The 144179-nt window shown below is 36.6% G+C and overlaps 2 protein-coding genes and 2 non-coding genes across 4 annotated transcripts; 2 read left to right on the forward strand and 2 right to left on the reverse strand.

The window, feature by feature from the left end:
- Positions 1-31760: 31760 nt before the first annotated feature.
- On the reverse strand, positions 31761-31854 carry trnai-uau (transfer RNA isoleucine (anticodon UAU)). Its single transcript has 2 exons — positions 31817-31854; positions 31761-31796 (listed from the first exon to the last, which is right to left on the reverse strand). It is a non-coding gene; the product is annotated as a tRNA-Ile (tRNA).
- Positions 31855-31874: 20 nt separating this feature from the next.
- On the reverse strand, positions 31875-31948 carry trnat-agu (transfer RNA threonine (anticodon AGU)). Its single transcript has one exon. It is a non-coding gene; the product is annotated as a tRNA-Thr (tRNA).
- A 14627-nt stretch (positions 31949-46575) lies between these two features.
- sema3e (sema domain, immunoglobulin domain (Ig), short basic domain, secreted, (semaphorin) 3E) lies at positions 46576-115677 on the forward strand. Its single transcript, XM_006633560.3, has 17 exons — positions 46576-47239; positions 76715-76875; positions 79475-79534; positions 80059-80178; positions 85705-85798; positions 87446-87562; positions 96526-96668; positions 98147-98261; positions 98871-98940; positions 99130-99274; positions 104416-104638; positions 107245-107336; positions 107810-107851; positions 108233-108399; positions 110020-110087; positions 111583-111722; positions 112770-115677. The coding sequence occupies exons 1-17, from the start codon at positions 47128-47130 to the stop codon at positions 113223-113225; spliced, it is 2325 nt and encodes a 774-aa protein (XP_006633623.3). The 5' UTR covers positions 46576-47127; the 3' UTR covers positions 113226-115677.
- Positions 115678-124735: 9058 nt separating this feature from the next.
- On the forward strand, positions 124736-128167 carry LOC102683455 (podocan). Its single transcript, XM_015352780.2, has 4 exons — positions 124736-124838; positions 125322-125399; positions 125567-126323; positions 126554-128167. Exons 2-4 carry the CDS (start codon positions 125333-125335, stop codon positions 127638-127640), a joined length of 1911 nt encoding a protein of 636 aa, XP_015208266.1. The 5' UTR covers positions 124736-124838; positions 125322-125332; the 3' UTR covers positions 127641-128167.
- Positions 128168-144179: the final 16012 nt, after the last annotated feature.

Here is a 144179-nt window from a genome sequence, read left to right on the forward strand (position 1 = left end):
AGAGGGGGACAGGAAGAGAAGATAAGGGAAGGAAAAGACCACATCAAGTTAAGATCATGCAAGGGTGAAAGAGAATGAAGGAGGAAGAGAAAGGATGGGTATTCGAGACAGGACAGAAGGTGGTATTGGTGGAGTGCTTCTACTGAAGCTTCTTGAAGGGATGATGTCATTGGCATGGGTTGAGGGACAGAGAGCATTGTGACTCCGGCTAACAGGATATTTCCAAGGCATGTGTAGGTTGGACTAGTGTGTCTAACTGGAAAAAAAGATGTGCTTGAAGAAGAGATACAGGGTGGTCAAGGGAGCTGTGAACAAGAAGGTTACGCAGATTACGTGGTTGGGATATTAGATGATGGCTTGGTCAGAAAAGAGTTTGCAAAACATTAGCTTCATTGGCTTTCTAAGTGCTTATGAGCTTGCAGTGTTTAAGATGAGTATATACAGTGCCTTGCGAAAGTATTCGGCCCCCTTGAACTTTTCAACCTTTTGCCACATTTCAGGCTTCAAACATAAAGATATAAATTTTTTATTTTATGTGAAGAATCACCAACAAGTGGGACACAATTGTGAAGTGGAACGAAATCTATTGGATTTTTGAAACTTTTTTAACTAATAAAAAAATGAAAAGTGGGGCGTGCAAAATTATTCGGCCCCCTTGCGTTAATACTTTGTAGAGCCACCTTTTGCTGCGATTACAGCTGCAAGTCGCTTGGGGTATGTCTCTATCAGTTTTGCACATCGAGAGACTGAAATTCTTGCCCATTCTTCCTTGCAAAACAGCTCGAGCTCAGTGAGGTTGGATGGAGAGCGTTTGTGAACAGCAGTTTTCAGCTCTTTCCACAGATTCTCGATTGGATTCAGGTCTGGACTTTGACTTGGCCATTCAAACACCTGGATACGTTTATTTGTGAACCATTCCTTTGTAGATTTTGCTGTATGTTTGGGATCATTGTCTTGTTGGAAGATAAATCTCCGTCCCAGTTTCAGGTCTTTTGCAGACTCCAACAGGTTTTCATCCAGAATGGTCCTGTATTTGGCTGCATCCATCTTCCCCTCAATTATAACCATCTTCCCTGTCCCTGCTGAAGAAAAGCAGGCCCAAACCATGATGCTGCCACCACCATGTTTGACAGTGGGGATGGTGTGTTGAGGGTGATGAGCTGTGTTGCTTTTACGCCAAACATATCGTTTTGCATTGTGGCCAAAAAGTTCGATTTTGGTTTCATCTGACCAGAGCACCTTCTTCCACATGTTTGGGGTGTCTCCCAGGTGGCTTGTGGCAAACTTTAGACGAGACTTTTTATGGATATCTTTGAGAAATGGCTTTCTTCTTGCCACTCTTCCATAAAGGCCAGATTTGTGCACTGTAAGACTGATTGTTGTCCTATGGACAGACTCTCCCACCTCAGCTGTAGTTCTCTGCAGTTCATCCAGAGTGATCATGGGCCTCTTGGCTGCATCTCTGATCAGTCTTCTCCTTGTCTGAGCTGAAAGTTTAGAGGGACGGCCAGGTCTTGGTAGATTTGCAGTGGTCTGATACTCCTTCCATTTCAAGATGATCGCTTGCACAGTGCTCCTTGGGATGTTTGAAGCTTGGGAAATCTTTTTGTATCCAAATCCGGCTTTAAACTTCTCCACAACAGTATTACGGACCTGCCTGGTGTGTTCCTTGGTCTTCATGATGCTCTCTGCGCTTTCAACAGAACCTTGAGACTATCACAGAGCAGGTGCATTTATACAGAGACTTGATTACACACAGGTGGATTCTATTTATCACCATCAGTCATTTAGGACAACATTGGATCATTCAGAGATCCTCGCTGAACTTCTGGAGTGAGTTTGCTGCACTGAAAGTAAAGGGGCCGAATAATTTTGCACGCCCCACTTTTCATTTTTTTATTAGTTAAAAAAGTTTCAAAAATCCAATAGATTTCGTTCCACTTCACAATTGTGTCCCACTTGTTGGTGATTCTTCACATAAAATAAAAAAATTATATCTTTATGTTTGAAGCCTGAAATGTGGCAAAAGGTTGAAAAGTTCAAGGGGGCCGAATACTTTCGCAAGGCACTGTACATCCACCTGGTAATATGGTGACACAGTGGTTCTCCTCATGTTCTCATGGGTTTTCCTCTAGGTGCCCCAGTTTCCTCCCACAGTCCAAAAATAAACTTTAAAAATAACTTCAAAACTGATTTAAAACTGGCCTGATATGTGTCTGTGTGTGTGCCCTGCAATGGACTGGTCCCATCCAGAGTGTACCCTTCAATTGGAAGAAAAGGTTAGGAAGCAAATGGATGGATATCCATCTAATTGTGGTAGATGTTGATATAATAATCACCCAATGATGTGCAGTAATAGAAACATCCTAAATTATGTATAATTTAGGATGTTTTTGCCAGTAATCTAATGCTCTCTGGCACATATCTCAGTTTATATTGTAATAACTTGACTTGCATGATAAAGTAACAACAGTCTGTCTGACTGGTCATTCAAACTATCCTGGATCTGAAGTAATTTTGCCCTGATTTTCCGTTTTCTTTATAAAAAAGGTGCAAAATGGCAAACACTAACTAAAAGAACACTTACGACTAAAACTCAGTGGACCGTGTTTTCTCCTAGAAGAGGCAGAGGTGAGAGATTGGCTTGAATCTTATTGTTGATATTCATTCATCTTTAGTAAACATTGTTAGATGAATTACTACTGTATTTCATCTAACCTGTCTAAATTCCAACTGATCACATTCAGAACATAAAGGAATTTAAAAAAAAACTAAGCAGCACAACCAAACATAAGGACCACATTTTGTTTCTCAGGAAAGATTATGCTGTTTTCAATGTTTGCCAAAACAACTGATTCATTCCTGATCCACCTTCTTTACTGAATGCATGCAATATATGTTCATCTCTTACACCTGTCTGAATTTGCTTTACCTTAGAATGAATGAAGGAACAGATACAGTAAAAAGTTGTTGAATATTGCATTGTTAATAGCAACACCTTGTTAATTGCAAGTTCGAAATTTTGCATCAAGTCTACAGCTCACAGGGGAAATTGCACGTTAATTCTAATACAACAAGATGTCTTTTATTTTAGATCTCACCTGCTGGAGTGTCTATTGGCTTGATGGGCCCATAGTTCAATCCCTCATGCTCTGTCTGAACCATTAAGACATCATAAAAACAAAGCCAGTGGCACAGGGAAAGTTGTTCACCTGATGTGCAGATTAATAATAATTGCACTTATACAGTATAGCACTTTTCTGGACACTCCACTCAAAATGCTTTACAGGTAATGGGGACCCCTGCACCACCACCAATGTGCAGCATCCGCCTGGATGATGCGACAGCAGCCGTAGTGTGCTGGAACGCTCACCTCACATCAGCTATTAGTGGGGAGGAGAACAGAGTAATGAAGCCAGTTCATAGATGAGGATTATTAGGAGGCCATGATTGGTGAAGGTCAATGGGAAACACTTTTCAAGAAACACCCTGGGATTTTTTAATGACCACAGATAATCAGGACCTCAGTTTTACATCTCATCCGAAGGATGGCGCCTTTTATAGTGTATAGTGTCCCCATCACTATACTGGGGCATTAGGACCCACATAGACTGCAGGGTGAGCACCTCCTGCTTGCACCACTAACACCTCTTCCAATAGCAATCTTAGTTTTTCCCAGGAGGTCTCCCATCCAGGTACTGATCAGGCTCACACCTGCTTAGCTTCAGTGGGTTGCCAGTTGTGTTGCAGGGTGATATGGCTGCTGACCATTAAGCATATTTCATTCATTGAAATTGAATACTTTATTATTTATTATTTTTAACTAACTGCCTGTAGAAAATTTCACAGTTGTCACTTAATAGAGTCTCCCTATTTGTCCAGAACTTAATAACACTTCTATGAAATGATCAAGTAGTTTTATTCTGTAATCTGAGCAGAGTCTTGAATACCTCTTTACATATGTTACAGTATTCAATCCATGACAGCTGCATTATGTCCAAAGAAACACATGTACATTAGACATTAAAATCAATTAAATGGTTTACAGAAATGGTAAAATATACTACTTAACTTAGTGCTCCTTTATTTATTATATATACAGTATAATTGCAGTAGTCCTGGCCTGTTTCTTATTAAGAGCCTAATGTAGTCTCTTTATTTAGAACAGTTAAACAAAATCATTGAATCTTCTTTTTTGTACTCTACAATTAAAATGAATTATGCCCAGCTTTGTGGTATTTTGTAGTTCTCAATCTGGTCTAGCTGAAATGGATTATACTGATGGTAAAGCTGTTATTGATGTATAATGGGCATCATTTCTCATTTGTCAGCAAACATTGTCTGATCTCCACCCTAATCCTTAAATTGTGGCCTCTTACAACAAAACCATAACTCCTAAAATAATTGACAAGGGTAAACCATAATCATTAAGGGAGTGCCTTTCCTGTTAGTCAATGCAGGAGCTCCCTAGACATTAATGAACCCAGACAATGTCCGACTTTTAAGTCATGAGGCAGTGAGAAAGAGAAGTAAGATAAAGAAATGAAATATTGTTAGATCAAAAGAGAAATACATTATTTGAGAGATTTGGTTTCACAGACAATGAACACAGATAAATGCTCACATGGTTGGAATAATATCTACCTTTAATATTTTCCTGCTATGCACACACAGAAGCTGTTTGGGATCTGGGCAAATCAGATCATTTGACTGTGACTGAACTTTATTTTATGACATACTGTACCTGATGTTCTTGTGTACAGTACTGTATGTAGTGTAGTCAATTGTGTCTTCCGTGTAAATAATAATACATATGTAGTGAATAATAGCAATTTAGTTTCAAATAGTCTACTACTGAGTTAGACTCCACTAGTTAGCTACTTTTGCTTGAATAAAAATATTGCCACTCACTTACCATGTGCATCACAAAATTGTTGCACTTAGTACTAATGGAGCAGCTTCATTATACTGCATGCTTATCCTGTTAATAAAGTATGTGACACTGTTGTGTCTAGTGAAATATTTTTGCATTCATCCATACACTCTTTCGTCTATTATTCATAGCTACAGTACTTCAGTTTTACCAGTATTGCATTAGAGTAGATTTGTGTAAACATACTAATACTATTTTGTAATGGACAGAGATATACAGTAGGTTGTCTGCAAACCAGAAATATTTTAGTTGTTCATGTCAGTAAATCAAAACCTTCATATTACAGTGCCTTGCGAAAGTATTCGGCCCCCTTGAACTTTTCAACCTTTTGCCACATTTCAGGCTTCAAACATAAAGATATAATTTTTTTATTTTATGTGAAGAATCACCAACAAGTGGGACACAATTGTGAAGTGGAACGAAATCTATTGGATTTTTGAAACTTTTTTAACTAATAAAAAAATGAAAAGTGGGGCGTGCAAAATTATTCGGCCCCCTTGCGTTAATACTTTGTAGAGCCACCTTTTGCTGCGATTACAGCTGCAAGTCGCTTGGGGTATGTCTCTATCAGTTTTGCACATCGAGAGACTGAAATTCTTGCCCATTCTTCCTTGCAAAACAGCTCGAGCTCAGTGAGGTTGGATGGAGAGCGTTTGTGAACAGCAGTTTTCAGCTCTTTCCACAGATTCTCGATCGGATTCAGGTCTGGACTTTGACTTGGCCATTCAAATACCTGGATACGTTTATTTGTGAACCATTCCTTTGTAGATTTTGCTGTATGTTTGGGATCATTGTCTTGTTGGAAGATAAATCTCCGTCCCAGTTTCAGGTCTTTTGCAGACTCCAACAGGTTTTCATCCAGAATGGTCCTGTATTTGGCTGCATCCATCTTCCCCTCAATTGTAACCATCTTCCCTGTCCCTGCTGAAGAAAAGCAGGCCCAAACCATGATGCTGCCACCACCATGTTTGACAGTGGGGATGGTGTGTTGAGGGTGATGAGCTGTGTTGCTTTTACGCCAAACATATCGTTTTGCATTGTGGCCAAAAAGTTCGATTTTGGTTTCATCTGACCAGAGCACCTTCTTCCACATGTTTGGAGTGTCTCCCAGGTGGCTTGTGGCAAACTTTAGACGAGACTTTTTATGGATATCTTTGAGAAATGGCTTTCTTCTTGCCACTCTTCCATAAAGGCCAGATTTGTGCAGTGTAAGACTGATTGTGTCCTATGGACAGACTCTCCCACCTCAGCTGTAGTTCTCTGCAGTTCATCCAGAGTGATCATGGGCCTCTTGGCTGCATCTCTGATCAGTCTTCTCCTTGTCTGAGCTGAAAGTTTAGAGGGACGGCCAGGTCTTGGTAGATTTGCAGTGGTCTGATACTCCTTCCATTTCAAGATGATCGCTTGCACAGTGCTCCTTGGGATGTTTGAAGCTTGGGAAATCTTTTTGTATCCAAATCCGGCTTTAAACTTCTCCACAACAGTATTACGGACCTGCCTGGTGTGTTCCTTGGTCTTCATGATGCTCTCTGCGCTTTCAACAGAACCTTGAGACTATCACAGAGCAGGTGCATTTATACAGAGACTTGATTACACACAGGTGGATTCTATTTATCACCATCAGTCATTTAGGACAACATTGGATCATTCAGAGATCCTCGCTGAACTTCTGGAGTGAGTTTGCTGCACTGAAAGTAAAGGGGCCGAATAATTTTGCACGCCCCACTTTTCATTTTTTTATTAGTTAAAAAAGTTTCAAAAATCCAATAGATTTCGTTCCACTTCACAATTGTGTCCCACTTGTTGGTGATTCTTCACATAAAATAAAAAATTTATATCTTTATGTTTGAAGCCTGAAATGTGGCAAAAGGTTGAAAAGTTCAAGGGGGCCGAATACTTTCGCAAGGCACTGTACTTAAGTTAAATACTGTATACATGATACTGCAATTAACTTGTTCAGAGGTCAATACTACCCTATGTGGTAGTCTGACCTATTGTAACTATTGCAATGATTTTTTACCAATGCATTACTTCAAGATCACTTCTGCAGCTGCTTCTTGAGATTTCAGACAAGTAATGGAAAAAAAACACATATTTCCACATCCACATGACTACTTTTGAATCTTTTTGTCTGTGCCCTCATAGTTTATAAATTCATAAACCCCCAAGGGTTGTATGACAATTCTCATAACTAGATTGAATTGATATTTGTGCATTTAATTGTGCATCTGCCAAAGCAAATACACCTGGAGACATAGTGAATATACCAGGTTGAACACACATCATTCTGATTATGTAGTGTTGGGGCCTCAGACCATACTGTATGAAGCATGAATATTTTTTCTCAAAGTTCACATTGTAATCAATGTATTTTATACCTACCAAGATAATTTGATTACCACAGAAAATATCTTTCATATTTAGTTTTGTAAGGTCTGTTTTAAAATTTATACCAAAATATCAAAGTGGAATAACAATGAACATTTATCAGGTATCTTATGTACTATATGTTTAGGTTTGGTATTATTAATCACAATATGTTTCCTTTTAACTAAGTCATTCTTCAATATACAGGTAACTAATATTCCACAGAGTGCTGTAAGGTAGGAAGATGTATCCTCTTCTACTACGAGATGGTTACATATACATTTTAACTTTATGAACAAATAAGAATTATGAGATTACTCAGTAGTATAGTTAGCTTCTATTAATGATTTTATATATACTGTTTATAAAGTAAATTTGAAAAGTAGATTTGAAATGCAATCTAAAAAAGTTCAAAATAACATTTATTATGTATATCTGCTTCATAATGAACAAAAACTACGTCTTTCAAATGTTTGTTTTATTCAAAGCAAGTTTTATAATCCACTAAAATGTTTAGTTTAGTCCAGTCTAGGACTTGATGTTTGGATTATTGGCCTTTTTTACAAGGACTTATTGACGTAGATGATGACATTTTTAATATAACAGTAAACAATTCATTAGACAAGTGGTAGTGTTTTTATCCCCCTGACAAGTGTAATTCCCTTCAATTAAAGACTGGAACAAAACTGGATCGTTTTGAAATGACTTCAATGAATTCAGTTCAATGAATTCAATACAGCTCATTTCAAAGCTTTTCCCCTCTTTTTGCCACAATTGGACAACATTCTTGTGGCAACACATTGTGGAGAAAGTTGACACTTGAACAGAAGTTTAGAATTGGGATTTTACATCCACAGCATTTGTGCAGCCACATTATTCACTGTGCAGTCATGGAGACCTCAATGAAAAAATCCTTCCAGTCCCTTTCACATAAGCTGAAGTCCTGGTAACAATGGTTTGGCGTGTGCTGAAAAAAATAGCTCTTCAATCAGTTAGTGAAGACAAGGGGATTTTGCCTGTAATCCATCTGTTCTGTGAGTCAGAATGGGAAACCAATTGTGTATACTGTATGTATATATATCCGTTTCTGTCCTGTCATACATATGTACTGTAGCATGATCATATTGAACATATTTAAAATAACTCAAATATTATATATTATATTTCAAGAGTAAAATAATTCCTTACGCTGTTTTACATTAGAAGGAACCAGATTTTAAAATGATAATTTGAACAGAACACTGAATTTGAAAATGTGGGCTTCATAATTACACAGCTATATTTCATTTCAGTGGTAGAGGTAATTTCACAAGGTCCCCTTGCTTGTGATGCATACAGAACTATTTTCCTTTGAGGAACTATACTGTATGTCAAAAAGTACTGTACGTTCTCATATACATGGACAGTATGTGTCCTTAATGCATTAATAAGATGAGTTGCTTTATAATTTGATTATGTTTTAGTTCAAATTATGTCTTCTTCTGCTTTCACAGGATCACATTTCTCTCATTTTACAGTAGTTGATTCTGCCCAAATAACTTAACTGTTTACTTTAATGATACTGGCTACCTGTGTGCTTTACTCTACCATTTTCCCACTGAACTGTATACCCTTCTCAAAGATCTTTATCGGTTTGTTAGCAATTGCATCAATGAGTTTCTGAAGTCTGGTCTTGTGCCTGTGGGCTTAAAGTCTTCTACTAATACAACTGTACTAAAAAAAACTGTTTCAGAAATTCTGGAAGTGACAGCTCAATTTCAGTTTCATTCTTGCAATTACTTAATTCTTCAAACATTTTCAGTTAGTGTATGCAGTACTGTTAATAATGGTCTCTTGCATTTACACAGCACTTTCTATCCCACTTTCTCAAAACAATTTACATACTGTATAGCATTAACCTAAATTATAAGAAGTAGCCATTATGTACCCCCACTACATTGGATATTAGGTAGAGAGGTGAGAGATTGCTTTAATACTGGACAGCGTAATCCTACAGTTGAATTTGGTCTGCACACTGGAATTGTCTGCACAGGGACACCCTTACTTACAGATTTAGACAATATCATAGCACTGAACCTAGAAAATTTAGATCAGACTTTAAGGTTCACCTGCTAAATATGTTAGACACTGAATGGTCTAGTTCCATATTATTTAAGAATTTACTGCTTGAATATTCAGTAGAATAGCTTTTAACCTTAGTTTTGGTGATTTTGGACTTAGTCTTGAACAGACAAAATCCTCTCAGAAGGATTAATGATAAAGCCTTCTTGTGTGGAATACAACATCTGTAGACTTGTACTGTATAATATATATTTCTGTATAGCACCCAGTTTCTGGAATAAAATTGTCTTTCAGTATTAAATCTGAGTGAGTAGATGAAAGTGTAGATAATTTATTATTTCTGTTGTTTCCAGACATTTACAGTGTGAAAATGAGGTAATAATAAAAGAAACATGGCTATTAATTGCTAGAGTATTCTGAAGTACATCCAAAAAACACAAATCTGTCATTCTCATCTACCAGAGTTATGTTTTCTAATGTAAGTCCAAAAATCTTAATTTGATCTAAATATAACAACTTAAACAGAACAAAAAGGAAAAGAAAAGAAAATTAATTTATAAAACCTAAAGGAAATGTATTATTTTTGTATACCTTTTTCATAAAATCTATACAGTTCAAAAGCATATTCAAGAAACACAAACCACAAAGTAAATATTTTTTATGTTCAGCGTACAGTGTATAGGATCCAGACTCAGAAGCAAACTATAACAGTTTATGAAACTAAATGGTTTCAATTCAAAAAGTAGTTTTAGAGTATCCAGGCATACTGGAATAAGGGATTATCTTTATTGAATCTCTGAATCCACTTAAGGGTAAATGCTTTTTATTTAGTTTCCAAGACTGTGCAGTAAAACTTGCCAGTCTCATAATGGAAAGAGCATATTTTGCTTTACCACAGTAACTCAATTTTGCTTCAGGAATTACCTCCATGAATAACAGAAAAGGAGTGAATTAAATAGGTAACCTTAAGAGTAAATAAGTATGAATTAAATGGTAACATAAAAACAAATAGCTTGTATTTTCTTGAAAAAAAAGCAATATTTTGATTCATATAATGCAAGGCTGCCATTCTTGCCCACTTAGTTTCTCAGTGCTGTGCTAGTGGAATAGAAAGTGCATTGCATACCGTGTAATACAGTATGTAGATTTGAATCTGAAAAAAATCTTGTTTGCTTTTTGTTGAGGAGACTATTTCTGACTTTTGTAATCAATATCTCCCACGTACATTGAACCCATGGAATTCTGTATGAGTTCAAGAAAGATTGTAAGTGAGGTGAGACCAATCATCATCCCACCTTGATCCTTTGGCAGTTTAGTGAAATTAAATTCACACCTAGCCATTTCTCATGAGTTGAGTTCGGGTCTGAACTGCAGGTACTTCACTGAATAGATGCCCACAATTCTTTATGTAAAGACGAAGCATTGCATATCTATTTTCAGTCTTCAATGAATTCAATTTTGTTTTCCAGTTGTGACCCTTGTTGTTCTGCTTCTGTGCATGTTTCTTGAACTACAGTAACTTGATTCAGTACCTCTTAGGATCTTATAAATTTTAACCAAATCTTATCCATCAAATCTTTTGTTCTTAAAAGGTAGAATGGCACATACTAAAGTGTATCCTCTGTGTATTTTGTCAACTTTTTCCAGCTATGGAATAATTCATATTAAACCACACATTTGTATTATTTTGGGCATACTAAAAGGACTGTATAATGTATGTTCTTGCAATTACACATACTTTGCTGGAAACAAGATATAAGAGGATATAGTACAATTAATACATCTTTCACAAGTGGAAAAAATGATACATTAAAACTTCCTTGTACAGGTTATCTTGTTAGGCTTAATCCCCTTTAGAGAAGTTCTTCATTACACAGTATTAGATGACAGCCTGGCCTAGAGCTCGGTTTTATGATCAGTCACGTTCTTTTGTGATAATGCACAATGAATACCACAATAATTTTTTGTCGATATTAGAATTATTTTTATGGATCTGCAAAGTTGTAAATGTAGATTGTGTCAATCACTTGACTTTTACAGACATATTAAAGAAAGTGATAAAGTATCTTTACATCAAATTTATTTATATTGGTGAACCACCAAGGATTTATTTTGCTGCACTAGGAGATTGAGAAAAATATAATAATAAATGAAGTATCAGCATTTTAGGTTTTGTGGAAGAGAAATTAACATAGTGAGCATCCCCCTACAAAAATGGAAAGGGAAAAAAGGAAAGAAAGATGACCTTATCTCTGCTTCATCTAGGTTCTTTTAACAACAAACCATGGCAACTGAAAGAGAATGAAAAGAAAAAAACATATTTTGGCACAAGAACCTTGTTGGTGTTGTAAAAATGCCATTTCCCTTTGAAAATGTATGTTTTGTTTTTGTTGTTTTAATTTAAAACCCATAACATCTTCACCACTATTTTACAGGGCACTGTCAATTTTACAAGCAAACAAACACCTGACATCTGCACCTCCGAGCAAATGTTAGTGAAGTATTTAACAAGTGTATAAGGTGACTTTTAGATGTTTCTTGATGTGCACTGCTGGCATTGCCATATGACAAACATCTGTGTAAACATTAACTGAGAATAAATCTCCTATGCACTACAGACAATTTTTCAGCAAACTTTCCTTATAAGTCTAAACAGTGCTTTTATTGTAAAAACAGTGACCATCAAGAGGTAGCCTTGGAGTTGATAATGTGCCTCCAATTTATTGAAAGAGTACTACAATAGGCCCTCTTTAGTGTTAATCTCTGGCAAATTGACTTCTTTTTGGCTCACTTATTTTATGTTATGTGCACAAAGTGAAGTGCACTCTCTACTTGCATGTAATAAGGACAAAAAAAATATAGCACTCCTTTAACTTGAAAATGGAAAATCAGTAACCATATGGGTTGGCAGGAGCAATGCATGCATAAAAACCAATGCTTTTTAATGATCCCTTTACACTTTCAATGTGTAATGTTAAGGCTTTTAATTGCACGTGTACAATTCCATTGTATGTAATCTACATCTGCTTTACAGATGTTGCTTGTATGAACACATGTCTTGAACTCACATTGATCATGGAAATGTTGTTTGTTGCATCTGATTGATAATTAAAGACAAGAAAAATTAAGAGACTTCTAATAGAGAGGGCCTAGTGTTGTAGACCCTAACAATGCAATGAAACATGGAAAGAGGATCAAGATACCTGAAATAGATCAGTGCAACATCATGCATTTCTATTATTAATCATGGTCTCAATATCAGAGTAGTGCTAATAATTTATACAAGTCAAGTATAAAACATTTTTGTCTCACTTGATCTATAATTAAACATCTGCTATAATATTTATCTTGTCATTTCTCTGTCTTCACAATTGCTTTCAGGATAAAAATTCTTAAGAAATTGTAGAATTGCATTTTATTTGGGGTACTTATTTGCTAGATTTGTCATACTTCAGCTATATTTAAAGTATTACATTAATGGTAATTGGTAATTGTACCAAGTGAACAGAGAATTGTGCATACATAGCATGTCATAATGTGAATGATCCAGAATCAAGGGTCTATTAGTGTACACTATAACATATGGTTCCCGCCTACGTTTGGTGAATGACTTTGTTTTTCCACATTGTTTTTCCAGAGTAGTAATCAAGGCGAAGAATGAATTGACTAGTGACATCTTCTGGAATGAATTGTAGAGCACATGGATTATACTACAGCTGCACCTGAGGTCTGCGCAGGAGTTTCAGAATAACCCCATTCAAGAATAGCCCCAAAATATCTCTCCAAAATCACAAAGCATACAGTACGTGAAATAGATGGAGAACTTAAATTACTACAGCATAAATTTATAGCAATCAATTAAGTGGCTTCTACTGAGGCAAACACTGCTTTTCTCTTGTTTTGACTATAATCATTGTTATGTTTTCAAGTAAATGGAAAAATTTGGAAAAAAAAACTAGAATGGTCCTTCAGTAGTTTTTGGTGATGAGAGTAAAACAATTGCACAAAGTTATATCTCAAGCCCTATTTGTCAAGATGTCCAGACAGTCTGGCTCCGGAGAGTCATCTGTATTCAGTGTATTTTACAGAACTGGCTTTGCCTAATCCTCTTCAGATGTCCTAAAGCTTGTGTAGGCCTAATAGTGGATTGTAAACTGTCACTGTTAGAAAGGTGACTGCAATAGATATGAACATTTATTGTGAAAAGTGTTTTTGGCGCACACTAATCTAAATAAAGGAAAGTTGTTATTCTTATAATGTTCAGCTTAAACTAACTAGCCATGTCTTTAAAGTAATATAACACAACACTATTTCACTGAGTAGAATATTTCAAGACTTAAAATTCAACAGTTACAAATGCCTCCAAGTAAATTAATGTTAGTGAGGAAAAGGTATATTTACCTATTTATCTCCATCTATGCTATTTTAGATCTTATTCAATTTTAATTAAATCTGTTTCAGTACAGCTTTAAGCTTAGAGGGGATCTTTGTGTTTCTACAATAGAGTTATTGATGTTTTATTTTATTTTTTGTTTTATAAAACGATTTGCAGCATCTAAGGTGCTTCAATAATATTATTATACTATGACATGCTATGTACACAAACAGTACTTCAAGTGGCACATTTTGTCATTGTGTAATAAGTAAGAAGGAATAAGCAGAGGTTAAATCCATTCTGAAAAGTAAAAAGATTGAAGAAAGGCTCCACAAGAAGGTGACACCTGAAGACGGTTCCAAAATAATAAAAAAACATTTTTTTCTTCACTATTTTTACTTTTCAGTATGGTGTTAACCTTTAACTCTTCCTATGAACATCGAATGATTGTTACTTTTGGTTAGATTTTGAAACAAAACCCACATGTATGTTTATGTGTGTAAGCAGTACATACATAAATATATATAGCCTCTCCACATCAAGCTCTATGCAGTGCCTCCTCGTGGCGACAGATGGTAACTGGGTACCGCAAGGCCCCAGGCTAGTCTGCAGGGACTCGGAAGTGGTTTGGCCCCCAGATGTGTGATGCATGCCCTACCGGTGAGTGGTTATGCCCTGGTGCCCACGAACTAAACCCCCAGCTATGGGTAAAAAGCTTCACTGCCTTGTGAAGGCCTTGGGAAAGGTAAAGGCTAAGGGAGTGAACCCCGACAGAAAATTCAGAATGGAGCCCCGAAGGCAGTCGGGTCGACTACTAGTCCTTTCCGGCAGCTCCTGCAGCCAAGTTACTGCCAAACATCGTTCTTTGCACTCCTTTGGACCACACTGAAGAGGCTGAGAGGGGGACTCTGATGATTGGGCAACCCAGGGTTTCCATACACTTTGTCCAGGCTTGTGCCCTGGAGAGTTCACTCCAGTGTCATTGACCACAGCGACAGAACAACATGGGAGTCACCAGTTACGAGTGATAAGCCCACAATATTTGGCATAGTTAAGGGCGCTACGGGTTGCCTACGCGCTACAGGTTGCCTACGGTGGGAGGGATCATTGTATCCCACTGGTCAGCTACCGCCCACCTAAAGCTGGGCCAACCCCAGCTAGTAAGGTGCTGACCCACCACAGTCTGCCTGCTTTGTTGGGTGCATGGAGCTTAGAGAATCGACATGACAAGCAGACTGAAAACTCTGCACCAAGCAAACACAGAAGTACTAAAAGTTCACTCGTCTTGCGCTTAGCAAGCTGGAACATCAGGACCATGTGTCCAAGCCTCTCTGATGACCCAGGTCAAATCGACAATTCTGGGAAGACAGCCATCATCAACTTAGAACACTGAGTGTCTACGCACCAACGCTTTGCTCCTCTGCCTGGGCCAAGGACCAGTTTTATGAGGAGCTTGACACTGTAATCAGAGATGTACCCGTCAAGGAGCAGCTGTACCTACTTGGTGACTACAACCCCCAAGTAGGATCTGACCACGACTCCTGGCCCACCAGCATTGGACATTTTGGCATGGGCAACATGAATGAGATCGGGCAAAGGCTTCTGGAAATTTGTTCTTACCACAACCTCTGCTTAATGAATGCATTCTTTTCCAACACAGAGTGTCCTGGAGGCATCCCAAGTCTGGTTGCTGGCACCAGATGGACGTGGTCATCACAAGGAAGACATCACTAAGCATCATCCTACACACTCACAACTACCACAGCGCTGACTGTGGCACTGACCATTCACTGGTTTGATATAAGATGCGACTCCAACACCTGTGAATCAATTGTTAAAAGCAGAAAGGCCGCCCTTGCATCAATACTGTAAAGACAGCAGTCCCAGACCTGCGCAAGCATTTTGCAGACTCCATCGAGAAAGCACTCCAGAATTGCCCTGTAGACAACGCCAGGAACAATGGAACCACATCCGCGACGCAATCTACATCACAGCCATGGGCACCTTTGGCAAGAAAAAGAGGAAAAGTCCAGATTGGCTGAAAGCTCGATTTGCTGAGCTGGAACCAGTCATTGAGGCAAAATGGACAGCTCTCATCAATTACGAGAGGGACCCCTGTCACGACCACCAGCCAGCAGAGATCAACACGTAAGCGAGCTAATCAGCACCAGCAGCGGATTACTTTAAACAAGCGCCGCCGCACGAGTTAACACACCTGCAATTGCTCTACCGTGCGGCACGCCGGGTTATTTATACCATTCTTACCTGATTCCCGTTGCTCGGTATTGAGTTCACTACTTGTTGCTCTGCCTAGCGTTCTTACCCCTCTTTTGCCTTCCTGGAATTCTGCCTACACCTTTTGCCTTCGGACTTTGGATCTCGTCACGCCCTTGGATTGTTTGCTATCTTTGCCTGTTTTGGATTTGACCCTGAAGCCCTCTTTTCGACCACAATTCTGTCTCACGTTTTGGATTGTTCGCCACCAGTGCCGTTACCCGATCTTGACCCATCTTCGCCTTCGGACTACGACTCAGCTCCTGGATTTGCTCGGTACGCTTACTTACCTCCCTGCGACTCCTGCATCTGCATCGGATCCTTTTCACCTCTACAGAGCAGCATTACACCCCTCTAAAAAAGACCCTTGCAGCACTTAGGAAAACCCGGAGCAATGCTCAACGTATTGCTGGGCGCTGTGCCAATGATTATTGGCTGAAACTCTGCGAGAACATTCAGTTGTCTTCAGACTGTGGAAATATCCGTGGCATCAAGGCAGCATTAGAGTCCTCCAAAATCAAGAGAGCACCACTGAAGTCATCTACTGGTGAAATCATCACAGATAGGAATAAACAAATGGCTAGATGGGCTGAGCACTATCAATTTCTCTATGCCCACGAGAACATAGTGACCAAGGAAGCAATCGAAAACATTGAGAACCTGCCCATTATGGAAGACCTCAATAACCTACCAATGGTAGACACGCTTGTTACTTTCATATGCCTTCAGTTCCTCTGATGATTGTATCTACATTTGCACTAGAAGTGATGGGAAGCTTTTCAACCTGGTGTGACTCTGGTCAAAGATGATGGTTTGCCAGGTTCTGATCAGGGAAATGCTGTTTGCCGATGTCTCTGCCCTGGTTGCACACACCGAGGAAGGTCTCCAGAGGCTCATCAATAGCTATGCACGTGCCTGCAGTGAGTTTGGCCTCACCATTAGAAGAAGACCAACATCATGGTTCAAGATGTTAATAGTGCTCCAAGCATATTCATCGGGGGACACACTCTCAAAGTCGTAGAGGAGTTTACCTACCTTGATACCACCATCACCAGCAGCCTGTCCTTAGATGCCGAGCTCAACAAATGCATTGGTAAAGCACCAACCATGATGGCACACCTTTCCAGGAAGGCCTGGGAGAACCATCAACACCAAGATAAAGGTGTATCAGGCCTGCATGCTTAGCACACTTTAGTATGGCAGCGAAACGTGGACCCTGTACACCTGGCAGGAGCGTCGCCTCAACACCTTCCATTTAAGCAGTCTAAGGAGAATCTTGGCAATCACATGGAAAGATCTCGTGCCCAACAAAGTTATTTTTACTCAAGCACACATCCCCAGCATGTTCACATTCTTGTCTCAGTGACACCTGTGCTGTCTTGGCCATCTCGGCCAAATGGAAGATGGCCAAATATCAAAGGACCTGCTGTATGGTGAGCTGGCCACTGGCACCAGACCTGCTGGGAGACCTACTCTGCGATACAAAGATGTATGCAAGCACGACATAAAAGCATAAAATATCATAAAAATAATAAAAGCGATATTAACCCTGGAACTTGGGAAACCATTGTAGCGGACCGCAGCAAGTGGAGGCAGGCTGTTAGGGCAGGCATTGGGATGAGTGAGGAGAGGAGGTACGAGATGTAAAGGGGAAACAAGGGAGTGTAGATGGCAGAGGGGAACCCTATCCCCTTTACTGCCAGAGTCACACTTCACCTGCGGAAACTGCAACAAGGCCTGTTGCTCCAGACGGACTGTACAGTCACAGTAGATGATGTAAATCTAAAAACTGCCTAACCACGGTGCAAAACCATTGACTCTCAAGACAGATGGATGCCAGAGAGAGAGAGAGAGAGACCTGCTCCGAAACGTCTACCTGGCCCATCACTCCACCCTTGGACCACGACCATAAACACTTCAAAAACAGACCATTGGACTCTTCACAAAAACTCTGAAAGACACTACACTGGGCAGACACCCAAACAGCACCCCAGAGAGAAACAGGAGGACTACCAGAGGAACGCCCCAGCACCCACACCCCCAACCCAGACCAACCCACAAAGAACAGAACCAGCACCACCCTATAGCCCTCCAACCCAGACCAACGACCGAACAGGACCAGAACCAGCGCCCCACCCCATGCCCCTCACCCAGACCAGCAGCTGAACCGGACCAGAACCACAACCCCTCCCCACCCAGCACAACAGCAGAGCCAGACCGAGCCCCTCCTGCACAGCTACACCGCAGCCCTGGGCAGACCAGCAGTCCCAAGCGGTTTGGAGCTGGGAGAAATCCGGCAGCTCCTGAACCTCATCTGCACCCAGCTTATGAGCTGAACTTCCATCACCCACAGCGACAGACAAAAACCCAGCACAATACTTGTTTCTGTTGATGATGTAAATGTCCGACACTAATTTGATACAGTTCCAGAAAACAATAACAAATTGCAAAGATAATTCAAACAATAACAATGAGATCTCTAACGATAAGTATGTGTAACATTCAGGGTCTGGGCTCGTCAGCATTTGGGCTGAAGAGCACTGATCCTGAATTTATCAAGGATGTAAAGGAGACAGACATCATGATCCTACAGGAGACATGGTGTCAGGGAGACTTGGCTACCCACTGTCCCCCAGGCTACAAGAAGATCATGGTGCCCTCTGTCAAAAAAACCCAAATCACCCGGGGCAGAGACTCTGGGGGGATCATTGTGTGGTACAGAGCGGAGCTCAGTCACTCCATACAATTAGTAAAGAAAGAAGAGTCACGGGTTTGGCTTAAAATCAAAAGAAATACCATCTGTACAGAAAATGAGGTCTTCCTGTGTGCTGTCTACATCCCGCCCTCAGAATCCCCCTACTACAGTAAGGGAATTCTCCCAGGTCTCCACACCGAGATCGGTCACTTCCAGGGCCAGGGAAACGTCCTGCTCTGTGGTGATCTCAATGCACAAACAGGCACACTGGCAGACTACACCAGCACACAGGGAAACACTCACATATTCGGACAATCCCCTCTGTACCACACACCGGTCACCTCACACAGGTGCAGCCGTGAGACCACGGTCAACAGCACTGGGCACGAGCTTCTCCAGCTCTGTCAAGATCTGGGCCTGACTAGAGGGGACTCTCTAGAGGGGACAGCTCAGCTCTGGGCAGCAGTGTGGTGGACTACGCCATCACTGACCTGGACCCCTCCTGTATCAGTGCCTTCAATGTCAGGCCACAAACTCCCCTCTCCGACCACAGCCAGATCACACTCTACATGAAGAGAGCACACCAGCACAGAGACACACTGACACAGCCCAGCCAGCTGTATGACCTCAACCAGGCATACAGATGGAACACAGACAGCCTAGATACCAAACTGCACTGGGCCATGACGAAATTCAGACACTGATGGACACATTCCTAAACACTCCGTATCAAACCAACAAATTAGGCATAAACTTGGCCACACAAAAACTAAATCACCTATTCCACAAACTAACATCAAAATCTAAGCTAAAAACAACTAAATCAAAAAACTACCAAAAACCAAAAGCAAAAGAAAAGTGGTTTGATACGGAGTGCAAAAACATAAGAATGCACTACGAAAAGTCTCAAATGAAAAACACAGACAACCACACAACACAGATCTGCTCCTCAGGTACTGTGACATGGTAAAACTTTACAAACACACGCTGAAAAAGAAAAGAAACACATACATAAACAAACAACTTGCAGAAATTGAGGAGTCACTAAATCAGAACTGTTTCTGGGAGAAGTGGAACAACTTAAACAAATCAAAACCAGAAGAATTGGCCATACAAAATGGAACAATCTGGGAAACATACTTTGAACATCTCTATGAAAAGCTCCCAAATACAAATCAATCAGACCAAAACACCATTTATGAAAAACTAAAAATTTTGGAATTGGCTATCAAAGACAACCAAAACCCCTTAGACTCCCCAATCACTGAGCAGGAGCTACTGGACAAACTCCAGGCCCTCAGACCACGCAAAGGCTGTGGCCATGATGGAGTTATAAATGAGATGCTGAGACACAGCAGCCCAAAGTTGCAACAAGCCCTGCTCAAACTCCTCAATCTCATCATGACAGCTGGATGTTTCCTCGAGGCCTGGAACCAAGGACTGATCACACCCATCTATAAGAATGGAGATAAACTCGATCCCAACAACTACCGGGGCATCTGTGTGAACAGTAACCTGGGGAAGGTATTCTGCAGTATCCTGAACACACGAATACTGGCCTTCCTTACCGAACACAGTGTCCTGAGCAAGAGTTAGATTGGCTTCTTGCCAGATCACCGCACATCTGATCTACACCGATAGACAAACACATCCACCAAAAACACAAAGGAAAACTTTTTGCCTGCTTTGTCGATTTCAAAAAAGCATTTGACTCGATTTGGCATGAGAGATTGTTTTACAAACTACTCCAAAGTGGCATAGGGGGCAATGTGTACAACATAATTAAACCAATGTATTCAGAGAGCAAATGTGCAGTGAAAATTGGAAACAAAAAGACTAAATTCTTCACCCAAGGCCGCGGGGTGAGACAGGGCTGCAGCCTGAGCCCAACACTGTTCAATATCTATATCAATGAATTAGCAGGAATGTTGGAGCAGTCTGCAGCTCCTGGTCTCACACTACACGACACAGAAATAAAGTTCCTGCTCTACGCAGATGACCTGGTCCTGCTGTCGCCCACAGAACTGGGGCTGCAGCAGAACCTGGCACTGCTGGAGCAGTACTGTCAGACCTGGGCACTGACAGTCAATCTTGACAAGACCAGAGTTATGGTTTTCCAGAAGAAAGCCAGACCTCAGGGAAACAGGTACAAATTCACACTGAACATAACACATTGGAGCACACATCCAGCTACACATATCTCGGTCTTACCATCAGCTCTTCCAGGAGTTTTGACCTGACATTGAAGGCACTGAGGGAGAAGGCACTCAGGGCTTTCTACGCAATAAGAAGGAGGCTCTTCAACATCAACCCACCAACAAGAATCTGGCTCCAAATATATGAAAGTGTAATCCAACCCATTGCCCTATACGGCAGTGAAGTGTGGGGTCCCCTCACAGACCAGGATTACACCCAATGGGACAAACACCCCACAAAACTCTGCACATGGAGATCTGTAGAAACATCCTCCGTGTGCAGAGAATAACAACGGGTGCAGGGCCGAATTAGGCCAGTACCCACTATTGATAAACATAAAGAAAAGAAAATTAAAGTATTGGCTACACCTAAAAAACAGCGACCAAAATTCCTATCACCACAAAGCCCTGCTTATCCAAGAACTGAGCCCAAAACAGAGCCCCCTGAGCCAGCTGGTCCTGAGGCTCACCGACCTGAGCCACACCAACACTAACCAGCCTCAGGACAGCACTGCTAGAGCACCACAACCCAGACTCAACCACATCACAGCACAGATCAAACAGCAATATCTCACACACTGGGACACACACACACACACAAACACAACATAAACTGGAATGCTACAGATCCCTAAACAGACAATACACACTAGCTGAATATTTGACCAAAATAAAAAATAACAAACAGAAACAGACCCTGACGAAGTACAGGGTCAGTGACCACAGCCTGGCCATAGAAACTGGGCGACACAGGCAGACCTGGCTGTCCAGAGAGGACAGGCTGTGCTCCCACTGCCACCGGGGAGAAATAGAGACAGAGGTGCACTTCCTACTGCACTGTGACAGATACTCTGGGATTAGAGAAACATTCTTCCCGAAATTCAGAAATCTAATCCCAGAGTTCCCACACCTGCCAGAATCACAACGGGTCCCAATCCTACTGGGAGAGGGAGGAGGGAACTCAGTTGATCTGGCAGCCCAGTATGTGATCTCCTGTCATAGCCTGAGGAACAGTGAGTCTGTCTCCCAATAATGCTCCAGCCGCCTTCAGTATATGTCAATATTTTATAATATGTCTTTGTTGTAAATGTCTGTAATATGTCTGTAGATTTTATTTTACTTCTATTTTTTTTTTTGTTTTGTTTAATGTAAATATCATTACTTTCATTTGCTTTAGCAACACTGATTGTACCTGTCACGGATGTCCAAAGGGACTAACCATGGGGAGTAGGAGAGCGGAAAAAGGCCGATATGCATAGCGGCGAGACGGGAAAAAGGCCCGGGCTCATTAGTGCATAGAGTTCAGGAATACCGTATAGAAACCTATGCCCTCAGGGAGCGGACGTGGGGCACCCTGGTGTTAGGCGGGTCTCAGGACATCCGAACGTCAATGCTGAGCCAGGACAGAGTGCAAGACCCAGAAATATATAGCCCAAGGGAAAGAGAGGGACCGGAAGGACAGCAGACCGGAAACTAGAGACAGGACAGAGAAGGAGCGCCCTCTGCAGCCAGACAGTGACAGTGCCCATCAGTCATGCTAATAAAGCACCTTGAATTGAATTGAATTGAGAGAGAGAGAGAAAGAGTAAACAGTCCTCTCAGTACCTTTATATGGCTCTTGATCAGAAAAATACTGTAAATTGTGCCTAGGTGATGCAATAAGGCAAACACATGGGTATCAGAAGACATCAGACACTAATAAGAATTGGATCACACATCTTTGGTTTCAGTCTAAAGGGCCTTTGTTCCTAAAAGAAATATATAAAACCTTACTTAAATCCACAGGGTTCATTCTCATTTGAATACATGTATATTATTTTAACATAATGAGTCTTATGATTAACTTTAAGTCCAACTCAATGTGTCAAATATCTGACAAGAGAGTTGTGGACTGCCTAAACACATACTGTATTCTAAAGACTTATTTTAGTCATCAATTTTATTTCTTTACAAAACAAACACGACAGGCATCATATTTATTTTTTGGAACAAGTAATAGGTTTATTCCATGCTGAAAAGAGAAGAAAGAAAACACAAAACATATTTATTTTTTGTCTGACCAAGATACTGTAATGAGATACAACTAAAAGCACAGGTTATCAATGTCAGAACTAATCCCAAAAGTATTAAAATCGTATTCCTTTACATTTACTGTACTGGCATGTATACACTGATAAGTAATCTACTAAAACATTTATATCATTGTACAATAACCCAATATAGTATTATATTCAACACTATAAATGCTAAATTGAGTTATTTGTACGTGTATACATCCATGCTGTTTTCAACCTATATTTTCACTGTGAGTTTTAGGATTCAATTTAGAAAATGGTAAACTACTGTATTTTTTGTGCAAATTAGTTATGGCTACTTTATATAGCCAAATATTTTACAATACAAGTGAATAATAATTAATATTGTGGAAATATGATGGACACAACAATTGATTTTTCATATTACTGCTGCAGAAGATCTGAAAATAACCATAACATTGGACTGGAAAAACAGCTAAGAAAATTGAACCTGGGTTTCTTGCACTGTGGGCAACACAACCAAATGGTCCTTGCCTGACACATGTATCCTTGGAACTGTACTAACAAGCACGCCGGAATAATTTTAATGTACATGTAAAACTGTATAACAAAAGGTTTGCTGAAATAAATGAGCATTTAGGTTTTAGCAGAAATTCTGAAAAAAAGGAATTATAGTCCCCTAAAGCTACCACTTACCACTCACTAACATTGTAAGTACAGTATACATATCCTAAATATTATAGAAACATAGTGTGCCAAGAACTTGAACCAAGTTTGACCATGTTTTATTGGATAAGAATAACTGTTTATAATTTGAATTCAATGACTATCCATTTTATGCTCTAAAAGTAAGTTTAAGTGAATTCTGGCACAACATTGTATGTTACAGCTGCTGCTTTTCTTCTTTCACTTTTGAATTGGCTGTAATAAGTTGAAAGGCACCCCTGTACCACAGTGCTGTCCGAGAACAGATTGTATGTTACACATTACAGTATATGACTCTGCCAGTTTTCTAGTAGATTATTATTGAGATCACATATCAGATTAAATGTGAAGTGTTGTACATAGGACAATGAACAGCTGTACAGTAGATGTAACTATCCTAAAGAAAGCTGTAATTTAGAATTTTTAATATAAACCTTCTTTCATTTTTGTAAAAAAATTCATTGTAGTCTTAAACTTCAAGTCAGCAACAAACAATGAAGAAAAAAATAATCCTTTAATGTTAATGTTTGTTAATGTTATAACTTTAATTGTGTAAATAACATACATCATATACAGTACATTAGAAGAACAAGTTTATATCACACAAGAATATAAATCTAGAAATACAATGCAGGGTTCTTGGAGAATCATACATCTGATGTTCTGTTCTTTTTAAAGTAAATTAGATCAACTGTCACATGTTTAATCATTTTTGAAAGATAAGACTGTAACAGGCCAATCTGGACCACTTCCAAGTTGTATTATGTAGCTCTTGTGTCCTTTTAGATATGACTCTTGATGGCTGATAAACTCACAGAAGGCAAGGTCATTTGATCTCTCAGGTGTGTCTCCTAATTAGTAGAAAGAAGTGGTGTGATATAGCTTTTCAATAATACTTTACTGTATCTCTCCATTCAAGGACATATGTTAGCTTGACTTTATTTGTACAGACATGTAATCTTTACTTGGTAATAACTTTCAGCAACAGAAGAAAATATTGTTGCCAACAAATATATTATCTTTACCTGTGTTTATCTTTGATAGATTGAATATACTTATTTCCTTTATATCTAAAATGTTTCTTTTAATGAAGAACATGTTTTGGATATGATCAAACATTTTCTTATTGACATTACCACAAGAGACATTATTTAATGGATGTGTTTTTTAATTAGGTGATTGTAATTTAAATTGTCAATGGAAGGAAAATTATATTTCTTATATTGTTGAAATTACTTGCCCTCTAATCTGCATACAAGAGGGAATTTGTTTCTGTCACGTAGCAGTTCTTTTCGGGCCCTATGCAGCCGACTCGATCCGGTTGGTGAAGACACAATAGGAATAAAATCATGCAGGAGAAGGGATGGAGACAAGGGGGCATGTCCAAGGAGTGCAGGTGTCCAGGGGAAGTGAGTCCGGGGCAAACAATCCATATAGGAAATTCAAACGGGTAATCAGAAACAAAGGCAGAAGTCCATGGCCAGGCGATCCATCCGGGGGGGGGGGGGGGGGACAGGAACCGGGTCAGAACCAGCAAGTGGAATCAGGAACAAAAAGTTAAAAGCATAATGGAGCCAGACGCAGCAGGACCCTGGGTTCTCATGAAGCGGAATTCAATGAGGAACTTCGGATGACGTCTACGCCTGGCTTTTAAGGTGGAACTAAAGAGGGGCTGTAATAAGGGACAGGTGTGGGGAATGAGGTAGAACAAAGAAGGGCTGGAGCGCCCTTAAGAGGAGGAGTAGCGATCGCGACAGTTTCAACAATTACTGTACTTCCTTCACCTACACAGTTTTATTTCTATTTTTTTATCCTATGTTGAGAGCATGTGCTTATGGGCTAATGTTACGTCCCAGTGTGTGTTCTGTGTGTGTTTTTTCTGTTATGTCCACACTGCTGACCCTTGATTCGTCTCCCTTCCCCATTGGCCCACCATTACACCACACTTTCAGTATGATATCATCATCAATTAGCTCTCAGCCAATCAGAACACATTTTATTCACTATATAACATGGAGGTTTTCAGCAAGGAGAGGCCTTATGTTTGACTTTGGTCCCGTTCGGCTTCGGCTTCGGCTTCGGCTTCGGCTTCGGCTTCGGCTTCGGCTTCGGCTTCGGCTTCGGCTTCGGCTTCGGCTTCGGCTTCGTTTTGCTTTGTGTGTGTGTAATTTCGTATAGCTTCGGCTTTGTTGTTTTGTTGGTTTTTTGTTAGTTTTTTTTGTACTTTAGTTTGTGTGTTCATCCTTGTTTTGCCATTACCTTGCCCCAGTGTTACATGTTCAACTTTTGTGTTCTCTTGTACCCTGCTCCTGTTACTCTTGTTTTAACTTATTTGTATTCCTGGTTCACTTGTGTTTTTGTGTGAACTTTTGTATATAAGGTTAGTTTAGGTTGTTGGGTACACTGTACACACTTAGTTGATTTTGTATTAGTACACTAATTTAGTACGGGTGAGTGCCAGTTGTCTTGTATGGTTTTGGGTAGTCAGTGCAGGTTAGCTAGGGTGTTGAAGACGCCGAAGACCGTGTATTTCGGGTTTTCTTTTGTAGTCAGATTAGCTTTCCCTCACTGTCCTAGCCAGCTCCATTTTGTTTATTTTCTTTCCTTTGGCACCACTCTAGTTCTTTACCCTTGTTATCACGCTTCCTAGTCCCTCACCAAAACCCACCTGCTTCTAAAAGAATTATCCTAAATGTTATACCCCTAGACACTTGGGGTCGTTACAGCTAAGATCTCATTTAAAATATTCTATATCTACACTCATCTATGCAGTACATCCTAAAGGGCAACTCAATCCACAAGCTCAGTGGAGAACTGAGTACAGTAAATACTACAAGTGCTTTGAAATGTTATAATGGTCCACCTTAGCAGATAAAAGGCATACCTACTGTACCTAATATACTGTATATGCACCTACAATTGTTTCTAATACTTTTAGAACAAATTGAGTAAAGTGACTAGGTATTTTAATTAAAAAGCATTGTGATTCAATCAATTGTACAGAATAACCTGAAGGTCATATCCACGAGCACCTCTCACCGTAAACACCCATGCACTAATTAATCAATTATCATTCCACATGCTCTTCCTTATTTATACCCTCTCACTTTACTCAGTCTTCACTCTATATTGAGGTTCCCTCTTCCGAGCTCAACCCTCGCTTTACCTTTTAGGGAAAGAACACTTTAAACCTAATCGTCTTTTGGCTCAATCCCTTGACTATGGCATCGCTTTACGTTTTTAGGATTTGGTTACTTTTGGAACTTTCTGGAACCACAGCCTCATATAGAGTCCTAACTACCCGCTTCGCTGCAACTCCTGACCAAACCCCATTAAGTTTCATGGAGTAATAATATTGAAATAGTCTGTTTTATGTACACTAACTGCAGGAACATTTTGGTACTGGAAAGTTTTTTTTGTCCTTTTAAACAACTTCTCTAGGTATCACAAATTATACAGTACTGGATGTACATAGTAACTTTCTTTGCTGGTCTGAATACACCACTTTAAGCTCTACCTTTCAGATGGAAGCTCTCATCTCAGTACACTACAATAGCAAGGGTATTGACCTTTGTTGTCTCTAGATGTTGGTCTGCCTGTCAGAATAAACAAGACAGCTTGATTTGCCAGTGAAAAGGGAAATTGAGTAATAGATGTTTCACAAGACATAATATATCATACATTTTCAGATTTTCCTAAGCGTGGTGTTCTGTCAGATACTGTATTTACAGTACCTCTAACCACATACATGACGTCTGTTGTGAACAGCATACACCACATTAAATTTCGAACATCGTTTTACACAATCATCATGAGTGAATATCTGAAAGTCATTGTCATGTCATTATGAATGAAATAGTGATATACGATATAAACAACAACCATAATATTGACCCTAATTAATAGAATACTATGATGCACAATTATATAATTTTACAGTTTCCAAATACCTCTGTTCGTGGCCTTTTGTGTTAATCAACAATGAAGGCTGTTGAGTTTTTAATTGTTGTTAAAAATTTACCTGTTTTTTTTTTTTACATTTCCACAGTTGGCTATTTGCTGGCAAACCACACAAGCCAGATTCATGCTGAAAAACTCTACAGTATATTACAGATCCCTAAATACATTCTGAACTTAGGCCTTAACAAAGTTTTAACAAGCTTTTACATAGGTACCACAAGCATTCACAGGTGTGAATAAGCTCATCTTTAATCATACAGAGTGATTTTATGAATGTTAATATGTCAAGATTATTATTCCAAACTTGTGTAACAGGACTCTGAGCCAGCTCCAGAAAATCTGGACATTGTAAAACTGTGTCGCAGGAGAAGATCTGATCTTGTGGAGCAACCGAATACTCTGCTGTTTAGAGAATGGAGCTGTGTGGCTTTGGAGCTTCTAGTGACCATGATTGAATACCAACAGGGGCATTTATAAATCTTCTGTGGTCCTGGTCCACTGCATGGCACTGGTATCTAGAAATTGACTCAGAGCCAATGAGAGAATGGAACTGAATCCTGGCAGGGGAAGGATTGTACACCTGTACACCATGGTCAATAATATTTGAAGCACAGGAAAAAAAGAGACTTGATATTTTGCAGTAGAATTCAAGATAACTTGTTTTGATTTTAATTTTGGTCAAGATGTTTTAGGAAGTTAAGTAATTGTAAAGTGTTGCCAAGAAAGCTCCTTTATTACCCAAAACCTGATTCATATTCTTTACTTTTAAAATATTAAAGCATAAACCTATTTGCAATTAAAGTAAACTCACCTCTTTCTCATACGCTTTGCAAAAGCCTGCATCCGAGGAAAGACAGTCTAGCACTTGTAATGGAGCACATTTAAAATCCATTTGAATGCATGGGGTCACTTTCTTGTAAAGTAAAAATGTAAAATACTTCTTTGAACTATAGATACTGTAAGTGTTCTGGTAAACAATGCTTAAGACATAATGTACATTAAACTAACATAAAAAATATCGAATTTAATCAAATATATAATTTCCAGTTAGTAGTGAATAAAAAGAATGTTAATTTGCAGGTTATTTTGGATTTCCTTTAATACTAACTGTAACTCTTTTTATACAGTATATTTACACTTTTTTATAAGCCTGATTTCACCTTATACTAAATGGTGCTGTCAAAAAAATTCTGTTCGGATTTAAAAGAACAATGTACAATAATACAGTCCTTTTATCACACAAAAAACATCCTGAAGTGTTTAATAATAAAGCCCCAAATGACAGATAAACAGCACACCAAAGCAACACCACACTGGAGATGCACGCAGCTGTGCCATTTTTGTGCCAATAAAGAAAACACCACAAACCAAAACACAGGAACCGTTTGAGAAGAGGTGTTGGGCAGGAAACTAGTTTTAGCTCTAATTAAGGTATGCAGTCGTGCATGGCTTCTATTTTATTTCCACATCTCATCTTCTTTATTATTATGCCGTTTCCACAAACCCTGTCATTTAAAGACACTACACTTTTTTGTCTATCTGCATCTTGTAATTATTCTTATTTTGTCTGCATCTCATGCCTTATGCCCTCTCCACAAACTCTCTAATGATTGTCCTCTGAAGGAGTCAAAAATACATATCAAAGCCTTTATCTATATACTACATACCATAACCCTGGAGATATTATAGAGTGCCATCCCAGACACTGTTAAAAAATAAAGATAAACAAACCCTGAAGTGCAAACATTTTTTCAAGCAAAAATGATGCTTGAATGAAATAAAATTATACTGTACTATACCGAAACTGTAAAATTAAATCTAAACAACTCAGGCAGAAATGGGAAAAATATTTTTTCTTATCTTAAAAATTGAGCTTTTTCTGTATCAAGCCATTTAATTTTACCTTATAAATTATAAAATTACCTTAATTTGTATGTTTCAAATACGGGTTAATATTATTGCCCCTAGAAGTATAATTTTCATAGTACACCAAAATATGACATGCACATGGACAGAGTCCTAGAAAAAACATACTCCACTCTTTTTGCAGGTGCTCTGAATAACTCACATTATGATATGGGGTAATTTCATGAGCTATGTACAGTCTGAATTTTAGGTTCATATGCATATGTAACACATGAAATCCAATAAGTAAAGTAAATGCACATTAAGTATACAGTATATAAATGTACACATCCTATTGTTTTTAATTAATAATATAGCAGTAACATTTCTACCTTCTAGTTTGACTTAGTCAGATTTTAGAAGTTAAAAAACTTATTCCTGGGCCTGGTTAGTACTAGGATGGGCAAACACGGAGGAAAACTAGGTTCCTGCTGCTTTACCAACTAATAATATTGGATCAGTAAATCATTCTTTAAGCTCCAATATTCACAGTGCATCAGAATTTTCAAACCAGGTGTACAGTGTGGGACACTTTGCTGTTGAAAGTGCTATTTTTCAAATGAAACATCACACCTTGGTGGTACTTGGTAGGTAGCGCAATTTACAAGAGAAAGGGTGTGAATTTTAATGTAATTAATTAAAATGGCAGATCGATTCAATTTTCTCTCCTCAGGCTGTTGTGTAACAGGACTGACTTGATTTAGTAGGTTGTTGTTTCTGAGGTGGGTGTTGTATTGCAGTGGTAGATGAAGTGGGTGTCTTTCTCTACTGTATGTGAAGTGCTATGGGATGAGTATGCTAATTATGCTAATGAGCAGAGTTATTATTAAATTAAGTATTATAATGAAAGTTAGTGTCAATAGATTAGAGCATTTAAAAAAAATCTTACATCTGCTATATTTGATTAAAAATAAAATTGAGTACAAAACTAGAGTACAATGAGTGAGTCTTGGAACAAATAACATTCATTTCATTTTAAACCTTCTCGGTATAAAAAGAAAACACCTGGACATAAAGTAAACATGTAGTAAAAGCACATATTCCACTCTTCATGCAGGTGCTCTGAATGACTCACATTATGATATGGGGTATACATCTGTTGTAGCTAATACATTCTGTATCTTTGCCCAGACTTTATTTAATATAGTAATTATGTTCTACATTACAAAAATTATACACTTTCTGTACGTCTTTTTAAATTAAAGTACATACATTTAACCATCCTGATTCTTTGAATTATTTTGTGGAATATCTACAGTCTTTATTTTAATGGTTTGCAACAACTGTATCTACTTAGGCTATTTGGCCTTTTCTAAATAGGAAACATTATAAATTAATATGGTTCAGTGAGGTCAGTACTGTTGGGTGGAGGTTTGCTGACTCACAGTTCTTGGGTCACTTACTGTAGACTGGTGTTCCATTTAGGGTTTGTGCTGCTTTCATGATGCAATTATTTTTTATTTTTTCTGTGTGTAATAAACCACTTTTCTTTAATTAAGGGAAATTAAATATTTGAGTAATCATAACGGATTTTGGTTGTGCATTTTTAAACATAGAACTAATGTATCGTTGCAGAAAATACAGTAAATAGTAAATGCTATATTGTATGTTTATTCAGATGAAATATACTGATGGAAAAAGAAACCCAACACCTCCTCATGCACACTCCGGCCCACCTGTCTGCATGGAACAGGCTGAAGAGTGACTCAGCCATAAAGAGGACCTGATGCCACTGCTGATGAGTATCGCAGCCTCTGTCTGGCCCAAGCCTGTCGGGTGTGATGTCTAGGAGGTGTGAGCAGAGGGCCTCTGACAGGTCACCCTGCTCTAAGGCCAGCAGCATGGAGCCTCACTGTCTTGTCACTGATGCGGGCATTGTGTCTCTGGCAGTTTCAGCAGCAGTACGGGTGGCAGATCTAAAACAATCTCTCAAATGGACCAGTATGATGTAATAATAATAATAATAATAATAATAATATTGCTTTATTAGCCCTATACAATTTCTTGCATTAGGAATTTGTCTTTTCACATACCCCAGCTTGCTCTCCCTGAGACACAGACAGGGAGAGAGAAGCTTGGAGTCAGAGCGCAGGGTCAGCCATTGTACAGCGCCCCAGGAAAAGTTGGGGTTACAGGTCTTGCTCAGGGGCCCAATGGAGTAGGATTACTCTGCCAGTTGCGGGATTTGAACTGGCAACCTTCCAGTCACAGGCACAGATCCTTAGCCACAGAGCCACCACTCCGCCCAAGACACTGCTCCAGGTGAGGCTCAAACTCACAACCTCAGCATCACTCCACTGTGCACTGCTGTATAAGTACCGTGCGCTGACCGATTGCGCCACTGGAGCTGTATACAGTGTGAGAAGAAAGGCACCGCTGGGATTTGAACCCAGGATCTCCTGTTTACTAGACAGGTGCTTTAACCAACTAAGCCACATCACCGGCAAACCACAGTGCCACCTGGACCTTGTTGGGTAAAAGTGCACCTAACAAGCTTTCGTGTGATTGGCAAGTTGCAATATATAGTATGTTGCGTTTCCTTTTTCCATCAGTATATTTTGAGACAGTAGAAAACAGCTAAGGTTTTGTTTAATAGATTCTACCAGTCATTTTCTTTGGACAATACATATGCATATCTGAAGACTACTGTACAGTTTTTGTCAGGTTTATACAATCCATCACTTTCATTTAGAGAACTCCCAAGAGTCACAAAAAACGTGTCCCAAAAATGGGTTATATTTACATTTTTAAAATGGTAAAGAACTAGTACAGCACTTTTTGCATGTTGCATTTGCTGAGAGCAGGAATTTACTTTAAATGCTTTTTAATGGTGAGATTTATTAGGTTCTATGCAATCCTATACTGTACATTATCTGTATTGCATTGAAAATCTATTCTACCATAAAAGAAAATACTTGTAAGAGGAATAAAAACAAACTGAATAAGGACAAATCCTGCGTTTATAATGTACAGAAAACCAATACTATGAGCAAATTGTTGGACTAGGTCCACTTTGTCTTGAAAGTAGGTCAGTCGAAGCTAATCATACAGTAAATCATGCTGTAAAACTGAAGTCTATTTAGATCAGAAATGAGTTACCGGGAATAATTTAGACAGTTTTTAACTGCAATGTAATAGCATAACAGATGCATTGAACACAAAAGACTGGTGTCATGTAAGAATTTGTATGACGGAATCAGAAAAGTGACACAAGGAAAGGCTAAATTTCATTATTTCATTTTCACTTGCAGATACAGTACAAGTCTCCTGTGGGGCAGTGAACTTAAGAGCAGAACAGATGGCATGACTGTATAAAGGCTTGTGGAATTCTAGATCTAGCTACCCAGCCACTTTGTACAGGCTGAACTGCTTTATATTGTACCTTCAAGAACTTGCAATGTTTTCAGATTAAAACATTCTGCTAAGTAAACTAATAATTTTAACTATTTTTACTTGCTTTTTATGCAATATCTTAAAAATATTGTACAGTATATGTTGATGAAAATCTAAATTTAAACATTGTTGTGGTGAAGTTTTATCATGTTTGCATGCATGCTTGTCATTTATTTAGACTATAAGATTTAGTTAAATACAAATAGTGGTAACAATAGCAGGAGATGTGCGTGTGACTGTCTGCTCATGTCAATGTGTGTGCAGCAAAGAAAAGCTATAGGTGGTCAGTTTTAAAGACTACATAGCTAGGTTTTCATGCAGAATGCCTAAGGATCTGTTTAATTAAAGAAGAGAACAGTCAGAAAAAGTTGTATGGAAGTGTCGTGACACTGGCCAGATAAACCCCTCAGGACAAAACATTGTAATAAACCAGCTTCATGTCTTGAGTAAATGAGATCACTGTAACTGTTGGCGTATTATTTTTCTTACAATTAGGGAAATAAATAGAACATCTTGAATCATAAAATACAAATGTAATGAGTTCATTACTATTCTCAAGGTCTCTATGACACTTTTTCATAAAAGTTCTTTCCTTTCTTTCCTTCTTAAACTGTGACAACTGACTATACTGACAGTCAGTACATGTTTCTGATCTTTTGGTTTCCAAACAATTAACTAAAGTGAGACAATTCAACAAAGTTACAACCCATAGTGCATTAGTCTTTTTTTTCATTAAAGAAAATAAAGCACTTTTTTGGAGATTTTTATTCTTTTTATTTATTTTTGTAGTAAAAAATCCTGCTTATTTTAACTAAACACTACATGATAGGCAATTTCACTTTTACTGGCAAGCAGTAAAGGAGAAGTAATACGTTCCTCTATACCTTATGCTTTAAGAAAGCGTTTTGTCATATGGAAATATACTGTCATTAACATCTATTATGTCCATGTGTTCTTTATTATGCATATGTCACTAGTTTATTACACCATATGTTGTATATACGTACACTCATAGTTTATCTGTAGCATGTCATCATACTGTATAAAAAGGTATAATGGGAGAGTTATTCAGTGACCTCAGCTTTCCACAGAAACCTGCTGCAGTTTTCTTTTTGAATTTTTCCACAGCATACTGTACTCTATGTCACAAAACCAATTCTCAAAAGTGTAATTTTTTCAGTTTGATATATTTTTGGGTTGTATATTGTGAAGTAATAATTTAACAATTTTGGTGTTTCAACCAATTTATTTTAGTGTCACTTGTGACTTGTAAAGCATGATAAATTGTCTCATGGGGTACCATGACGCTTTAGTCTGTTACTTGTGATAAGAGGCTATTCTGCCTATCCTGCTTAGTTTTCTGCAAGTCTGGCTTAATTATTGTTATTCCTGCTATAGACAATTTAAATTATTCTATTTAAAGTTAAAATGAATCTGTTGTTCTTTAATTGTTCCTTTTTTGTTCATTCACATGTTTAGTAATACCCTGGTTTATGTGTGTGTTAGTAGTGAGATGGCCTTCCTGTTCTGTGCCACTTGTAACAGTAGTTGGTTGTGCAAAATTTCTGATGTACTGTATCTGATTTTTAGCAGTGAACCTATTATTATTAAAATAGTGTTTCTATAAAGCTTCATGAACTTTATTGTTTAGTTCAATTCTTTTATCTTACAACAGACACACAAAATAATTGGAAAGTACATTTCAACTCAAAGTCCTTTAAAATGCAAAATCTAAATCCTGTCTTTAAAATTGCAGCCATCATTTTTGCATACTTAGATGTTTTGCCAAACACTAAAAAAAGAACTTAACTAGTTTTCATTGCAAAGAAAACCTTACTTATTGCTATGATTTGATTTGCATGAAAACGTTACAAAGCTGCCAGCTGTGTAGGATTGTATATACCCAAACACACTTGAAAGGACAGAATAACAGGTTATTTTAACAGATGGAACCACTTAAGAGGAGTAGCCCGCAGTTAAAGGAATGGAAGAAAAAGATGAGATATAGGATAATCATGTAGCTAGAGTGAACTTAATCCTTGTTAAATGATACTTTTAATGTATTTTTCTTACAACAATAATGTTTTGAAAGTTGTTGTTAGATATAGAAGGAGATATTAGCAATACACTGAATGTTAGAATGTCAGAACAAAAAAGACATCTGCCTAAAACAGACAACTTTTTAACGGTTAACAGCCCATTGTGTTATCGGTCGCTTTCATGTAAAAGAAAAAAAAAACATCTATAAAGTATATAGAAATGCTTCACAGGAAGATTCTGTGTAAAAAAACCAACATCCATTTTTTAATATTCTAAATGTATAATAATATTTAGGTTATTCTAGTAAATTATTATAACTATATTTAGATTATTATAGTAAATGGGAAAAAAAGCTTCAAAGAGTGTATTACAATGTCTGACAATTATGTGATAGTGATTATCTGATAACGTAGATGCCAGAAGTATTCAAGCAATTTGTATGAAAATGTACTATGTAGACAAATGGAATTTAGTGCAATAATATAGGTTAGAAAACATACAGCAATGTACAAGTGTTCTCACAGACAATGACAATGACTCTCAAAATATGTAAATAGATACATTATGACCATACTTCTCTTCATAATGGATTTTATTATACAGTGGAGAAAACAGGCAGAATATACACAGAAGCACAGTTACTAAGTCATTTTTTTCTGTTACTGAAAATCTTTATATGTAATATACCGTAATCGGGTTACTTGCTATACAAAGTAGTTGTAAGATAGGGCTGCTAGGGCAATAGGATCCTATGCAGGACTCAAGAGAAGAGAAAGACACAAAGCAGATACACTAGGCAAAAACGAAAACCAGGAGGCAGGTGAGTAGGTCGGAACACAGAGAGACAAGGAGGAAGCAACAATCCAAAAAACACTAGGCGAGATCGAATCCAGGAAGCATGCAAATAGTTCAGAACACGGAATCACAAACGAGGAAGCAGCAATCCAAATCACAAGGCAAAACCGAAAACGAGAAGCAGGCTAGGAGATCGAAAACCGGAGAGAAGCAAGAGGTAAACGCGCACTAGGGAGCTCGAAGAGAATCTGAAATAATGAGCGAGGAAGTGAGGAAAAAGGAGAACTAAAATAGAGACTGGAGAGAAAGGTGATTGGCGTTTACTTGTGGCGTGAGCTTGTTTTACAGGGTGTGCGCGTGGGAATGTAAGAAGAAAGAGCAGCGCGAGTGGAATGCGTAACAGTACCCCCGTGACAGGCTCCTGACGACCTGATAGCTGGTGTAGGATGGGTGTGAAGTAAGTCTTGAATAAAGTTTTGGTCCAGGAAATCCACTTCCAAAACCCAGGAACGTTCTTCTGGACCATAACCCTCCCAGTCAATCAAAAACTGGCAGATACCTCTACGCCATCGGGTGTTCAAGATCTTATTCACAGTATAGGTGGGAAATCCATCCATCAGTTGGGGAGGAGGTGGGCGAGGTTGCCGAGCAGAAAGTGGGGATCTGTGGTAAGGCTTCAAGAGGGAAACATGGAAGGTGGGGTGAATCCTGAGGGTGGGGGGAAGGGCGAGGCGGTAAGAAACAGGGGTAACACAGGATAGAATTCTGAAAGGGCCAGTGAAGCGAAGGCCCAGCTTGCGGTAAGGTTGCTGGAGTGGAATATTCTTGGATGACAACCAGACGAATTGGCCTCGACGTAAACGGGGAAAGGGGCGTCGGAGTCTATCAGCAGAAGTCTTCTGTCTCCGAGAGGTCTTAAGCAGAGCAGTCCTGGCCTTCTTCCAGAGTTCTGGGAGGGAAGAAAAATATGCCTGAACAGCAGGGACATCAGAGTCGGGAATAGTGTCGGGGAAGAGCGAGAGTTGATAGCCCAGTGAACAGAGGAACGGAGACATATTAGTGGAGGAGGTATATAGAGAATTGTGGGCATATTCAGCCCAGGGGAGAAGGGAAGCCCAGTTATCATGGGCAGCGGAGACATAGGACCTGAGGTAAGTCAGCAGGTCCTGGTTAATCCTCTCTGCCTGACCATTGGCTTCGGGGTGGTAACCAGAAGTGAGGGAGGAGGATGCCCCTAAGGTCTGGCAGAAAGCCTTCCAAAATTTAGATATAAACTACGGATCCCTGTCAGAAACAATATCCTTTGGAATGCCATGGAGGCGGAAAACATGTTGGACAAAAAGGTCTGCCATCTCCCGGGCTGATGGGAGGGCTGGAAGAGGAACAAAATGCGCAGCTTTAGAGAAACGGTCGATGACCACCATGATTGTTGTTTTACCGTGGCTTTTCGGGAGATCCGTCAGGAAGTCGACCGAGAGATGAGACCAAGGCCGTGAAGGAATGGGAAGAGGTTGTAAGAGACCAGCCCTCTTCTGCCGAGGGGTCTTGCTCCTAGCACAGGTGGGGCAGGCTCGTACGTATTCTGTTACATCAGACTTTAGTGAAGGCCACAAGAAGTCCCTGGAAATGAATTCGATGGAACGACGGGTGCCAGAGTGAGCAGCGAAGCGGGAGTCATGGCCCCATTGAAGAACTGCGGAACGCACTGAATCAGGAACAAAGAGTCGGTCTGGGAGGCACTGGGGAGGAACTGTGAGGTTCCGGAGAGCCCGTCTCACCTTGTCCTTGATGTCCCAATGTACAGCTGCGAGGAACCTGTCAGGCAGCACGATGGGAACTGGAGGGTCTTCGGAGTCCGTGGGGTTGTGAATGCAGGAAAGGGCATCAGCTTTGAGATTCTTGGAGCCTGGAGTATAGGTAATGAAAAAATGGAACCTGGAGAAGAACAGGGACCACCTAGCCTGGCGGGGGGTTGAGGCGTTTAGCATATTGCAGGTAGGCCAAGTTCTTGTGGTCAGTGAGGATAGTAAAGGGATGGATGGCCCCTTCCAGCCAGTGTCTCCACTCCTCCAAGGCAAGCTTGATGGCCAAAAGTTCCCTGTTCCCAACATCATAATTCATCTCGGCAGGGGATAGGCGTCTTGAAAAAAAGGCGCACGGATGGAGCGTGCCTTTCGGACCATGGCGTTGAGATAAAATGGCACCAACCCCAAGAGCGGAGGCATCGACCTCGAGCACAAAAGGAAGAGAGGGATCGGGATGATGGAGAACTGGGGCTGAGGAGAAGTTCTGCTTGAGATGAAGAAAGGCCCTATCAGCCTCTGGGGTCCACCTTCCCTGTCCAGGACCTTTACGAGTAAGGGAGGTGATGGGTGCTACAACAGAACTGAAGTTTCAGATGAAACGGCGGTAAAACCTAGGAAACGCTGCACTTGTTTCAGGTTCTTGGGTGTGAGCCAGTCCAGGACAGCAGAGACCTTAGCAGGGTCCATCTCGACACCAAGAGAGGAGATTATATATCCTAGAAAGTGGATCCTGGACGTATGGAAAGTAGACTTCTCCAGCTTGGCATAAAGATGGTTATTGATGAGTCTGGTGAGAACTTTGGGGACGTGAAGGACATGATCATCCATGTTGCGAGAAAAAATTAAAATATCATCAAGGTAAACCAAAACATACTTCTGAACAATGTCCCTAAAAATGTCATTCATAAAGCCCTGGAATACAGCAGGAGCATTAGCCAGGCCAAAGGGCATGACCTGATATTCATAATGACCAAGAGTAGTAATGAAGGCTTTCTTCCACTCGTCACCTTCACGGATGCGAATGAGGTTGTAGGCACCCCGTAGGTCAAGTTTGGTGAAGACAGAGGCCCCCTGAAGAGATTCCAATGCAGAGTTAATGAGTGAAAGGGGATACCGGTTCTTGATAGTAATCTCATTAAGACCTCTATAATCGATGCAGGGCCGCAGGGATCCGTCCTTCTTCTCCACGAAAAAGAAACCTGCACAGGCCGGAGAAGTAGACGGGCGAATGAAGCCAGATTCCAAGGAATCACGAATGTAGGACTCCAGGGCATCAGATTCATTAAGAGAAAGAGGGTAGATTCTACATCTCGGAGGGAGGGTTCCAGGCAGTAGGTCAATGGTGCAATCGGAGGGACGGTGTGGCGGCAAGGAGAGTGCTTTTTGCTTGCTGAAGGCGAGGTGCAGGTCAGAATATACAGAAGGGATTCAGCTGGTGTCCTCCTGGGAGATGTGAACCGAGGAAAGTCTGAGAGGCAACTGCAGACAATGATGATGACAATTGGGTCCCCAAGCGAGTAGTTCACTGTTGAACCAGTTAAAGTGGGGGTTGTGCATCTTCAACCAAGGGTATCCAAGAACCAGAGGGTGGGAAGGAGAGTGGAGGAGAAGGAATTGGATGCTCTCAGTGTGGAGGGCGCCAATGCGGAGAGTAAGGGGAATTGTTTGCCATTCAACAAGAGTGAGAGGGGATCCGTCCAGGGTGAGGAGGTGAATAAGGGGAGAAACAGGGATGCGAGGAATATTCCAAGTGGTGGCGAGTCCGGAGTCTAGGAAGTTTTCCTCTGCGCCTGAATCAAGAAAAGCCAGAAGAGATTCTTTGAATCCATCCCCTGAAACCAGTGCAGGCAAAAAGAGGCCAGAAGAGGCAGAAGGGGCAAGATTACCAACCTTGACAGAGGGCAGGGAAGTACAGGGGGGGCAGAGAGGGCATGAAGCTCGGAGATGGCCGGCTGCCCCGCAATAAAGGCAACAACCCTGGGAAAGTCGGCGGCGTCGCTCCTCAGAAGACAGGCTGGAGAAGGAGGTCGGGCGGGAGGTGGCAGGAGGGGGTAGAAGCCTGGAGCGTTGTTCTTGGAGCCTGATGTCAATTTCAGCCAGACGGGAGATGAGGTGCTCCATGGAAGGAAAGTCCAATGGGAGATATGTGAGGTGGTCCTGGAAAGCAGAAGACAAGCCCTGGCAGAACTGGTGGATAAGAGCCTCTTCATTCCAGGGGACTTGGGAGGCCAGGAGGTGGAATTCCATGGCATAGTCTTGAAAAGAAAGGGAACCCTTGGTGAGAGAGGTGAGTCGGGAGATGGCAAAATGGTGGGAGTGGAGCTGACCAAAAATGGACTGCATGGCAGCAGAGAACCGGTTGACATCAGCAGTCACAGGGAGATTCCGAGCGAGGAGGGAGGTAGCCCAGTCCAGGGCTCGACCGGAGAAGTGGGAGACCATGAAGGCAATCTTCTCTCTGTCAGAGGGAAAACAGTCTGGTCGAAGGTGGAAGGCCATCCAGCACTGGGTTAAAAAATTCTGAAGCTTTGCTGAGTCACCCTCAAATTTCTCCAGGGTAGGAGGGGGCAAGGGGCAAGCAGCAGCAGCCAGGGGAGGGACAGGCACAGGAGCCACTGGAGGGGGTGGTGGCCGGGTGGTGTGGTCCACTAGGCGTTGAACTGAAGTGGTCAGTTGTAGAAGAGCCTGGGACTGCAGTTGCAAAAAGGTGGTGGTGGAGTTCTGGTCCGCTGGATCCATGTTGGCTCAATATTCTGTAAGATAGGGCTGCTAGGGCAATAGGATCCTATGCAGGACTCAAGAGAAAGACACAAAGCAGATACGCTAGGCAAAAACGAAAACCAGGAGGCAGGTGAGTAGGTCGGAACACAGAGAGACAAGGAGGAAGCAACAATCCAAAAAACACTAGGCAAAATCGAATCCAGGAAGCATGCGAGTAGTTCAGAACACGGAAGCACAAACAAGGAAGCAGCAATCCAAATCACAAGGTGAAACCGAAAACGAGAAGCAGGCTAGGAGATCGAAAACCGGAGAGAAGCAAGAGGTAAATGCGCACTAGGGAGCTCAAAGAGAATCCGCAATAGTGAGTGGGGAAGTGAGGAAAAAGGAGAACTAAAATAGAGACAAGAGAGAAAGGTGATTGGCGTATACTTGCGGCGTGAGCTTGTTATACAGGGTGTGTGCGTGGGAATGCAAGAAGGAAGAGCAGCGCGAGTGGAATGCGTAACAGTAGTGAGTACAGTATGTGTCTTATGTTAGTATTTGACTTCCCTGCTGATGGTGCTAATAGCCAAACTATCAAGAAAACTACCCCAGGGCAGTAATTATTAGGTTGTTGTTTGATGAAAGTGAGAAATAATGTGATAATCATAAGAGAATGACAACATAATTTAGTAAGAACTGCATATTCTAGACAAACAATTCTGCATGGAGTTTTATAAAGTCAAGTTCTGATATGTTTTTTTTTAGCCTAAAAAAAGAAAAAATGTATTATTATTATTATTATTATTATTATTATTATTATTATTATTATTATTATTTTAGGTTAATTTATAAAATAAAGGGGGAAATAAAACTAAAATGAATCTAAGTGTTACTCTGGGTGGTTTTCAAAAGAAAAGTGTTAAACTTTAACCGAAATCTCTTAGGGATGATATTTTAATGACAACATCTGTTAAGGAATAAGAGGTGGTTAGAAAGCTGTCACGATCAAAAACCCCTCCTCTTAAGGGTGCTACAGCCCTTCCTCGTTCTGCCTCATTCCCCGCATCTGTTCCTTATTGCAGCCCCTTTTCAGTTCCCCCTTAAAAGCCAGACGCAGACGATAATCGGGGCTCTACATTGACTCCCGTTTCATGTGAGCCCAGGTCCTGATGCGTCTGTCTCCGTTATGCTTTTAACTTTCTGTTCTTGTTCCTGTTCCCGTTCCCCCAGCCGGTTCCGACCCAGTTCCTGTTTTAACCTCCTGACTTGGATGGATCGCCTGGTCATGGACTCATGCTTATTCTTGTTTTTGGATATCTCTTTGGACTCTTCCTGGATTGTTTGCCTCGGCCACACCTTCCCCGTACACCAGCGCACCAAGGACACGCTCCCTGTCTCCATTCCCGTCTCCTGCTTTTCCCCCAGTGTTTCCTCACTACTCCAGATTGTGTCGTCTGCATAGGGCCCGGAAAGAACTGTTCCTGACAAAAGCCTGGTCTTGGAACAGATCACTGTGAAGAGATGGAATGCTGGTTTGGTGAGAGTAGGGGGCAAGGAAACCAGGGAGTAGGAGAAGGAAAGACGAAGAGATACTGAAAAAGACCTAGCGGAAGGCATAGCGGGTCACAAAAAGGTTTATTCCATGCTAAAAAACTTAAAGAAATACAACGGTAGAGCCTCACCTGAATAAGGCTCCATTGCCAAAATATTGTGTCTGCTTTCTTTTCATTCCAGGATGGAATAAACCTTTACTTGGTCCTTTGCAGTCAACCAGCCTTTGTATGCTGATGCAGATACCTACTTAAAATGAATCTAGCTCATATTTGTGCTCTCAACTAAGTTGCAGGCTTCCATCACTAAACACTGGAGGTACTGTACTGTATGTATCCTGCCGCAGGTATGTTTATATTTAATCTTAAGTTGAAAACACCATTCAGACAAAAATAGAAAAATGACTTTCCCAACTCGCACTCCATTATTTCTGTTATTCTGTTATTCCTAGCAGGTTACATTATTGTATTCAATTTCCTTGTCTGTCCTATGTAGTTCAATTTTTCTCTTTAGTCTCACATCTTCCCATAGTCTTGGTTCTCTCTCTAGTCTCAAATCTTTCTGTATTCCATTCTACAGTTTAAATTCTGTGCTAATGCTATATCAATATACAGCTTCCTGGATGCGGCAGCCTTCTCTGACCCTACACTTCTTCCTAGTTGATAGACGTGTTCACAGCCAGCTCAATAGTCGATTGATATACTGTAAGCTGGAACATTACACACAGCTATTCCCTGCATCTGTGTGGAAATGACTGCTGATGTTCTCCTGCAGCCATCTGCAGGCAAAAATGTTGAGAGAACAGGGTAACGTTGTTGGGGAACTACTGTACCATTCTTCTCCAACAATGCCCATCACAGCATCACAATATTTATTTGACATAGTATTTTCATGCAAATAAAAATCCATTATGAAATGAGTCTTCTAGTGTTTACACCAAAAAACAATAAAACATCCTCCCCAGGCTGCTATCAAACACTCAAACATGTGAGAATGATGAATTAACTAACCCCAACAATCTCAATAAATCAACTCATTATCACCTAATGTGAAAGAGGACATTTTTGTGGCCTCTAGTGGGGGGGGGGGGGTAGTTACTTTATTTTCCTCTGTTGCATTTTTCATCAATCTACTGTATGTGCTTTAGTGCTGATTCTAGGAAGCTATTGTGTTTCATTTGTCAGACAAAGATATTTTACTATTCCATAAATGTCTTACAGTTTTATGTAGCAATGCCACATTTGGTGTCATTTTATATGGTGTCATTATATATGAAAGCAGCAGCAGGCTTACTCAAGACTTGCCTTTGCCATTTCAGACAACAGCCTTAACCAGGTGGCATTGTTAATTCAGTGATAGAATTCATGTCTGCAAATAGGCTAACATTTCTTATCCATCCAACCATTTTCTAACCACTTCATCCAATGTAGGGTCACAGGGGTCCCAGAGAAGATCTCGACAAGCAACAGGCATGCCTTTTTCTTCCTTGGCCACTTTTAGTAGCATAATGACCAGTTTTATCCATCAGTTAATTGTGATCTGTTCTCTGTTATGTAAAACAATTAACTTTCTTGAAATTTTAGTTTAAAGGATATCTTTCCATTTGAAGGTTAATTATGAAAATGAAAACATTGCATTTTGGACTGTTTTAGCAGTATTGGTAACTCACTATTTTTACATTCTTCCTCTGTTGTGTTTCAGGATACCTGTTTGAAAAAATCAGGCAATCACATACATGTTTATTCCGGATTGTCAAATGGCTATCACGTTAATTATTTCTGCTTCTGGACATTTTCTACACTCTTGTTTTTAAGAAAGAAATGTGTGTTACACCAGGGAGCTAAGAGCAGAGACCTTTTGGTGGGCAGTGGCTCAAAAGGGGAGAAGGGGCACATTCTGGGGCAGGATTTGTTACATAAAAGTATCCTGGACACAAATCAGTGCCCTTTTGTATTTCTACATTACCGTAGAAATTTAGAAATCACTGTAAAAACGTCTCATATAGCCTGTACAGTTTTTGTAAACAGGCTACAGGCAGTTTTAAAATATTAATCCAATCCTAAGTCGTACAACATTTACTGAGGTAATCATTCTTGTAAGGCAAGAAGCTTCAGTTAGTGAGGTGTACGTAGAATGTAGCCTAAGGAACTGGCTTTTTTGATGACAATGTACTGTACCTGTTTGTCTGCCACTAGTTGTGACCAAGTTTTGAAGTGATGTACTCCCTTTAGCTGCCTCCCTAAATTCCTTCTTTTTCTTTCTACTTCCTTTTTCTGAAGGCATGCTCTCCTGTTTCTGTGACTGAACAATATGTACAGTATACTGTACAACAAAGAATATGCATGTCAGCTGTTTATATCAGATACAAAAAGACTGGCTTGTCTACTCAGTTAACACATTTTCTTAAGAAAATTTAGTTAACTAGCCATGCAGAAGCCATGCAGAAACCATGCAGAACCCTAGGTAGCCATGCAGACAATAACGTGGCAAGTTCATCGGTTTGCAAACTTAGTATAGGTGAATGAAAATAGTCTTTCTTAAACACAAAATGCTCAATACGACACCCTTGGTGACTTACTTTTGTACAGTCCTTCTGAAAACTCTGTATATTTTCTCACCATTCAAAAATGCTTAACACGACCTCCACAGGTGTAGTAGCCTACAATACGTTGCTTATCACTGTTTTTTTCTCCGCTTTTTCCAACTAACAGGAGGCGGGCACTTGTGCTCAAGAGAGATCAATTAGGTCCAACTTGTTTTTTTCTAATGGGAGATCCATACTAAATACAGAAGCAGAATCATCAAGTGGCAAAAAAAAATGAAATTGGTTGGACTTTTTTGCTACAAGCAAAAAAGAGTACTTGGGCCAATGAGGGCAAAGGGGCAGGGGTTTGAGCCATTGTAGCCACCCAGCTCTGTACATCCCTGACTGAGAGGGTTCTTAGAAGTGACTGACATATATATGGTTCAGGTAAAACACCATTAATATATTATTTTTGATTCTTTATTTCTAAAACAAATAATTAACTTTCACACCCACTGAGGTAAAATGTGAAAGTATATAAGATGAGGAGCATCATCTTGGTCTTGGTTCCCTGACACACAAATCACATTTAGTGTCTACTTTTAGTGTCTAATTTTTAATGGATATACATTTTTCATGCAGCTGAGACATGATCATTTCTTTTTACTGTTTAATAACCAAAGAAGGGTCTTCCACAGAATATCAAAATACTACAGTACAACGACATACTGTAAAGAACAATAATTCTCCTAATGGCAAATTAAGGAAAGCTATACAGCCAATGAACAATCAAAGAAAGCATTCCTTTAATGTAAAGCAACTGTGCAGTAAATTACACCATACGAAATCTCCCATTATAAAGCAACCACGTATCGATACCAATCAGTGGATATCATAACAGGCTCACATCCCACTTGTGAGGAGCCTGACCCCTCTGAATGCCATATTTCAGCATTGGCTAAGCCAGCAGCCATATCACCCTGCAACTCACAACTGGCAACCCACTGAAGCTAAGCAGGTGTGAGCCTGGTCAGTACCTGGATGAGAGACCTCCTGGGAAAAACTAAGGTTGCTGCTGGAAGAGGTGTTAGTGGGGCCAGCAGGGGGTGCTCACCCTGCTGTCCATGTGGGTCCTAATGCCCCAGTATAGGACACTATACTGTAAACAGGCGCCGTCCTTAGGATGAGACATAAAACCGAGGTCCTGACTCTCTGGTCATTAAAAATCCATGGGCATTTCTCGAAAAGAGTAGGGGTATAACCTTGGCATCCTGTCCAAATTTCCCATTGGCCCTTACCAATCATGGCCTCCTAATAATCCCCCTCTATGAATTGGCTACATTATTCGGCTCTCCTCCCCACTGATAGCTGATGTGTGGTGAGTGTTCTGGCGCACTATGGCTGCCGTCGCATCATGCAGGTGGATCCTGCACATTGGTGGTGGTGGAGGGGAGTCCCCACCCTCCTTTTTTTGTGTGGAGTGTCCTTTGAGTGGAGTGTCCAGAAAAGCGCTATATAAGTGTAAGCAATTATTATTCTTATAATAACTGCAGATGATAATATAAGTACACAAATTAAAAATTCATTATTATCCAAACTACAGTAACAGCTGCATCTATTATAAGATGTCTTCACTCTACTGATCAAATTATTATTTTATTAGTATCATCATTCTTCATTTTGTGGACAATAACCACTATTTACTGCATCATTTTTCTAGACAGTGACAAAAAGTCCTAGTATTTGAAGAACTATACTCCAATTTCCAGTTAGTATTAAAATTTGTATTGAGGTATTTTTGCAGAGACTTGGAAGAAGCCATTTCTGGCCTCTAATATTAAACAATAAAATACATAATGGTATATTTAAACTAATGTTTAACAATGTTTAACTGTTTTAAATCCTATTAGTTTGGCATTTTTTTAATTAAATCATTTCAGATGATTGAAGCCCACACATCTACTGTATTATTGAACGAGGATATCTAGCACACCAAGATGTGTTGTCACAACATATTACACAACTTCAGATACTCTTCACAAACACAGAACACATTCTGGTGGAGAGCTGCTAAAAAAACAAAGTGCTCTGTTAAAATCACTGTAGTGAAAAAAAAAAACCTTGGCTGCACTCCCTACTAACACCAGGGGATCTGGAAGCTCAGAAGAAAAAAGGGAGGATCACTGAGCGGCACGTGGAGTAGAAGTATTTCTTAAAGCAGATCTGCCTTCAATTCCCAGTGAACTTGAGCAGCAGGGACGACTGCATCCCAGCTGGTTGGAACAGTGGGATCCGAGGCACAGAGGGACAAGGAGGAGGGCGGCTGCTTTCTTCTAATTATTAGAGGTGAAAGGTGAATGAAAGCTTGCTGTAAGGCAAGTCAAAGTAAAAAAACTGGCATTAACTAACTGACAAATATACAAAAAGAACAGGAGGAGCTTTGGATTTTTTTTTATAGAAGCATCAGAAGAAACTGAAACAAGAAACAAGGGCTGTTCTACAGTATTTGGAAAGAAATCCTCACACTTTCTGGAAGCAAAAAACAGCAATTCAATCAGATTGAAAAGCTGGAGTAGTATTTCCAAAGATTTTTTTTGTGTGTGTGCTTTGTTTTTAAGTGATGAAAAAAAGAAAGTCACCTCAGCATTACACAAATTATTAATATTTTAAAATATTACGACTTTTGTTTTTTTTACCATTTTAAGTTAAAGAGCTCACATTGAGCTTTACATGCTAGGCGGAGCTCTGTTACAAAATAAATCCGTTAAAAATTAAAAGGGACATAATTTGGTACAAGTTGCAGCCACAGCATGACTGTAGCTGAGAAGAGGTTCATTCTGGTGCTGGTGCATCTTTGGATCCTGTCGAGTGCAGCACTGGCAACAAGAAACAGCCATCCAAGATTAAAACTGTCTCACAAAGGTAGGTGAAGAAATCAGGTGTGATTTATATCGCTCAGAGCACAATCCAAATACCCCAAGCCTTTTTGTGTGCTGAGACATAAAAAATAAAATGTAGGTGCACAAAATTCAGCAACAACAGTACTTGTAATTGTTGTGTTTATAGAATTCCACATTTAAAGACCTATTTGTTTCAGTCTTTATATTACCTTGATGAGCTATAGATAATATACTCTCTTTCTGCCTGACTAATTGTTATGGCCTGTCTGCCAATGTAAAATAGAGCATTGAAAATTGACAAATTAAAGAACATATGACATAAGATGAAAGCTTAATTTGTAAACTGTGTGCTATTTCTATATTCTTTCGCTATGCTTTATCAATTTGAGATAAGAATTCTGAATTATGTTTTGCATTTTATTTTTTTGTTCCTTTTTTTGCTTAAGCAAGTCAATATGTGTGTGGTAAACCAAAAGAAACCAATACGTTTTCTGTAATCTGTCATTATCAGACACATATACCTTTGATAATACCACACTCAAAACCATCACTGCACAACCACAGCTTATTGGTCAAAGGAACTGAAATAATCCTCAGTGGTTCCGTGTTGATTGTAAAAGAAGATATTTTTCACATTTTCTTGTCTTTTGTATCATAATGTTTCATAATTTATTTAGGATTCAACTTCTCTAAAGTTCTTCCTTAATAAATAGATGATAGTAAATCTAAAACTGGTTTTCACTTTACTTATTTGTTCCTTTAATCAGATGATAACATTGACTCACACACAAAATAGGAAATAAAGAATATACAGTAGTAAGTTTTTATTTCATCAAATAGGTTTACTCAGTAGAAGCATTTTGTTGAGCATTTTTTTGTATTTCCAAAACCTAGCAAGTCTCACTGCTGTAAAATAAAAGTTATTATGGCACTGGATAGAAAATCAAGTACAGTACTTTTACTTTATACCCAAGATATTCTGGCCATGCCACAAATGTGGTTGCATAACTGTAATAAAAAAATCACTGTAATTACTTTTGCAGAAATAGCCTACTATAATGTACATGAGTATAGTCCTAAAAATGCTAAAAAACAGTTTATACAAACTAGCTATTTTGGAATGCAGAGTTGAATAATGTTACAGCAGCTTATCATTACCACATTTAGACAGAAGGCAGAATTTACACATTTAGGACACAACATTTCTTAACATTGGGTGAAAATATCAAACAAATTGATTTGAAGAGAATGTGAAAGGGTAAATTAAAGAAACAGATTAAATATATTTATAAAACAGCGGGAACTATTTGTAACCTGTCAGATCAGGGTAAGTAACCTGTGCATTGCTGCTGCTGCATATCCCGAGAGATGTGCAGATCCCACAGTTATATACAGTTCAAAAATAGCACAGTATAGGGGACAGTACTGTATTAACAACTCCTAAACCATGTATTGAATAAGTTTCAATATAAAATATACTGTATTTGTATAAAACATATGATCTGCTTATGATACTTAATGAAACAGAACATATCCACAACAATATTTTTTCACTTCAACAAAAGTCTACACTTTTCCAAAGTTTTCTGTAAAGATTTACATAATGGTTCCTTTAACCCTAACTCAAGAATATTTTTTTTCTCTTGCTGAGAGTAGGTCTTTGTAATGGTTTGCTTTTAAAACCCAGGGACACTTTCTCTGGCTACTGTACATGTTGTAGCAAGCAGTGAACACTTAGTTTTCATATTGTGCCTTTTGTAAGTTTAAGAGCTTTAGTGAGATAGTGAAAACAATAAACAAAAAAGGTTTAGGTTTCAGATAAAGTCTGGTATGTGAGTTGTCACTGAATCATGAATTCCAGAGAAATTCCTCACAAACTTGATTGCCATGATAATGATTGTCCAGCATTTTGACACAGCACCACACGTTACAGTACATGGTTACTACTGGCAAAATTTATAGACAGAATATATCCTGCAGCAACTGTCTTCAACAGGACAAGAGGACAGAAAATGGAAGTAACAATAGAATAAAACTATGTGTTTAAATATGTGGCTCAACACAACAAAATTACTATATGTGGAATTCTATTTGCTGTCGTCATGAAATAATGAAACTATTTTGGATCTTTACTAGTATTTTCCTTAATTAATTTCATATTATGAAAATAAATAACAGTATGATTTTTTAATTATTTCCTGAGTGCCTTAGGCATAAATGCCTTTATAACAGACACCTAGTGATATTGGAGAAATTGGCAATCTGATACTACCTCAAGCTTTGCAAAATTGTGTTGCCTGATACAGTGGTTCACATGTCTAGACTGACAACCAGAACAGCAACTGTCACTGAGTGAATAAACATTTAAGCCATAAATGTGATCATAGTAATTGTTGTGTGATGCTGACGTATGTAAATTACCCTGATGCATCAATGTTACAAAAGGTATTTTGCAAAAAAAGCTATGCACTTTGTGGCAAAATGATATTATGACTGCGCCTTTGCAATTTACTTAAAATGAGATCATCACAGACATTTAAATACTGTATGTTTAGAGCCTATAATTGCAAAAATAACAACAATTTTCCACATGTGAATCTAGATTTACCATACCCACTCTTAACATTAAAAATCAACGATAAAACATGAAAATAAAGTCAAAACATTACAGACACAAAGTTTCATTTTAATGTCCAGAATATTAATACCATGTCTTTGAAAACATCTTCAAATATACAAAAAGTGCATTTCAAGGTTTTTATCCCAGAACGTTTAAACAGTAATTACTACCTAAAGCATGAGGAACAGGTTTTGGCCCTAGACTTTGCCTTTCTGCAAGCAGATGTTGACATAAACCTTTGATCTCCCTGTCCAAATAACTTGTTTGTTACTTCTGACAGGAGTAAAGGCTTCTAACTGAATGAAACAAGCACTTTGATGTTGATGACCACCTGTTGTCAACATACTCAGTCTTTCAAATAGTCAACTCCTGTTTTCTGAAAATGTATGCGTATTCTGCTGATTTGTTTAATCTGAAAATTTGTTAAATATTTAATTATTATAGAAGAATTGAAATTTCATAACGATTAACTGAAATTCAGAAGCCAGTGCTAAAAAGGAAGGTACTGAAACTGCAATATACAGCACAGTATTATCTAGTATGTACATACTGTAGATAACATGCCATCTTCATGAAAAGCTATTCGCCATGTACTGTCTTTTAATTTGATTTGTTGTTGATGATACTGTTATGATTCGGTACATCAACAAGAAAGGGATATTTCTCTAGACTACACAGTTCCTCTGTGCTTGTACATTGCCTGGTTTATTCACACATGCACAATTAAATCTGTGATCACTAAAGAGGAAATGCTATTTCACCAAAGTGTCCAATTTTGAAGTTTTGTGGAGTGAGGTGCTTGATTATTATCACATCTACATACAGTATTTGTGATGCCCACATAATGCCCACATGCTAACATGGTACCATACAGTTTGCTCCCATACAAATTAAAAATATGTTTCTGGGTATTCTGAAAACCATTACCTCAGTGAATATGGAGGAGAACAGTTATTTTGTTTACTTGGTGGGGATCTTGAATTCCACTCAGTAACTCTGATCTTTTACCACCATTCAGTGAGTGAGCCCCTAAGTCTCTATTTACTTACGTCTAGGCAGTGTGTATTTTAGGTTCCAGTGTGAACCATGACAACTGGATGTAGGCCAGGAGCATTGCTGTCTGTTCTGGGCAGTCTTTAACCTGAACAACACATATAAAACATAAGAGACAAACTATAAGACTCCCTGTCATTTATGCTAAATAAGCAATGATCTTTGTTCATTACTAAAATTCCACTACTCTCCCTACTCACCATTTGTCCTCTAAACCTGTCTAAAACCTATAATATATATCAAGAGATAAGATAATAAGATTATTCATACTCAAGCTAAAATTATCCCTGTATTGTCTCTCTTGCATGTGCGCTATTCTTGTCCATAGAAATCTCATGACAAAATTCTACAAAATGTATGTTATATTATACCACAGCTTTCCCATGGCCTATGTACTCTACAGTATTAAAGTTCAGTGAATGTATCCTACAATTAAAGAAGACCACAGCAAAACTATTGTAAAACCATGGTAAAAGTGAAAGCAGTCATTGGTAAATTTACCAGAGTAAACATTCATAAGGGCAATACTGCCACAACACCATCAACCATTATTCTGCTTCAAAAATGTCTTCATCCAAATTTCCTTTTCATAGATAACAGTTTAAGGTAACTATCATCCTAGAACAAAGTATTTTGGCTTAACCAACACATTTCTAAGATTTAAATCTGATTGAGCACCTGTGGGATCAGAAGATTAAACACTCGTCAAAATGCTCCATCCCAACACATGGCCTTGTCAAGCTATGAATCACTGTCATGCAAGCATGGAGTGCAGTGACCCTAAATCATGCGAAGATTATGAGACATTATTACCAGGCTGATGTTTTCTCACACAATACTTATAGTTTATTCAATTTTCCATGTTTGGAGAGCTGGATTGCCTTGTGCAGTGGTCCATATCTTTAACATCACTCTTGTGAGTCTATTGTATGCAGGATTACTGTCAATAAGCAGTTTTGTCTTTTTATCTGGACAAAAGAACTAAACAAACATGGAAACATCCCAGAATTATTATGAGACATGCATTTAATGGCAGGGATGAAAAGCATTGTGCTATGTATTTAATAAAACTAATTAAATGTATTTTATTTTGTCAAAACTGTTATATGTACCTACAGATTAAGTTTTGTTATTTGTACTGTAAGTACCAGTCATAAAGATTGTTTTATGGTCTTGGAATCTTTCAGAACTTGCATCATTTTTCCAATGGTAATGCATTTCAATTTTAAACCCACTCCAAATGATTGTGAGAATTATCTGACAATCTTAAAAACATCTTGAGACTAAAATGGATTATCATTTATCCAATATTTTCAAGAAAACTAAAATGAAATACTCTTCACATGATGTTAACTTGTAGAGAAAATAAAAAAGGTCATCATGACCTTTGATAATCCAAGGCAATGTTCAAATTAATGTTCTGAAAATCCTCAAAGTGTGTATAACTAAAGGCAATTAATAAAACAAATAAAAATTAGAATGAAAGGGGCATGCATTGAATGCTTTGTGCTAAACAGTATATGATTATGCAGAAGAGGGAGTTGTGAAAAGTGAAAGCTTAATTAAAATAATTATTATAACTTGCCCAGAAGAATCATTATTGAAAGAAAGTACACTTGTTTAAGTCATACGTATAACAATTTATCTGAGAAGTTTGTTTGGGGATTTATTTTCTTCCAGAACATTTTACATTCTGCATACAAATTCTTTACCAGGTGTTCCATGAAATACTTATTGTGACGTTCTGGTTGGAATCTAGTTTTTTATTTTTTTTAATTTATAAGTGTTCTGTTGTTAATGTTTCTGTCCTTAATGACTGTGAATAACTAGATTTTGGCGAATTCAGGATTTTCTATTTGTTACGTATCATTCCATACTTTGTAACAACTGAAAGTCATTCTTGTGAAGTGTGGATACTTTAAAAGATGCAACGATTATAATTTGAATGTGATTTTGAATGTCCATTTTATCTCAAAAGAGTTTTTATTTTCTTTCTCATTTCATCTCTCAGTAGTCATTTATTTGAACAGAATTTAATTGCCTAATCAATGTGCAAAATATTTCATTTAAGAGGATCTGGTTGAGGGGGTGGGGGCAGAATACAGTATTGTAGATATTGATCTGTATTTGATGTCCTTTCTGTAAACTGTATTTTGGTGCCATCTGGTTGCCTGATGGTTAAGATGATCAGGGTGATTAGTTTTCTCTGCCTTTAAAATCTAACAATTCACAGGTTCAATGACAGTTGTTAACCACAGGCAGTCCCAAGGTTTACAGCATTCCTGAAAGGTCAGCTGCCCCACTGCCCCCCTCCCACAACCTTATTGCCTTCCTCATCTTGAAAAGGCTAGTCTCTAGAAGGCAGGCAATATGCTTAACTCAGAACAGCAGCAGACACCATGTCAGGGGGATACCACACTTTGGATATAAGGGAATAATGATTTTAGATACACATTATTTTTAAGAAGCACATAAAGAAACTTTTATTAGGCATAGTCCTGTACCTTTTTTAACATTTGATCACATTTTACATTTACTCTCACACATTTCTAAAAAACAAAATATTCACAAAATATGAATGCCTTTATGATATGGGGACATTTGGAAATCTAACTGACAGAGACATTTCTATAGAATAGCTGAACCTGTCGTGAAAATGGAACTGGTCATCTGCTTTGGAAAATTAAATGAAAATCAAATATTTTCCAAGCAGTAGGGCAGCAAAGCTACAGAAATAACAGTAGTTAAAAACAGTGATAACATTTTAATTGAATGCAGCAGTAACTAATCAGGAGCAGGGAACTTGCAATTGTTAAATGGCAAATATAAAAACAATATGCTGCTGAAAGTAGCACTACAGATGCTTTCAGATATGAAATTTCAGATTCGTAAATATTTTAAAGCTTCTCAAACAATATCTGTGAATGAACCGAGGTTTTGAAATAACATCCAAATGTTTTGATGGGTGAAAAGTCATTATCTTTAACTTGGTCAAATAAACATACTTCACCATGCATATTTTTACAGTAATTTGTAGCTCTTAAAAATTCAATCCAATGCTACTAAGAGCTCTCCTGGGCTATACACTGTGTCTGAGTTACATACTATAAATACAGTTCCAGTTTGTTCACCATAATCATTGGAATTCTTCAAGCAATTCAGCTTCTGGTAACTTTTGTGTTTGACATATACTGTAACTTAGTGGCAGTTTTATAATGCTCTCTATATTTATATAACATGCTGTATATATAATATTTATATTTTATATATAAACAGCAGATTCTTTGAAATAAGACAGTGGCCACAGGAGGAACATATATAAAGATTACATTCAACACATTAAATTACTTAATGTTGCTGTAATATACTATATACTGTCTATAGTCACTCAAGTGAGTTACTTGCTTTAAGCTAAGATAGTTATTTAAACATTTTCAGAGATGTACTTTTTCTTGCCCTCAGACATCAGATATACTCTTCAGAAAAGAAGTAAAAGGGTATTTTTTACATTCTAATAGAACATTCTAGAATACAACAAAAGTAAATGCAGAAAAAAGTGTCATAAAAGGGAAGCTCGCACAAATGAGGAATAGGGGCAAACGTAATAAAAGGTTATTTGAGCAAAGCTTCTAGGTCCCACAGTGGACAGTAGCACATGTGGATTTCATATTTTTTTTATTTATATTGGAATGTTTTGTTAAAGTATATAAAATTTCAAGAAAAATGTTGGTTTGAGCTCCACTTAGCTTCAGGTAAAACTTTCAAGGTTACTGTGTATGTATATGTATACTGTATGTATATGTAATTTTAGACCTGCCTGAGAGGTGATTTTTTATTCTGGCTTGTGGGGCAGAGGATGTGCAATTTGTGATTACAAAGAACAGAGCTCATGTAGGATACTATATAACTATATCAATATAGTTTAGGAGCTACATACAACACATTAACAACTAAAGCATTTGTCTTAAATTAAATACAAATTTGAGATTATGTCTGTTACGGACAAGTTCTGCAATCCGTATCGGGTTTTGTAGTAGACCCTATGCGATGTGATAAGAGCTGGAGGAAACAGGAGGCGTGGTGTGGAAAAACACACAGGGGGTTTAATGATGCACAAAATAACAGTGATAGTCCGTGATACAGGGGGAAACAAAGAGTGACGTCCAAATCCGAGCAGGTCCGAAGGAAGGTCAGGGCACAGTCCAAGAGTCCATTAGCAGTAGATTCATCTTAAGACATGACAAGGTTAAAACCCCCAGGAATGGGGAAAACACAAACAGACAACCAACATGAAGATCCTGGGATAACGGGGCGAGGTCCTCCAGACCCCAGCCTCAGAACACGGGAGGTCTCGGGGATGAGACCTATGACCTCAGGAGACAGACGTAGGGTATCCTGGTGCTAGGGGGGCCTCGTGACTTCTGTACCTTAATGTTGAACCCTGAGCCCTGGAGAAGCTAAGAATAAATAGGGGGAGACACAACAAGGCACACCTGGAACACATATTAACGATCACAGGGAACCATTGACTGGAGTAAAATGGAGCGCCCTCTAGGGGAGGGATGTCAGCCGTAACAATTTCTTGCTTGGCTTGAGAAGACACTATGGCCATGTGGTGTTCTTTCTGCATTAGTAGTGGTGAAGGGTCACTTCATTAAAGAAAGCTTGAAGCTTCCATGTTATTCTTTCCTTGCCCCACCTAAATGATGATCTATCTAGACATCTCCAAGCTCTTTGTTCTCGGTATCACAGGCTGAGGGACCAATAAGCAGTTATGCCACTCCTAGGAGTGATATCCCTTTTATAACTCAGCTAGAAGCTGCAGGCACACCTCCCTCATGTCCAGACAATATCTGCCTCTTGCATACAACTTAAAGATGCTGACATCTTAACCTCACACCACTAGGCTGTATCAAACCCACTGCACTGTCAAAGAATTGGGAATAGACAGGCAGCCCCCATTTATCTCCTCATACAGCAGCGGTGTTCCACTAAGTCTCATCTCTGGCCCTCTGTTTTTCAGCCACAGGTTACTCCTTCACTCTGATATGTAGCTACTGGTTCACGTCTCTCGAATGTGGTTATCCTACTATCACAACAGCATGTATACACCATACTTTAGCACTACCAGCAGCCAGCAACTAGACAGACCCTCCACCACTCTTCATGTAAAGTGTTGGGGCTTCATGTACAGCCTCAAACATGCTCTCTTGTTTTCCAATGAGTTTTACTCAGTCTGGCATAACAAACAGTAGAGAGGTCTTGAAGCCAGACAGGCCTGTTTGGTCAGAATGCCTTTGGAGCTTCAGGCTGTCATTAAGTATTCACGGATGGATCCCCTCCGGGTTCCTAGCTTATAAAGTTACTTCTCTTCCAGAGAAAACTGCAACCTCCTCAGCCTGCTGTCTTCCTGCACACCATTCACTCTAAAGCAACTGTCAGTTTCCTGTTGGATACATGTCTCCAAATCTCACAGAGGCCTCGCCTCGGCCCTTCACGGACCCTGCCCTAGCTGGCATTACAATATCCTAAATCACTTCTTTCAAAGCATGTCCATTTGGGACCTACTGTACATTCAGTTAGAGATATTTCTGGGAGTGTCATTGAATCTTAATATTAAACAAATCACACTTTTCCTGAAAATTCCACAAGTTTTCTTTTTTTATGAAAATTAAGAAAATTTGTATCTATACAAGCTTAGCTGATAACTAATGAAATATCAGGAGATCTTTGGCATCGTCATTTCCAAAATGATCTTTAATAATTTTCTGGAAAGAAGTCACAGATGTACAGTAGTTCACTCTCCCAGCCAACTGTTATTTTCTCAACATGTCAGAAAGGAGCTGTGTTTAATTGAATGAGGTGTAGTGGTGGGAACAGAGTCCTTGCCTGTTAAGAAACCAACATTTTGCAGTAAACTAATGAAATCTTTTACACCGCTAAAGCAGCATGTCTGAATTTCTGTATTACTCCTTAAAAATGTTAAGCTTTGTATAATGTGTCTGAAGATTAAGCAAACCATCTTTCTAACACATCCTAACTTTTTGCACTCATTGCACTGCAGTTCTTTCTATAGTGCTGTAAAGCTAATATACTGCATAATATTCCTTATAGCCTGTGTAAATATGTTAAGTCAAAATCACAAGAATTCAAGTTGACTTGAATGTGAATTAAGATCAATTCATTAAGATTCAAATCATCCGCCTATCAGTGTAGAGAATTCTCTTAATCTGCAGAGTATCTGGAAACCGTGTTACAGTATACAGTGTATACAGCATATACTGTATAAATGTGTATGTAAAGTGCTACAGTTTGCATACTGTCTCTGATCTTACATTTATTATTATATATTATTTATTTACACTGTTGTCCAGAGCAATTTATATTTGTATTCATTTATACAGGCAAGTGTTTTAGTAGGACAGTTTAGATTAAATAAGTTGCACAAGAGTACTACCAGTACTGTCTCAGTGGGGATTTAAACCCACAGCCTTCCAATTACAACTCCAGAACCATAACCACTACTCTACACTACTGGGATGTATGCTACTGCATTTAATGTTTTTCTCCGCTTTTTGTTCTAAATTGCAAAAACATTTTGAGTCTCACCATAACCCAAGGAACTGTGTGTGGTTTTAGTTTTTGTAGTGGTTTCCTTAGCCTATAGCCTAAATAAGACAAAGACTATACAGTATAATGATGTTTTAAAATGGTGTTCAGTCAAGGGCAGCTGAGCTATGTAGATCATCCAGGAGTAAATCCACCAAGGAATGCAATGTTCCCAACTGTAATCTAATTATAGTTTTGTCTAATGCATTTATTTCCATCTTTCTTTTTATGGTCTCAACTTCTTAGGCATTAATACATTTAGACTAGAAAACAAAAAGAAGAAAGAAAGCCAAGAGGGGCAATTCAAGTTGAACATGATTTACAGTGGTTTGTATGTTCCCCCCATGCTCGTGTGGGTTTCTAGGTGCTCTGGTTTCCCCCCACAGTCCAAAGACATACTGGTACAGTAGGTCAATTGACTTCTGGGAACATTGGCCCTGTAATGAGTGTGTGTCTGCATCTTATACTGTATGTCCCATGGTAAACTGCCATCCTGTCCAGGTTTTATTTGTCCAGTATATTTTACTTGTCCAGTTAGTCTCCGACTCCCATGCAACCCTGAATTGGGCAAAAAGGTTAGAAAATGGATGGAAGGGAGGATCAGGAGTGCCTAGTGCCAAAATGAAATCCTTTTTATTTCAATATACTGCAGTAAAAAATAGTTTGTCTTACATATCCTTTGATGAGCCTCACTGAGTACTTAAATGCATTTTTATTGAGCATTTTCTTGGATTATACTACATTCTTGTCAAGTCTCTGTGACCTTCTATTTCAAAATATTCAAATGGCAACACACTAAGATGTACAGTACAGTAGAGAGAAGTGCTGGTCACACTAATCACTTCCGTAGACTAATACCTTGTACATCCTTCAGATGTATTGTAAAAGCAGAAATGACACAAAATAACCATAATTTTAATCGGTGGATGTAAGATTAAATAATTAAATAATAAATTGAACACTATGAAATGAAAATCAAAGAGAAAGTGAGAAAACGAGAAAACAAAATCTTGTAAAAATTGTTTAGCCTTATTATTTCAGTTCAAAGTTCTAGACAGATTTATATTATAACATTCTAACCAGAATTGATTGCACTAAGAATTATTTTAGATAAATGCCAAAAAAAGGTACATTTATAACTGTAAAGACATTCTCAACTGTATTTAATATGTTGACAGGAATTTAAAAAGCTGAATTGTGTCAGTGTATTTGTATATATTTGAAAGTGCATTTGAGATGAGACAAATCGTGATATTTGTTTTTGTTTAGGGAGTTAATAAGACCTCCCTTGTTGCTTTTAAGCTTCTGTTAAGTGACAAGTCTCTGCAGTTCTTCCTTTTCTATTTGCTTTTCTATTTGAATTCAACAACTCTTTCTCATCGAACAGTGAGTTTATAAAGGAAAAGTTTACTTATACTAGCAGAATAGATAAATATCCTAAAGTCTTACAAGCAGAATGAAACATAAGATTAAAGAGTTTATTTGTGTTCTACTAAATCTCTTCTGGCTTTATTCGACACATCTACAGCCAGTAGTTAATTTTAGAAGGTACAATTTTCCATTTGATTTTCAATTCACATACAAAAAAATAAAATATGTTTAATAAATATGTCAAAGCTGGTAGCTGGAAGTTCTATTTTTAGATTACACCAGCTGGGAGAGAACTCACACAAAACAATTAATAAGAATTAATCACAAAAAGCTTTTATGTTTATAGAAGGATGATGATGCTAAATCAATGTGTTGTAGTTCAAGATATTCAGATAAATCCCACATTAATTCAAAGGATGAGAAATCTGAGATATTGCTTTGGCTTTGACCTATTGGGCTGAGAGAATGACAGCTTGGCCATAAGGATGACATTTCTCTATGGAATGAGTCAAGGAGCTGCTATAGGAGTAAAGAATGAATGTTGTGTGAGGAGTGTGGCACATTTGGAAAGAAGTTCTTATCTGGATCTATATTTAGGCTGCCGTGGTTAAGGGGTTGTCATCTCCCCTGAAATTTAGTCAAATGTTTCTGAAAGTTAAATAATGACAAACCATGTTTTTAACCCATAAGCCTGTTCTTGTAAGTCAGAAGCATAAGTATTTTTGTTTCCTTGTTATTAGTATGACATTTTGCATTGGTCTTACAGTACTTTGTTGATCATTCTCAAAATTATTATAGTGGTCTAATTTTTTAACATTTTAGTTCATGCACTCAAATTATATGAGAGTAACTAGTGCAACTAACTACTGAAGGACATGTAGAAATGGAAAACATTCATTCATTGAAGCACAATTCTCTGGTGAAATATTTTATCACTAAGGTCAATGCTTATCATGCCATTGCATACATTAAAGCACTTATTTGCATATAAGGAGGTCAATTTAAGCAAAGAAAATGTGCCTTTTAGAGGCATTGCTCTTTAACAAGTTAATCTTCTAACCATCTGTGTGTTTTTCACAATGCATCAGATTAGGGAGACACATGTTTCTACAAGTACAGTATGCTACAATTAGGCTGAATCATCGTCATTATAAATAAGTTTGTAAATATGTGGAAATGTTTTCTACCATTGTCTTTAAAGCTAAGCTACACCTAAAAACAAAAACAAAATGCAATTAATTCAATTATAGAATATGACCCCTGATTATTTCAAAGTTCAGTCTTTGCAGAAGTCCACGATCTATGACATCAAAGACAAGGCAAGTTGCAAATTCAGTATGTAAACTTAAATTTAAAATGTTCTATATTGCACCAGTAAGAAAGCTTTCCTCCCATCTGAAACTACATCAAAGCTAGCTGTCAGAAAAAGAATTGGAAATAAAACAGAAAAGCTTACCAAATTGTTCGGCTAGTTTGCTACAGTACAAGGATAGTATACAGTAGCTTAAGACTGTATGCATAGAATCAGTGTTCTTTGCCACTGATTTTAATTTACCGAAAGAAGATTTTCCCAAATATACATTACTTTTAAAACTCATATGTTGCTTTTAAGGAAGTAGTTACAGTTGCATTTTAGATGTTTATTATCCAGTATATACTGTGATTATTAACTATACAGTATATGTAAACAGTATTTAATTATCTGAAATGATCAGCAAGGCATTTAAAGTATCCCTATTAATACATCAACTAAAAAAATCACTACTAGAATTTTTACTTCTTTTACGTACTTTGTTATCAGTACTATATATGATAAGAAGGGTTCTTGCACTGGAGTATATATACTGTATATGAATTTTGCAAAACAGTACTTCTTTTAAAAAATACTAATAAATCATTTATTTAATCTTTTCTTTTAATCACATGCCTTGCTGAATTGTGTGTGGGAGGCACAGCAATACAGTTTGTTAATATTTAAAAACAGAAATATTTTAATATGTCCATCTAATCAGAAATATAAATAGAAAAGCTTATTGCAAATTGATTTCTTGCATTCTGACCTCAAAATGTATGTTCCTGTTCATGCTGGGATTGAAAGTAGCTGTTTCTGCCACCCCTTTTATTTATAACTAGGTTAAACAGAGCATGGAAAGTATAACTCTCCTAATAGTCTCTTGTCTCCCAAATGCAAATATTTTATGACTGAGTGGTTTGACATACCAAATCCATGTTACTTCTTCTGACACAGCAATATTAAACAACATTAAAAATAATCCAGATGCTATAGAATTTGCCAAATGTGAAGGTTTCCTCTGTCAATCATATTGTGGTCTGAGACAGTTTTATATTCGAAGCAAGTTCTTCTCCTCAAGGGGGTTCATAGGTTATTCTTTCCCAGTTTATATGTTTAAAGCTTGTCTCCGTTCAGCTGCCACTCTTCATTAGTTCAGGATAGAGAGCCAGGGGCTAAATTGTTTTAAAAAATCATGCAGAATGTTTCTTCACTTTGTACCGATAGAAATATGCAGGTGATTCAGATTATAGTATTCCACTCTAAAAGCCTTCACATTGTATACTAAATGAGTTAAGGTACATCATTTGTCTGCCTCATCACTGTGCTTGGCCCTCTCTAATATAGCAATTAGTTTTAATTAATACCAGCCATCTCTTCTGTGTTTGCTTTGTGAATTACAGCTAGTGCATTTTGTTCTCTTTGTTTTTTTTAGTTTCTTTCCTTGTCTTTATACAAGACAATTGTTACATTTCTTTAAACACTGGAACTAGCAGTCCTTCTGAGTCTGCGAAAGCATGCTTTTTATGCAAGATGTGGTTAAATTTGTCTAAAAATATATTCAATATGCAGTACATGTAATTGGTCATATTATTCCTTTTGATTACAGAAGGTGAATGCAGAAACTAGACGACCCTAGAGAGGTATTAAATTTCATCCATTTGATTCTACAGGCCATTTTATGTGAGTCTCAGAAAGTTACAGAAAGTGAGTTTCTGTAGTTCTACACTATGCTTTTCACTCCCCAATCCTAGCCAAGTGAAACACATGAGTTCTGTTTTTTACAATTCCTAGTGATCTAACTCCCTCTATCCTTAACCTTTATTGTAAAGGTACAATATATGTGAAAAAATAATTCCCTAGAAGACTACTGGTTTGCAATGGCTAGGATGTTTCTGCAAATACAGTATACAGTACTGTATATCATTGTGACCAAATTCCAAGGTCTGTGATTATATTAACATTTCAGGTTCTCTGGACTTTGGTTCTGGTATTTTGTACAAAGCTGATATCAAAACCTATTGCGGAGAAGACTAAGCAAATCAGTCTAAGGTTATAGAGTGTACTTGACGCTTCAGTCATGATCAATGTCATGAAACAAAGAGAGGACTAGTTTTTGCAAAGATGTAGTTAACCTCACATTGGCCTGTTTTGTAAAGTGTAATCCTGATCAAGGCTGATTGTTGTTCCTTCAAACTACCCTGGCCGATGAAGCATTACTTTATTATAATGTTTATTCACCATTCAGAACTATCTCCAATACAGGTTTAAGTTAATTGCACACAGCAGGCTGAAGCAATAGGTCTAACCCCTGGCTAATGGTAAAATAAGATAAAACACTTAGGACACTGGTGACAACAATTGCATCAATTACTTTGTGGGCTGTTGAGTGAAGCCACGAGTTTACTGAGAACTTTAGAATCAGCTGCCAAACCTTGCAACTCTGTTGCTGAATATTTCTAATCTACCAAGTTGATTCTATCCCTTTCAGAAGTTACTTCATTTTATTTTCTTGGTCCCATTCGAGAGTAAAGACCCTGCCACTGATTATACAGTACATTTCAAGTCACAATTTAAAGTTTTCTGTGAGCAGACAGTACTGTGCTGTATGCTTTGATATTTTTCATTTCATACTTTCAGACACCCTTGGACATTTTACAGTCCTGGCTTCACTGTTTGACAAATAGAAACTGTAAAGTGTTAAATTGTTAAATTTAATTGTTATGTCATTTACTGTGTATATTATAAACATATATAAATGAGCTGTGTCTAACTTTAGTATATTAAGTATCACACCCCGATTTTTAACTCCCTTGCCATACAACACTCAAGACTCACTCCCTCAGATAACCTAAAAATAAGTCAGTTAATTTGTATTTTATTTCTAAATTAAATGGATTAAAAATGCAACCATGCCTCAAATCAGTGTGAAAGAAAAATAAATGTTATATTTTGCTATTTTGACACAACACCAACACCATATATTTCAGAAGCTTTATGTCTGATGAAACAAACCAGACATTTTATTCTTAGAAACATACTGCTCAGTTCTAAAAAGAAATTATTCATATTAAAACGTATTGTGTCGTTGTGATGAACAGTGCATGACATTCCATATATTTAAGTTTAAAGAGATTACAGTGTGCTTATTATCGTACATTGGAACAATACATTTTTGCTGCTTGATGCAGCCAATTCTTTTATTAGGCCGCCCTTACATCATGGGAATCTTTTAGTAAGGTTCAAGAAGCAGTCACTCATTGTATAAGTATAAAAAAGAACAAGTACTTTTACATTTTTCTTAACATTGGTATTCAGGAAGAACAACAGTATAGGTGATGTGGTGCTAAATTAAAGAAACCAGCTCAGTGTTGCCACTTTGCCACATTGCCCTAGGCAAGCTTAGAAATGAAAGCCAAGACACCCACTGTCCTTCACAACAGAGGTTTTACAGTGAATCAGCTCTGGACATGCTAGAGAGTGTATTGTGAAGGAAATGCCAAATAAAATTACTACATATACATATTTGGAATGATAATTTGATAATTAAAACCAAACGAGAGTGATAAACTGTAAAATTTATAACAACAGTATTCTAGGAGGTATTCACATATATTTCTTTAACTGGTTTGAATTCTTCTAACAGGCAACAGTAGTAATTGATAGAAAATAATCCTATGATATGGTATATTTAGATTTTCAGAAGGCTTTTGTTCAAATGAATGCTGATATTACCAGGATTAGGCAACCTTGCCTTAACCTTGTTTACACTGACAACTACAGTAGTTAAAGGATATAAAACAGAACACAGTAGCTGGGCAACTAAACTGCTGGCCAGTGCGCAGTAGTTTACAGACCCTGGAAGCCTGTGTTTATTGGTTAATTATCTTCCTTCAATTAATCGGATGATTGAGAATATAAGGTCCTTGTAATATGATTCAGACAGAAATTAATGTCTTGTTTCCACCTTCCAACTTCTTGCTGAAGACACAAAGTGTTGTGAGAGCCAGGAACAAGCTATCCACTTATGTTGTTGAAGCTGATACCCATCTTCCAATAAATGGCTACATGAGATCCTTGAATAATTAGCTGCCAGTAATCATATAGAGCAGGATGTGTAGAATGGCTTTCTTTCTTTTAAGGGAATGATGTTTGAGGGAATCCAAGTTATATCCATATGTTCTGGAAAGCAAGCAGTAACAATCTCCATATGTTTGGGTGTTTTCTTATAACCAGAATGTTGATATACCTAACATACCATATTCTAGCAGTAGAATACACTTAACCTTGGAAGCTGGGCTCAGACTAAGTCAATATCATTTTATCTACCCCTAAACCTTCGATTCAATCTGCATTTCATAGATGGTTAAGCATAGGTAAGTAACAGATATACTGACAACAATGTCTAGGAGAGAGACTTATATGGCAATGGTAGCTTAATCACATCATGAGCATAGTTAACAACATCATGAACCCAGTACTGTATAACAGGGCTCATTTGAGCCTGTCACAATGTGACATAATCCTCCAGGAAATTGGATAGGGTTGAATTCTCCCACAGTGGGAGGCCAATCACTACCGTCTGAAGAGGCACTTTGGGATGGGATATGCCTTAAAGATAGCAATTAAAATCCAGCCAGGACAAGCTGAACTCATCACACCTGCCATCTCTCTGTCACAGAACGCAAAGTCCATTTTTCCAATTTGTTGAGCACAAGTCAATGCTGCATCGAGCTAACATAATCTTGGACTAAACATTATTTGAGTTTGACTAGATTTATTTATCATCTTACTTCCTTAAAAAAAAAAACTTCATAAATCACTGTCACCATAAAATCTTAACTTTTAATAAAAAAAAGTATTCCCTTTCTTAAAAAATATAGATAATTTCCTGCTTTTACTTCATATGTACAACTCTGCAAAATGAGAAATTATCATAAAAATGTAAGGCTTTCTTCTAGTGAATTACTGATATGGAAATCATATATCAGGCTAAGAAAGTAGTTTAATTAAAGGTTGTTTCAAATAAAAAAATAATTAATTCAATAATCTTCTTTTATGAATAAAATCTCCAGTCTTTTTGAAGCCAGATGTCAGTCATTTATAGTTCATAAGAAGCTTATATTCTACTGAACAAAAAACATTTTTATGCTTGAAGAATGTCTAAACTAACTGATTCGCAAAACACATATTGTCAAATAAAGCTATATTTATAACTTAATTACCCATGTATTGTCTGCACATTTTCATGATATACATCAAAATCAAAACTATGCTGCTAATGTGTTTCATTATTGCATAGATTGGTTAACTACAGAAGCTTTCTGCTTTAGATTAATGCTTACTGACAAGTTAACATTTTTTTAATAGAACCATAAATAAAAACTATGAAAATATAAGGAATCCTTGCATTTTAAAAAATACTGTACCACCTTTAAAGTACTGTTGTAATAACATAATGTCTGTTGTCATCATTTTGGTTTTAATACACTGTATGTTTATACATTTCTTACAAAGGTATAAAAACCAATGTATTCATCTTTAAAAATTGTAAGTCATCCAGAAATTTCCCAGGGGATGGTTAAATTGGAGACAAAAACATTTTGAGAGACCAGTTGAATGGTAGCGGTAAGGCAGCTCAAGAAAGGATTTTAAAAAGACACATGATTTCAAACAATGTGGCAAATTCAATTTAAAGTTAAAAATGGAAAACATAGGAACCCTATAACTTTATGTTGAATGCGTGCAAGGTGATCGGAGTAACAGCTGCAGTGTTCATATTGTATGTGAACTGGAGTTACTTGGATGCTCAAAGCTGCAGAAGAGTAATGAAGTTATATATTTAATATACTTGAAGGCTAAGAACAGACAGAACTTTTACATATATATAACCCATACTACCAGCTACTGTATATCACCCTGCAATTCACAACTGGCAGCCCTCTGGAGCAAAGCAGGTGTGACCCTGGCTGGTAACTGGATGGAAGATCTATTGGGAAAGCTAAGGTTGCTGGTGGAAGAGGTGTTAGTGAGGATAGTAGGGGGCACTCAACCCGTGATCTCTTTGGGTCCTCATGTCCCAGTATAGTGACGGTGACACTATACTGTAAAAAGGTGCTGTCCTTTGGATAATATGTAAAACTGTGGTCCTGACTCTCTGTGGTCATTAAAAATCTGAGCGTTTCTCGAAAAAATAGGGGGGCTACTCTGGTGTTCTGGCCAAATTTCGCATTGGCCTTTACCATTCATGGCCTCCTAATAATTCTCATGTATGAACTGACTCTGTTCTTCTCCCCACTGATAACTGATGTGTGGTGAGTGTACCGGAGCATTATGGCTGCTGTCGCATCATCCAGGTGGGGCTGCATATTGGTGGTGGTGGAGGGGAGTTCCCATTAACAATAAAGTGCTTTGAGGGGAGTGTCCAGAAAGGCTATATATATGTGGAAGAAATTAATATGAATATTTAATATTTTAAAACATTTTATTGAAAATTGTCTCATCATATGACAATGCATCATTCCAACTATCTACCCCATGGAACTGTCATTCCAACTATCTACCCCATCGAAGGTCATCTGGGTTAAAATAGTCCACATTTATAAGGAGTGTTGAGACATTTTAATTTAATTGGTAAAAATATTTTAAAGGCGTTATTTTGTGCTATTTTAGAAATTAATACTTCATATTCTTAGTCTGTGTATTTCTTTTAATTTACAAAATTATTAAATTTCCTGTGGAAATTTAGAAATGTACTGTTCTAATATACTAACTGATCATTTATTCCTTCATGAACCATCTTACATCTTTTTATGAACTGAAGATCAAATAAACTATGTTATATAACAGAAGTTTGTCAGGAAGTCAATTTCAAATTCCATACGTCCACTCTCCTATGATTAATTACTCACTGGCTCTCCACAACTCTGCCTTTTTTTGTACCCCTACTTCCACCTCAGGTGCACCCTTGCAGCAGCTCCCTGGTTCATTCCTTATTAGTAAGTTGTGTCAGCACTGATCTTCAGTCAGTTCTGTCATTTCCCCAGCCAGTCAAGTTAACAGCAAGTATTAACTACGTTTTTCCTTTATACCCATTGGCGTGTTTTGTTATTATTGGAATAGATAGAATCAGAAAAAGACAAATCTGTAGCAGGATCTAAAGTGAAATTTAAAGTTACATTGATTTGAGGGTGGTACTGTGGCTAGCATTGGTGCCTTACAGCGCTGGGACCCTGGGTTCAATTCCCATGGTGCTATCTCCATGGAGTGTGTCCTGTATGTTCTCCTCTTGTTTGTGTGGGTGTTCTCCCATAGACAAAAGACACACTGGTAGGTTGATTAGCTTCTGTAAAAATGGCTTTGGCATGAGTGTGTGCATATCTGAGTCTGTGCGTTCCCTGCAGTAGACTAACATCCCATATAGCATCTTGCTCCAATTGCTTACTGGGAGAGACTCCAGCTAATCTGCAATGTTGCATTGGATAAAGCAGTAAGAAAATGGATGGAGGGGCTTTCATAGGGAAACCTACACTAATTTAGTACGAACTGGTTTAATTGATATGTGTTCAGAGTGAACAATATTTAGTAAATAAAAAATACTATACTTACACTTAAAACTGTACGGAAACCCCAGAGACCTGCTCATCACCTACAGTATGTATCCATGAAACAATAAACAATAAATAATAATAATAATAATAATAAACTTTATTTTATATAGCGCCTTTAAAGGTGGCTTCTCAAAACGCTTTACAGGATGACAATAACAATAAATAAATGAAATACTATATACAGACCAGACAGTAAGGGGACAGCAGGCACAAAAGTGCTGATAGGGTTTACACTCTATAAGTAATGTTGTGTTGTACTGAAATTGGTGAAGGTATTTTCACAGGAATTGTATCTCTTAGTTTATTATTATAAATGAGATCTTAAGAAATATGTTCTTCAGAATGTTTGATATGACAATGAATATTTCAACCTTGTTTTTTCAAATAAATAAAATTGTACTACAGCAGTAACTATAGTTGAAATACTGGTTTTATGGACTTTTCGTTCAATATTAGCATAGAAAAATTAGTCTTCCAAATTAAATCACCTATATTTGTATGTATTTGCCATAAAAATAAATGCCGTCAAATTTTGTGTTTACGAAATAATAGACATTTTAGAGTTCATTGCAGAAAAGTATTGTAAACATGCTACAATAAGAGCCCTTTTGTGTGTAGAGTTTGTTTTTTATCCCACGTGGCTTTCTCCATGCTTATATCAAAACTGTACATTGAGAGGTCATTGAATAAGCTGAAACAGATGTGTTTTTATGCCCCAAGAATGTGATTCAACACCCGTAAATATAGAGTAAACATCCTTTTTGGTCATCACATGGAAAATGAGCAGCAGAAAACATAACTACTAATTACTCACTCAAGCTCAGTAAATGTACAGTTGCTTTTTTTCATTTACAAAAGAAGTAAAAAACACTTTCTGTGCTGTGTCATTTGTTTTATTTCTTTTATTTATAACTACATTATCTTTAATAATACTGATGAGGTTGGGTGACACGTTAAACAGCAGCTGATACCACTTAAAGCACACCTTGATGGAACGTGTTATTTCAGTTCACATTCCCTTTGGTTAGTCATTGAAATGATTGAAGGAGTCTGCAACAAGCAAACCAGTCATGTTGTCAAAGTTGATCCATTTTTAGTTATTTAGTCTGAAGTACTGGTTTAATTTCCTAATTTCTAAGAACACAATCTGCTGCCCTTTAGTAATGCCAATATCAAATACCTGAATCCATTATTTCAAAGCTAAGTATTGAACAAATTCTATCAGAATAAAGACTGACTGGATCGGACGGTCTCAAAAATATTTCAGCATTACCGCACCAGCCCAATATACCTGGACCTCTATCACACTGGATATCTTTCAGCCATTTATACCACTTTTAGATACAGCACGTTCGAGTTATGCTTCTCCCTATTGCACTGACAAACCAATACAGTAATATGGTGAATGAGGAATGTAGAAAAATGTGTCCTTTTTGCACTGGATCAGTCAACTTACAGATCATATGTCTTCTAAAGTACATCTTGAGGCAAGATTTTGTACCTGCCAGTTCCTTCCATTTCTAGATATAAAATAAATCTAGATTTCTAGATTTAAAATAAATCTTAAAGCTGACATCTTATTATTATTTCAGTATTCAAACTGAAATAAAAACACCACATTTGGTCATGGCCTAGAAATATTAATTTTCAGTGATGCACCTTGATGAATGTTGATATTCAAGAATTTTACTGCTGTCAACACTGATCATTTTTAAATTGTTCTTATTTCATCTTGTTTCTCTTTATTATTCTTTTTTTCCTTCTCTTTATTCTTCTTCCCCTTTCCATACTGTACCCTGCCAGTCTGACAAATATTGTTTGAATGTATTTCTTTTACAATTTATCAACATAAATAGTAAAAATAAAAGTGACTATTAGAGCTAAAAGAAGTACAATATTCACAAAGTTTAACTCACTTTTTCATCCAGCAATGAAAGCATTCAATACAAGACAATGCAAGATGTAATTAAATATAGCCATTCTCATTGTACTGCTTTCTTTGTAATTGAAAGTCTATTTTCAGTTTACAACCTTTTATAGCACTTTATACATTCTTCACAGCGGTTCAATAACAACCCTAAAGATAAGTAAATACTGTACAGTATATGACATAAACTGTAAATACTGAAATATCACTTTAAAGTAATTAATGGTACTCCAAATTTTCAATCTCTTAATTAGATTTAGGACACTAACTGATGTGTAATGTAACCAGTCAAATAGAAAAACAATGATATACTGTACAACATTGGCAAGGAGTGTTCCATGCAGAATGTTGTATTTACAGTATAAGCAGTTCTTCTTCTATTGTACATTTATAGTCCAAACTACACATAACAATACCCAAGCTCATTTTTACCTACTTGTAAATGCAAAAACAAACCATGCAATTTGTTTTGTTACTTTTCCTCTATGAATAAACTAACAAATCAAAAAACTTGACAGATATTTTTTCTGGTTGCACTCTTTATGAATAATAATCAAAAAGTACTATGTCTCAGTCTAGGTATACACATGCACAGAAGGCCCCAAAGATCATGAGCTAAACTGTGGAGACAGTTTAAGTATCACTTTCTTTTATTATTTGACCTTTCCCAGTTTTTATTTTTAAATCCCATTTAAAAAAAAGACTCTTTTGAAATTGTGTTTTCATGCATTGCTGTTTTATTCATGCTGGCACATCACTTGCTGTCTTGCTGATCAAGAAGGCTTTTCAGATTGCTGTTCTGTCTAAAGTGTATCTTCTAAATCAGATATAAATGAATCTTGTTCAAAGTAAACAACTACAGGGGTATGATAATTGGTATTGATCACTGAGAGATTTCATGTAATGGACCTTATGAACCGATAATTACCCAGTGGCCCCTGCTGACAGTGTCATGTTTCCACTCTGACCTTTTAACAAAGAGCACAATGATATCATGGTTCTTAAGGCTAGGAAGATTGAAAAGATATGCATTTAAAAGGTAAATAGCTTAAGGAAAAGGAAATAGTATAAATGTGATTTTTAATAGAGCCTGTTTAAAGTTGAAAACCTGTTGTATGATCCTTTTGTTCAGTTGTGTCAACTTACAGTATCATGTGTTTTTCATACACGATCATATACAAAATTTGTAGGTTACAATTATTACGGTTTGATTATGTTTTAGCACAAAAGATAAACAGGTGTTTAAAAGCTGATATGAGTTATAATATCTGATGTTTCAGATTTTTGATAGATTTAATTTAATCTATTTTTTCTGAACATTTCTAATGAAGAAATAGAGATGTTCACAGTATTGTCTTTTGACCTTGGCTTGTCTATTGGTATAATGAGGAGAAAATACGTCTGTGATGAGGGTTAACATCCAAAGATTGATATAGCTATATTTAATTCCAAGATGCAATTCAGTATCACAGAATAATAAAAGAAAGGTGTTTGTGAATGCCAATATGAACCCACTTACCAGCTATCTGTGTTGAGATTTCTTCTTTTATCACATTTTGAAAGTGATTTCTTTAATGGGGCAGTAATTATTGCCGTCATGGACTATATCCTTAAAATATAGTGATCTTCAGGAATTATGAGTCTTCTGCACCATTTTGTCTAACATTGCCTCTGTTCTGTTGATCCCAAATACAGGAGCTAACTCTGTGAAACATTCGAGCAACATGGGAATTAGGTGCCCTTCAATGCTCCTTTCACATTCTTGTTACTTAAATGTTATTTACTGAAGACTAAAGCAATTTTTAACTATACTGTACATGTGCCAGTCTTTACACCTGTGCTTTCACACTGTGGAACAGGTATAACATTTACCACAAGACAGATTTTTAAGAAAAGTTAAATTTAAGATACATTGTCTCTTGTTTTTCTTTCCCTAGTTTAAATTAAATCCCTGTTATTTTAACAGTAACACAGCATGAAATATTACGAGTTTCTATGCTCTTTACCCTCTATTATAAAATGTGCCTTATGTAAACTATGTAAGGAATATTATAGCATTTAAAAAAGTAAAAGTGTTAATGACAGTATCCTGGCTATATACCACTTTGTGCTTGAATATGGTATACCTAAATTTACAATTAGATTTACCTGGTGATGTGATCACTACAGGTGTGTAAGGAGGATGGCGGTGCATAATAGCTGTAAGCTTAGTGGATGCTGCTTTTCAGTGCTGGGTGAAGTAGGTGCTCCTATACATATCCCAATCTCTTTTGGAAGCTTTGGGATGAAAGTGGTACAATTACAAATAAAAAGTGGTGAATATAATTGCTACTATAATTGATAATTTTAATTACTTATTATCCAGAATATGTCTTAATGTGTTTAACGATTTCCATCTTAAAAGCAAATAAAGGTAAAATGCCAGGATTAGTGAATCATGCAAGATTTGGGATTTTTTAAATAAACTTTTAAAGAAAGAAATGTTTCCAGAATAAAACAAATTAGAGATTAACTGCAGTATATATTTGAGACAAATATCCTGTGCATGTACTGTACATTTTCTGTCCTAAGAGCGGTAGAGAAATGAAAATCTTTCTTTATGTAATCTCTCTCTCCATTTTTGCAAAATTCTCACAACATAACATTCTGAAGGACAGGGCAACACTGATAAAAAATTATAATGTAAAAAACCATAACACCATAATAACCATATGTGGTTATAAAAAGATAAACAGAATTTATATTAACATCTTCCATCATCTCAAGGTTATAAGGTTAGAGTTCCAACTGAAGAGTATATGTGATTTGTAACAGCTTGGAGGAATTCCACAGATTTATGAACTGATAAAAACTGAGTCTTCAAACTTCCAAGTGCTAACACGTTGCACTTCTGAAGTGCTTTATTGTACTTTTGTTTGAAATAATTTGTATGCATTTAATTAACAATAGAGCGCTTTAGATCATTATAGATCTTTTGAGGTCAGACAGCATGGAGAATTTTTCAGTGGTGCACAGTTATAATTGGGTGACATCTTACTGCAAGTTGCCTTGACATGTCTTAAATACATACAGTATGTGGATGCTGAAGTGCAGTATAAGTCAGAGGGCAAGTGTGTCTCACTGTTTCAGAGGGAAGGTGTGTGTGCCTCACTGTGTCGAAGAAAAATGTAGGGTGAGTACTTACTGGGCTCAAGGGTGAATTGAGAGCCAATAAGGCCAATAAGCCAATAAGTGTAAATATCTTAAAAGTGAAGTTACATATTGTGGTCATATGATTAACAAAGATGGCCTTCATAAGTCACAGGAAAAATGGCAGCAGTGTTGAGAGCGTAACAACCACAAATTGCTTCACAACTATAATCAAACCTGGGGTTGGTAAACTATCACCACAAGTTTTTACCAAACCTGTCAACAGTTCTTCATCCCCTAAATGCTCTTCTCGAAACAGGAGTTACTTAGAACTGGTCTGAAAGCTGCAAAAGAGCTTTCCAAGAAATGAAAAGATTGATCACATGATTCAAATTCCACCATTACCTTTATGATTAAAAATTCACCTTGACTCACCAGTGACTGACCACCGCAGGCAGAACTTTGGTGTCTATTTTTCATGGAAATGTTGATGGCTTGTCACAACTTCCCCTAATGACACTGCAGAAAACAAAAACAAGCGATCCACTGAATATGTTTCAAACAACACTGGTAGAACAGCTGCCAGTGACCAGTGCAGTTATTCAAAAAGAGACTAGAAATTATCCTCTACTGTTCAAGGTTTATGGCATTACAGTGAAGGGATGGCCAACTCAGGGCGATTGAATGTTTCCAGTTTTTTTAAGCTTGAAGGGAACAACTCTCAGTCTGCCAAGGAATTCTGATGTGTGGATCAAGAGTGGTGATTCCTTTAAAACTCAAGACTAGAGTGTTGAATGTATTGCATGAGGGACAATTGGGGACTGTTAAAATGAAAAATGTCTCACGTACCCTAGCTATGTGTGGTGGCCTGGCATACTGTAGATAAAAAAAATTGAAGACCTTTCCAAAGCCTGTGTTGGGAGCTAGAAAATGCTAAACAGCTCCCCTACACCCTTGAGAATGGCCTTCTGTGCTGTGGCAACAGATTTACATAGATTGTGTAGGTCCATTTCTAAACAACATGTTTCTCATAGCAAGTAGATGCACATTCAAAATGGCCTGAATTGACCTTGAAGAATTCAAGATGTTCTTGAGGAAAAATGGTATCAAGTACATTGCATCTGCTGTACATCATCCTGGCTCTAATGGCTTAGCAGCACACTGCATCCAAACATTCAAAACGTTGATGAAAGCAATGGGAAAAAAAACATTCCACTACAACATAGAATTGACTATCACACATGATACCAAATCAGGCCCCAGCAATTTTGTTTCTGGGCAGAAACCTAAGGTCTCACTTGGATTTTATGAAGCCAGATGTGCACAGAGTAGTCCAGGACAGGATTGGCCATTAAGAACATTCCATGAGGGACAGGAAGTTCTTGAAAGAACACAGAGGTGGGAAACAGGAAGAATAGCTACAAGAATTGGTCCAGGGATGTATACAGTATATGTTGGAGACAATACCTGGAGAAGACATGTAGATCAAATCCTTGATGCTCAAACCAACACCAGATCTCATTGAAACAACTTCACAGTTGGGGGAACCAGTTTCAAACAAAACCAGTAAGAGCTCAGTGATGTGTAGGGATTCACTTGCCCCCCAGGATGTTCAAACTCAGAGATTACCCAGAGTTACCCAGAAAGACAAAGAAAACCCCATAATAGGCATTTTTTAATGTAACAAAAAGTGTATATATACTCAAGTAAGAATTATTGTGTTAAAACCTTGAGTAATAATTCTTAATTAAAAGAAAAATTAAGGGAAGAGGAGATGTTGGGTCTTTGTTATACAGTATGTATATGTATATGTATGTATGATTGGAAGGACTAGTTACTTTGCACTTCATTGTTGTTTTGTGTGTGTGTTATCAAAAAGTTTATCGATGACTCAGAGAAAGGTTTAGTATAAGAGGCACTAACAGCAGCCCCATCTCTTATGTTTTTTGTATAGTTATGTAAGTGAACAAACATAACAGATATAAAACTAACAGAAATGTTGCAGTACAAAGTTGTATGTTCCTTTCAAATAACCTAAAATTTGATACATTATATGAAGAATAGTAGCAATTTTTAACAGTTTTTGGGTGCACTAAGGGTTTCTATCCAAAACTTATGCCTTAATAGCTCATAAAATAAGCAGCAGGGAAAATGCCATTCTAAAAGAAAACTGGTCATGTTTGGATCGATGATCTCATCCCTAAGCACTGTATGATTTTATTGCAGCAAGGGCGGACTTAAATCCCATGAGACATTTCACAGCCAGGCACGAGTCACAGAGGGTTCTGTTTCAGGTAAAAAAGATCAGCAACCCGCTGTACAGTAATTACTAGCTGTACTGGATGGAGTCTTAGTGGGTGGGGTGCAGGGGCATTAAACACGGTGTCAGAGCATTTGACTTGAAGTCATCTGAGGCCTTCAAAATCACAAGCAGATTGTTGCTAAACATGACTATGACCATCGGACTTTTACACACAAACAGGAAATGAAGGTCTGAATCCTGATATCTTGCAGATGGTATTGCAAGAATTCAAGCAGATATGGTCAATATAATAATATAGTGTGAATTATTTATACATGCAACATGTATGCCGGGTATAATTTCACAGTGTTTAAGTTTATCATGAGGTCATAATAAAGAAAAGAGGAAGAACAGTATTCTAAAATAACAGTTTTTTAAACAAAAAACAAGCTGTTGTTTTTTTTTGTATAGTTACTCATAGATCACTCACAGGTTAAGCAAGCTGCTTATTCATTCATTTAACCACAAAGGTAACATTCTTGTATCAGGGAATGGTAAATGAAGGTAAAACATGAAACACAATCTCAAAAATTAATATGAATATACAAAACTTCTAACTGCTATGAAAAACATAATTTAATATCTCATAAACACATTAAAGAGATACATTTTTAAAGGATTTTAAATGAAATGCACAATTCAAAACAGGAAAAAGGATAGAATGGATAGCCACTGACCTAACTCCAGAAATATGTTGCTAATACTTTATATACTAATATGCTAATACTTTAATACTAAAAAAATATCATTTGCACCTCACGGTTAAGGATTCCAGCATACAATATTGCAGGTTAAATAGAAGCAAGCCATACCCAGCAATGTACAGTACTAATTAGTACAACACTAATTACAAATATACAGTACGGTATGATTTCATAGTCTTCTTATAACCTGCTTACAGATTATAAATTTATAAGTAGTCTAAGTATATAAGTATAAGTCTGCTATAGGTTATTATAACAACCTATAGCATATATTATAAGTATATAATACTTATTATATAATAAGTATATAAGTAGAAGTCTGCTTATAGGTTATTATAACAACCTGTAAGCAGGCTTCTGGATTCTTTATAAGCAGGTAAGATGGCCAATTAAAATAGTACAACTAAAGCTTGTGTCACCTAGGTGAGAGAGAGATAACAAAAGAGCCAAATAATCTCAATTAATATGCATTTAAGGAAAAGAAAATGATACAAAAATCATAGTACTTTGATGTTTGTCATGTTTTAGTAATCCAAAAATGTGCTTTTTGTTGCTTTACAATACTGTAAATGTTTCAAAACATCTGTCAAGTAAATATGCTTTCAGAGTGAGAGAAATGTGTCAGATCTACAATATAAGCTTTTATTTTCACATTCAGGTTATCAAATGTGGCATTAAATTGATAAATTTAATTAATTAAAATACAATTAAAACTCCATCTTTTCTTTTCTTTGAGGTGATATACTGAAATAATGAAACTGAATATAGCTAAAGATTAAGTGATGATAAGTCTGATAAAGCTTTTTTGTAGTCATCATGCCCTTCATTATGTTACTACGTATTTAAATGAACTCTCACATAATTTAATGTGTACTTCACAGAACTCTGGAACTTGAACAGAACATCGTTCTTTTATGGGTCACGGGGCTCTCTGGAACTCAGAACTATGCTGTTGGATGAGTATCAGGAGCGCCTGTTCATAGGAGGACGAAATCACCTGTATTCTCTGAACCTGGACCGACTTAATGAGGAGTACAGAGAGGTATGGCTGTTGACAATGATTCTTACATTTTAATTGGCCTCCAAGGACTACCCCTGCAACACAATTTTTTTACACAGTTTTTGAACTTTTTATTTCGGCAAAGACTAAAACCTTGTAAAATACCTGGTGATTTTATTTCAGTTAGGCAGTTTTTAACACAATTTGATATAAACAACAAATACTTCATTTTCAGTAATGGTAATATACAGTAACAATTATTATTAATAAATAATAGGGGTGTAACACATCTATAATTGATTGAAATTAAAATTTTAATGGATACACATGACACAAATTTAAAATATTTTCAATAAACTGTAACCAAAATGTTATTGTTTCATTTTTTTAAATGAAGAAGCTTCATGGTTTTCAAGATTCAGGTACGTCTAAGAATTGAAGTTAATAGAAAATCTAAAGCAGTCTGTTTAATTAGATTTTGATTATTATTATATGTAAATTTCAAGCATCTGTCATTAATCTATTTTATGTAACATGTTTTTGTTTCTTTTTAGCTATGAGCTACATTAAGACTTTTTAAAATTAAAATAAAGGATGCTTTTGTATTCATCTGTTAAGTGTGAACATCTACAATTTTGTTATCTTTGAAGCAAAAGAGCTCAGATTTTATTTTCCATGAAAATGGACTGAATACCGTAGAATACCTGAGAAAAATAACTGTTAAAATGAAGTCATACATTGTGACTAAAAAGCAGTCTATGAAACGTGGAAATTGTTTTGTGTTTGCAAAGAGAGTTCATTACTTACAGTATCTATTCACCAAACTGGAATCAATTAACAAAAGCAGTAACAGCTACAGCCAGTGCTTATTTGTTAAATGTACCGTGGGAAATGAAAAGCAAGAGGAAAACTAAAGGTTTAAGCAAAAAGAATCAAAGAGTAAGCCAGTTGTTATAGTGAATTCAGAGTGAAGCTGTCTACTTTTTAACAAATACCTCACATTGTGTGGGTAAAATATACAACATTCGTGTGGGAGAAGCCCATTCTTAGAATTTGACATAATATTATTGTTTTCTGTGAATTTGCTGGTAATAATCTACGGTCATTGTGAGCTTCCTTAAAATACGTCTTCAGCTCCTTTTAACAGTTAACATTTAGCAAGGCAAATTTTCCTCTTGGACAACCTTGAACTGTCTAGTGTACAGTTCCTTCATAGACCACCAGTATAGATCCTTTAATTCTTCAACATACACCAGAGTCTTGGGTATGGCAGCCTTTCCATGTCTGGTTACTCTCTGGACATTTTCCATAGAGCACACCTGTGTTAAATTTGATGGATCCTGACAAAATAAAGATAGACAGAAAAGTCAGCACTGTTGTCTGCCAAAAACTCCAAGCGAACTGTATAAAGACGTCATACAGAAATGGGCACAAACATTGGTACAATATGTTTAAGATGAATAAATGTAACATATTCTGACAATCAAATTCTTCGATAAGAAAAAAAATGTACAAGAAGCTGATTCTGGAACCTAGAAGTAAACTGTAAAGCAGTTTCAAAACCATTATAGGGAAAATTGTTTATAAATCAAAACAGAGAGATGTTAATACTTGCAATAATTTGCCAAGTTATTTTGCACAATCCAGTATGCTGGATTCTTTCAGAATTAGTCAGCGTTAGAACTGCTTTGAATATAGGACTTAAGCAAACTATATGACAAAGTGTCTGTAACATTCATGCATATGCATACAGTATGCATGTTAGAATCGTTCTGCAGTGAAATATCTGCTGCAAAGCTTGTACATCTTACTTAATTCTCTCGTACATCACATTGCATTAGTTATTACACACTAGTGAGCAGAAAGGGCCATTTCATGTCATAATTTGTGTGAACTCTCACTTTTGCCCATGGCGAGACCAGGGCTTTATGACAACATGATGACTTACAGCAGAGTACTTTCACAAAATTCATGATTTTGTCATTTGAATTTGTAACACTTTCTATATCATCAATAAATTTATTTAATAACTGGCCTAAGAAACTGGGACTGCAGTTCCCCTTTAAAATAAAACTGAAATAGCTGCTGCTTTCTTTAAAAAATTGAATTACAAATTTCTCCCATCTAACATAAACTGAAGAATATACTGTAATAATGTGCAAGCAGAGCAAAGTCTGCAAAACAGAATGTACCTGAAAGAAGACACATTTTATTCCAAACTATTTTACAATAGTTTAGCTATTGTTTAGATCTCAGCCATAAAGGTCATACAATCAACTCAGAATGCAAGTCATACCTAACCTAGCATCCAATACAAACATTAAATGGAGCTCTCTTTATGAAAATATTTCTCTAATTGAAGCCTTGTAATGCTAACGTGAAGAATGAATGTAGGCATTCTAGTTAATTAGGAAGATTTCCACTTTAGTTCTTGCACAAACAATTATTAACCAAAGTAAAGATGTTAATTTCCCTAAGTTAAACAGAAATAAACTTTTGCTCAAAAAGAACTCATTGTCTTTTGCAGTACTTCAAAGATATAGTATATACTGTAGTCTGCATATGTAACACTTAAACAGAATTTCCTCCAGACAGCCAAATTACCTTACCATTCAGGAGACATATTCTTTTTGAATTACAGATACCCTGGTCCAGCACACAAATGCAGGTTGAGGAATGTCAAATGAAAGGCAAAGACAAGGTAAGTTTATTCAGCCTGAAAAAATAGCGAAAGACGCAAGGTATCAGACATATTGTACTGTTGAAAGCTGATATGCATTGTAAACTGTATTGTTAGTCACAAAGATTGTCTCATTATTAAAACAGACAATTTTATGGTTTAATAAATTATTTTGTTTCTCCTGCAATACAGTATATTGACATGACTGATGTGTATTGTTAAAAAATTAAATAATTAAAAAAAAGAAAACTCCATAAAACATGGATTCTATGGATTTTCTTAGTGTTCCAGATTTAAAAATAATCAGTGTATTAAACAAGAACCTTATGCCATTATATTTTTTCAGATTTTTCTATGCAAGTGTCACTAGTTTTCCAGAAGTACATACTGTAGGTCTAGATTTGATCAAATGTGTATTCAAACCAAAGCATTGCAATGCAGTGAGACACACAGTAAATAATGTACTGATTTTTTTCCCTACATTTGTAATCTCAAGTCACTTACAAAAAAAGTATTTTTTGTGTTTTGTTATGTATTTTGTATAGTTTGAATGTGCAAATTTCATCAAGATCCTCCACCCTTACAACAGAACACATCTGTTGGCATGTGGGACAGGGGCATTTGATCCTGTCTGTGCCTTCATACATATGGGACACCGGAGAGAGGTGAGACCACAATTTGACTATCATATGGAATCTAAAAAATGTACAATGTGTTTTCAGAATTATAAAACAAAGCTCATGATCATTAATGACTTTTTGGATTTTTCATTTAAAAAAAAAATATTTTATTACATTTTGTTCACATTGGCCCTTTACATTGGTCAATGACCTACAGTATGATCTAAAACGTAAAATGTCAGATATTAATTTTTGATAGCTTATAGCTATAGTTTTTTATAACATTGTAGTGACTGCTATTGAAATATAGGTGACACTTAAAAGACAATGACACTTTTGTGAAGGAACTACTCCAAACCACTCAGCTAGCCACGGCACTCCTGTTTGTAAAGCATCAGGTCATGTTCTGCAGCACAACAAGAAACCAAACCTGAAACAAAAATAATGGAGTGAAACAGCTGGACCCAGTAAAATAGACTATTCATTACTCCACTGCACATACCTAATCCCCCACCCTTCTCCCGGCTGGCCCTCATGGGAGCACTACCATATTGTAAGGCTGCATCTAAATGTAACTATTAAGTGCTAAGTACGTTTGCTTTAAGATACAGTGGGTACTGTATTTACAGGAGGTATGTTTCACTGTGGCATAAAATGGAAAAAAGAGTTTGGTAACTCTTGGTAAAAATGTTAAAAAGTGAATTAGAAAAAAATAAGAAGCAATTAATTTAAATGCTTATTTCTTAGGAGGAAAAAAATATTTTGCAGGTAATCTCTGCTTGTCATCTGGGCACCAGTAGAAAATAATCATTTTACCATTCGTAGTGAGGACTTGAATGAAGAACCCTCTGTTCCTCTCTTAGGGATTCTGTAGCTCCTGTATGTTCTATAAATTTGCCCTCAAAGTCTGTTAAGTATGTTAGGACAAATTATTCAGAATTTCTAGTTTCACATTGATTATGCAAGAGAGAAGCAGGAATTCTTTTTTTTTTTCAGAATGTGCAGAACATTATTTTTTAATGGAATACAACAGGTAGGGATTCTCTTATTATAAACAAATTCACTTTTAGTATATTTCCTTTTGTGCAAGTTTCATATTGAGTCACCATGTATATTCTAACAGGGGCTTTAAACTTTTATCATTATTAAAGCCCCAATGTACAGCTATTAAGAATAAATTAGCAGTCTTTTAGCAAGTTATCAAAAACTAAATTTGGTGACTGACCATAAGCAAAATAATTATGTTAAATACTACAGGAGTGAAAAATGTATAAAAGAACTCTATTATATATCTTCCTAAGGTCAAACCTCCATTTGTTTCCTGACATTTAGTGAGTTTGTTTTTGTGCTCATTTTTTCATTATTCAAGAAGAGGATTTGCATCAACAGGCACAGAATGAAAACAAACATTCCAGGTCTCCCATAGGAACCCACTCCAACTGAGAAACATTTCTGAAAGACAAAAAGAACTTCCTCCGAATGTGCCTCATGAATACATCTGTTTCGGGGGTCAAGTGCATTTTATGTGTGGTCTTCTAGCAATGTTTTAAGTGATTACTCATTCAGCAAGTGTCATAAGACCATCAGTATAAGACCATAAGTTTAAAGTTGAAACTCAAGTTGAAATTTTATTATAGTGATGATTAATAAGGAAGATGTCAGAAGATTTACAATTCTATCCTTTTTAAAGGATAAGTAAGACAAATAAATCTTAAACATAGAACTAGAAACATCTGCTTAATAAAATGAAAATAAAACAGCTGCTGGCTGATTTTTGTGACACAAATTTATATCTTATTTTTTACAGTTTTAGATAATTTACCATATAAGAACAAGACAAAGATTAAGAGTAATGAAAGTGTAAGACAATCTGACCATTATACTCATTGGCATTTTCAAGCTATATCATTATGAGCTCTGACATGTTTGGCATTTTTCTTCTAGGGAGTAATTGGCCAATTGTGGGACAGGTTGCATATATGATTTAGACCAAAATAAACATAACATTCAATTGTTGAAATCATGAATTTTTAAGATCCATTTCAGTGGTAAGCTATTGGAATGTGCTGTGCTATGGATTTTATTTGTATGAGTCTTCTAATTACATTGTTTTGACATTTTTGTTTTCCGATAATACAGTATGCATATTTTGAAAGTTTATTTTCCTTAATGTCTCTCATAATAATAGAGTAACTCCACAGGATTTTAGAAATGCAGTAAAATCTTTTTTATACATCCATTAATGAAATGCCTACATTTTTATTTCATTTTATGCTACTGTATGTCTGAGCAGTTCAGTCAAAGACATCTGAGTGATGAAAAGAGACTTGTAAGGAAAAGGTCAAGACTTTCCAAAAAACTGATGAGCTAAAAAAGTCCATTAATCTATTAATAGAAAGGCACTTGTTCCTTCAAGGGTTACTATTCCATATTCCATCCCAAGTCACAAGTACACAGGAGGCAAGGTTGGGCAAAAACATGCATATAAACAGAGGGATAATTTAGAGACCCCAATTAACCTACTGTAGGCATCATGTCTTAAGAAGATGGAAGAAAACCAGTATGACTACAGGGAGTACATAAAAATATTTCCACACAGAAAGCAATTCAATTCATAACCAAACCTAAGACCCTAGAGCCAGAACTTCTAGCCACCACATTAATGTTTAAGTACTAATGTACGAATGTCACACCAACACAAAGCTCTTTTTTCTTAAAATTTAGGAATTTTGTTTTGAACATCATGTACAGTATCTCTCATTTAGCTTTTCTCACAGTTGAGGATGACTGTCTTCCAAGTTCATCATATCTGTTGGATCCAATGATGCCTCATGGAGCATGTTTAGATCAACAATTTAAGTCTTTAAAGTAGTGCTATGAGCTTCTTCAAACAGTAGATATCAGCTTATACATCTAAGTTTTCATTTTGTATTTTTGTTCTTGTTTATGTCAGCACTGACATAACCTGCAGCTGTGAAATTGAAATGGATGTTAATCTAACTTGCATTCATCTGTATTCAACCATTCTGATATATTTTAACAATTTCCCAATTGACTCTTCCTAGAACAGTTGTGGCAAAATGCATAAATATTGATTTTGTTTTCTTCCAGAATGTAGTCTTTGAAAATATAATTATGAAATCCCAAACCTGATATTTTACGAGGTGAATCCTCATATCATTTAGCATTCTTCATAACATGATTTAAGCATGCTCAAAAATCCTCAAATCCTCAAAACGTGAACATTTAACAACAATGATAAAAAAATAGTGAGATCAGGCGTTACAGAAAAAAAAGTTTTATCTACTCTCTAAAGAATAGAATGGATGTTTCTAAAGGTTTAAAACTAACCAGATTTTCCCTCAATCACTGTGTGCATTGGTGGGCTTTATGAAATTCAGGTGCTGCATTCTATCATGTTAACATGAAAAAGACCTTTCCAAGCACCATAATCCAATTGAGCTGGAAATTTCACCTTATAAATGTGAACCATATTGGCTTGAAAGCCCTGTGTGAAATGGATGAATGTTCTCATTTATTCTTTGAATCTCTAAATCAGAGATGTGAAGAGTACAAAATTAATTAGAAAATATTTTCCTACTCCATGATGTGATATTAACCATAAAGAACTGATTGCAGATTTTTTCTGATTTTGTTTTATTTCTTGGTAGACCCAGACAATGTGGATCCACAGCCAAAATGTTGTGTTTTCTTTTCCTATCTATTCAGTGTGAAATAAACCTTTACTTGATCTTCTCTGAATTTAAGTACCTTAAATTAATGGTGCTAATTCTGGGCACCATTCGATTCAGAATTAATAGCAGGATTAAAAATATTATATTCTTTCCAAAACTGGTTAAAGTTCACTCAGTGCTTTTGTTATGTATTGTATATTATGCTTCAATGCAAAAAGTTATCTGGCAAGGAAATTAAACAAGTCCTGATGTCATTATGGAAATATGAAATACTTAAATATAGATGATTGATTAAGACATTAAAATCAATTACCTAAACATAATTTAAGATCCAAATAAATTTCTATTTATGGATTCTTGACGTAATATTTTATTGAATAATACCATACAGACACTTGCATTAACCAGATCCACTGCTGTCTCATGTAAAGAGATAAGATTGTAATGTTCAGTCCATTTCATTTTATGAGCAATACTGTATGTAATAAGCTGAGTGATTACAGAGTGCAACTGCTCAGCAGTGGCAACACTTATAAATCATTATCCATATTGGGTTAGAAGCTTAACAAGAATATACAATACTTTATGCTAAGCAAGCACTTAAGCTTTAGGAAAAAATATAATTCAAACCACTAGATACAATAAGAAACTCTTTAATGACCTATTTTCTCTTATTAAAGTTATGATGATTAAAAACATTATTATCCATTTTTGTGAAAATATTAAATACTTTTTTTTTTCAAATTTCCATGAAGGCCTGTTTTGAGGTTAATCCAGACAACAGAGATGTTTTTATTTTAAAAGGATTTCCTTTTCATTATGTCTCTATTGGAAAGATTTCTCATTAGTCACACTCTTGTCTCTGAAGAGAAGTTTGGCAAAAGGACAGTCATCTGGCCCCAGCTGACTTTCATTACAAAGCTCCATGAAAGACTGGATCCAATATAAACCATTATAGATCAACATGCTGTTCATGAGGTGAAATGACATGCATGGTTATTCGAATTATCTGTCATTAATTTGTTGTTGGCCTCTGAGCTTGGTATGGCTGTGCTGTTGATATCAGCGTGTGATATGGGAATTCAGATATTGAACTAAATGTACTAGGTGCCTTTACTTGACGTGAACAGTAATGATTCACAATTATGGAACATTATTTTTCTCATACACCCCTGTATTGATGTGTAACCTAAATCAATGTTTATCAGTCCTGTTCATTGGGGATCACTTTGTCTTCTGCTTTTCTTTGCAGCTAAGTTATCATTGGCTTAAATGAACCTTTAATTATTAAATTTCAGTAATTAAAATTGAGATTTTTAGTTAACTTATAAAATGATATGGTTTATTTGTATATTGAATTTCAGGACCTAAAAGCAATTCAAACATTACAATTAAGCTAATTATTAGTTCAATTCAGGACTCAATTAAGTCTTTGTAGCTCAATCAGATTGAAAAAAGTGAAGTTTTGCTCTCCATTATAGTGCAACACAATCTTAAACTTAAAAGCAGTCAATTGCAAGCTGTTGTATGAACTGAGTGTTGGGAGTAAAAAAAAAAGCACATCACCCTCTGGTTCAGTCTATACTTGACTGTTAACATTCTATAAATAAAATTCTGCCCTACAAAAATAAATGGCCAGTATGTTGAAGTCTCAACAACTAATTAATTCAAAGTTAAAGTATATTTTTTTGGATTTCATGGCTGTCATTATTGTTTTAGGCCAAAACATTATTTTTTATTGCCAGCTATTTTACAGAAGAAGAGAGTTTGGCAAAATAGTTCCGAGTTGATCCATTATTGCTAACACTGACAACAGGTCAATAGCATTAAAAATGGCATAACTTCTTAATGTCTAAACATACATATTCTTCTTTAGGACAGATTGTTTAATCTTGAGACCAACCACATTGAAAGTGGAAGAGGCCGCTGCCCCTTTGATCCAAATAGCCCGTGCATTTCAACATTGTCAAGTGAGTATTTCTAATTTCATTTCTACTCAGAGATACAAAAGAAAAATATATAGATGTGACATCTATGGCTATAACAGCTATATATTCGTATATGATGGTATAAATAATTATATTATCATATTTTGGTCATTATTATTCTGTCACTCAGGTTTTCGTGTCACAGAATTCTGGAGCGCATCTTTGAAAAATGCTTTATTTGTGCTTCATTAATGACAAAATATGCTAAAGAGTTTAATCAAGATCCTAAAAACCATATACATTTTGTACACGCAAAAGTCATTTTGGGAGTGTTGGGTATGTCAGGTCTACTTCTGCCATATAAGAGTTTACACCCTAGCAAACTGGAAGGTAATGAGGTACCACAAACCAATTCAAAACCTTCCTAAATTCGAAACAACTTGGAACAAGGAGTCACTTTCATATGCCTGTGGCTAAGGGCTGAGTCTTCTAAGATGTTTCTCATTACAACACTCACACCACACTTATTGGAATTATTTGCTTTACCATTAAGATCACACTTTAACATTCATAATGTGGTAGACAAATTATCTACAGTACAACTCTGAGGAGATCATAAGGACATAAGAATTATTACAAACCAATGGCCCATCAAGCCCAGTTGATCCTACATACTGTATTTGGAGTTCTAAATTGGCTTTTATCACATCTGTTAGTTGTTGTGTTGGTATAGACTATGGCCAACAGCACTCTGTGTTATTATTGGATTTACTGTCAGTTTAAATATTTTGTTTTAGAAGTTTGCTGCTTCTGAAAAGTCTCTAATATTACAAGTCACACATCTGATTATGCATGGGGGCAGAGTGGTGGCATTGTGGCTAAGGATCTGTGCCTGTGGCTGGAAGGTTGCAGGTTCAAATCAGACAGCCGGCAGAGAAATCCTTCTCTGTTGGGCCCCTGAGCAAGGCCCTTAACCCCAATTGCTTCAGGGGCACTGTACAATAGCTGACCCTGTGCTCTGACCCCATGCTCTCTTCATATCTGTGTGTCTCATGGAGAGCAAGCTGGGGTATGTGAATAGACAAATTCCTAATACAAGAAATTGTATATGGCTAATAAAGTGATCTTATCTTATCTAATTATTTTAACCCTAAACATACAAATGGTTTTCTTTCTTTTGGATTCTGCCAGTTAGCTAAATAATAGTCATATCTTACTTGGTATACTTTGGTATATCGTCCATCAATTTACATTCATCAACATCTAAATACTGTACTTTCAGCCATCTGGCAAATTCAACCTGAAATTCATGAAGCTTTACTTCTGTCAAGAATGTATTATTTTGCATTTTTAATTAATTTACAACACTTTAAACAATATAACACCTGGAACAATTCCTCTGAATTGTTTCACATTAGCTCTAAACAAACATACAATTGAATGCCTATGGCTTAGTCTTCCATCTTATCACTGTGGTTTATTTCTCTGCAGTCAAATTAAGGAGCTGTTATCATAATTCAGGGTCTTTTCATGCTGTATCTTTAAATGTGGGGCTTCTGCATTGTTCTTACCCACTTTTGTTATACATTTTATGAAAACCTTGATTCATGTTCTACATTAAAAACCTGAATATATCAATAAGATGACATATAAATGGATTTATTTTAACAACATGATTTTGTTTTCTAGGGGGGGAACTATTTGTTGGACTTTACACTGATTATTGGGGAAATGATGCTACTGTCTTTCGAATGAGCAACCATTCTTATACAAGAACAGAGACTGATGACAAACAGCAGCTGAATGGTGAGAAACGTGATCTCTAACTATTACCAGTGAGGCAAATTCAAAAAGTAAAAAAAAATACAGCTATTCACCTTTATGGGTTCTGTCCTACTCAATGAGGGAGCTGTTATAAACCTTGCAGATTGTTAGATCTAAAGGTTTTACAAAAAAAAAGGATCATGAAGTCTTTTCAGTATGAAATCTTACACTGTCAAAATTAAACTGTTACAAATTTCTCTCACTGTCACTCCACTTGTCACTTATAGCAATCAAGCAGTCTTTATAATACTGTACAAGCAGGACTTGGTTGTGTCTTTTGCTGTTTTTTGTAGTTAATGAAGACATTATTAAAATTATGTCTTCTTAAATAGCTATTTTTACAAATTCTTAATTATATATTCTTATTTTAGCTATATTAATTTAACTAAAATCTTAGAAAGGGCTGTTGATACTTAATTCCAACACCATCTTGCATAAAACTGAAGAATTTCAGTCATTGTTTAGAGCTGCCCATAGCACAGGAGCTGCATTAGTCAGAGTAACTAATGACTTGCACAAGGCTACAGATACAGGGCATCAAAATCTGTTAATTCTCTTGGACCTCACTACAGCATCTGACACTACAGCTCATATTACCCTCTTAGAGTGTCTTAGGTAAACCATTGAACTTTCAGTAACAGTCTTAAACTGTTTGTAGTCATTGTTACGTCCCAGTGTGTGTTCTGTGTGTGTTTTTTCTATGTTCCACACTGCTGACCCTTGATTGTTCTCTCTTCCCCATTGGTCTACCATCACTCCACTGTTTCAGTATGATGTCATCATTAATTAGCTCTCAGCCAATCAGAACACATCTTATTCACTATTTAACATGGAGGCCCTCAGGAAGAGGAGGCCTTTCATTTGACTTTAGTCCTGTTTGGTTTTGGTTATCATTTTGCTTCTGGTTATTGCTTCGGCTTCGTTTGTTGCTTTGTTTTGCTTTGTGTGTGTGTATTTTCGTATAGCTTTAGCTTTGTTGTTTTGTTGGTTTTCTGTTAGTTTCTTTGTACTTTGGTTTGTGTGTTCATCCTTGTTTTGCCATTACCTTGCCCCAGTGTTACATGTTCAACTTTTGTGTTCTTTTGTACCCTGCTCCTGTTAATTACTCATGTTTTCCCTTATTTGTATTCTTGGTTCACTTGTGTTTTTGTGTGAACTTTTGTATATAAGGTTAGTTTAGGTTGTTGGGTACACTTTACACACTTAGTTGATTTTGTATTAGTACACTAGTTTAGTACAGGTGAGTGCTGTTTGTCTTGTATGGTTTTGGGTAGTCAGTGCAGATTAGCTAGGGTGTTGAAGACGCCGAAGACCGTGTGTTTTGGGTTTTTTGTAGTCGGATTAGCTTTCCCTCACTGTCCTAGCCAGCTCCATTTTTGTTTATTTTCTTTCCTTTGGTACCACTCTTGTTCCTTACTCTTGTTATCACGCTTCCTAGTCCCTCACCAAAACCCCCCCTGCTTCCAAAAGAATTATCCTAAATGTTACACCCCTTTTCCCCTAGACACTTGGGGTCGTAACAGTCATATATTTTTAATACATGTGAATATGTTACTCTTAATTAGTGTAAGTCATCTTCTTGATGAGGTCTCCTCACTACCTGCTCTTATTAGATTAAGTTACCAGGAAGAGCAATATTAATTTTTATTGCTACACTGACTACACCCAGCTTTATGTAAGGAAAGCTCCAAATGCATTTGTAGTGTAGGGAAAACCGGTTCAGGGACGCCAAATATGTAATCATAGTGGCTCTCTGAAGGCACCAGTTCTGTAGGGTTTGGGCATTTACTGAGACAATTATTAATTGTAGCAGTAAATCACAAAGTTGATTCTTTTGATGGCTTTAGAATCCAACCATGCGACATAACTCAAACAACGCAGACACACAGGTACTAATACACAAGGATACACTTATTAATACATAGAATATGCATATAAACCTAACAGATCTTATCGTGAGGGTTATCAGAATACAAAAGATATATATTCAATCAGTTACAAAGAGTTACATATATCAAGAGGACATACGTTCAGTATATCATTCATTGAGACCATTTCGTAAAGTGAACTTGGTTACAACTTCTACATTAGATACTCAAACAAGTACATAACTCTTAGGAATTAAATTGATATCAACTGGTTGGGATAACAATTGAATTCTCGAGCTGTAATGCATTGAAGTTGAATACTCATCCAATTTCTGGGGATTCAGATCTCCTGCGGGCACAAAGAAACAGTTGCAGGCTGTTGCTGTCCAATCCGCGCTCTCTGGCTCCGTGCCAGGCTGTGCTGTGCGGCTTGCGACGGTGCGCTGCTGATGCTCACTGACCGGCCAGTTAGCGTTGGCTTTAACTAGCAAAGTTTGTGCACAGGAGAAAAGATGACTGTGGGTCCCAGCAAGTCAGGAAGAGGACCGGTTCGTTCCTGATGAAGAGCTAGTTCTGAATAGTGATTCAGCTTTCCACAGTTCCGACCTGTTCACGAGGCCTGCTGCTGGTTACTCTCTGGTAACCTCCACTCTAGACTCTTAGAACAAAGGAAAGTTCTGACACTCGGACACACTGGCCGTTCTGTGGTTGTCCGGGCTGAGTCTCAGGATGGTCAGGAGGCGCGCTGCGAGAATGTCCTGCCCTTGGGAGCCTTCTGCTCCTGGGCCGTCCTGCCCTGGAATTCTCCTTTGAATTCCCTTTAGAATCTTACTGAATCTTGTTGAATCTGAAGCTGAATCTCAATCTGAATCTCAATCTGAATCTCAATCTGAATCTTACTGACTCTCCCTGAATCTCCCAACTCTCTGTGTTGCCTGTTTTTACCTGGAGGAACTTCAGCTCATTGATTGGCTGAAAGTTCCATGGGCATCAGAGTCCCACGTGGGTTACTCGGCCCTACCAGTCCCTGATTGGTTGATCAAGGTGAGATATGAGTCACTTACTCCTGACACTTAGTAATGCAGTCCAGATGTCCAACTGGCACTCCCTAGACAGATAGGCGCCAATGGATGACCATTGATCATGATAGCCAGGCTTAGCTAAGTGCATCCCTCTTTGGGAGCTGTCCTTATCAAAAGAAAACATCTTGCATGAATGGTTTCTCTGTGGCTGCACCACAGAGATGAACAGAGAAATGGGGCCTCATTTGGGAAGCTCAGAAACACTTAATTCTGCCTTATTAATAAGCCTCGCCGCTACAGTAGCCTCTGACAATCTTAGAGTCTGTCTTGAGGAGGGTGGGTCTTGGATGAAGTGTAATTTTCTAAAATTAAACAGTAGTAAAACAGAATTACTTCTGGGCACCACTCGCCAGATCCAGCATGCCCATCTCATATCTCATATCTCATAGCATTCCAGTAACTACCTCTGTCAATTACCTAGATGTTAGAATTAATTCTTACTAGTCTTTTGATGGTCACATCCAAAATATTTGTAAAAATTATTTTTCTTCACCTCCAAAATATTGCCAAGATCCTGCCTTTTCTCTCAATCTGCTGTCTGCGAGTTTCAAAGACTGTCTTTAAGATTTTGCTTCTGATCATTATACAGATGCAGCCATTCAAAACAAGCAGGCGATACCGCATTATTTTGCAGTGCGCTTGACGCGGTATACTGCAAGTCACGGTATTAATACCGTATATTCTCACATAGAACCACATGATACCGCAAGTAAAATAATAGTATCTGGAATTTCCGCAAGGTGAATCTAATAAAGCTCAACCTGTCATGTTTGAGCTGTCGCCATCAAAGTCTTTACTGAAGATATTACTAATAGTATTTATAATGAATGACCTTGGACAAGCTGTAAACTCAAAGTATTGTCCTGTTCACATTCTTTTTTTCATTGACCATCTTTGTAAAAGTAACACCACAACATTTCATTGATCCAATCACGCATTTGTTTCCAATCATGCAAAGTACAGTAATTTTTGAGAATCTCCGATTCACCATGCCTTTCACATGCTCATAAAAGATATTGATCAAGGAACATAAACATACATATTGCTGTATGCAAAACTGTACTGTATACAGTATGTATATGTATATCTAGATTTAATGTCTTTACTGTGTCCGTTTAAGTATTGAATATTTAAATGGAATTTTACCACTGAAGGGAACCTTCTATGCATAACAAGGAAGATTAATAAACATAAAGTTGTTTAATGACAATCTATTGTATATCTCATGGCTAAATAGTCAAGTCTACCCAAAAGAGAAAACATTGACTTTATTTAAACCCAAGCGAAAGTATTAATGGTTTTTAACTACCATACTTTTCTGGTACAGGACTTTGCTAGACCCTTCTACTTTGAAAATACCTGTGAAACCGGTTTAATTCGTCACAGCCAGCACTCCCGCAGAGAGTGATGAAAACCGTGCTGTGCCACTCCTATTTGGCATTTTAGTTATGGAGGCGGAAAGACACACCTTCCACCTCTGGTGCCTGTTCGAGTCGCAGTAGGTAGAGACACGTACGGAAAAAGTTCATTCCAGCTACAATACATATATATTTTTGTGGTAAGAGGGAGCAAAACATAAGTATTTACTGATAGTAATTAGTGTACAATTTATAGTTGAAATCCTGAGCCTAAATATAAAGTTAAAATCTCGACAAACTAAGCAATATAGGAAATGCGCACACAGAAATACACAGAAAATAAATCCGTTCTGACATTTCAAATCAGTTTCGATCAAGGTCTCCAAAACGAACAAGAAAAATAATATTTTCAGAGAGCAATTACGCTGTGTTTATGAAGAATAAGTGATTAGATTTATGAGCAATCTAATTTCTTATTTCTGAACATTATTACGCAGAAGACAAAGGTAGCGATTTACATTGCATTGTGCATTGTGCTGCTGTAATACAGTTTAAAATAATTAAAAGTCTAAACAGTATCAGATTTATTTATGGGTTGTAATTTAAAAAAGCTCAAAATGCAATTTAGAGCTTTCTGGCAAGAGGAGATACCCAAGCTAATAATGTAACATGCTGCTGTTTGTGCATGAACATGTTATACTGTTATTTCTTTAGATACGTGATTGTATGTTTTTTTTTTTAATCCCTGGTGGAACCGGGCGTCCATAAGAATCAAATTATAGGTTTCATTGCGCTTTAACAGAAACCATATTTCCCAAATTAAATATGTGCTGTTCTGTATTTATTGTCAATTAATTGTCCATAATATTGCTATTCTATTTTTTTAAAGAAACACAAACAGTATCAACAGACATTGTATAGGGTATATTATTCTTGTGTTGCAGTACATGAATATAATTATATCGTTATTAATTTTTTTAGATAAGCGATTCCATATTATTTTCCCTATCCATCAAATTCTAAAAGTATGCTTGTTTGCTCTGGTATCGAGCGTATTCGCAGAAAAGCTTAAAACTACCACTTTTTATACACGTTATTTCACATTAGTTACTGTAATACTGTATGTTTATGTAACACAATCAATATCATTTATGGCCTTCACACTCGTTATGCTCCTATTCTTTTTATGTTCAGCTACTAAGATTTCCCTTCAGTGGTAAAATTCCATATAAATATTCAATACTAAAACGGGCACAGTAAAGACATTTAAATCTTTCTACGACTGACCAACGAGTGCCCCTGTCGGTCAACCAATCACGTACCGCGGTATGACGCGCGATGATGTAGCCAATTACCCGCGGTACGTGTCTGTGCTGTGCACTTTGAATGGCTGCATCTGTATGTGCTCATTGAACTGCCTCCCTATCTTAAAGGACTGCTCCAATTCCAGACTTCCTCCTGGAATGCCAGGTCTACTTCCCAATTTAAAATCTATGTCCCAAAGATTAAGCTGTGTTCTATAAGAAGCCTTGCCTTTTTTCCATTGCTCCCTGTCTCTGGAATCACCTACCTCATGATATCAAGCCAACCCAGTCCTTTGCTGCTTTTAAACCAAGCTTTAAAACATCTGTAATTTTGGTACTGCCTTATCCTGTTGTACTGATATATATTTGTTTAATTTACTTGTATTCTTCTGTACATCTTGGTGTCTGATATTATCCTGAATTTTGTCTTGTTTATTAATTGGGTGGCATACAGTATATTCAATTGTATTGTACTGCACTTTAAAACAGACTTACAAAAAGTCATGGGAAACTGGAGCATTTTCACAAGGACTTACGATTTTCCTGGGCTTGCCCCTCAGACCAGGTCCTCTTTTAGGAGATCTGTTCAAATAATTAATTATATTAATTATTAATTTCCTCATTTTCCATTATAATGCCGAGGCACCTCAATTGCAGTACTGCCCTCACATATCCTGTTTCCCTTGTTGCTGCAGACTGAATCTTCAGCAGTTTTTCTGGGCTGTTCCTCCTCCCTGGAAATCCAACCACTTCCCGTTGGCCCCCGCCTTTCATTGATTTCTCGACTTCATTTTTGGGGTTAGCATAGCTGTCCAGTTAACCAGGGCTCCTCTACAATTGCCCTCACCCTGTGTCACAGAAGCAACCTGTCTCATTGGCCTGATAACACTTCCCTTTGAGCTTTCAGCATGGCAGCGCTTCCCTACAAGTCTTTACCCTGCACTGCACTCCAGTGTTCTTTTCTCCACATGGTGCCTACTGGTCTTCATCCTAGAACCCTGGACTCCATTCTCCTGGCTCCCCCTTTTTCTGTTGGTGGACCAAATTCGCTTCAGGGGCAGCCTCCCTCGTCCAGGAACTTTTTTTAGGACTTTTTTTCTCTACAGTGCTGCCTTGATCACTTTTTCACTTTGCACTTTGTCCTTCCTTGGCACCTTCCAGCAAGCAATCCAATGGAGCCTTATCCTTTTGTTCCCAGGGAGCCAGACATTAGGAATCCACTCCGAAGCCTGGTGAGTGAAACCCTGTTAGCCTGAGTGTCCTGAGGATTCCAGTGCTCTTGGCTCTGGCTGGACGATTCCCCAGCAGCTGTGTTGACCCAGGGCTCCAAAAGATGTGAGGAGGCTAAAGGATGGGTCATTTTGTCACCCGTTATTAGAAGATGTCTTTTCTGGTCTGATTCAAAGAGTGTCTGGGTGTCTACCAGCTTGCTGACCTGCATCTCTGGCAGAGAGCTGCTCCTCAGACCCGTGTGGCCCCCCTTTTCTGCTAGCTCAGCAACAGGAATCTGCTCCGAAGCCGAGAGAGTGACAGCTCAAGAGCTAAGGTTCCTAGATTCTGGTTGTTGGGCTCTGTGGGCACACGATTTAAACATGGGCTGCCATGCCAGCCTTTCTCTTTTCTCACCCACAAAGCAGAGAGCCGGTTTCTCCTCAGACCCTCCCACCTCACCTATTCCATGTCAGTCTACCAGTCTGCCTGCCTGTACCCCAGGCTACTCAAGAGCTAGGCTACCAGCTACCTCTGCTGTGCCCCTTTGTGGGGAGCTCGACAGTAGGAATCTGCTCTGAAGCTGAGAGAACGACAGCCCAACACTAATTCCGATCAATGGGCAGAGGTGAACAATTTCTCTGAAGGCTGGCCTTCGCCATGCCAGCGTTTTTCCTTTTTTCGCCTGGGAGGTGGCTTCTTTTCAGACTGTCGCTCCTTTGCCTTTTTTTTATTGGCTAGGGATAATTACACTCCACTGGCCAATAAGCTCTTATTCTATTAACACTTTACTTTCCCTCCATGCTTCAGTTTCTTACACTTGGGTTCAGCCCAATTAATGTCGGAAAGGACAAACCATGGAATGGCTGGAGAGAGATAAAGACCCTATGTGTAGCGGCAAGACGGGGGTTAGCCCGGGCTCAGCTGTTCAGGAAGTGCCGTATAGAAACCTATGCCCCCAGGTAGCAGAGGTGGTGCTAGGTGGGTTTCAGGACATCTGAACCTCGATGCTGAGCGAGGAGCAGAGCAGAAGCGGGAAGTAAATAGGCTACACAGCAAGACACACCAGAAAAACATAAATAATCACAGGAAACTAGGAACAGGAGAGAAGTAGAGCGCCCTCTAGGTGTACTAGGCGTGTCAATCACCATGCCCATGCTGTATTCAGCCATGTTGTAACATTTCAGCGATTTCCAAAACATGATTACAAAGAAATTAATGTAAATAAACCATTTAAGGTTTAATGTATCTCATTACTTTTATACATTTAAGATGTGTTTATATTATTCTTTTTTCAGTGGGGCTAAATTTTTGTTTTTGTGGACAATGTTGGGTTGTGATATGAGGATTGTGGTATGATAGCAATCTGATGTCTACAGTTTTTAGTGTGAGAAAAAAAAAGATGTGTTTCTCAGCAATGGTAATGTATCAACATCTCTTTCTCAGTATACACAATGTACAGTATATAATAGCTTTGCAGTCTCCAACCTTCATTCACTATATAATCATATTGATTTTCATTTTCATTCTTAGTAATGATCTGAGATCATTAGTGATTTTCTGTTCTAGCAGGAAAATAACTATTTTTGCTTCTGTTTATTATTTTTTTTCATTAGCAGGAAAGCATTCTACACATCTTTTATCCATCCATTGACAACTATTCATACGGTCACCCTAATGACTCTTTGGAACTGTTTAGCTTATTTTCCCTGCAATCATTGCAAATAAAGGGTTATGGGAGTCTGGAACAAGCTACGCTATTGTGTTGCTGAAATTGATGCCCTAGCTTTTAAGAGATGTTTGGATAATATTGGTGTGATGGGCATATAAATTAGCTACTAAACATTAAATGTGCCAGACATGCTGAATTCCTTCTTCTTGTTTATAAACATTTTAATGGTCTTATGTTCTTTAAGGCCCTGTTCATTAAACTAGCCCAAGGGACAGTGCAGAAATATTCGTTTTAGAAATATCTATTAGAGTAGAGACCATAAACTTCAGCCTATTGTTGATAGCTGTTGATGGCAGCTGTATTACATCCACTTGTGCTCATTGTTTTATTTTAAAACAGATCTTTGGGATTGTAAGATTAATACGGCCTGTTTTATGTTTTTGTTTTTTCAGATCCAAAATTTGTTGGCTCTTTTGCAATTCCTGACAACGATGACCATGATGATGATAAAGTTTATTTCTTCTTCACTGAAAAAGCTATTGAAAAAGAAAGCGGTATTAATGCTGTTTACACTCGGGTGGCAAGAGTCTGTGCGGTAATTTTGACATTTTGATTTATTTTTTCAAATAAATTTCAAATAGAATAATGAAAATGTCAGTCCCATTAACAATAAATATTCTTTTTCAGATTTACTGTAGTTGTTGTAGCTTTAATTAATTGCAAACTTACGTTTAATAAACATTTCTGGCAGCATGAAAACTGTTCCAATATATTGTATCATAAAAGTACTCAGACGTTGAAGTCAGAAAGTCACTGTAATGAATAAAGATGCAAAAGTATTTAAAAGATATGCTGAAAGAATTGTTGCTTTATACTGAAGTGCATTGCTGCCACCAAGGGAAAAAAATCACCCCCTTATCTCCTAATTACAAGTATCTCGTAATTACGAGGTAATGAATTATCTTGTAATTACGAGATAGTAATCATTACTTCAGTGTACAGTATGTACAACCTGTGCACTGAACGCATCTAAAAGCTAGCATGAACTTGGCTGGCACTTGCAGTTTAATGATCGTGTCAATGTCCAGCGCTGCAGAATTTGAATGGATTTACTTTCAGTTGGGGTTTAGGCATAATGAAATCTTGCAATTTTTAGCAAATATGGAGAGAATCATTATAAGCATGAGGAGTAGTTTTGTGGGATTTAGAGATCAAAGCAATGATGACTGAGTTATGAACAGTTATGCAGTATGTGCAATGACTTCCACTGCTTAAAACTATAAGTCTGCACATTGCGATATAGGTATTATATTACATTAAGTATGCAGTAATTACTGTCTCATAATTACAGGATAATTCGCTATCTCGTAATTATGAGATACTTTTCTCAGAATTACAAGATAACTTTATTGTAATTACAAGAGAAAGGTGAGGTTTTTTTTTTCCTTGGTGGCAGCAATGCTGTGAGGTAAGATTTAATTCCATGTTGGTTCACATTCAAGATATAGAAACAATTTTGAATAATAAAATATAGAACTATACCAAAGACTGCTATTCCAAACTGTCAAAGCAGTAGATCCTTATATGTGGTAAGTTACAGAAGGAAAGATTAGAATACAGTATATCATTATTAGAAGCTTTAAACAAGGGATTCGATTTCTAAGGTACTATCTGTGTATGCTCTCCCCATGTTGCGTTGATTTCCTCCAGGTGCTCTGGTTTCTTCCAACAATCCAAAGACACAGTTGTCATACTTGTAGATTGATTGGCTTCTGAGAAAATTGGCCCTGATGTGATCATGTGCATGTTTGTGTCTTTGTTTGCTCCCCATTGGACTGGAAGGCTCTATCCTGCCTTAAGCACGTTGCTTGTTGACACTTGCTTCCCCGCAACCCTGAAGTGGTTAGAAAAAGGATGAGGTGATAATAAATTGATAAGAATTACATGCTTTACACAGGTGCAATGCCAGAAACCAGACCACCTTACTATTGCTGTTATCTTTCAATTTTGATAGTCAAGATTTCAATCTTCTATAGATGTATTTTACACATGATTTTTGTCCTTTCCACTCAGAATGACCTAGGAGGTCAGAGGATGTTGGTGAATAAATGGACTTCCTTCCTAAAATCACGACTGGTCTGTTCTGTGCCTGGGATCAATGGGATTGATACATATTTTGATGAGCTTGGTAAATGCTGTTTTTGAACATAATATGGAGCAAATTCACTTTAAACACTGTTTTCATTTTGCTCTGACAGTCTTTAGTTTTAAAATTAACTCTTTATTTCAACAGAGTAAATTCTCATTCACAATTATATCTTGGAGAGTACCAGTTTACACAGCAGTGAATTTGTTATAGCAATTTACGTTGAAAAAACATGACTCAAAGGCACAGTAGCATTCCATTCAGGTTTTAAACCCATGACTCTCCTGTCTGGATTCCAGAGTCGTAACTACTACACCCCTCTGCTACCTCTGAGTCAGACATCTGCTGTAATTTCCAATGATTTAATGAAACTCCAAGTTCTTAGTAAGTCTAGTTGTCAAAACAAATATTAAGGAAAATGTAATATGTGAATACTGATATTCTATGGCATAGCTCTGACAAAACATTATGCTTTAGATATATCTGGATTAGACTTAGTCAAGACTTCCATGGCAGTCAGTACCCTACTGTGCTGTCACATATCTAGCAAGGAAGAAATAGAAAACACCTGTTTAGCTCATTTGGGTCAATGCACATGAAACATTAATTTAAATGTATACTTTTTAAAGCTTCTTCATACATGTCTTTTAGAGGATGTGTTCCTGCTGAAGAAGAAGGATGAAAAGAATCCTGAGATTTTTGCTTTATTCAGCACAACAAGGTATCAGTACTTTTTCTTATGAGTTCATGTACAGTACACGTACATTACTTTGCTTACCTTTCAACATATAGAAATCCATTTGCTCATTCATTATTCTGAATTTAATTGTCCTATTTATATGTCACTCCTGCTCAGAATAAATCTCCTTTTAATTATAATAATGTTTTTACATTTCTTTTTTTCCTGTAGCAATGTTTTTAAAGGATACGCTGTGTGTGTCTACCACATGAACGATATCCGTGCTGCTTTCAATGGGCCATACGCACACAAAGAACAACCAGAGTATCACTGGACATTCTTTGAAGGGAAAGTTCCTTTTCCAAGGCCTGGATCAGTAAGATTATATACTAACATTTGACTGTGGCTTACTCTTTACTTCTAACTCTTGGTTTATCAGTGTAGATCAAAATTCTAATAATCATCCTGCTTTACATTATTACATTATTTCCCTGGAACTTGAATTTACTTGAAATTGGCACTTCCAATTTATTCTAGCCTCATCAACATTGTATTAAATTAGTTTATTTTACTTGGGTTCTTTCTTTTTTTGCTTAAATAGAATTGCAACATTGCATATCTTTCATGTTTCCATGGATCAAGACAAATGCAAATACATAATAATGATAATTAACACTTTACATTTACATGTATATTGTGAGAAGCAGCATCATCTAGTGGTGAGAATCAGATGTGATTGATTCTGCGTTTCTTAGGAAAGGCAACAAACAGATTGAAGAGTGCATTTGAAGAATATGCAGAATCGTATACAGTATGTAGTACATAGTGAAAAGTACTCTGTCTTCTCAGGAAAAACAAAACAACACTTTGCCCAGTTACACAGCATGGAACAGGCAACATGAAACTCACATCATAACAGTTACAATCATTTTTTAAGCCAGTCCAGCAGTCTGTAGCCAAACCCACAGTTCATTGCAACACAAGCATACAGAACCTGCCAGAACCCTCTAGTATAATGTTGATTCACAAGATGTTAATAAAAGTTAAATACACTGAAAGGTTGTGGTTTCCTTTTACTTTTTAACTTTATATGCTATAGTGTAAATCAAAAGCATTTGTGCGATTGCTTACAAAATATAATCTCCCCTTTTCTTGCACTGTAGAACAGAACTGAAGTGTGACTTTGCCAGTAGTTTGAAATATCAACTTCAGTACATGTGATACACAGAATCAATCTGTTTCTGCAAGTTTAAGTATGTAGTCTGAAATGCTAGAAACATAATCCAAACTGCAATAAACAGAAGTCTTTATTCATTATGGCACTGGGAACTCACTTAACTGATTAAAAATGAAAAGCGAAGAAAAGGGGAAATGTTATGGCTTTGTCATAGATTGATCTCTCCTACCAGAGGGCTCTTTTCTTCCCCTCGGTTTCTGGTCAGATCTAGTTTCATCTGACTGATTGGAATATGTGGTTTAAAATGCAGGATTTATCCAGTTTGTCATTTAAGTCAACGCCTTTAAGAACCCTGGAACGTCTTGTAAAATAGGCATTTAAATGATACCATAATAATGTTATATTGAAAACAGACTAAAATGTTTTTTTATTTAAATATAATTCTTTTTCATACAAATTTTAATCTTTTGGCAGTAATTGGAAATTTCAATCATCTCACATGGACATTTTATGCGTTAGTACAGTCATGGTTGACAGCTGACACACCCTTTTGTCAGGACACAGAGTACTTTTTTTCCTTAAGAAACACAGATTGTGCTCTGTGATGTTATTACTTTATTCTGTACAAATGTATTTCAATTTTCCTACAGTACATCTAGGAATGAAAAATGAAAACTTACAGTACATGGATAACTGGTGGAACACAATACTTTTTTCATAAATATAGAGCTTTTTCCACACAATATTATTTTATAGAAAGCTGTTGGAAGACCATTGTTTTAAATGCAGAATCAAATGTATTTATCCTAAGACGGATTCCATTTATCTAATAATAGTACCATAGTACTGTAACATTATATATATATACTGTACCCTCTCTTTTTCACCCCTCATGTTATGCTATCTGTATTTAAGAAAACTAAGACAACAGTGGAATTTTCCCTGCCTGGAAAGAATAAGACGTACACTTATACTATTTATCTTGCAACTAAATGTATTATTTTTTATTAGCAAAGATAATATGTATGCAAACTCTTTAGGAAAGTGATATAATGGGCATGAAAAAGCTTAAAATCTGAAACCACAAAATAACTTTTTTAAGTTTTAGATTTTTTCAGTAGGACTAACATTTTATTGAACAGACATTATATGGGCCAATTCATTATGCTTATTAATATTTGTAAACAGAATAGTTAATCAACAGGGAGACTTACAGTATGTTAAATAACAATAACTTAAATTTATATAGCACATTTCATTACAGTGAATCTCACTGTGATACACATAAAAAGCTAAAAGAGAAGTCAAGGAACTTAAAGAGCACTAAGAAGGAAAAGGATTGTTAATCAAAAAGTTGTAGTACCAGAAATTGATAGGCTTGCTGACAGAGAATTGTTTCAAGATCTCTTGTAAAGGTCTCAGTTAAAATTGCTTATCTGAAATGATTGGGAGGTTATTTCACAAACAAGGAGCACAGACAGAGAAGGGACAGTTGTAGTTTGGTTCTGGGGACATGCAGCAGATAAAATAAACTTGATCTGCAAGACTGGGGTGAAGTTTGAAAGGTACATGGGACTTTTGTCTTTTAGAGCCTTAAAAAAACCAGGAGCCATACTTTAAAACTCTCATGCACAGGGGAGCAAATGGAGCTTTGCTAGAATAGTAGTGATAAGGTCTGACTCCCTTGCTCTACACAAAAGAGACCATTACAATAATCCAGGCAAGATGAAATGAAGGCAAAATTCAGACCTTAACTGGGAGATATTTTTCAAATGGAAATATGAAGACCTAAGGATATTTTTTATGTGATCCCCCCAAAATTGAGAGCATCATCACGTTTTACACCCAAATCGCAGACCACTTAAGATAGGGAGATAACACTTCCATCAATGACAGGACTGCTGTTGTTAGAGATAGCAATCTTTTTAGCCATTCCAATCAGCATGGCCTCTGTTTTGGCACTATTAAACATTGGAAAATATTTGCTCATTCATATCCTGATCTCTGCCAGACAACTGGTTACATTTTCCAAGGCAGAGAACAACTCAGGTTTGGTATTAATATATAACTGTGTGTCATCTGTGTAGCTGTGATAGTGCCCCAACGCTGCGTGATCTAACCTAGAGGGAACACATAAAGCATTGTAAATGAGGAACAAGATGGGACACAATATTGACCCCCTAGAGGACACTCTAAATCAGTGGTATCTCTCTTCTTGATTTCCCAGAAAGACAAATTGTGTTTGTTGGCAAGATAGGAGGTAAACTATTTTAGAGGTATTCCTCTTTAGTCCGACATAGTCCCTCAGTCTCTGCAGAAAAAAAAAAAACTGAGGTCCACAGTGTCCACTGAAGTCTGACTGGAATGTTTTAAAGAGATGGTAGGATCTTATATGAAACTGTAGTTCTTGCTTTTTCAAGAGCCTTTGAGATTAAGATGAGGTTGAATATACAGTATGCCTGTAACTGGAGAGAAGGTTGGATTTCTTCAAGAGAGGAGTATCAGCAGCTGTCTTTAGCAGAGATTGCTCCAGTCTTGAATGATGTACACTAGCAATAGGATCCAAGGAACATGTAGAGGTTTTATTTTTTCTAAATAAAGGCCAACAGTACAACATTAGAGACCCTTTTAAAATATTCAAAGGATGGGATAGCTGAGGAAGGAGCTGGAAGTGCTACTGTACAGATTGAACTAGTTGATATTATTGATATACTGTATATTGTAAAAGTCACAGGCCAGTAAAGTGTGTGGCTGCTGTTGAAAGAAATAACATCTGTATATCTAATATGCACACTTTGCAGCATGTAGGTGATACTGTCTTATAGAATGGTCTCTGGGCCCTGAATAAATTGTTGTCCGAACTCATTTCACAAATGTTAATAAAGTTGGTGAAGCAGGTAGTCAATGGACCAACTATTATTTTCTCATCTCAAGAGTAAAATGTTGTTAAATAACAAGGTGTGTCACAGAAGGTGTGATGTTATCCAACTAGAATTGTCATCTCAGATTGATCCTAAAAGGAGAACTGCTAGTCGAGCCAAGGACTTGATCAAGTAGTACAGTAGTTACAGACTCCTGCCCTGACCATTACACTTTAGCTTCCAAGTGGTTGTTATGTTGTACAAAACAGTTAGCGTATTGTTCTGCGTGCCTGCATTTCTTTTGCTGACCATCCTTCAGACTGTTTTTTATGATATTCTGCACAAAACTATAGAGGACTTGGCTGCACTGCTAGAGAGTCCCATTGATATGTTGCCCATATGATCTCTTTCTGTTTTGCTGATTAAGATCTGTGAGTACTGAGGTCCTGTATGGTCACCTGACTTGAAAATGTTGACTGTTTAGCTGCTTCTATGCAGTTGAATTATTCATACAGTACACATGTGAAAGTGACCGTGAAGCTAGAGCATAAAGATATTTTGATTTCAATTAATTGTCATGACTTGTGGTCTCCCACTTTACTATGACACAATGCACTGGCTTAGTCCAACCTTCAACATACTGATGATACAACAGCATTTTTCTCTTTATAGGCGTGACATCCTTTCTCTGTTTTTTTCTGATTTCAACACTCACGACAATCAATGAGTTACTGTAAATTACCTCACCATCCATGTGCTATCTACTCTCACTAATGCATTTAGTGCTCATGCAACAAAATCATTTGTAATGAATAATCAGAAACATCTAATCAACATTAAAAATCTGTATACTTTAGTATCTAAAACGTGCATGCAAGAATAGAAATGTTTATTCTGACGTTCAGTATACAGTTCAATTCTATCTTCATTGACATTCAGCCTTTAAATGTCCAAATTTGTAGCAGCTGTTTTCTGTAAAAACATATTTGTTCGATGTTTTCATATTAAAGGGAAGTATCTCAACTTTGTCAAAGAGCTAAATTTGATATCTCCACTTAAAGAAGTAGAAAAATTAAATACCTTTTAAGATTATGCAACCACTTCAAAGTTCACTTCTTACTTTATTTAAAATATATTTCACTTTTACTGGTTGAATAAATGCTTCTTTTATTCAACTCTTCTGCACCAGTCCCTGTTTGTACATTTTCTTTTTGTGTTATTTATTTAAAAATATCTTTCATAGTAGTAATATCCTATACACCTTTTAATTGCTTTAGATATTTGTGTTTTGATATGTTCTTTCTCCACTCCTGTAAGGGTGCTTAGTTGACTGAAAGAACTTGAGTCTGTTAAAATAGTTTCTTTTTTTAAAATGATTGTTTGTTATTATTATTATTTCTCTATGCCATTTGATACAAACATTAAATTATTTGGCCTATTTCTAAAAGTCTCTTATTTTTTATTTTTATTTTCTCCTAGTGTGCCAGTAAGATGAATGGGGGTATGTTCTCTAGCTCCAAAGATTATCCAGACGATGTGCTGCGCTTTGTGCGTGCTCACCCTATAATGTACCAGTCTATCCATCCTGTACACAAAAGACCAATTCTCCTTAAGACAGATGGGGAGCAAAACTTCAAACAAATAGCTGTGGACAGAGTTGAAGCAGAAGATGGACACTATAATGTTATTTTTATAGGAACAGGTAAGCAGAAGACATAATAATCAGTTTATAAGTTTAAAATAATCAAACAGCATGTTGTCTTATCAGAATAAAACTAGATAACATTAAAAGAAAATAGAGTGAAGGAACTTTGCAAAATTCAAACCCTGGAATTAATATTCAATTTTACATTTGCAAATGATGTAGCCTAGCAAGAATAAACCCTAAACAACAAACAGACATAATTTATATCATGATTTTTTTGTTGAATCTCTAATAAAAAGCAGGTTTGCTCTAGCCTATGACTGCACAGTTATTGTGATCAAAACAAAAGGAAAATGAAATATTTATGTAATTTGAACATCCAATCATCTTTAATAAGAACTGCTGGAGTTCTCAAGTGGCTCAACCAATTAAGATGTTTGGTCTGAGTTCAGAGTGAGTGCATTGAGCCCTTTAGTCCAGTTCGAGCTTGCACAGCTAGCTTACTGTGTTTTGGATTCCCTTAGCGATGATGCACAACTGGCTCAGCACAGTCTAGGGTGTATGGGTTTTAATTGGTGTGGCAAATCCTCTTTAAGCAGTAATGGGACTTTGGAGGACCTTTCAACATTAACCCCTTTCACTATGTGGAAAATATGAAGCTGGGGCTGAGACCAGACCAACTCTGGTGTTAACAAGCTTGCAACTCTACTACAGTCCAAGACCTACTGGCCTTTATCTTTCTCCCCCAGCCTTACCCTACAGTACCTTTTTTAATATGGGCTGACAGGCACTGATCTTAATCCATCCTCAATTAATAGGATGACTCTGAAGCTAATTTAGTTGCTATGTCTGTCCACAAGACTTTACCTTTTAACCCACCACACTTGTCTCACCATAAGACTTTACCAGTCTATCATTATCACAAGTTTAGACTTTTAACTTACAGTACTTATCTCACCACAAAACTTTATAGAAGAACCTGATGACAATAAGCTGGATTCATTTAATCTAATAACCCTGCATTAATGCACTTTTCTATCTCTGGATCGTAGCTGTCTGCTAGTTGCTCAAACCTGCGCTGATACTCCCAGATCCAGCTGCTCTGCTGCAGTTGGCCAAGAGTTTTTTTTTAGTTCTCAGAATAATAATGACATCTGGGATTTGATGTGAGCTAGCAATGACAGCTTTGACAGGTTTGAGAAATTCACTGCTTCTCCAGTTGGTGCAAATTATCCTTAAGAGCAATGAACATCTCACAGGGTGTTAGTTTATGAATGATTCTGGCTTATGAGTGTCAAAGACTCACAAGAACAGGGGTTTTAGTGCTGAGCAAAGTGTGTAAATAACTGACCGGTCCAAAATTGGGAGGATATAAAATGTAAAATAAAATGACAAAGTTAAACAATATATTTTTAAAAATAAATGTTTGATAACTTCTTGTAGTTGTAATAGCATGTTTTAAATCAGTACAAATGTGTTCTCTATCTAATGCTTGATAAATATATCAGTGTCTTTAAAAAGTATACAGTATAAGTAATGTTGCTTTGTGAGGGAATTGTATTTTGTGGCCGTACAGTATATTTTGTCCATTTATGAACCACTATCATTTTCTTTGCTAGTTGCATAAACAAATGATGGGTGGCAAGATGGCAAAGTTGTTAACATTTCTGCCTTGTAGCACGATGGTCCTGGGTTCAATTCCAGAATTCTGCTTGGAATATGTACACTATATTCTCCATGTGTTTGTGTAGGTTTCCTTCCTGGTGCTCTGGTTTCCTCTCACATTCAAAAGACATACTTTTAGGTTAATTGGTTTCTGTAAAAATTGGCCCCAATGTGAGTGTGTATATGCCCTATGATGCACTGATGTCTCATCCAGAGATGGATGACAAATGGCAAATAGTTATGGTATGAAAGAAGTGCCCCAACTAGAGCTTAACCCTTGACTTTTTCACAATTCTTGTTAGCACACTAATGTCTGATACTCAGAGAGTTTGTGCTTTAATTTGCATGCTGATTTAATTTATTTTAATCTGCTAGTCTCTTTCCTAGTTTTTGATCATCAGTGTTATTTATAGTACATGTAAGAATCCCATTATGGACTCAACATAAGTAAAGTAATGCAGAAATACTCAATTGTATTACACTGACTAGGCAAATGATTAGGACCACCAGTTCCAACAAATGCATTCTCTCGGTAATACCCAATGTAAGGTCGAGAAGCAAAAGGCTGGCTTCAATCAAGTTTCCTGACTGGAACAAGTTTCAGATCTGTCTGTTTTTCCTTTTCTCTCATCACAACCTGAACTGAAGGTAACCCTAATGGAAGAATGTGACACTACGAGGTTTTTCAAAACTTGTGGAAAATATGTCATGTCTTGCTCAAACTGCTCTTGCTACCCACAGACCCCCATGCACCTCCCCCACTTGTTAGTTGGTGCATGTTCCTAATATTCAGGCCAGCGAGTTTAGGCATAGAACACTGTATATAATTAGACAGCATATGGAATATCTAGTAATTACTTATTGTACTAGCAATTATCTAGTACTTTGTTTTTTTTGTGATGTCAAGTACAGTATGTTTCTCTTTAATGAATGTCGATGAAATCATATTTATTATGTTTTAATTACTACATAGGTTACTGTACTCTATTCTTTTCCAGATAAAGGAATTGTCTTAAAATTGATAACAATATATAACAAGGAAAGAGACAGCATGGAAGAAGTTCTTCTTGAACAGCTAAGTGTTTTCAAGGTATGTTTGTTCTAAAGCATTTACAGGAAGGCTAAATATTTTCCTCTTGTGAGCCAGCATTTATTAGTAGTTGTGATTATGATGCATTTTTGTTTGAATATTTTACCTTCATTAAATATAATATTGTTGTTTTCTTTTGAGAGCAGCTGACACTATACAGTGTCATTGATATGAAAGAATAAAAATCTTTCAAAGGAAAAATAAATGTTTTCTCAAAAAGTTAATGCTTTATTTTGCCAAATGGCATGTCATGTCATGTCATTTGCCAAACTGCTTTATACCATACGGTGTCGCGGGAAGCCAGTTCCTACCCGGCAACCAACAAGCTCAATGCAGGGTACACCCCAGATGGGGCGCCAGTCCATGGCAGTTTTGCCAAATGATAAAATGGAATATAACTCATAAGAAATGTTATTTTAGGAATAAGCCAACCTTATACATGCAAAAACTATAATTATTGATGTTCTTTTCAGGTTCCAGTATCAATCACAGAAATGGAGATCTCTGCCAAAAGGGTACGGGCACTGGCATTTCTCCTAATATCCTGGGAGATATTTCTATACTGCATGGAAACAAGCTACATAAGATGTTTACAATGACATTTAAACAACAGAAAATATCCAAGTAAAGGAAATTACTGAAATTGTTACAGTATTTATCTTATTCATGGCCTAAAATATAGTGGTTGTGGAGGGGAGACCCCATTACCTGTAAAGCACTTTGAGTGGAGTGTACAGAAAAGCACTATATAAGTGAAAGCAATTGTTATTATTAATTATAGTACAGTACTTGTAGTAAACTAAACTTTTTACAGTCTTTGAAGTATTTGGACTACAAATGTTGCTGTACATATATTATAAATGAATGTACTTCTGTTCCATTGATGATACTTACAGCAACAGCTTTACATTGGCTCTGAGTCTGGAATAGCTCAAGTGAAGGTTCATCAGTGTGACCTGTATGGATCTGCATGTGCTGACTGCTGCCTAGCCAGAGACCCTTACTGTGCCTGGGATGGTATGTCCTGTTCCAGGTATTATCCAGCTGGGCAGTTTACTAAAAGGTAAGATTATTTCGACAGTTTATTTCTGATAAAGAAAGACTTAATTCAATCTTTGCTTCTTCATCAATGTACAGTGGTGAAAAAGTAAGTACTGTATAAGGTTTAAATATTTAGACATATTTGACTTTCACCCAGTCCTCATCAAGACCTAACAGTAGATAATACCAACCTCATTTGACAAATAACACAATAATTCTACATTGTCATTATATTATTTTTAAAATCCTGGCAGCGCTCAATATCTTTGTGTAAAAAAGTAAGTGCACCCTTAGTTCTACCATGTATGTAAAATTAGGTGTACCACAGCATGTGGAAATAACCAGGAAGTGAATCATAAACTTTGTCTCAGGTTTGTGGTAACACATCATGCTCAGATCAGAAGTAATCTGTGACAGTTTTAGACAAAGAATTGTTGCTGCTTATAGTTTGGGGAGGGTAAGAAAGCCATTACCAAACAATATAAAGTCCATCATTCCACAGTCAAAAGATCATCTGGAAATGATAAAGTTTCAAGACCATTCACAATCTAACCAGGAGTGGCCATCCTACCAAATTAACTTCATGATCTGACTTTATGATATTCCTTGTGGTCTCTAAAAACCCCAAGGAATCCAGGGATTATAGTCTCTCACTATGGTAAATGTCAAAGATCATGAGTCCACTGTCAGGAAAATCTTGAATAAGAATAGCTGTCATGGAAGCATTGCCAGAAGGAACCCCCTTCTCTCCAAGATGAACACTACTAGATGGCTTACGTTGGCAAAACAGCACTTGAATGAATAACAAGACTTCGGGAACAATGTGCTCGTGAAAGATGAGTTAAAGAGTTATGAGACATGACCATAATATAATGTCTGGTGAAAAAAAGTGGTGGTAACATGATGGTTTGAGCCTGTTTTGTTGCCTTAGGACCTAGTTGACTTAATAATTGAGTCTACCATGAATTCCACACTATACCAGAAGATTCTAGAAGAAATGTGAGGCTATCTGTCTGATAGCAGAACCTGATCATTAAGTTGATAATGCAACAAGACGATAATCCAAAGCAAATCTATGACAGAACGGTTCATAAATGAGAAATTTGAGATTTTGAAATGGCCAGTCCAGACCTAAACACATTGAGAGATTGTGCATTTTCTCCTTCACACAAATATAGTGAATACTGGCTGATTTGTTTTTAAATGAGTAATAACAAAGTATAATTTTTGTGCGTTGTTTGTCAAGTGAGGTTAGTTTTATCAATAGTACGATTTGGTGAGCACTGGTGAAGGTCAAGTGCAGTATGTCTAAATATGTTAAACAATTTTATTTATATAGTTTAAACTATATAATAAATCTTAAGGAGAACAACTTTTTTTTCACCACACTGTTCAATTACTCCACTACCAAATACTAATTTTAAGCTATTGAAATGGATTTATTCTTTCTTGCCATGGTTTAATGAGTTCTACTGTACAGTATATTGAGATATTGACCTCTATTGGTTTATTTTTATGTACAACATTTTAATGTTATACAAATGTTTAAAACATCATCATTAATATATAGCATCATCTGGTATATATTTTTTAATATATCTATATTATATCAGCATTGTTTATCAACTAACATTTGTTACAGGCGTTTCCGTAGACAAGATGTCCGTCATGGAAATGCTGTTCAACAGTGCAGTGGACAACAGAGGAATGGTGGGTACTCTTAAAACTGAAGAAAGGTCAATTATAAAGTATGCAGACAAAATAATTACTTTTATATTTTTCCCATTTTAAGTCACAAATTCTTATTTGTTATGCAACAGATTTTCTTTTGTGTGAAGTTATGATCCAGAAATAAATGCAATTGAAACTATCAAGGTCTTCAGATCCAGTGGAATTTTTATTTGTGACCTAAAGGTTTGGCTAGACTGAGTTCCATGTGGTTTCCTAGGGTGTCCAGCCCTGTCAAGCCCATTTTCACGCAACAGTCACCTCTGTGGGTCTTCAACAGTGTTAGTGAGAGAAAAGTGACACCTCCAACCAGTGTCAACATAAGAACGTTCTCTGAGAGAGTCCTCTAGTCTCTTGCACCAAAAGATCAACTATTCCAAACAAAGCAAATTCTGTAAGTCACTGCCAGCTGCACGTTACTCTCAGTTTCAAACTATATAGTAAATAGGTACTGGAAAGGAACTAAGAAAAAGGAATAATCTATCCTTCAACTTCCACCCAAGATAACATACTAAAGCACATACCAATGAGGTACAGTACATGTTTTGCAGAACAACAATATTATGAATGGTTCCCAGAGAAACAATGAGCTCATTTTCCATGACAGAAAATGTCAAAAGTCTGCCTTCCATAACCACGCCTTCAATATAGCAAACATCCTTCTCCATGGAGAGGGTACTTGAAAACAGCAAATCTGCTATTTACCATCAATTTCCATCCTGCTATCAAAAACTTTGCACAACCCCCATATTCTATGAAATTATATGAGCTATGGATACATGAACAAATTGGTAGAAACATGAGAAAGTCAATGGTAAATTTCAGCCCATGTCATACAGAAATTCTGCAATGCTGCATAGTTCAATGTTCAACAATTTCTTGCATATGGATAAACAATGTTAAAATAAAAAAACTGGCATTAATGCTCAAATGGGCTCATGACAAAAAAATCATTTACTTAATCATATAAGGTAACATAATTTTGACCATAGGGGTCTTTTTACCTTATTCATTAAAATCACAGTTTTTGTGAAGTACAAATTTTAGTTTTTATTCCTTTAACAAAAAGACAAAAATTAAAGACTCATCGAAATGATTACAGTCTTGCATTTTATAGACTGTACAGTACATTCAAAATTGATGTACTGTATCAACATGAAGATTAACAGGAAAATTATATGAAGAAGTGTCTCTTGATACAGTACAGTATCTGTATTAACAAACAAATTGGAGAGACAGAAATGGGAAACCCTAGACAGAATGTCTGAAATCAGAGAGCACTAATGCCTCCATGCTGAGACATACACTGAAGAGAGAAAAACAAATAAAAAACAGTTACCTCTATCAGTGGAGTACAACATTTATTTGAAAATGCATAAAAGGTGATTATTTATTTAATTTTTCCTTTATTTTAAAAACATGTCAACCTAATTTGTAATTTCACAGTGTGCATCGTGTTTATTATTTTTGTTTTCAGGAGATGAGTTGGAGAAGTCTGAGGTGAAACTGGTTTATGGAGTTGAACATAACAGTACGCTGCTTGAATGTACTCCAAGATCTCTTCAGGCCAAAGTCCTATGGTTTATACAAAGGGGGTCTGACATAAGGAAGGAAGAAGTAAGATTAGTTTTTACATATTAAACAGGAAATCAAATTCTAAAAGCAGTTTGATTTTACCACCGAATACAAGATGAGTACTGAATACTAGTGGTGTGACTGTTAATACTGTTCTACTACAGTATATTCATGTAGGTTTTTTCCATTGCTCAGTTTTCTTTACACCTTCTAGAGATATACAGATTAGGTTAATTGGTGTCTCTAACTTATCCTTATGTGTGGGCCTGTTTGTGATGGATTGGTGCCCTGTCCTGTCTTGCACCCTATGCTTTGGTTACAGACTCCAGGTTGCCACAACCCTACCAGGAATTAGTAATGAGGTTCCTAAAGAGATTCAAAAATAGGATATGTTAAAATGTTTGTATTAAAAGAAAATATTTTGTTCTCTTACTCAATGGAAGAAAAACACTTATTATATTTGATGTTGTAAGCTCCTGTTATACAGCATGTTCAAAATAATGTAGAGTTATAAACACAATGTGTGCTGCATAAAGATAACAAAAGGACAGTTAAGTCTGAAATTCCAGGTTAGAAAATTTTGAGACAAAAGCTGTGTTAAGGCAGTTAACAGGAAATTAATAATATGAATATGAACATTTTTTTACCTTCAATTTCTTTGAATATATTTTAAAATTATATAAATATATAATATTTATATATATATATTATATATATATATGTGTTCTCTTTCTTCTTTTTTTCACCATGGAATAAACCTATTGCTTGTTCCTAAATATATAATATATTTTATTATATGTACATTTAACATATAATATACTTTTGATAAGTTCAGGTGGGTAGCTGCGTCAGCATGCGTAGGCTGCAAAGGAACAAGTAATAGGTTTATTCCATGCTGTATTCCACAGCATGGAATAAACCTATTACTTGTACTTTTGATAAGTATTGCTAACAAAGAATATATATAAGTACCAATCAAAAACTGAAAAGATAAATTTTCCAAATCCCCCCCCCCCAAGAAAAAAAAAGAGTAATTGTATTCAAGTCTTGTAGTGAACTGTTTTTTTTTTGTTTGTTTTATAATCTTAGGTTAAAACAGATGACAGAATCATAAAAACAGAACATGGTCTCTTGGTTCTTGAATTGCATAAAACGGATGCAGGAACCTATCTTTGTCAGACTGTGGAGCATGGTTTTGTGCAAACTGTAACAAGAATTACCTTGGAGATCCTTGAAGAGGATCGTATTGAGGATCTGTTCCACAGAGAGGAGGAAGACGAGAGTCATCTAAAAGCCCCGTGTCCAGTACCACCTGTCATTGCTCCAGGCTCCACCAAACTCTGGTACAAAGAATTCCTCCAGCTGATTGGATACAGTAATTTTCATAAAGTGGAGGAATACTGCGAGAAGGTTTGGTGCACTGACAAAAAGCACAAAAAACTTAAGGCACTGCAGTCTAAATGGAAATATACTCATCCACAAGACAGGCGACCAAAAGCAAGAGCAGAACACCGTCGAACGCCTAGACATGCATTGGATACATGAAAAAATGTAATAAGACTGAAGGGATTTGCCTTGAGGACAATATTTTTGAGTTACTATGGACAGAAAAATACCTTTTATTCGATGGACATTTTATATTTAATGTATTCAATAAGAAGATAGCTGAGTGTACACACTACATCAAAGTTAAAAAGTTGTATATGATCTAAAAATATCCTGTAAATTCTTATCTAATAGAAGACTAGGTACTGTACTTTGGGAGCATTAGTACTTATATTGCTTAGACTGGAAGCATTGTTCTGTGTTAATGTTAATAACTATATCATGTCATAAATTATTTTAATAGAAAAACTTGATAAACCCATAGAGGTGAATGAAGCAGAAACTTAACATTCACAAAAGTAACTCAGCAACACTCAACACTCAAATGTATATCAGAAGTAAAATTCTTTATTTAATGTGCTCCTGAAATGTTACTAGTAACCTAATGAAGGTAATAGCCAAAATGAGGCAGTAAAGAGATTACATACTTTTGCTTTTGATATGCTGTCGAGTGTCACAGAGTTTCTTTGATAAATATTTAATTCAACATCTTCTTAGCTCATTATGGTTAAAATGGCATGTCTTCACATTGCTTTGTACCCATTGAAATGCAAGGAAACTGTATTGATATGATGAACCTCATTTCAGTACAATCCTACATATAAGAGACTGGATAAATAAATATATAAATTCAGATATGCTGGTTTACTTATAGTTTTTTATGTGTTGAAACTAATTTATTTACTTAAAGCATTCTTCTAAAAGGAAAAATTCTAAATGGAAAAAGAAGTATTGAAATGTAAACTCAATAACATTTTTAAATTCTGGCTTTAGTCATAGTTTGACTCATAGGTAATACATTTTATATGTCCAGGTGAATGTATAAATGTAAAATGCTCTTGATTTAGAGACATACTTGGTACCTTCCCCATAACTAAACATATTTTTAAAAAGTTGTTGACTTTTGTTGACTTTGAACAAACAAAAGTGAACACTATCTTCAAAGTGGAGGTTTGCAGATGTGGCATTAATACCTATCAAATATGTATATATTATTTGTAGAAAATCTGGTGTGCATAAACATTAATGAGGGTTTTATTGTTTTGACAAATGTGGATGTCATATTTTTTCTGCTTTTCTTCAACGTATTAATTATGACATTCATCCAGATAAAACAAGAAGAACATAAGAATGAGCATAAGACTGTTCACAAATGAGAAGAGACCTCTCAGATTCTCAAGCTCATTTGGTTGCAAGAAGGTGTTTAATTTGGTCAAATAAATGTACCTCAGCAGAATAAATAATGTTGAAGCCCACACTTTGATGTACTTCAACAGATGGAGAATATTCTAGGCTACTAGCACTAGAATATTCTAGCACATATTCTAGAATATTCTAGCACTAGCACAAATAAATTATCAATCTATTAGTGATACCAAACAAATCAGGTGATCCAAATGGCTTCCAGTTGTTATAAAGAAGTTGAAGTACGTAGCTGCATCCCGATGCGTAGGCTGCAAAGGGACACGTAAAGGGTTATTCGATGCTGAAAGTAAAAGAAAGGAGACAACATTTCGGCTGTGGAAATCTATCACACCTGAAGAAGCCAAAACATTGTGTCTTTTTCCTTTTCCTTTCAGCATGGAATAAACCATTATCTGGAATATCCTGTGGGACTATGGGTCTTGAATTTCTAATATCAGTTCTAGGTACTAAGTTTACCTCATCCATTTTTGTTAAAAGTAAACTTGAAGGAAAACAAAAGGTAATTTGCCCATCTGTATTCGTACTGTGTGATAGTAAGCCTTGAATTCATGAGTTACAGATTGGGGAAAAATGTAAAAAGGTACAGTCATATGCTTTCAGAGAAAGAGTGGTACACTTCATTATCCATTCTCATTTTGTATCATCATTCTAACATTTTAATGCATTCTGTAACACACAGTGATGTATCTGCCTCACCAGTCTCTACTGTATGTATAAGATAACGTATTGGTGCCATGACTGTAAGACTAGTACTTATCTTACTGTATGTAAGCATGCTGTATTTTGAATAATTGCTGGAACAAAAAATGTTAACATGATTTCCATGATATTGGGGATTCTAATACCTGCAACAACCTTAAAATGTGATTTAAGCCAGTGCTTTGCAGTCTATGTATGTATAGTATAACAAATTTCAGTTAAAAAATAAATTTTATCTTTCATGGATTTCGTAATCTACGCAGGAGCTGTGAGTAATCTAAAAATAAGCTTGAGTTTCAGAGCATGGTCAGGTCGCTGGACTTATACTGTAAGTGGGGGGAAATTGGTTTAACGCACTGTTTTAGAATCTTAGTAGGTTAAGTAATATACTTAGATTGCTTGAGCAAAATGCCCTCCTGTATGAAAGGGTATTATCCATTGTCATTGTAAATAAAAATGTTCACAATTGACTTATTTGGTTAAATAAAGGAATATTATAAAATAAGAACCTTAAAGTTCATTTGACATTGCGGTGTCTTTTTAAAGCATGTGCCATTGTGAGATGCATCAAGATCTTTGTCAGCAAAACTTTTTGAGCATTTTGGGACATTTTTAAAGATCTGAGGAGCTTCTTGGCAGCCATTTTTGTGGTGTAAATTGTTATAGATGTGATTCATATAACTGGAGGCACAGTGCTATAGCCCCATCCAGTGGGATTAAAAGGAAAGGACACATAGAGGCATGTATAATGTATAAGCACAGTATATATAGGAACTGTGAGGAGCAGAAAATAATATAGTATTTAAAATAGAAATTTGCTCAAATGATATGAAGCCACAAATACAGTACATCTTTGCATTAATTAAAATATTAATTCAGTAAAACATAAAAGACCAGATATTTTAATGTACTTTTAATGTTTAATGTTTAATGTTTTAATGTACTTATTTTGGACATTTACAGCTAAGAACAAGTTCTTCAGCAAATTGTTTGGGTTTACATAGTAAACATATTCAATTTTATCCTCTGCAAATTAAATTGAACCAAATACATTAGTTTTGTTTGAAAAGCATTATAAAAGGAGATACAGTATACAGTTTAAGAAACAAACTCATGGCCAAAATCCAGAAAGATACTATTGGCAAAATTAAAAACTGTTTAACTGTTTTTCTTAGAAAACAACATAATGTATATTACAAACATTACAAACATAGAATGCATATATTTTAAAAATCAGTTCATTGGTCATAATAATAAAATAAAGGATTTTTTTACAAATGTACTTCTTTAATGCCACGGTTTCTAAGCTTGTTGTTACATGTTCCAAGCTCAGCAGAATACTTTCTAAATAAGCTAAATTGTATGAGCATGTTTTTTAGCTTTTCAGTTACCATTTTAGTTATAGATTCCTTATACCGCTTCTCACACTTTAAAGTCAAGATTAAAACACTTCTGATTTGCATTAAAATCTTGAATAGACTACTGATGACTGTGGGCTAAATCAAAGACCTTTTGCTTTTCAATACAAATTGCAGTGATTATAAATGAGCATGTGTCTTCTTACCTAAAATCTACTGAGACTTAATGGCAAATTAGTCCAGTGGGGGACCCAGCTATGTCATTCCAAGAGTCCTGCCCCTTCTTCTGAAGCTGTGACAGTAGAGACTACTCTGTTTTATTTTTATTGTAATGTCATATGATTATGGATGCATTCTCACCCTAAACAGTTTCCAACGAAATATAGTATTCTCTGGGAGATCTCTGTTCTCTTGCTTCATGGCTGTGGGATGATATACCACCTCATATGAGATTTTGCAAGTCTGTCAGGTCTTAAAACATATTTTCATACAGTAGCATTTAATTCTGTTTCATGTCAGTTTTAACTTATTTTCTTCACTAACATATACTTTTTCACTGCAGCTATATTACTGTAAAGCACCATGAAATTTCAATTAAAAGTGTTATATAAAACAAAGATTAGCATTATTACTTATCCTTTTCTAAGCAAATCAGCCAGTCTTCATTGATTGGTACTAAATTGAATGTTACATATGACAAAATTTTCAGCAAAAAATGTCCTATTCATTCTGAAGAATAACAGATACTGTTCATAATCAGCATTCATACTGTACTTTTAAGTAATTATGTCAGGATGGGTAGCCCTAAGCTTATCCTAGGCATAAATATGCAAGCAGATGTATCCTTAATAGGTTCATTGCCATTTATTTTCCTATAGAATATACAATAATGAAAAAGTTGAAGTTGAAGACCCAGAAAGCTGGCTGTAGATGTATAATTTTTCATTCTGCATTTTTTCCTGGCCCCAGTTACAAATTCTTTGCCTACTACTGTATATCATTTTAATTAGCAATGGAGACTAAGCATCAACAGGTATAGTACATACCTACTGTAAAGCACACAGAATTTACCCAACATGACAAATACACATTCCAAGCAGTACAAAAAATTAGGTCTTAAATTGGGGACCCCAGCACTCATTAAATGTTGACCATATTAAATAACATCTGTGCCATGTACAGTACATCAGATGTTGAAAACTATGACAACCAGCATAGGCTGATTAGTATCATATCTCCCAAGAACAATACAAAGGAAAAAATATCTCATGTTCTGTTAGCATTTTCTGATCATTATTTTAGGAGGTAATGTAATTGGGCAGCACGGTGATGCAAGGGTTAGCTTCCCTGTCTCGTAGCACTGGGGCCCTTGGTTCAGTTCTAGGCTGAATTACATCAGTTTCCTCCCATAGCCCAACAACATAATGGTAGGTTAATTAGCTTCTAGTGTACCTGGCCCTGTTATAAGTGTATGTGTGCCTGTGTCAATATGTTCCAATTTTTAACTTATTGGTAAAACGTCAATATTTTTTCTGTACGTTATGCGTGTTGTGTTTACAAAATCAAAATGTTTAATTAAAAAGTTTAAAAAATGCATTTTACACAAAGATTCTAAGATGACTGTGCATAAAAGGTGTCAATAACTATCTAACCCCTTCGTTGTTTAATGGATTTTAAAGTCATGCAATTTAAGGTAGGGACACGCTATTTCTTATTTTTGATTTTTAAATTTGACAGAATCAGTTTCCCATCGTGTCAAAGACTGTTACATTTTTATGTTTTTGGTATTTATTGAAGATGCTGTGATATATAAAAATAAAATGTCAATATAATTTACATAATATTACGTACTTTAAATGCATATTTGTTAAAGGAGATCTCGTCCCCTGAGCAGGATTAGTACCCCACCTTGTAGAATGTGAGTCATGCACTGAAGCCATTATGCCAACAAGCTGCTCAGCAGCTTAGGTTATAGCTGAAAAGGACAGGCAAAATGTTTCCATGTAATCAGTGAGTAAATGAGTCATATTAATGCAGAAGTTTACAAAGAAATTGGAATACAGTAATAATTTGAGCTACAGTATATGAATGTAATTAACTCCTAAAATATCATTTTTAATTTTTTTAGATACGTGATTCCATATTATATCCCCTATTAGTCTAATTCTAAAAAGTATGCTTTGTTTGTATTCATAGAAAAGGTTCAAACAGGGAAAACAGAGGGAGTTTCAGAAATTAAACAGAGGTGTGGAACACCCTGTCCCAAAAATAGACATTTAATAAATTGAAGGTTGTAAAAACAGTAACAAATCACCCCGTACAAAATACAATTTTAAAATACAAGCAGTTTGAAATTATTAGTTGTTATTCATAATTAAACTTTGAACGTGTTGTGATATTTAGAAATACTAACAAATTCAATATAGTGTCGATAATAATTACTATTTTAGAAATAATTTGAAGCAATGTTTATTTGTTAAAAGAAAATTCACAGAGAGACCTGGGATCAAACCCCTGACCTCCAGCATGCCAGTCACATGTCAAAGCCATTACCCCAACGGGCCACTTGACAATTTAAGCTCTTGCTGAAAAGGGCGGGCAAAATGTTTCCAAGTAATCTCGGGTTAATGATGTTTACAGATGTTTACAAAGAAAGTGTACAATGGTAATAATTTAAACTATATGAATATAATTCAATCCTAAAATATCATTATTACTTTCTTTAGATACGTTTCCATATTAATCAAATTATAAAAACGATGTGTTTTTTTACTGTGATTCATGCAAAAGGCTAAAATATTATGACTTTTTATAAAGTATATAAATTCAATATAGTAAGGAGGAACACATAAAATGAAAGACTTTGCTACTTAAAATGTTTATGAAGTAAGTGGAATACTGGTGTGTATCTTTTATTTAAACTACAAAATACCAGCCATATACAGTAAGCGTATAGGCTTACATAAAATGTTTATGTTTATATTCCTAAATTAATATCCTTTATGACCTTCATACATGTTATGCTCTTCTGTTTTTATGCTCAGCTACCAAAATGTCCCTTTTGTTGTAAAATTCCATATTAATATTCAATATTAAGCAGATTTAAACATGCATAGTAAAGAGATTAAATGATGCAATCGTTTCACTAACAGCCAATGAACCACAAGTGCAGCCTGTCAGTCATTTTGGCCAGTCAATACTGCGGTATTCAGCGCTAATCTGCAGATAATTTCACATAGTATGGGCATTTACAACGCATTTTGAATGGGTGCATGTGTACAGTATATGATTAGAATTTTTTTTTTTTAGTTGTTAACTGATTCAATGTTGAATATTTCAAATTCATATTAGAATTTATATGTTTATATGTTAGAACTAAGAGTTAGGACTTTAGCACCTAAAATAGAACCCTTGTTATATACAGTATTATCTTTGAATACACAGTATATATAGTTCAGGTACGTCACCATGTGTAGGCTGCAAAGTAAAATCAATGTTTAGGCCATCGGGCCTTCTTTACCGAAAGGTTGTGTTTTCTTTCTTCTCTGTTCTTCTCTTTGGTGAAAAGAGTAATAATCCAAGCACAGCGGTTTCAAATAAATATTTTAAAAATAACAACACACAGACAACAAACATACAACATGCTCTATTCATACATTTACAACCACAGAGTTCCAGAGGCCTACACAGAAAAATCCCAGACTGCTACCAAGTATTCAAACCCATAACTCCTACAAAGGCCAGAATAAGATAAAGCTGCCTTCTAAACTAAATAAAATACAATCTATTAAACCTCTCTCTCTTTGTAAACATGGATGACACCCAATAAATGGGAACCTGTCTCCCTATAGGGTAGTAAGCCAATTACTAGGAGAGGCTGTTTTTAATCAAGGATTTCTTTACTCGGGAATTCAGAGTTCCTTAAAAACACAGAATACCAAGCTCTCTTAACAAGATTCAAATACAGTAGGTCCAATCTGGTCTTTTCGGATGAACTGGACAAGGACCTATCACCTGACGCACGTGATGACAGCAGCAACATTCCTACGAGCACTCAACTTGTCATTTAAACTAGGTTGGGACATCTTTAAATGAAACTTTCAACCTTTCAATCAGACTCCCAGTCTACAGTAATTCCCAATCACAGTAATCAGCTCTCTATTTAATTCTGTTCAGAATGCTGAATCTCTGCTCTGTCATTAGAGCTAAACCTTGTAAACTCACCATAATCTCTTTATTTCATCTGAGAGTCAGGTTCTACCAGAAGTGTCACTAGTGAGCACACTTTCTGTGGTGCTGCGGTAGAAGTTCATGAGCAGGTGCTTCCCCATACCGCATTTCTTTAGGCACTGCAGAAAGTGGACTTCCAGAGTAGTTGAAGTGTTGTTAGACCAAGCCAAATTGGTGGAGATCTGCAGTCCAAGGAATCTGAAGCCGCTGGCAGTTGCTGCTGTGTATGGCTGTACAATCATAGATGAACATGGAGTATATCTTATGGCTGAGAAAGCTGCCTAGGTGGGCTCCAGGATCGCTGTAGAGGAGGCAACCATATTGTTTCAGTTTTCACCACCTGAAGTCTACATGTTAGGAAATGCAGTACTCAGTTGCAGATTCCTGAGTTTTGGGACCAGCTGGAAGGGAACACCTGTGTTAAAGGCTGAGTTAATATGTATAAACAGCATTCCAATATACAGTAGGTGCCCCACCTGTATAAATATCCTAGGGCAGTATGTAGTGCTGGAGATTATGGCATCATCAACTGACCCATTTGAGTGGTAAGCAACTGAAGTGGATTGAGGGAGTCTAGGATAGTGCAATTTATATAATGTATGACAAAACTAGACTTTCTAAGCACTTTGTGACCACTAAGTGAGTGCCACTGAGCAGCAATCATTCACAAATGATACCTTACTCTTCCTGGGCAGTGGTAAAATTGTGGTTTTCTTAAAGTACTCTGGTATGACTGACAGGGAGAAAGAGAGGTTAAATATGTATATACTGTATATACTATACAGGACCTGCACAGATTTTAAGGACATGAGGGGAGACACAATCTGGGACAGCTGTTTTGCAGGTTCTCGCCAACTTAAAGGCTTACACACCTCATGTTTAAAGAGCTGTAAAGTTCCCAGGTTCGTTAGGAGCCATGGTTGTAGACTTGGTGTTCTTGGACTCAAAGTTGGAGTAAAAGGTGTTCAACCCATCTGACAGAGATGCATCAGCCGAGGAAATACCACTGGTGTTGCCATTATAGTTCTTGATAGTCTGAAAGCCTTACCACATACACCTAGAATAGCTCCAAGGTTGTTTTGCTTTTTTGCCAAGTTTGAAACTGTTTTGCCCATTTGAAAGCTTTCTTGAGGTCATATCTTGACTGTTTATACAGTCCCCTGTCTCCTGATTAAAAGGCAACAGACTCCACTTTAAGTTTATGGGAAATGTCTTTGTTCATCCAAAGCTTCTGATTGGGGTATATCTAGATATTCTTGGCAGGAACACATCTGTCCATATACTGTACTTTACAGTAATTGATGTAGGATACAACCACCTCTGCATATTCATTCTGATCAGTAGAAGAATGTTTGAATATACATAAATCAGTCATTTCAAAACAGTCAATGAGTACCTGCTAGGCAGGTACAGTATGTCTGACCAACACTGCACAGTCTTTTCTGTAAGTAGCACAGTCTTTAACTTCTGTTTGTAAACTAGGAGTAAAAAGGAGCATAGAGACAGGGTCAGGCTTTCCGAAATACAGATGTGAAATGGAGCAGTATGCTCCTCTAATGGTGGTGTATCAGTGAAACAGTGTATTGTGGCCTGTAGTGAGAACAGAAAAAAGGAAGTACGGTACTACTTTTTTAACATTACAGTGATTCATGTCCCCTGCCACTATAGACAGAGTATCTGGATGCATATATGCAAATAATGCTGTACACCTCTCTGACTACAGTGTACACAGCAGTCATAACAAGAACCGAATACTCCCTCAGTAGGTAAAAAGGATGACACTTGGTAATGAGGTATTCCAGATTAGATGTTTAATTCTATATCAGTACACCAAAGGTATTTAATCACGAAACACACTCCACCTCCTTTCTCTTTGCAATTAGAATAATTTATGGGGTCCATTCTGTATAGCATGAATCCAAAGGGTTCTACAGCAGTATTGGGGACATTACGTTTCAGCCAAGTGAAAGATGCATCAGTTGTTCACGTCACGCAGAGTGTTGATCTGACAGAGAAGTTAATCAATCTTACTGTTGAATCATTGAAACATTGACAAGCAGGATGCTGGGGAGTGGGGGCCAACAAGCACACATCTGTTGTCACGTTAAAAAACTCCTTCTCTAATCCCACTTCCTCGTGTCCTTGTTTGCTCTGTGCTTGAAAAGGAAAGTCATATACTTTTGTTTCCATTGAAGTCAGATCCAAAGCTATAAATCTTAGGTCCAAGAATGTTTGTCTATCATAGGTAATTGCCTCATCTGTATTTTTTACACAATTAATGTGACATAACATGAAAATAAACAACATAAATGAGAGAGCTACATGCAAGACTTCACCATGGAATGATGCCATCTTGCTTGATAAACTTACTATTTCTTCACCAGCAAAATAATTGAGATTTTGCCGCTGATTATTAATTTTGTTACTGTCCAGCTGTGACCAGAAATGAAATCTCTAAGCAATGTCATTGTCTGATTGGCTTCAGCTGTCAGGGTATCATCAGACTGCTGCTGTTTAGGGAACCAATAGGTAGAATGGGAGGATCCTTATTCGTGGCCATGAATCCTGTAGAATGTAGAGTAGCACAGGGACAATATTCAAAACACGTAATCCAGGGGCTTGGTTGATTGGTAAAGAAATGAGTCAGGTAATCAGGGAAATCCGAGAAACACAATCCAAAAAATGAAATCTAAAGATTATGGTCGAAAAAGGCAAGAGCAAAGATTAGGAACTGGGAGATCAGTCAAAAAGGTTGAAACGCACACAAGAGAATACTTCTCAGCAGTAAGCATGGGTTGGTGCATAGGGGAACTTTAAATACAGAAGGGAAAGGGACATGGTTGGATAATTGGTCCAGGAATGAGAATTTGTTGAATCAGTGCATGTGCATGTGAGAATCTGATGGGCTCAGTTAGGAATGAGATCGTGAAACAGTGGGTTTTGGAATGTAACGGCATTTGCAGGGCATGACAGTATGTTAGGAAAGACCCATTCAAGAGACTACAGATTTCTTCAAGAAGTCATCAAGAAGCAGAAACCCATCTAACAACATACAGTTATGCAGGTGATTTAGTATTTAGAGATTTTATAGTTTGAAACATGCATTTTGCAAAATAAAGGCTAAGTAAAATAGCAGTGGCTTCAGAAAAGTACATACAGTACATACATGCATATACTGTACTCTCTGTGTAGAATTTTTGCACATTTTGCAATGCTTATCCAATATTAATTACCCTTAAGATGGAATCCTTTCCGAGTTTTAGTTTAAAACATTGTAACTGGGTCTGTAATTCAATATTTTAAGAGCAATTTCCAAGTTCTTTCAAAAAGCCATTAGGCACATTTGTTTGACATGGATAATATCTGGTGACAATCAATTAATGAAAATTAACCATACAAATTATAATAAGGATTTATAACTAGGGTACAGAAGTCAAAATAATAGTTTTAAAATAATTAGCATGGAATTTTAGTCTCTAAAACACTAAGTCAGTTTTGTTAGAAATGTACTCTATAAAGTCAGGACAATGGGACAGAAGTTGAAACCCAATTTTGATTTTGTAATTTTTGCATTTGTAATATGTTTTAGTTTTTGAACTGAGTGATTGTAACCTGTATCTAATAGAGACTTAAGAAAAACATGAATTATCACTTTCACATGACTATACTTTTGTAGACTGATACACTATTGTTAGGTGGGGAAACTTTAGACTCTGAAACATGCCTCACTTCCCCATCAAAATAACATCAGACTGCAATACAACAGTTTAACTGCAAGTGTCTAAGTGCTAAGGTGAATATAACTCCTTAAAAGGTCACTTTTGCCTTTTGTGAATTTTTTATCTCATGATGGTATTGTTGATCTTAGAGATTTTTCTTCTTCGTTGTTTACCTGTGAAAATTCCATTAATGAATTAGAAATTTACAGGATAATAACAGCTCTTTCCTTGGCTCACCCATTTAGTTTGCATGGGTCATTGGATGAACAGACAGGGCAGTGAAGCAGCAGAGATACGTTTAGGATATACAGGATACTGAACACTTAAAAAATAACATCAAGGTAAGACATTTCTTTTGGAAATATGGGATGGTTTTCACATTTTCATGGAATTTCTAATACTTTTGGATCCTGGCACACATTTGCTTTGCCATTTCCTGAAATACATGTCTAAACATTTAAGAAAGCAAATCAGCAAGGATTAATGTACTTCAAATAGACAAATTAATTATTAACTGAATTTACTTTCTTTTACATTTATAAAAATGCATTAAGTTTAAATGTGGAAATGGTTAGGCTCTGGGGTGAAGAAAGGACGTTTTACCTGGAAATTTGTCATTAACTTATCATTTCATTATGGAACATAAAAAAAAATCCAGAGTAGACCATTAAATATTTTAAATTAATGATTGTTTAAATTACCTGATTCTTTTTTATTGAAATAAAATATGTTTAAATTAATCCTTGGCATCACATTTTGTTAACCTTTATGATAATGCCAAAAAAACAATATACTTTTGCATCTTATTTTCTTCACTCTTTCAGATCCAAGAAAAATGGGACCTTTTGCATTCATGTTTTGGGTGTTTATTTGTCCTGCCATTTCACGTGTGCTTAAATCCAGTAAGTATTTAGACATAAAAGAAAGTTATTTCATTTTCAGTTTTTTCACTGTCAAGTTATTAGAAGGAGAAGGAAATCTCTGGACTTGAAAACAATAAAAATATTTTGTGATATTTAGAATTTAGCATTCACATGTGAAAAAAATTACAATACTTTTGTTTTCCTAGGTTTGATAACAGAGGATATCTGGAGTAATGCTCCAATGGATGTTTTACCTTCTAACCTGACAGCAGAAAGTGTGAGAGAGTTTCCTTTGTCCTTGGTAGCAGAAAGCCAAGAACAAGAGAGAGAAGGGACAGGCCAAGGAGGACATTCATTAGAGGCAAATGAAAAGATTGCAAACAACAGAACTCTTCTAGAACCAGGAATATTTCACATAAAAAGTAACATTTCAGGTGGAAGTAATGTTTCATTTGCATCTAAGGAGCTGGAATCCAGAGTCACCCTTACCTTTAATCCAGTGAAGAGTGATATTACTAAAACTATGAGGTTGCTAAACGGATCAACACAGTCTACAAAAATCATGCACCATAACCTCACCTTTTCTTTCAACATGACATCAAATACAACATCTTCCCAGAGGGAAGGTAAAGAGCACATTGCTAGTGCTTCCGGAAGGGAGCTAATCCCAACTACAACGAAGATCAATGACTCTGACAAACATGACCAGCACTCTGAAGAACAAAAAACAAAGAAACTGAATCGAAAATTAAAATCTAAAAAGGGAGAGCAATCCTCCCCCAGTGATGACAAAACAAATGGTAACACATTTTTGCACTTGAAAAAAGTTAAGAAATCAAAAAAGAACCAAATGATCCACAGAAAAGGATATAAAAAAGTGAACAAAAAGAAGAAACAAAAGGCACAATATTTTCCATACTTTAAAGATGATTATTGTCCTCAAGAATGTGCTTGTTATGGAAGGTAAGATTTCTTGATATTTGACCAATAGCTATAAGAGAACTACTGTATAACACTTCATGTCAGAATTTGTATACACATTGCTACTTCTATTATGAGATTTCAGTGTTGTCATTACTTGCATTCTTTACTTCTGAAAGTCTGTTGAAGCATTCATATTTACTCTAAAAACATTTAATTAATGTATGCTATTTTTGTTTAATTTTAGAAATGTTTGTTCTTTTCTTTTTCAGAGTGGTCCAATGCTCTGACAAGGGGGTAGATAAGATTCCTTATGGCATTCCATATAATGCTAGATACATGCTTCTCATGAACAACAAGATAGACATCATTCAGCTGGATTTGTTAAATGAATACCTCTCTCTTGAATTTTTGGTTCTCAACAACAACCGCTTGACTGATAGCTCCATTGAAGGAGCTTTTGAGGGAATGGAGAAACTGAAAAGGCTTTATATTGAGCAGAACCTCCTGTCCAGCATCCCTACAGATCTTCCCAAAACCTTGGAGGAGCTGAGACTGAATGGAAACAACATTAGTGTCATGTCAGAGCAAGTATGGTTCAGTTGTAAAAACTTGCACATTGTTAGCCTCAACAATAACAGCCTGTCAAATGAGTCTATTCCTGATGGTGTTTTTGGCTCCTTGACTAATTTACGCACTCTGAGTATCAACAACAACTATCTGACGGATACGCCATACAAACTCCCCACTAACCTCAAAGAACTGTATCTGAAAGGAAATCAAATAGAAAGAATTTTGAGCCAAATGTTTACAGATTACTCTGATCTGCTTTACCTTGATCTAAGCAACAACCAACTCATCAGCAAAGGAATAGATGAAAATTCTTTCTGCTACATGGCTAAACTTGAAAACCTTAATCTTGGGGGAAATTTACTTAATCAGATCCCAAAGCATTTTCCAAGTGCCTTAAAGACCCTGAATCTTGAGGGGAATAGAATAACATCAGTAAATAAAGATGCTTTCTTAAAGATGAAAAACCTGGAGCAGCTTGGGCTTTCTAAGAATAAGATTGTCAAGGTCGCAGCTGGAGCTTTTAAAAGGCTATCTGCATTGCACCATCTAGATATTAGTTACAACAATCTCCTTGAAGTCCCAAGACAACTTCCAGCTACACTACACTCAGTGGCTCTAAATAATAATAAGATTCACTTTATCCCCAGGAACTCATTTTGTGGAAACAAGAATTTTCTGAGTAATTTAGTCCTTATCCATTTAGAGCACAATCATATTGACATGGGAAACATTAATACTAATGCATTCAGGTGTATTAGAGGTTTTCAGATAGTCCATTTCTACTAAATATCCTACTGTATTAAGTGTGAAATACTGTGTAATAATACCTATTGAAATGTGGTTGTTTACACTAATTTAATTTTTCATTCTTCATATCTGGCTTTGGAGAAATTCATCCATTGTTCTTTATTCCTTTGACAAAAGAATAAAAAGTAACATCAAGTCAACTACAATACTTGCCTAGATCTCGTGTACATTCTTTCATTGTGTCGGCATTTTATCAACAGTTATTCAATGCATTGACAAATGTGAGTAATCTTTTCCCTATAAGAAAGTAACCTGTTTTCACTGTCATTTATCTGATATCTCTTGCAAGGTTCCAATCTCCCTCCCACCACAGTCTGATCATTTTCTTGTGTAGTGGATTTAACGCATAAGTTGTTGGGGCTGTATGGCTGGGGTGATCAGTTGAGCATACTGTAAATTAATGGTGTAAATATGGAGTGCAACATTCCAATCTATACAGTACTGTATATAGTGTAGCTGTTTTGCTTCTTCAAACATATTGTACAGTACAAAATATTTAATTTTAATTCAACAGCTTCATTCATTTAGCAATATCTTTACTTTTAATTATAAAAAATGCATCACAGACTTCTTGTAGAAGATCACAGACTTGTACAAGATATGTTTAGCAGGCTTCCCTTAGCCTGGTTTAATATTATTTAATTGGGGGTGGAGCGGTGGCTCTGTGGCTAAGGATCTGCACCTGTGGCTGGAAGGTTGCCAGTTCAAATCCCACAGCTAGCAGAGGAATACAAAAAAAATGTATTTAAATAACAGAACTTGCATTTTGCTTTCTTTATTTGATTTCTGCCACACATAAGCATGCACATACAGGTACACTTAAAGTACTGTACTGTATGTCAACTGTATGTACTAACCTTGAGGCACTTTGGAAAGCATGACTTTTATGACTGATATCATGTACCTTGACCTGTATCTCTGATTCACAATTGCATCAGTATTGTGATTGCCTTAGATATTAAAGTTTCTTTCTTCAAATTTTCAGGAATATGGATCTTAAATCTATAAATATAAATAAACCTATAATAGAATGTTAAGTAATTCTCCTTCCATGTGAGGATCCACAAGTTTATTTCAATGATTTCTGAAAATATTGAAATTATTTCTAGATATTAAGATGTACCCAGGACATTTTATGACCAACTGTATACTACAAATGCAACTAATAGTCACAGAGCCATTCTGAAAATTTCAATAAAGAAATCAAACGCCATTCTGAAAATGTCCATAAAAAAATCAAACGATAAGGACAGATCTTTTACTACTTTCTCTGATGTTTGGTCAACTGTTGATTGATGATATCATGCCAAGATCTCACCTGGTGACATGTTTTTGACCTTTCAGGAAGAGTTTGTGTATATTGTTTCTGCAGTGATTTCTGTTTATAATTATTATATTGTTAGCCTGACATAAACCATTTAATTATCATGTCCTTCACAACCTATGTACTGTACTGTTTATGTTGTTATAATAATACAGAAATGGAACTTCTTCCCAAATTATATTCAGACACACACTGTACATAACACAGGCAATAAAAGAAAATATTTGCATAGTACAGTATGTACTAATTGAATAGACTGAAATGATATTTTTATGTTTTTTTTCATGTTTTTCTTGCCATAACTAAAAACCGACATTGAAAAAATGTTGAACCCCCAGAGACCACAAAATTATGAAATAACCTTTTAATTAACCTATAAAATAAATTCAGCTTGTTAGGACCACATTTTAAACCTGAGTTATATTGCAGGTATTATTTTTTAAGAAGTAACAGAATCGTGCCTGATTCCCCGGTTTTTGTTCAAACTAAAGATTAGCTCTTAACAACAGGCAAATTGATTTCGATTTTGTCTGTGTGTGACAAAGGAGTCTGTCACGGGGTACAGATAGCACAGAAAATACAACATTCATACATTTTCTATTGAGCGGTTGCTAGATTAGTTCAAGAGGTTGCACACTCAGGGCTTGACTAGTAACTACTATTACTTAATTTCATATACATTCACGTACATAAACATACCTAATTTCACATACATTCAAATACTTAAACACAGGTATGAGTGAGTATTGTGGTGTGAATGGAGAGCACTCTCAAAATTGATGTTACTCACTGTTTGTTTGGTGTCCGTACTTCCAGGGTGAGTCAGCCTATGGTGGCCTCAAAAGGCCAAAACTAACCCCACATCTCAAGGGTTATTTATGGAAAGGGGAAAAAACACTTTGAATTAGAGAAATGGTTTGTGAGTGGGAGTGGGAGTGGGAATGGCCTTTATTTGCATAATTAGTTTTTGTTTCTTTTTTTTGGGGGGGGGGTGTTTTCTGGTGTGGGGGACTGGGAGCACTGTAAATAGACTGCACTTGTTTGCTTGGGTGCTTTTGTGGCAGGGCCAGTTTGAGATAAAACGGACCTACTTTGGCCTTGCTCAGGCCATTGTGTGACATTTTGGTGACAGCAGTGGGATGGCCAGCTGTAAGGCAGTGCATCCTGTGAGGAGAAGGAGAGGCCTATTTTTAACCTATTTTTTATTCTCTTAAATAGTTGAGAGATATTTTTTGTATCAACCAATTATTGTTATTAGTAGTAGTAGTAGTGGTGGTGGTGAAATTTGCAATGAACTAGTCCTTTAAAAGCACTACCCTCAACATGCTTTTCAAGACATGGAAAGCAAATTTCAACCTTGTGCTCCAAGATGACACAATGTATATTTTGACAGTTGTTCTACCCATTAAGCACTGCACAATAAAGACATAACTTATTATATTTAATTAATAAATGCTAGAATTAATAGACACTAAATAATATAAAAAAGGCTGATGATAGAGGGAACACACAGGAAGATGCCCTCTTACATTTCCAAAATACTTCAAACCAGATCATTGCTAAAATTTATTTGAGAGCTATCTTTAGTTCAAAGTTTATTTATCAAATGTACATCAATACAGCATACAGCAGTAATTGCTGGCAAGAATTTTTTTTTTTCTGCAAGCACACCAGAGGAAATAGAATAAAAATTACATGAGTTAAAAGTCCTAATATAAAATTACTGTACATAATAAATAACATAATAAGGATTAAATAAAATAAAATAAGATAGAACAAAGTAAAACTCAATATGAATAGAACTGCTATGTGTCCAAGGTGTATACAGTGTATTATGTCCAAAAAGTGCAATATACAATATGCCAAATCCAGTGAAAATAATACATGTCCATGTGACCCTGACCATTTATCAGATTTATTGATAGTGACTGCAGCTTGGCTGTTTAGAAGTATTATTGCCTGGAAGTAGAAGCTATTCCATAATCTGTTGGTCTTTTACTGAATGCTTCGATACCGTTTGCCAGACAGTAGGAGAGAAACCGGTTTATGACTAGGATGACTGGGATCCTTGAGAATTGATCTGGCCTTCTTTAGACATCTAACTGAGTAGATGTCCTGGATGTTTGGTAGTTCACAGCAGGTAATGAGCTGGGCTGACTTCACCACCCTCTGCAGTACTTTGTGCTCCAGGATGGAGCAGCTCCCATACCAGGCAGTGATGCAGCCAGTCAGGATACTCTCAATAGTGTACCTGTAGAAGTTAGCCAGGATATACAGTATGACGGGATTACACTTCTAAAATATTGGATTTATTTTGACATTTTTAAGACATTAGAAAATTAGAATAAAATGTGTTTTCGTGAAGGTATTATACATGAATGAGAAATACAATTTCTCAGAAAGAAAGGTACTAACATTTAAAATGGCTCTTCTTTTTTTTTATTTGTAAGCAAAGCACAAATGAATGTTTATTGATGAAGTCTTTATTAACCCAAAAAACACTGCAAGATAATACAAAATGCAAAATTGGGCTAAACAATAACCTCCTATTTCTTATGTTCCATAAACTCTATTTAATAACGTAACATTGAAATGACTTTATTTACTATACACCTGCAAGTTTATAATAAGTGTTCTGTGGTTTTAGACAAACATCCAGTGAGAACTATAAGATTAAAGAAAATGTTTAAGTATATAGCGTGTTTGTGAGATAGATTTATCCTGCCAGTCTTCACACACTGATTAGGATTATTTTATTAAGATATATACAGTATCCTCAACTGCACAGATCCATCAGGAACTGTTTTCTTCTAGAATCCACTAGATGTCACTGCTGCACCACAAAGGCTGATGGGGGAATAATTAAAAAAATACTGTACCTAGACAAAAAAAAACTGTAGTTTTAAAAAAGTGTTGTGCTGTTTTTTTAATGTAAATTTAAACATTTACTTATGATTTTTTGGCAGCCTTTATGAGGACTGTATCCATGCAGGGTGTCTATCCTATAACAAATAATACTTTTGTTATAGGTTATTTAAAACTAAACAAATAGAAGAACTGGAAAATGCTGAATCATTCTGATTTTTCAAAGAGCAAATGTTAGAAGGTAAATTACATCCAGAAAGTAACAAAGAAATTTCAGAAAATAAGAGCTTTCTTGAAGCAATATATGTGAGTCACTGAAATATACCGTACAGTTTTTTTTAATCTTATTAATGGGCTTTTTTTCCCATATCATCTTTTTCTTGGAGGAAAACAATTAGACAGATAAAAGGCAACAGCTGTTTGCAAGACTTAGCTTTTAAACTATGTAAATACCTCACACTGGCTCACACATGTGAGGATCTAGAAATGTGTACAAGTGGTTGTATAATTGAGCAACTCACTGGTTTCCAAAGTCTGATGAGGAGGGCTGTAAAAAGAACCTGTGAGCTCCTGTTTCCATTTGAGGGAAAATATTTACTAAAAGACTGTGAGCAGAAAGAAAATACTGGCTACATGTGTTCAGCTGGTGAAGTGTGCTGTAAATTCCATTTATCATTCTTAAGTGTTACTCAGCAGAGTTATTCAGCAACGTGGCACAAAAAGGCACAGTAGACCTGAGGAGGCTGGAACAGAGTTTCTGAATGTAAACTTCAAAATGCTTCAGAAATACTATTTTTGGTACATTGGTAGTTCACCAATGATACCCTAAGGTCCAGTAGGACCTTACTGACCCCATCCTCCAGTCAAAATTCAAAGTATACCTGCAGCCACTTATTCTTTCCTTCTTTTTTGTGAATCTAAGTATGCTACACTTCCACTCTCCTTTCGTCTGGGCATTTCAGATGTTATCTCCTGATGTTTCTGCTTCTGATAAATGTTGGTGCCGACTGGCAGGTGTTTCTCGTAACATACCACATTATATGCAGACGTTAAAAAATCTCAAATTGGGCTGCAGCTTTTGGAGTCCAGAGATCCTGAGGAATGTCTCCTTGGCTGCTGTAATCTCCATAGGCCCCTAGGGCATGCTCTCGTCCTGCTGTCTGATATTCAGGAACTGCTCTTAACTCGTTCTAGACTGGGAGTGCTGAACTGCAACTTTACTAGATTTTGTATTCATTGATACTCCATTCAAGATCGTTTTGTTCGGTGTAATCAACTCTCTGTCAGTCTCTGGTACTGTATGTGAAAAAGTAAAGTTGCTTGCAGGCTGATTTCCAAAGCATGTTGCTCAGCAACAGCATCTTCCTATCTTCATTAAGCTAAAGTTTAAATTGAAAGCTAGCAAATGACAGTATACTGTAGGTACAAAAAAAGTTAACATACACATTTCCTCTTATAGTATAGCAAATGCCTTTAACAGATTAATTCAAAATAAATGTATACTTTAGTTTTTCTTTACAACTATGTAAATATCTTAAACAGCTAAAACTACCTTATTGCATACTGCAAAAGACTCAAGTGTCTTCAAATTTCTGGACATTTAAATGAAAACTGCAGTAAGGTTTTCTACAAACCATTGGTTTCTGTAAGATTCTAGACTCCAACAATGACACAAAGCTATTGAGTGCTTTTCTTTGACATTTTCTCTTTTTTCTTCCACAGCATTCCAAAAATTACACATCACAAGACAGAAGTATAAGCCTGACAAAGATTAGAATTGTATACATTTGCAGTTCAACTAGAGGCAATAATATGGTTCTTAATGTGAAATATGTGGGGGGAGGGGAGAAGAATGTTCAGCTATTTTTTCTCTTTCACTGTGGTTTGAGAAACTAATTACTGGGATACTAATTACTAGGCATAACAAATCCCTAGAAAGGACACTTTTCTCACTTTCTCACTTCACTGTGATGATGGAAACATGCTGCAGGAGTTATGAACAACTCAATACTTAATTATATTCTAGCTTTATTATTAAAACATTTTCTTAGGCCTGCTTTTGAACTTTGGTTACGGAATGATTATTTAAATTGTTCATAGAACATAGAAGCAACAAAATACAACAATGAAAGGAAAGAAGTCGCTTTGTGGTGTCTGTGGCAGATAGCCAGCAATCTGTTTGACCAGACTGTTTGCTAAGATCCTACATTCATATCTCTGTCACAGGTACAGGTACACATCCATGTACCAGACTCACATGACACAAACACATCCATGTACCAGACTCACATGACACAAACAAAAGTCACTCAGTCAAAAAACAATTTGAAAGCCTTCATTTGAACTCTTCTGGGAGCCCAGGTGAATTACATAATCATAAAAGGATGATTTGAGGAGCTTTGCTACACGCCGCAGAGGGATATCATTGGTTGAGGATTTGACATTCCCAGCTTGTTTACAGAAATAAATAAGAATTTCATTGGGAGATAAAATTAATTCTCTCTTATTATCACCAATGGAGATAAGACATTTCACATATGTGATGGGTGGCAGAGTGGTTAGCATTACTCTCAGTTCTAGAGCCCTGGGTTCATTTCCTGAGATGTTATGTGTGTGGAGGTTTGCATGTTTTCTCCACATTCATGTGGCTTTCCTCCGAGTGATCCACTTTCCTTCCACAGTGCGAAGTCAAGCTGGCAGGTTAATTGGCTTCTGGGAAAAGTGGTCCTGGTGTGAGTGTGTGTGTGTTTGTGTCTGTGTGTGCCCTGCAATGGAATGGCATCCTGACCACTGTCTCCTGCCTTGCACCCAATGCTTCCCAGGATAGGCTCTGGGACACTGTGAATTGTGGGTCACCCTGAATTGGATAAGCAGTTATTGAAAATGATATGATGTAATGAAGTATGACATACTTGACCATAAATGGTCATTGCGGTTTACAAGATATTAAAAGCTGAAATAATGTGAACATAATAGTGATAATCTGCGATGCTGCATGTAAAAGCCCTACTGTGTTTATTGAATGATATTGTATGCTTGTTTTTTTGGACTACCATGATTAACTTTAAATATGATTGATTTGTCTTGGTTTGGATTTTGAAATTTTAATGGCAGCAAATGTTTAGCTATTGAGAGTCATCTAATATTTAATGCATTGTGAACATGAGTGTTGCTGCTACTGCATGAACGGTCATGGACATTTCTGAAACAGCCATCTGTTGTTTAGTAAGTTAGGGATAGACATCAACATAGACATAAAACCTACATTAATTTCTTTTAACTTTAACTGAGCTCAATAGCAAATACATTGTTCAAGATACTAGAGAAGGTTTCTCATGTTTGACCATTGGTCTCTGTTTATAACATCAATAATATATTGATTATATTTTTTCTTATAATTGTTTCCTGTGTCCAATTACCAGAATCAAAGTCCCACTTTTTCATGAATTATGATTTGTAAAAGAAATGAAGAAATGGTATGATAGTGAGGTAAACTCTCAGCAAATACAATTTAAACAACATTTTGGATGACATGCATCTTGCTTAAGAATAAAAAGTTTAACTTTTTTTGAGTAATATGGTGCATACCTAAGCATTACAATTTATAGTGTGCTGTTCTGAAAAAGGGTTAAGTGCAATTTTTCACTGCAGAACAAGAACTTTTTAAATCATATTGGGAATGGATCAACTATCTCTAAATAATAACAGAGAAGTTATGTATTCATTTAATCTTGAACTTTTGATCATTCCTTCTGCATTTTTATTTGCAATTTAAAGTCTACAATACAGTGTGCCATTATTTATTCATCCTCTGTCCTATCACTCTAAATAAACCTGTTCTTATACTACACCAAATCTGTTTTTATATACAACTATTATAGGGTATTTAATTTGGAAAACCAAGTAATTGTGAAGGTCACACAAAGGAAATCTTGCTTAATATGAGCATCTAAGTTCTATGCTTTTATACAGTACCTGCGTATGAATTGGGGGTATAACTCAGTGCCAGAGCACTTGGTTGGATCAAATGGCCCCTGTCTGAAATCTGTACACCCCCTTATAACATCACATATTAAGTTTTTATCTCAGAATTGGAGGAACTGTTTCTGCCACGTGAAATATTTTTCAATTTCATTGAAACCATACAGGCCAAGATGTTTGTCAAGCACCAATGCATAAAGAAGGAATTGGAGGAATTGATATCAGGAAAGGGAGACATTGGGGAAATTAATAAAAAAAAATAAAGAGAACAAAATGAAAGGAAATACAAAGCAGACAGGCTTACAGACTAAGCAGAGTTACAGGAAAGCTCAGATTATTTAACCTTTTGTTCCTTAATACAGTTACTGCAAAAAAAATAAATTTAGCTTGTCATCTCTAAATTATTAATGTGCATTCTAAGAAATAACATGAGGTCTTTAAGGATAACTGAAAACGTACATACTGTATTACTGTCATTCTCTTAATATTTCATAAAACATTGAGCTTAAAACATGAGTTTAAAAAAGCATGACTTTCATTTGATTCTTTTACATTTCTTAGTAAGACTCAAACAGCAGCAGTTCTTTCATTATAAAGCATAGCTTGTAACTGCTAGCAAAAATGAATATTTCTTAATGGACTTCTCAGAGCCGATTGACAGAAAAGTAACTGGAGTCTAATAGGGAGCTATTGTGAGGCAATATCACAAATAAATGTAATATTTACCATTCCGATTTAAGAAGCCTTTGCAGAAGCTGTTTTCTGTAGTTTTCAATATCAGGGCGAAAGGCTTTTCCACATGAAAGAACAACGGTCCTTCAGAGGGAATATACAATAACAGGCAATGTAATAGGTACATAACAAGATAGCAGGAACAGATTAAACCCTTTAAAGTTAAGCATAGGTAAGCTTCACAGACTTCCTCAGGACTCAGTTACAGGTGTACAGATGTTTACAAATTAAGTGTTAGACTACATTTCAAAGGCATGAAATCATTAATACCCTGATGTGTATACCTTTCTCTTTGTTTGAAGCTGGTAATTATAATTATATAATAATAATAAAAAAATAAATCTCATCTTGTCATTAAAGTGTGTATGTTTGCCTTTCAAAAAAAACTACACCCTTTGCCTACCTCGGGGCAGTAGTTCTGAACTCATTATTAAGCTGCCTTACTGAAGTGTTAAACATGCCACCTCTTTTTTAAACAAAAGGCTGCCTGACAGATTTACAGAAAGTGCTGCAAATTCCTCTTCTGCAGCTGCTGTTACATGTCTGAAAGTGAGGTGGCGCCTCTGTCGGTCTATATCCAGCAGGGAGCCATGGGAGCCAGACGGACCTCAACATGCACTGGCACGATCTTCAGTGAGGGAGGTCTGGAGCTCTAATGTGGCTGCTTTTCTCCACCAAATGTGGTCAGACTGAAAACTCGACCTGGTAATACATGACTGATTGTGTGCTGGTGATAAACTGCGAGCCCCAGATATGAATGTAATTGCCATATACATTCATGTGTCACAACTCTGTTTCCAGTTGAAAGATAGATGCTTTACAAACTCTGAAAGAAACTGGTATTCAGTAAATCCACATTGTGCTTTAGTTTCTTCTCCTTTACTAAGGGGGGCATAAAGAAATATTGCCTTACATATTCAAATAAAATTACTTTTAATAAAAGTGGATTCCCACAGCACATTTTCATTGCCATTTTGAAACATATCCAGAACATAGAACCTAGATAAGAATCATGATTCTCAAAAACAAGACCTCAGTGACTTCAGATTTCACACACTGCATAAGTACTGCATGAGAAACTTAATTTTTAACTACAGTAAAAATGTTGTTATTTATGCTTTTCCAGCGCTTGATCGCTTGATCAAGTACTCTTAAATTCACACATTTTAAAATAATTAAGTGGATATTATCAGGAGCAACATTTTGTGAATTTTTAAACTATTTAAAGTTGTAGCTATATTATTTGCTGTGTTATATATTTTTCATAATCATTAATATTGTCACACTGTAGCTAACTACTATCTCCAAATAATGGAAAATAAAAAAAGAAGAGATTCACCAATAGCCTGAACACCCTCAAGCTTTTTTGCGTCTATATATGGAAAAACAGCTAAATTCCTTAGGTTAAAAACAGTATTTCCACCTCAGCAAAGGATTTCAGTCAGCATGACACATGGTATTTGGCTTAATTTTGAAAGGTTAAGGTTAAACCAACTAATAATGCCTGGTACCCTAGGCAGATGATCAACGGTAACTTCACAGTTATGGGACGTATTTTTATTTAGACACACAGCATAACTTTTAAAGTATTTTTCTCCAGTAAGACATTTATGTTTTTAAATGAATTATATATATATATCAGTTTATAAAATATGTCTACAGAGAAAGTTGCGAATTCCTGTTCAGTTAAGTCTCAGATAATTCAGACCAATGGCTGCATCATACAAAACTTCAGAAATCACCCTATTTATCCTTTTGATTAAGGTTTGCATTGGCTCTTTTCATTTTACCTCCATTTAACCGCCATTCTTAAGTTTAAAATATACAGTACTGATTCTTTTCATGTTGTTGTTCTATAACACATTTGATCATTTTTAATTTTCTCTTATTTCCTATTTATTTTGTTAATGTTTTCATAAATTCTTGTGCTGCTGTCTAAGTTGTCTCAAAAAACATATGTACTGTATTATAGCGAAAACACACCCAGTCTAGAACTCTTAAAACAATAAGACTTTAGTTTTGGGTGTATTAATTGGGTTGCAATCTGTACAAAATGGCATAGGGTGTCTCTTTATAGAAATAAAAGCACTGTCTCTCATGGTGGGGGTTTTGGTATTCAGCTTCTGCCAGAAGACACCCCTTTTCTACTACTACCCCCTCCAGGGTCTATAAAAGGGAATGCCCCTGCATGAGCTTTTTTTGTTGAAGTATGCTAGTGACCTGCGTCACCCTGCATGTCTGTTCAAGTTCTGTCCATTGCCTGAGTTTCTTTATTTTCTTTCAAACTCATATTATGTCTAAAGCATTTGGAGGCCCTGCTGGGTTTGGAAGCCAAATCCTATCCTGAGAATGGCCAGACACTTCTAAATTCACCACAATATAAAGAGCATGTGACTCAAAACAAGCCTTGAATTAACCAACAATGCGACAACAGAACTTTACAAAAAGGCGATCATTTCATTAGGCATACAAAAAATAAATGTAATACCACAATACTCCCCCCCCCAAATGTCTAGTCTGTTTGGCTTAGAGCATTCTAGACTAGATTGGAAAATATTTCGTATAAATAGGCCAAAATAATTAAAACCAATGTTTTCTCTGTTCTTGCCTAGAAAGTTCTTATGGTTAATATTTTCCTAATGGAATAAAATGTCTTGATAATGTTTTCAATTGGCACAGACATACTCTTATTGAGTTTATAGTTAATTATTGTCCAGTTTAAAATGTTGGAATACGAGAAAAAAAAATGCAAAGTGGTGCTCTGGGCAACAAAACAAAAAAATCATGTTATAAATATGTTATGTTCTTAATTTTCCTGCAAAGTAAACTTCAAGTCAGGAATCTTTTTATGTTTCCCATAAAATCCATCCAAAATAAGCATAGTATATATTGTTAAGGTACTGCTTCTTCTACACCATCTTAAATTCTATTTAATGATTTAAATGGCAGGGTGCTGCAGTGGTTAGCATTATTGCCTCACAATGCTGTCTAAAGGTCAATTTCAGACCTGGGGTGCTATCTGTGTGAACTCTGTATGTTCATCTCTTGTTGGCATGAGTTTCCTTTGGGTGCTCTGGTTCCTTCCACAGTCCAAATATACTGGTAGGTTAATTTTTCTCTGGGAAAATCCTGGAAAATGGCCCTGGTGTGATTGTGTGTGCATGTCTGTGTTTGTCTCTGTGTGTGCCCTGTGATGGAAGGACTGGCCTCCCGTCCCGGGTGTATTCTGCCTTGTGCCCGTTAGTGCTAGGAATAGGCTCCAGGTCCCCTGTGACCCTATATTGGATAAAGCAGTTAGAAAATTGATTAATTAAGTGCTTGAGAGCTTAGCTTGAATAAAAAACACTTGGCGCTGGAGCGCTCTCTGGGATGTCTGACACGCTCCTAGATGTTAAAACTATTTGGTTATTCAGGTGACCCCAAGAATATGCTTTTTCCAACTCAATTCAGTAAAGACACAATATACTGTACACCTGCTTGAAAATCCCAAGCTCATATTCAGTCAATGTGTTGTTGAATAGTTGTGGTGCACTTGTCATGTTATAGGGAACCCCTTACAGAAGACGAAGTGATGTGATGAAAGCAAAACATTACTGGGTGTGGATTTTAGTACTCTTACAAAGTAATAGAATTGCCATTTGTTTTAATGTAATTAAAACTATAAATTATATGTTGTTGTACAGTAGATTAAAATGTAAATGGGTACAGTTATTTCACGCACTTCTGTTGCTTTACCAGTCAATCCAGTTGAAAGCAAATTCATATTTACAATGATGATCTGGACACTTATTAATACAGCAGGGCATTTACTGGAACAACTGTTGTGTAGTGCCTCAAGTGTATACAGCAGGGTCCCACCTGGGACTCCAACCACAGTCCTCTTTTCTGAAACCTGAAGGCAGAGATGACCATTTTAAAAAATATATAAACAGCACATATTAAAAAAAAAGTTTTGTTAAAAGTTTAACCCCCTACAAATAGCCACATTGTGATGAATTAGAAATAATGTATACCCCTTTTTTCAAATAAAGCTTTTACTCATAACTGTAATGAGCAAACTGGACCCTGTTATACTATATGGAGGTTGTATATCAGCAAATGCTAGAGAACAATCCAAGTTTAAATTAACTGAGTTGCTAATTATTTAGCTCCCTGAACGTGATGGAAGCACTATTGGCAGCAATTACTGCTGTGAGTTTCTTCGGAATTGTTCTACCAAATTTTCACAGTGGGATGGAATAATTCTTCCAAATTGGCAAAATATTTGTAGCTCTGCCCAGTTCGTTAGGACTTTAAGTGGCCTGCAATTTTAGTCTTTCCAAAATGTTGTTTTTGGATTTAAGTAGTTTTTTTTTTAATTGGTCATTAATTAATGACATTCAATCTCTTGTTGTCAATCTGCTGTGTTTCAGGTTATTGTCCTGGTAAAATATGAATTTTACTGTTAGATTCTTGAAAGATGCTCAAAGGTTTTTCTTTAAGATTCCCTTGTAATTTGTTCCATCCATTTTCATCCCAACAAGCTTCCCAGTCCCAGATGATTAGACGCATCTCCTGTAATGTGTTGTGTTTAGTTTAGGTCAGATATACAGTAGCCATTTGCAAATAAGGCCTACCTAATTTCTTCCAAAAGCTTTCTTGACTTCTTGGTTGGTTTGTCTGTTGAATATTCAGTACAAGTAAAAAGCACCAACTAATCTGGTTATTTAAAATACATGCATTTTGTGCCATGAATCCTGTATATGAAGTCATGCATATATCCTACACCAAATATTTTACTCGAATTCTTTTTAACTTGTTGCTTATTCATATATCTCAGAAATTCGTCTTACATTTCTACTAGTAATGATTAATATCTGATGTTAAATCACAAATAAAAGACTAGCTAAGCTCAAATCATAGATTTATAATGATGCAGTATATAAGGTTTTCTGCAAGTAATGTTCTTTGTATTTCAGAAATGGTAATGGCAAAAATGATACTTTTATATAATTCACATTTTAGCAAATGAAGATAAGTCTGCCTGGTCTTTGTACATATGTTTATTTCATAGCTTAACTATGAAATAAACAACTACAGTATAACCCATCCATCCATTGTCTATCTGTTTCTTCCAATTCAGGGTCACGGGAGAACCTATGCCAGTAAGCAACAAGTGAAAGACAGGGTAGCGTAAATTCTGGATAGGACAACAGTCCATCACAGGGCAGACACACATACATTATGCCTAGGGCAAATGTTTCCAGAAACCAATTTACCTGCCAGTATTCCTGTACTTTTTTTTGTGGGGGGGGGGCTGTGGGAGGAAACTACTTCATCTGGAGGAAGCCTATGCAAACACAGGACGAATATTCAAACACCACACAAAGAGTACCCCTGGCCCCAAATTGAATCCAGGGCCCTAGGGCTGTGAGGCACCACTGATTTTTAACCTCAGTGCTCTTTGTTGTATAGTTATACAAAAAGACCCAATAAGGTCATATTCAACCACTTTGTGCAATGTACAATATTGCTAGAGCAAAAATGGCAGAACATTCAATAATCCCATAAAAGCCTACATGGAATCAAGAGCAGATGTAGCCTGCTACAGACAAAGTCCTTGAAATAAATGTATGTCAGGGGTGTTATAGGGGTTGATCTGAAATAGTGTGTCCACTTATTTCAACACAATTCTTTAAATCAGGTTGAAGGAGACAAAGTCATATTTAGTTCAACAGATTTATTTAGCAATGGCCAAGGCCTGACTTTAATTACATTTTTTGTAGTACGTGTTTGTCAGTGACTGCCGTTCTCTTCCTGTTTTGAAGTTCTAATGGAAAAAAAATGTGTCCTGACTCAGCAACACACTCTTTTAATGCATTAACTTCAATGAAAGTGCACAAACTGCAGCTGCTGAACATAAGGGAATTAATTTCTGTTGACTGGTAACTCCAAACAGAGTAGTGTCTTATGATCCACTACTAATTTTCACTCAGTTTAATAGTAGTTTAACATTATTCATGTTTACTTTTGTATATGAACTATTTATAAATCACTTTAATTGGAGGTATCCCTCTCCAACTGCCTGTGTCCTTAAACAAAAATATACATTATTAAGGTTTAAAAAAGACTGTGTTTTCAACTGGTGGTCTATTAAGTCTGAAGCAGTGCAGGTGAGAGGAAGCTGAAGTTTGGAGCAGAAAAAGTCAGAACAAAGAAACACCAACAAGCCAGGTTAGAAACCATGGTTTTGACTGAAATGTACAAACAAGTTTATTTTAGTTCAAAAAGAAACTGCCCCATCTACAGTATGTCTGTCTACAAAAACTTTCCTCCTTCTGCATTGTTTTAATTCTACTTTTACTTTTAGTAAATGTAATTCACCAATTTAATTTTAATGGAAGGTATACATACAGTGTATAGTTTTGCCTTTATGTAGATGAAATCTTACACATGTATTTTACTGTTTTTAATTTCTTTACTTTTAAATAGGATTAATTTCTTAAGAATCTTGCCTTTCCTTAAATAATCATTGGCCCACCAAATCCATAAACAACGTTCACTTTTCAAAATTTAGTATCAATGGATGTATTAAGTAGATTTGAGATTCCTTATAAATTATAAATATTCCTTTTATTATTGATATTGTATAACATGGGTTAAACTGGATAACCATGTCCAGAAGAAAACTCTTCACTCTTGTTAGGTGTGGTTCAGCAGAGTCTTTTATTCATGAGCATGGAGAGGATACAACCATACAGATACTGTATGAGGGCAGCCTCTGATGAAAGTGTCAAAGGCAATGGTGTTTATACAGTAGGTTTGTGTTAGCATACTGTAGCTTGTTCTTCTATATAAGAAGTTGTTTTTCATACAATTACTTCTCTGTGAGTAACCAGTTCATTACCAAGAAATGAAATTACACCTTTATTTGGCCTGAAGGAAGTATACAAATAGAATGTGTGATGTCCAGCTAAACATTCTGCGGTTATAGCATTCGCATCAGTAGATCAGGTGATGTGCCTGCAGTTGATTCTATCTTGCTGTCGCAAGGCGTAAAAAGGCTCGTTAGCAAGAACAAATAGTTACTATGTTGCACTCTTACACTGGTAAATGCTGTAATTCTTCCTCACCGAACACCAGTGAATCAAATACATGATTTATGAAATTACAAAACAAGGGAAGCTGGTGCCATATTTCTTTATGTAGTACAAAAACATTAGAATATACATTTGAAAATAAAAAAAAACATAATATAAATCTATATTCTGATTAATGAAAATAACCAATCTTTTTTTTTTTAATTTAGGCTTAAACAAAAAGCTAGAATGTCTGGCAAAAAACTGCAGTTTATTAAGTAAGGATGGTGAAAGATACTGACTAAACCATTTACAAATGGTTTAAATTGGCTTTTAAATTAAGTGTTAAGGGGTGATTCTAATACATGAACAATTTTATTCCTTAAAAACAGGCTGCTTCAAAAACATTCTTGCATCATTAAGACATTAGTGTGTTGAGCTTTTATTATCTTTTTTCTTTTATTAGCTTCCATCAAAGTTTTGTGGAGTATTTTGTAAGTTAACAAACCCAACTGGTGGCGTGTTGACCTGCCAGATCTGATTTTCAAGTAAATTCAT

Source organism: Lepisosteus oculatus, chromosome 7 (genome assembly GCF_040954835.1).
Source record: "Lepisosteus oculatus isolate fLepOcu1 chromosome 7, fLepOcu1.hap2, whole genome shotgun sequence".
Lineage (NCBI taxonomy): Eukaryota > Metazoa > Chordata > Actinopteri > Semionotiformes > Lepisosteidae > Lepisosteus > Lepisosteus oculatus.

Coding starts and splice junctions, on each gene's coding strand:
- sema3e (XM_006633560.3), top strand. CDS start 47,128: ATGACTGTAGCTGAGAAGAGGTTCATTCTGGTGCTGGTGCATCTTTGG. Junction 99,275..104,415: donor CTTTTCCAAGGCCTGGATCA/GTAAGATTATAT, acceptor ATTTTCTCCTAG/TGTGCCAGTAAGATGAATGG. Junction 107,337..107,809: donor AACAGCTAAGTGTTTTCAAG/GTATGTTTGTTC, acceptor TGTTCTTTTCAG/GTTCCAGTATCAATCACAGA.
- LOC102683455 (XM_015352780.2), top strand. CDS start 125,333: ATGGGACCTTTTGCATTCATGTTTTGGGTGTTTATTTGTCCTGCCATT. Junction 125,400..125,566: donor TTCACGTGTGCTTAAATCCA/GTAAGTATTTAG, acceptor TTGTTTTCCTAG/GTTTGATAACAGAGGATATC. Junction 126,324..126,553: donor GAATGTGCTTGTTATGGAAG/GTAAGATTTCTT, acceptor TTTCTTTTTCAG/AGTGGTCCAATGCTCTGACA.